General features: G+C 53.4%; 1 pseudogene; it reads left to right on the top strand.

The window, feature by feature from the left end:
• Positions 1-126814: 126814 nt before the first annotated feature.
• Positions 126815-130670, top strand: LOC134510862 (tektin-3-like; annotated as a pseudogene).
• Positions 130671-139039: the final 8369 nt, after the last annotated feature.

Genomic DNA, 139039 nt, shown 5'->3' with positions numbered 1-139039 from the left:
CTGCAAGACGTTTCTGTATATTGGGCACAGCGCTCTGCAGGGTGTTAGCAGAGACTTTCCCGGGACAGCGAAACCCTATTTCAGAGACACTGAGAAGAAGCCCCAATGTTCCCTCCAGGTACTTTCAGTGTGGGTGCCTTCTCCACGTGGTTCCTGGTTTCACTGCAGCTCTGAAGAGAATGTTAGCAAAGAGGTAATCGGGACAGTGCAAACAGTACTCAAAGACAGGGAGAGCAAGCTCTCTCTTGGCTCTTTCAATGTGGGACATACAGCGAGATGTTTGCTGCTTTTACATTTGGCTGTTGGGAGATTTACAGCACAAAGCTATCTAGTTGATTTGAAGCAGTTCCGAGAAATTCTAAGCATAATCCTCACTTTTCCCTCCTGGCACTTTCCATGTGGGAGATATAGCAGGATGTATATTGGTTTTGAGGACAACTCAATGGACAGTGTACGGAGAAATGTTCCTGGCTCCTTGAATGCCGTTTCTGGAGACACTGCGATCAATGTGGGAGATATGTCAAGATGTGTGTTGGTTTTGAGGACGGCTTTCTGGAGAGTCTTAGCAAAGAGGTCACAGGGATAATCAGAGCAATTCTCAGAGACACTGAGACCAAGCTCCACAATTCCTCCTGGCACTTTCCCTGTAGGAGACACTGCAAGACGTTTCTGTATATTGGGCACAGCGCTCTGCAGGGTGTTAGCAGAGACTTTCCCAGGACAGTGAAACCCTATGTCAGAGACACTGAGAAGAAGCCCCAATGTTCCCTCCAGGCACTCTCAGTGTGGGTGCCTTCTCCACGTGGTTCCTGGTTTCACTGCAGCTCTGAAGAGAATGTTAGCAAAGAGGTAATCGGGACAGTGCAAACAGTACTCAAAGACAGGGAGAGCAAGCTCTCTCTTGGCACTCTGAATGTGTGACATACAGCGAGATGTTTGCTGCTTTTACATTTGGCTGTTGGGAGATTTACAGCACAAAGCTATCTAGTTGATTTGAAGCAGTTCCGAGAAATTCTAAGCATAATCCTCACTTTTCCCTCCTGGCACTTTCCATGCGGGAGATATAGCAGGATGTATATTGGTTTTGAGGACAACTCAATGGACAGTGTACGGAGAAATGTTCCTGGCTCCTTGAATGCCGTTTCTGGAGACACTGCGATCAATGTGGGAGATATGTCAAGATGTGTGTTGGTTTTGACGACGGCTTTCTGGAGAGTCTTAGCAAAGAGGTCACAGTGATAATCAGAGCAATTTTCAGAGACACTGAGAACAAGGTCGACAATTCCTCCTGGCACTTTCCCTGTAGGAGACACTGCAAGACGTTTCTGTATATTGGGCACAGCGCTCTGCAGGGTGTTAGCAGAGACTTTCCCAGGACAGTGAAGCCCTATGTCAGAGACACTGAGAAGAAGCCCCAAAGTTCCCTCCAGGCACTTTCAGTGTGGGTGCCTTCTCCACGTGGTTCCTGGTTTCACTGCAGCTCTGAAGAGAATGTTAGCAAAGAGGTAATCGGGACAGTGCAAACAGTACTCAAAGACAGGGAGAGCAAGCTCTCTCTTGGCACTTTGGATGTGGGACATACAGCGAGATGTTTGCTGCTTTTACATTTGGCTGTTGGGAGATTTACAGCACAAAGATATCTAGTTGATTTGAAGCAGTTCCGAGAAAGGCTAAGCATAATCCTCACTTTTCCCTCCTGGCAATTTCCCTATAGGAGATACCGCAACACGTTTCTTTAAATTGGGCACAGCGCTCTGCAGGGTGTTAGCAGAGACTTTCCCGGGACAGTAAAAGCCGACATCAGAGACACTGAGAAGAAGCCCCAATGTTCCCTCCAGGCACTTTCAGTGTGGGTGCCTTCTCCACGTGGTTCCTGGTTTCACTGCAGCTCTGAAGAGAATGTTAGCAAAGAGGTAATCGGGACAGTGCAAACAGTACTCAAAGACAGGGAGAGCAAGCTCTCTCTTGGCACTCTGAATGTGGGACATACAGCGAGATGTTTGCTGCTTTTACATTTGGCTGTTGGGAGATTTACAGCACAAAGCTATCTAGTTGATTTGAAGCAGTTCCGAGAAAGTCTAAGCATAATCCTCACTTTTCCCTCCTGGCACTTTCCATGTGGGAGATATAGCAGGATGTATATTGGTTTTGAGGACAACTCAATGGACAGTGTACGGAGAAATGTTCCTGGCTCCTTGAATGCCGTTTCTGGAGACACTGCGATCAATGTGGGAGATATGTCAAGATGTGTGTTGGTTTTGAGGACGGCTTTCTGGAGAGCCTTAGCAAAGAGGTCACAGGGATAATCAGAGCAATTGTCAGAGACACTGAGAACAAGGTCGACAATTCCTCCTGGCACTTTCCCTGTAGGAGACACTGCAAGACGTTTCTGTATATTGGGCACAGCGCTCTGCAGGGTGTTAGCAGAGAGTTTCCCAGGACAGTGAAACCCTATGTCAGAGACACTGAGAAGAAGCCCCAATGTTCCCTCCAGGCACTCTCAGTGTGGGTGCCTTCTCCACGTTGTTCCTGGTTTCACTGCAGCTCTGAAGAGAATGTTAGCAAAGAGGTAATCGGGACAGTGCAAACAGTACTCAAAGACAGGGAGAGCAAGCTCTCTCTTGGCACTTTGGATGTGGGACATACAGCGAGATGTTTGCTGCTTTTACATTTGGCTGTTGGGAGATTTACAGCACAAAGATATCTAGTTGATTTGAAGCAGTTCCGAGAAAGGCTAAGCATAATCCTCACTTTTCCCTCCTGGCAATTTCCCTGTAGGAGATACCGCAACACGTTTCCTTTTATTGGGCACAGCGCTCTGCAGGGTGTTAGCAGAGACTTTCCCGGGACAGTAAAACCCGACATCAGAGACACTGAGAAGAAGCCCCAAAGTTCCCTCCAGGCACTTTCAGTGTGGGTGCCTTCTCCACATGGTTCCTGGTTTCACTGCAGCTCTGAAGAGAATGTTAGCAAAGAGGTAATCGGGACAGTGCAAACAGTACTCAAAGACAGGGAGAGCAAGCTCTCTCTTGGCACTCTGAATGTGGGACATACAGCGAGATGTTTGCTGCTTTTACATTTGGCTGTTGGGAGATTTACAGCACAAAGTTGATGTGAAGCAGTTCCGAGAAAGTCTAAGCATAATCCTCACTTTTCCCTCCTGGCACTTTCCATGTGGGAGATATAGCAGGATGTATATTGGTTTTGAGGACAACTCAATGGACAGTGTAGGGAGAAATGTTCCTGGCTCCTTGAATGCCGTTTCTGGAGACACTGCGAACAATGTTGGAGATATGTCAAGATGTGTGTTGGTTTTGAGGACGGCTTTCTGGAGAGTCTTAGCAAAGAGGTCACAGGGATAATCAGAGCAATTCTCAGAGACACTGAGACCAAGCTCCACAATTCCTCCTGGCACTTTCCCTGTAGGAGACACTGCAAGACGTTTCTGTATATTGGGCACAGCGCTCTGCAGGGTGTTAGCAGAGACTTTCCCGGGACAGTGAAACCCTATATCAGAGACACTGAGAAGAAGCCCCAATGTTCCCTCCAGGCACTTTCAGTGTGGGTGCCTTCTCCACGTGGTTCCTGGTTTCACTGCAGCTCTGAAGAGAATGTTAGCAAAGAGGTAATCAGGATAGTGCAAACAGTACTCAAAGACAGGGAGAGCAAGCTCTCTCTTGGCACTCTGAATGTGGGACATACAGCGAGATGTTTGCTGCTTTTACATTTGGCTGTTGGGAGATTTACAGCACAAAGATATCTAGTTGATTTGAAGCAGTTCCGAGAAAGGCTAAGCATAATCCTCACTTTTCCCTCCTGGCAATTTCCCTGTAGGAGATACCGCAACACGTTTCCTTTTATTGGGCACAGCGCTCTGCAGGGTGTTAGCAGAGACTTTCCCGGGACAGTAAAACCCGACATCAGAGACACTGAGAAGAAGCCCCAAAGTTCCCTCCAGGCACTTTCAGTGTGGGTGCCTTCTCCACATGGTTCCTGGTTTCACTGCAGCTCTGAAGAGAATGTTAGCAAAGAGGTAATCGGGACAGTGCAAACAGTACTCAAAGACAGGGAGAGCAAGCTCTCTCTTGGCACTCTGAATGTGGGACATACAGCGAGATGTTTGCTGCTTTTACATTTGGCTGTTGGGAGATTTACAGCACAAAGTTGATGTGAAGCAGTTCCGAGAAAGTCTAAGCATAATCCTCACTTTTCCCTCCTGGCACTTTCCATGTGGGAGATATAGCAGGATGTATATTGGTTTTGAGGACAACTCAATGGACAGTGTAGGGAGAAATGTTCCTGGCTCCTTGAATGCCGTTTCTGGAGACACTGCGAACAATGTTGGAGATATGTCAAGATGTGTGTTGGTTTTGAGGACGGCTTTCTGGAGAGTCTTAGCAAAGAGGTCACAGGGATAATCAGAGCAATTCTCAGAGACACTGAGACCAAGCTCCACAATTCCTCCTGGCACTTTCCCTGTAGGAGACACTGCAAGACGTTTCTGTATATTGGGCACAGCGCTCTGCAGGGTGTTAGCAGAGACTTTCCCGGGACAGTGAAACCCTATATCAGAGACACTGAGAAGAAGCCCCAATGTTCTCTCCAGGCACTCTCAGTGTGGGTGCCTTCTCCACGTGGTTCCTGGTTTCACTGCAGCTCTGAAGAGAATGTTAGCAAAGAGGTAATCGGGACAGTGCAAACAGTACTCAAAGACAGGGAGAGCAAGCTCTCTCTTGGCACTCTGAATGTGGGATATACAGCGAGATGTTTGCTGCTTTTACATTTGGGTGTTGGGAGATTTACAGCACAAAGATATCTAGTTGATTTGAAGCAGTTCCGAGAAATTCTAAGCATAATCCTCACTTTTCCCTCCTGGCACTTTCCATGTGGGAGATATAGCAGGATGTATATTGGTTTTGAGGACAACTCAATGGACAGTGTAGGGAGAAATGTTCCTGGCTCCTTGAATGCCGTTTCTGGAGACACTGCGATCAATGTGGGAGATATGTCAAGATGTGTGTTGGTTTTGAGGACGGCTTTCTGGAGAGTCTTAGCAAAGAGGTCACAGGGATAATCAGAGCAATTGTCAGAGACACTGAGAACAAGGTCGACAATTCCTCCTGGCACTTTCCCTGTAGGAGACACTGCAAGACGTTTCTGTATATTGGGCACAGCGCTCTGCAGGGTGTTAGCAGAGACTTTCCCGGGGCAGTAAAAGCCAACATCAGAGACACTGAGAAGAAGCCCCAATGTTCCCTCCAGGCACTCTCAGTGTGGGTGCCTTCTCCACGTTGTTCCTGGTTTCACTGCAGCTCTGAAGAGAATGTTAGCAAAGAGGTAATCGGGACAGTGCAAACAGTACTCAAAGACAGGGAGAGCAAGCTCTCTCTTGGCACTTTGGATGTGGGACATACAGCGAGATGTTTGCTGCTTTTACATTTGGCTGTTGGGAGATTTACAGCACAAAGATATCTAGTTGATTTGAAGCAGTTCCGAGAAAGTCTAAGCATAATCCTCACTTTTCCCTCCTGGCAATTTCCCTGTAGGAGACACTGCAAGACGTTTCTGTATATTGGGCACAGCGCTCTGCAGGGTGTTAGCAGAGACTTTCCCGGGGCAGTAAAAGCCAACATCAGAGACACTGAGAAGAAGCCCCAATGTTCCCTCCAGGCACTTTCAGTGTGGGTGCCTTCTCCACGTGGTTCCTGGTTTCACTGCAGCTCTGAAGAGAATGTTAGCAAAGAGGTAATCGGGACAGTGCAAACAGTACTCAAAGACAGGGAGAGCAAGCTCTCTCTTGGCACTTTGGATGTGGGACATACAGCGAGATGTTTGCTGCTTTTACATTTGGCTGTTGGGAGATTTACAGCACAAAGATATCTAGTTGATTTGAAGCAGTTCCGAGAAAGTCTAAGCATAATCCTCACTTTTCCCTCCTGGCACTTTCCATGTGGGAGATATAGCAGGATGTATATTGGTTTTGAGGACAACTCAATGGACAGTGTAGGGAGAAATGTTCCTGGCTCCTTGAATGCCGTTTCTGGAGACACTGCGATCAATGTGGGAGATATGTCAAGATGTGTGTTGGTTTTGAGGACGGCTTTCTGGAGAGTCTTAGCAAAGAGGTCACAGGGATAATCAGAGCAATTGTCAGAGACACTGAGAACAAGGTCGACAATTCCTCCTGGCACTTTCCCTGTAGGAGACACTGCAAGACGTTTCTGTATATTGGGCACAGCGCTCTGCAGGGTGGTAGCAGAGACTTTCCCGGGGCAGTAAAAGCCAACATCAGAGACACTGAGAAGAAGCCCCAATGTTCCCTCCAGGCACTTTCAGTGTGGGTGCCTTCTCCACGTGGTTCCTGGTTTCACCGCAGCTCTGAAGAGAATGTTAGCAAAGAGGTAATCGGGACAGTGCAAACAGTACTCAAAGACAGGGAGAGCAAGCTCTCTCTTGGCACTCTGAATGTGGGACATACAGCGAGATGTTTGCTGCTTTTACATTTGGCTGTTGGGAGATTTACAGCACAAAGATATCTAGTTGATTTGAAGCAGTTCCGAGAAAGTCTAAGCATAATCATCACTTTTCCCTCCTGGCAATTTCCCTGTAGGAGACACTGCAAGACGTTTCTGTATATTGGGCACAGCGCTCTGCAGGGTGGTAGCAGAGACTTTCCCGGGGCAGTAAAAGCCAACATCAGAGACACTGAGAAGAAGCCCCAATGTTCCCTCCAGGCACTTTCAGTGTGGGTGCCTTCTCCACGTGGTTCCTGGTTTCACTGCAGCTCTGAAGAGAATGTTAGCAAAGAGGTAATCGGGACAGTGCAAACAGTACTCAAAGACAGGGAGAGCAAGCTCTCTCTTGGCACTCTGAATGTGGGACATACAGCGAGATGTTTGCTGCTTTTACATTTGGCTGTTGGGAGATTTACAGCACAAAGATATCTAGTTGATTTGAAGCAGTTCCGAGAAAGTCTAAGCATAATCCTCACTTTTCCCTCCTGGCACTTTCCCTGTAGGAGATACCGCAAGACGTTTCTGTATATTGGGCACAGCGCTCTGCAGGGTGTTAGCAGATACTTTCCCGGGACAGTAAAAGCCGACATCAGAGACACTGAGAAGAAGCCCCAAAGTTGCCTCCAGGCACTTTCAGTGTGGGTGCTTCTCCACATGGTTCCTGGTTTCACTGCAGCTCTGAAGAGAATGTTAGCAAAGAGGTAATCGGGACAGTGCAAACAGTACTCAAAGACAGGGAGAGCAAGCTCTCTCTTGGCACTTTGGATGTGGGACATACAGCGAGATGTTTGCTGCTTTTACATTTGGCTGTTGGGAGATTTACAGCACAAAGCTATCTAGTTGATTTGAAGCAGTTCCGAGAAATTCTAAGCATAATCCTCACTTTTCCCTCCTGGCACTTTCCATGTGGGAGATATAGCAGGATGTATATTGGTTTTGAGGACAACTCAATGGACAGTGTAGGGAGAAATGTTCCTGGCTCCTTGAATGCCGTTTCTGGAGACACTGCGATCAATGTGGGAGATATGTCAAGATGTGTGTTGGTTTTGAGGACGGCTTTCTGGAGAGTCTTAGCGAAAAGGTCACAGGGATAATCAGAGCAATTGTCAGAGACACTGAGAACAAGGTCAACAATTCCTCCTGGCACTTTCCCTGTAGGAGACACTGCAAGACGTTTCTGTATATTGGGCACAGCGCTCTGCAGGGTGTTAGCAGAGACTTTCCCGGGACAGTAAAACCTGACATCAGAGACACTGAGAAGAAGCCCCAATGTTCCCTCCAGGCACTTTCAGTGTGGGTGCCTTCTCCACGTGGTTCCTGGTTTCACTGCAGCTCTGAAGAGAATGTTAGCAAAGAGGTAATCGGGACAGTGCAAACAGTACTCAAAGACAGGGAGAGCAAGCTCTCTCTTGGCACTCTGAATGTGGGACATACAGCGAGATGTTTGCTGCTTTTACATTTGGCTGTTGGGAGATTTACAGCACAAAGATATCTAGTTGATTTGAAGCAGTTCCGAGAAATTCTAAGCATAATCCTCACTTTTCCCTCCTGGCACTTTCCATGTGGGAGATATAGCAGGATGTATATTGGTTTTGAGGACAACTCAATGGACAGTGTAGGGAGAAATGTTCCTGGCTCCTTGAATGCCATTTCTGGAGACACTGCGATCAATGTGGGAGATATGTCAAGATGTGTGTTGGTTTTGAGGACGGCTTTCTGGAGAGTCTTAGCAAAGAGGTCACAGGGATAATCAGAGCAATTGTCAGAAACACTGAGAACAAGGTCGACAATTCCTCCTGGCACTTTCCCTGTAGGAGACACTGCAAGACGTTTCTGTATATTGGGCACAGCGCTCTGCAGGGTGGTAGCAGAGACTTTCCCGGGGCAGTAAAAGCCAACATCAGAGACACTGAGAAGAAGCCCCAATGTTCCCTCCAGGCACTTTCAGTGTGGGTGCCTTCTACACGTGGTTCCTGGTTTCACTGCAGCTCTGAAAAGAATGTTAGCAAAGAGGTAATCAGGATAGTGCAAACAGCACTCAAAGACAGGGAGAGCAAGCTCTCTCTTGGCACTCTGAATGTGGGACATACAGCGAGATCTTTGCTGCTTTTACATTTGGCTGTTGGGAGATTTACAGCACAAAGATATCTAGTTGATTTGAAGCAGTTCCGAGAAAGTCTAAGCATAATCCTCACTTTTCCCTCCTGGCACTTTCCATGTGGGAGATATAGCAGGATGTATATTGGTTTTGAGGACAACTCAATGGACAGTGTAGGGAGAAATGTTCCTCGCTCCTTGAATGCCGTTTCTGGAGACACTGCGATCAATGTGGGAGATATGTCAAGATGTGTGTTGGTTTTGAGGACGGCTTTCTGGAGAGCCTTAGCAAAAAGGTCACAGGGATAATCAGAGCAATTGTCAGAAACACTGAGAACAAGGTCGACAATTCCTCCTGGCACTTTCCCTGTAGGAGACACTGCAAGACGTTTCTGTATATTGGGCACAGCGCTCTGCAGGGTGGTAGCAGAGACTTTCCCGGGGCAGTGAAACCCTATGTCAGAGACACTGAGAAGAAGCCCCAGTGTTCCCTCCAGGCACTTTCAGTGTGGGTGCCTTCTCCACGTGGTTCCTGGTTTCACTGCAGCTCTGAAGAGAATGTTAGCAAAGAGGTAATCGGGACAGTGCAAACAGTACTCAAAGACAGGGAGAGCAAGCTCTCTCTTGGCACTTTGGATGTGGGACATACAGCGAGATGTTTGCTGCTTTTACATTTGGCTGTTGGGAGATTTACAGCACAAAGATATCTAGTTGATTTGAAGCAGTTCCGAGAAAGTCTAAGCATAATCCTCACTTTTCCCTCCTGGCACTTTCCCTGTAGGAGATACCGCAAGACGTTTCTGTATATTGGGCACAGCGCTCTGCAGGGTGTTAGCAGAGACTTTCCCGGGACAGTAAAAGCCGACATCAGAGACACTGAGAAGAAGCCCCAAAGTTCCCTCCAGGCACTTTCAGTGTGGGTGCCTTCTCCACATGGTTCCTGGTTTCACTGCAGCTCTGAAGAGAATGTTAGCAAAGAGGTAATCGGGACAGTGCAAACAGTACTCAAAGACAGGGAGAGCAAGCTCTCTCTTGGCACTTTGGATGTGGGACATACAGCGAGATGTTTGCTGCTTTTACATTTGGCTGTTGGGAGATTTACAGCACAAAGATATCTAGTTGATTTGAAGCAGTTCCGAGAAAGTCTAAGCATAATCCTCACTTTTCCCTCCTGGCACTTTCCCTGTAGGAGATACCGCAAGACGTTTCTGTATATTGGGCACAGCGCTCTGCAGGGTGTTAGCAGAGACTTTCCCGGGACAGTAAAAGCCGACATCAGAGACACTGAGAAGAAGCCCCAAAGTTCCCTCCAGGCACTTTCAGTGTGGGTGCCTTCTCCACGTGGTTCCTGGTTTCACTGCAGCTCTGAAGAGAATGTTAGCAAAGAGGTAATCGGGACAGTGCAAACAGTACTCAAAGACAGGGAGAGCAAGCTCTCTCTTGGCACTTTGGATGTGGGACATACAGCGAGATGTTTGCTGCTTTTACATTTGGCTGTTGGGAGATTTACAGCACAAAGATATCTAGTTGATTTGAAGCAGTTCCGAGAAAGTCTAAGCATAATCCTCACTTTTCCCTCCTGGCAATTTCCCTGTAGAAGATACCGCAAGACGTTTCTGTATATTGGGCACAGCGCTCTGCAGGGTGTTAGCAGAGACTTTCCCGGGACAGTAAAAGCCGACATCAGAGACACTGAGAAGAAGCCCCAATGTTCCCTCCAGGCACTTTCAGTGTGGGTGCCTTCTCCACGTGGTTCCTGGTTTCACTGCAGCTCTGAAGAGAATGTTAGCAAAGAGGTAATCGGGACAGTGCAAACAGTACTCAAAGACAGGGAGAGCAAGCTCTCTCTTGGCTCTTTGAAAGTGGGACATACAGCAAGATGTTTGCTGCTTTTACATTGGGCTGTTGGGAGATTTACAGCACAAAGCTATCTAGTTGATTTGAAGCAGTTCCGAGAAAGTCTAAGCATAATCCTCACTTTTCCCTCCTGGCACTTTCCCTGTAGGAGAAACCGCAAGACGTTTCTGTATATTGGGCACAGCGCTCTGCAGGGTGTTAGCAGAGACTTTCCCGGGACAGTAAAAGCCGACATCAGAGACACTGAGAAGAAGCCCCAAAGTTCCCTCCAGGCACTTTCAGTGTGGGTGCCTTCTCCACATGGTTCCTGGTTTCACTGCAGCTCTGAAGAGAATGTTAGCAAAGAGGTAATCGGGACAGTGCAAACAGTACTCAAAGACAGGGAGAGCAAGCTCTCTCTTGGCACTTTGGATGTGGGACATACAGCGAGATGTTTGCTGCTTTTACATTGGGCTGTTGGGAGATTTACAGCACAAAGTTGATGTGAAGCAGTTCCGAGAAATTCTAAGCATAATCCTCACTTTTCCCTCCTGGCACTTTCCATGTGGGAGATATAGCAGGATGTATATTGGTTTTGAGGACAACTCAATGGACAGTGTAGGGAGAAATGTTCCTTGCTCCTTGAATGCCGTTTCTGGAGACACTGCGATCAATGTGGGAGATATGTCAAGATGTGTGTTGGTTTTGAGGACGGCGTTCTGGAGAGTCTTAGCAAAGAGGTCACAGGGATAATCAGAGCAATTGTCAGAGACACTGAGAACAAGGTCGACAATTCCTCCTGGCACTTTCCCTGTAGGAGACACTGCAAGACGTTTCTGTATATTGGGCACAGCGCTCTGCAGGGTGTTAGCAGAGACTTTCCCGGGACAGTGAAACCCTATGTCAGAGACACTGAGAAGAAGCCCCAGTGTTCCCTCCAGGCACTTTCAGTGTGGGTGCCTTCTCCACGTGGTTCCTGGTTTCACTGCAGCTCTGAAGAGAATGTTAGCAAAGAGGTAATCGGGACAGTGCAAACAGTACTCAAAGACAGGGAGAGCAAGCTCTCTCTTGGCACTTTGGATGTGGGACATACAGCGAGATGTTTGCTGCTTTTACATTTGGCTGTTGGGAGATTTACAGCACAAAGATATCTAGTTGATTTGAAGCAGTTCCGAGAAAGTCTAAGCATAATCCTCACTTTTCCCTCCTGGCACTTTCCCTGTAGGAGATACCGCAAGACGTTTCTGTATATTGGGCACAGCGCTCTGCAGGGTGTTAGCAGAGACTTTCCCGGGACAGTGAAACCCTATGTCAGAGACACTGAGAAGAAGCCCCAATGTTCCCTCCAGGCACTCTCAGTGTGGGTGCCTTCTCCACGTGGTTCCTGGTTTCACTGCAGCTCTGAAGAGAATGTTAGCAAAGAGGTAATCGGGACAGTGCAAACAGTACTCAAAGACAGGGAGAGCAAGCTCTCTCTTGGCACTTTGGATGTGGGACATACAGCGAGATGTTTGCTGCTTTTACATTTGGCTGTTGGGAGATTTACAGCACAAAGATATCTAGTTGATTTGAAGCAGTTCCGAGAAAGGCTAAGCATAATCCTCACTTTTCCCTCCTGGCACTTTCCCTGTAGGAGATACCGCAACACGTTTCTTTATATTGGGCACAGCGCTCTGCAGGGTGTTAGCAGAGACTTTCCCGGGACAGTAAAAGCCGACATCAGAGACACTGAGAAGAAGCCCCAATGTTCCCTCCAGGCACTTTCAGTGTGGGTGCCTTCTCCACGTGGTTCCTGGTTTCACTGCAGCTCTGAAGAGAATGTTAGCAAAGAGGTAATCGGGACAGTGCAAACAGTACTCAAAGACAGGGAGAGCAAGCTCTCTCTTGGCTCTTTGAAAGTGGGACATACAGCAAGATGTTTGCTGCTTTTACATTTGGCTGTTGGGAGATTTACAGCACAAAGATATCTAGTTGATTTGAAGCAGTTCCGAGAAAGTCTAAGCATAATCCTCACTTTTCCCTCCTGGCACTTTCCCTGTAGGAGATACCGCAAGACGTTTCTGTATATTGGGCACAGCGCTCTGCAGGGTGTTAGCAGAGACTTTCCCGGGACAGTAAAAGCCGACATCAGAGACACTGAGAAGAAGCCCCAAAGTTCCCTCCAGGCACTTTCAGTGTGGGTGCCTTCTCCACGTGGTTCCTGGTTTCACTGCAGCTCTGAAGAGAATGTTAGCAAAGAGGTAATCGGGACAGTGCAAACAGTACTCAAAGACAGGGAGAGCAAGCTCTCTCTTGGCACTTTGGATGTGGGACATACAGCGAGATGTTTGCTGCTTTTACATTGGGCTGTTGGGAGATTTACAGCACAAAGTTGATGTGAAGCAGTTCCGAGAAATTCTAAGCATAATCCTCACTTTTCCCTCCTGGCACTTTCCATGTGGGAGATATAGCAGGATGTATATTGGTTTTGAGGACAACTCAATGGACAGTGTAGGGAGAAATGTTCCTCGCTCCTTGAATGCCGTTTCTGGAGACACTGCGATCAATGTGGGAGATATGTCAAGATGTGTGTTGGTTTTGAGGACGGCTTTCTGGAGAGTCTTAGCAAAGAGGTCACAGGGATAATCAGAGCAATTGTCAGAGACACTGAGAACAAGGTCGACAATTCCTCCTGGCACTTTCCCTGTAGGAGACACTGCAAGACGTTTCTGTATATTGGGCACAGCGCTCTGCAGGGTGTTAGCAGAGACTTTCCCGGGACAGTGAAACCCTATGTCAGAGACACTGAGAAGAAGCCCCAGTGTTCCCTCCAGGCACTTTCAGTGTGGGTGCCTTCTCCACGTGGTTCCTGGTTTCACTGCAGCTCTGAAGAGAATGTTAGCAAAGAGGTAATCGGGACAGTGCAAACAGTACTCAAAGACAGGGAGAGCAAGCTCTCTCTTGGCACTTTGGATGTGGGACATACAGCGAGATGTTTGCTGCTTTTACATTTGGCTGTTGGGAGATTTACAGCACAAAGATATCTAGTTGATTTGAAGCAGTTCCGAGAAAGTCTAAGCATAATCCTCACTTTTCCCTCCTGGCACTTTCCCTGTAGGAGATACCGCAAGACGTTTCTGTATATTGGGCACAGCGCTCTGCAGGGTGTTAGCAGAGACTTTCCCGGGACAGTGAAACCCTATGTCAGAGACACTGAGAAGAAGCCCCAGTGTTCCCTCCAGGCAATTTCAATGTGGGTGCCTTCTCCACGTGGTTTCTGGTTTCACTGCAGCTCTGAAGAGAATGTTAGCAAAGAGGTAATCGGGACAGTGCAAACAGTACTCAAAGACAGGGAGAGCAAGCTCTCTCTTGGCACTTTGGATGTGGGACATACAGCGAGATGTTTGCTGCTTTTACATTTGGCTGTTGGGAGATTTACAGCACAAAGATATCTAGTTGATTTGAAGCAGTTCCGAGAAAGGCTAAGCATAATCCTCACTTTTCCCTCCTGGCACTTTCCCTGTAGGAGATACCGCAAGACGTTTCTGTATATTGGGCACAGCGCTCTGCAGGGTGTTAGCAGAGACTTTCCCGGGACAGTAAAAGCCGACATCAGAGACACTGAGAAGAAGCCCCAGTGTTCCCTCCAGGCACTTTCAGTGTGGGTGCCTTCTCCACATGGTTCCTGGCTTCACTGCAGCTCTGAAGAGAACGTTAGCAAAGAGGTAATCGGGACAGTGCAAACAGTACTCAAAGACAGGGAGAGCAAGCTCTCTCTTGGCACTTTGGATGTGGGACATACAGCGAGATGTTTGCTGCTTTTACATTGGGCTGTTGGGAGATTTACAGCACAAAGTTGATGTGAAGCAGTTCCGAGAAATTCTAAGCATAATCCTCACTTTTCCCTCCTGGCACTTTCCATGTGGGAGATATAGCAGGATGTATATTGGTTTTGAGGACAACTCAATGGACAGTGTAGGGAGAAATGTTCCTGGCTCCTTGAATGCCGTTTCTGGAGACACTGCGATCAATGTGGGAGATATGTCAAGATGTGTGTTGGTTTTGAGGACGGCTTTCTGGAGAGTCTTAGCAAAGAGGTCACAGGGATAATCAGAGCAATTGTCAGAGACACTGAGAACAAGGTCGACAATTCCTCCTGGCACTTTCCCTGTAGGAGACACTGCAAGACGTTTCTGTATATTGGGCACAGCGCTCTGCAGGGTGTTAGCAGAGACTTTCCCGGGACAGTGAAACCCTATGTCAGAGACACTGAGAAGAAGCCCCAATGTTCCCTCCAGGCACTTTCAGTGTGGGTGCCTTCTCCACGTGGTTCCTGGTTTCACTGCAGCTCTGAAGAGAATGTTAGCAAAGAGGTAATCGGGACAGTGCAAACAGTACTCAAAGACAGGGAGAGCAAGCTCTCTCTTGGCACTTTGGATGTGGGACATACAGCGAGATGTTTGCTGCTTTTACATTTGGCTGTTGGGAGATTTACAGCACAAAGCTATCTAGTTGATTTGAAGCAGTTCCGAGAAATTCTAAGCATAATCCTCACTTTTCCCTCCTGGCACTTTCCCTGTAGGAGATACCGCAAGACGTTTCTGTATATTGGGCACAGCGCTCTGCAGGGTGTTAGCAGAGAGTTTCCCGGGACAGTGAAACCCTATGTCAGAGACACTGAGAAGAAGCCCCAGTGTTCCCTCCAGGCACTTTCAGTGTGGGTGCCTTCTCCACGTGGTTTCTGGTTTCACTGCAGCTCTGAAGAGAATGTTAGCAAAGAGGTAATCGGGATAGTGCAAACAGTACTCAAAGACAGGGAGAGCAAGCTCTCTCTTGGCACTTTGGATGTGGGACATACAGCGAGATGTTTGCTGCTTTTACATTTGGCTGTTGGGAGATTTACAGCACAAAGATATCTAGTTCATTTGAAGCAGTTCCGAGAAAGTCTAAGCATAATCCTCACTTTTCCCTCCTGGCACTTTCCCTGTAGGAGATACCGCAAGACGTTTCTGTATATTGGGCACAGCGCTCTGCAGGGTGGTAGCAGAGACTTTCCCGGGACAGTAAAAGCCGACATCAGAGACACTGAGAAGAAGCCCCAAATTTCCCTCCAGGCACTTTCAGTGTGGGTGCCTTCTCCACGTGGTTCCTGGTTTCACTGCAGCTCTGAAGAGGATGTTAGCAAAGAGGTAATTGGGACAGTGCAAACAGTACTCAAAGACAGGGAGAGCAAGCTCTCTCTTGGCACTTTGGATGTGGGACATACAGCGAGATGTTTGCTACTTTTGCGTTTGGCTGTTGGGAGATTTACAGCACAAAGTTGATGTGAAGCAGTTCCGAGAAAGTCTAAGCATAATCCTCACTTTTCCCTCCTGGCACTTTCCATGTGGGAGATATAGCAGGATGTATATTGGTTTTGAGGACAACTCAATGGACAGTGTAGGGAGAAATGTTCCTGGCTCCTTGAATGCCGTTTCTGGAGACACTGCGATCAATGTGGGAGATATGTGAAGATGTGTGTTGGTTTTGAGGACGGCTTTCTGGAGAGTCTTAGCAAAGAGGTCACAGGGATAATCAGAGAAATTGTCAGAAACACTGAGAACAAGGTCGACAATTCCTCCTGGCACTTTCCCTGTAGGAGACACTGCAAGACGTTTCTGTATATTGGGCACAGCGCTCTGCAGGGTGTTAGCAGAGACTTTCCCGGGACAGCGAAACCCTATTTCAGAGACACTGAGAAGAAGCCCCAATGTTCCCTCCAGGTACTTTCAGTGTGGGTGCCTTCTCCACGTGGTTCCTGGTTTCACTGCAGCTCTGAAGAGAATGTTAGCAAAGAGGTAATCGGGACAGTGCAAACAGTACTCAAAGACAGGGAGAGCAAGCTCTCTCTTGGCTCTTTCAATGTGGGACATACAGCGAGATGTTTGCTGCTTTTACATTTGGCTGTTGGGAGATTTACAGCACAAAGCTATCTAGTTGATTTGAAGCAGTTCCGAGAAAGTCTAAGCATAATCCTCACTTTTCCCTCCTGGCACTTTCCCTGTAGGAGATACCGCAAGACGTTTCTGTATATTGGGCACAGCGCTCTGCAGGGTGTTAGCAGAGACTTTCCCGGGACAGTGAAACCCTATGTCAGAGACACTGAGAAGAAGCCCCAGTGTTCCCTCCAGGCACTTTCAGTGTGGGTGCCTTCTCCACGTGGTTCCTGGTTTCACTGCAGCTCTGAAGAGAATGTTAGCAAAGAGGTAATCGGGACAGTGCAAACAGTACTCAAAGACAGGGAGAGCAAGCTCTCTCTTGGCTCTTTCAATGTGGGACATACAGCGAGATGTTTGCTGCTTTTACATTTGGCTGTTGGGAGATTTACAGCACAAAGATATCTAGTTGATTTGAAGCAGTTCCGAGAAAGTCTAAGCATAATCCTCACTTTTCCCTCCTGGCACTTTCCCTGTAGGAGATACCGCAAGACGTTTCTGTATATTGGGCACAGCGCTCTGCAGGGTGTTAGCAGAGACTTTCCCGGGACAGTGAAACCCTATGTCAGAGACACTGAGAAGAAGCCCCAATGTTCCCTCCAGGCACTCTCAGTGTGGGTGCCTTCTCCACGTGGTTCCTGGTTTCACTGCAGCTCTGAAGAGAATGTTAGCAAAGAGGTAATCGGGACAGTGCAAACAGTACTCAAAGACAGGGAGAGCAAGCTCTCTCTTGGCACTTTGGATGTGGGACATACAGCGAGATGTTTGCTGCTTTTACATTGGGCTGTTGGGAGATTTACAGCACAAAGTTGATGTGAAGCAGTTCCGAGAAAGTCTAAGCATAATCCTCACTTTTCCCTCCTGGAACTTTCCATGTGGGAGATATAGCAGGATGTATATTGGTTTTGAGGACAACTCAATGGACAGTGTACGGAGAAATGTTCCTGGCTCCTTGAATGCCGATTCTGGAGACATTGCGATCAATGTGGGAGATATGTCAAGATGTGTGTTGGTTTTGAGGACGGCTTTCTGGAGAGTCTTAGCAAAGAGGTCACAGTGATAATCAGAGAAATTCTCAGAGACACTGAGAACAAGGTCGACAATTCCTCCTGGCACTTTCCCTGTAGGAGATACCGCAAGACGTTTCTGTATATTGGGCACAGCGCTCTGCAGGGTGTTAGCAGAGACTTTCCCGGGACAGTGAAACCCTATGTCAGAGACACTGAGAAGAAGCCCCAGTGTTCCCTCCAGGCACTTTCAGTGTGGGTGCCTTCTCCACGTGGTTCCTGGTTTCACTGCAGCTCTGAAGAGAATGTTAGCAAAGAGGTAATCGGGACAGTGCAAACAGTACTCAAAGACAGGGAGAGCAAGCTCTCTCTTGGCACTTTGGATGTGGGACATACAGCGAGATGTTTGCTGCTTTTACATTTGGCTGTTGGGAGATTTACAGCACAAAGCTATCTAGTTGATTTGAAGCAGTTCCGAGAAAGTCTAAGCATAATCCTCACTTTTCCCTCCTGGCACTTTCCCTGTAGGAGATACCGCAAGACGTTTCTGTATATTGGGCACAGCGCTCTGCAGGGTGGTAGCAGAGACTTTCCCGGGACAGTAAAAGCCGACATCAGAGACACTGAGAAGAAGCCCCAAAGTTCCCTCCAGGCACTTTCAGTGTGGGTGCCTTCTCCACATGGTTCCTGGTTTCACTGCAGCTCTGAAGAGAATGTTAGCAAAGAGGTAATCGGGACAGTGCAAACACTACTCAAAGACAGGGAGAGCAAGCTCTCTCTTGGCACTTTGGATGTGGGACATACAGCGAGATGTTTGCTGCTTTTACATTGGGCTGTTGGGAGATTTACAGCACAAAGTTGATGTGAAGCAGTTCCGAGAAAGTCTAAGCATAATCCTCACTTTTCCCTCCTGGCACTTTCCATGTGGGAGATATAGCAGGATGTATATTGGTTTTGAGGACAACTCAATGGACAGTGTAGGGAGAAATGTTCCTGGCTCCTTGAATGCCGTTTCTGGAGACACTGCGATCAATGTGGGAGATATGTCAAGATGCGTGTTGGTTTTGAGGACGGCTTTCTGGAGAGTCTTAGCAAAGAGGTCACAGGGATAATCAGAGCAATTGTCAGAGACACTGAGAACAAGGTCGACAATTCCTCCTGGCACTTTCCCTGTAGGAGACACTGCAAGACGTTTCTGTATATTGGGCACAGCGCTCTGCAGGGTGTTAGCAGAGACTTTCCCGGGAGAGTGAAACCCTATGTCAGAGACACTGAGAAGAAGCCCCAGTGTTCCCTCCAGGCACTTTCAGTGTGGGTGCCTTCTCCACGTGGTTCCTGGTTTCACTGCAGCTCTGAAGAGAATGTTAGCAAAGAGGTAATCGGGACAGTGCAAACAGTACTCAAAGACAGGGAGAGCAAGCTCTCTCTTGGCACTTTGGATGTGGGACATACAGCGAGATGTTTGCTGCTTTTACATTTGGCTGTTGGGAGATTTACAGCACAAAGCTATCTAGTTGATTTGAAGCAGTTCCGAGAAAGTCTAAGCATAATCCTCACTTTTCCCTCCTGGCACTTTCCATGTGGGAGATATAGCAGGATGTATATTGGTTTTGAGGAAAACTCAATGGACAGTGTAGGGAGAAATGTTCCTGGCTCCTTGAATGCCGTTTCTGGAGACACTGCGATCAATGTGGGAGATATGTCAAGATGTGTGTTGGTTTTGAGGACGGCTTTCTGGAGAGTCTTAGCAAAGAGGTCACAGGGATAATCAGAGCAATTGTCAGAGACACTGAGAACAAGGTCGACAATTCCTCCTGGCACTTTCCCTGTAGGAGACACTGCAAGACGTTTCTGTATATTGGGCACAGCGCTCTGCAGGGTGTTAGCAGAGACTTTCCCGGGACAGTGAAACCCTATGTCAGAGACACTGAGAAGAAGCCCCAGTGTTCCTTCCAGGCACTCTCAGTGTGGGTGCCTTCTCCACGTGGTTCCTGGTTTCACTGCAGCTCTGAAGAGAATGTTAGCAAAGAGGTAATCGGGACAGTGCAAACAGTACTCAAAGACAGGGAGAGCAAGCTCTCTCTTGGCACTCTGAATGTGGGACATACAGCGAGATGTTTGCTGCTTTTACATTTGGCTGTTGGGAGATTTACAGCACAAAGATATCTAGTTGATTTGAAGCAGTTCCGAGAAAGTCTAAGCATAATCCTCACTTTTCCCTCTTGGCACTTTCCCTGTAGGAGATACCGCAAGACGTTTCTGTATATTGGGCACAGCGCTCTGCAGGGTGTTAGCAGAGACTTTCCCGGGACAGTGAAACCCTATGTCAGAGACACTGAGAAGAAGCCCCAGTGTTCCCTCAAGGCACTTTCAGTGTGGGTGCCTTCTCCACGTGGTTCCTGGTTTCACTGCAGCTCTGAAGAGAATGTTAGCAAAGAGGTAATCGGGACAGTGCAAACACTACTCAAAGACAGGGAGAGCAAGCTCTCTCTTGGCACTTTGGATGTGGGACATACAGCGAGATGTTTGCTGCTTTTACATTTGGCTGTTGGGAGATTTACAGCACAAAGCTATCTAGTTGATTTGAAGCAGTTCCGAGAAATTCTAAGCATAATCCTCACTTTTCCCTCCTGGCCCTTTCCATGTGGGAGATATAGCAGGATGTATATTGGTTTTGAGGACAACTCAATGGACAGTGTAGGGAGAAATGTTCCTGGCTCCTTGAATGCCGTTACTGGAGACACCGCGATCAATGTGGGAGATATGTCAAGATGTGTGTTGGTTTTGAGGACGGCTTTCTGGAGAGCCTTAGCAAAAAGGTCACAGGGATAATCAGAGCAATTCTCAGAGACACTGAGACCAAGCTCCACAATTCCTCCTGGCACTTTCCCTGTAGGAGACACTGCAAGACGTTTCTGTATATTGGGCACAGCGCTCTGCAGGGTGTTAGCAGAGACTTTCCCGGGACAGTGAAACCCTATGTCAGAGACACTGAGAAGAAGCCCCAGTGTTCCCTCCAGGCACTTTCAGTGTGGGTGCCTTCTCCACGTGGTTCCTGGTTTCACTGCAGCTCTGAAGAGAATGTTAGCAAAGAGGTAATCGGGATAGTGCAAACAGTACTCAAAGACAGGGAGAGCAAGCTCTCTCTTGGCACTTTGGATGTGGGACATACAGCGAGATGTTTGCTGCTTTTACATTTGGCTGTTGGGAGATTTACAGCACAAAGCTATCTAGTTGATTTGAAGCAGTTCCGAGAAAGTCTAAGCATAATCCTCACTTTTCCCTCCTGGCACTTTCCCTGTAGGAGATACCGCAAGACGTTTCTGTATATTGGGCACAGCGCTCTGCAGGGTGTTAGCAGAGACTTTCCCGGGACAGTGAAACCCTATGTCAGAGACACTGAGAAGAAGCCCCAGTGTTCCCTCCAGGCACTTTCAGTGTGGGAGCCTTCTCCACGTGGTTCCTGGTTTCACTGCAGCTCTGAAGAGAATGTTAGCAAAGAGGTAATCAGGACAGTGCAAACAGTACTCAAAGACAGGGAGAGCAAGCTCTCTCTTGGCACTTTGGATGTGGGACATACAGCGAGATGTTTGCTGCTTTTACATTTGGCTGTTGGGAGATTTACAGCACAAAGATATCTAGTTGATTTGAAGCAGTTCCGAGAAAGTCTAAGCATAATCCTCACTTTTCCCTCCTGGCACTTTCCCTGTAGGAGATACCGCAAGACGTTTCTGTATATTGGGCACAGCGCTCTGCAGGGTGTTAGCAGAGACTTTCCCGGGACAGTGAAACCCTATGTCAGAGACACTGAGAAGAAGCCCCAGTGTTCCCTCCAGGCACTCTCAGTGTGGGTGCCTTCTCCACGTGGTTCCTGGTTTCACTGCAGCTCTGAAGAGAATGTTAGCAAAGAGGTAATCGGGACAGTGCAAACAGTACTCAAAGACAGGGAGAGCAAGCTCTCTCTTGGCTCTTTCAATGTGGGACATACAGCGAGATGTTTGCTGCTTTTACATTGGGCTGTTGGGAGATTTACAGCACAAAGCTATCTAGTTGATTTGAAGCAGTTCCGAGAAAGTCTAAGCATAATCCTCACTTTTCCCTCCTGGCACTTTCCCTGTAGGAGATACCGCAAGACGTTTCTGTATATTGGGCACAGCGCTCTGCAGGGTGTTAGCAGAGACTTTCCCGGGACAGTGAAACCCTATGTCAGAGACACTGAGAAGAAGCCCCAAAGTTCCCTCCAGGCACTTTCAGTGTGGGTGCCTTCTCCACATGGTTCCTGGTTTCACTGCAGCTCTGAAGAGAATGTTAGCAAAGAGGTAATCGGGACAGTGCAAACAGTACTCAAAGACAGGGAGAGCAAGCTCTCTCTTGGCACTTTGGATGTGGGACATACAGCGAGATGTTTGCTGCTTTTACATTTGGCTGTTGGGAGATTTACAGCACAAAGTTGATGTGAAGCAGTTCCGAGAAAGTCTAAGCATAATGCTCACTTTTCCCTTCTGGAACTTTCCATGTGGGAGATATAGCAGGATGTATATTGGTTTTGAGGACAACTCAATGGACAGTGTAAGGAGAAATGTTCCTGGCTCCTTGAATGCCGTTTCTGGAGACACTGCGATCAATGTGGGAGATATGTCAAGATGTGTGTTGGTTTTGAGGACGGCTTTCTGGAGAGTCTTAGCAAAGAGGTCACAGTGATAATCAGAGAAATTCTCAGAGACACTGAGAACAAGGTCGACAATTCCTCCTGGCACTTTCCCTGTAGGAGATACCGCAAGACGTTTCTGTATATTGGGCACAGCGCTCTGCAGGGTGTTAGCAGAGACTTTCCCGGGACAGTGAAACCCTATGTCAGAGACACTGAGAAGAAGCCCCAGTGTTCCCTCCAGGCACTTTCAGTGTGGGTGCCTTCTCCACGTGGTTCCTGGTTTCACTGCAGCTCTGAAGAGAATGTTAGCAAAGAGGTAATCGGGACAGTGCAAACACTACTCAAAGACAGGGAGAGCAAGCTCTCTCTTGGCACTTTGGATGTGGGACATACAGCGAGATGTTTGCTGCTTTTACATTTGGCTGTTGGGAGATTTACAGCACAAAGCTATCTAGTTGATTTGAAGCAGTTCCGAGAAAGTCTAAGCATAATCCTCACTTTTCCCTCCTGGCACTTTCCCTGTAGGAGATACCGCAAGACGTTTCTGTATATTGGGCACAGCGCTCTGCAGGGTGGTAGCAGAGACTTTCCCGGGACAGTAAAAGCCGACATCAGAGACACTGAGAAGAAGCCCCAAAGTTCCCTCCAGGCACTTTCAGTGTGGGTGCCTTCTCCACATGGTTCCTGGTTTCACTGCAGCTCTGAAGAGAATGTTAGCAAAGAGGTAATCGGGACAGTGCAAACAGTACTCAAAGACAGGGAGAGCAAGCTCTCTCTTGGCACTTTGGATGTGGGACATACAGCGAGATGTTTGCTGCTTTTACATTTGGCTGTTGGGAGATTTACAGCACACAGCTATCTAGTTGATTTGAAGCAGTTCCGAGAAAGTCTAAGCATAATCCTCACTTTTCCCTCCTGGCACTTTCCATGTGGGAGATATAGCAGGATGTATATTGGTTTTGAGGACAACTCAATGGACAGTGTAGGGAGAAATGTTCCTGGCTCCTTGAATGCCGTTTCTGGAGACACTGCGATCAATGTGGGAGATATGTCAAGATGCGTGTTGGTTTTGAGTACGGCTTTCTGGAGAGTCTTAGCAAAGAGGTCACAGGGATAATCAGAGCAATTGTCAGAGACACTGAGAACAAGGTCGACAATTCCTCCTGGCACTTTCCCTGTAGGAGACACTGCAAGACGTTTCTGTATATTGGGCACAGCGCTCTGCAGGGTGTTAGCAGAGACTTTCCCGGGACAGTGAAACCCTATGTCAGAGACACTGAGAAGAAGCCCCAGTGTTCCCTCCAGGCACTTTCAGTGTGGGTGCCTTCTCCACGTGGTTCCTGGTTTCACTGCAGCTCTGAAGAGAATGTTAGCAAAGAGGTAATCGGGACAGTGCAAACAGTACTCAAAGACAGGGAGAGCAAGCTCTCTCTTGGCACTTTGGATGTGGGACATACAGCGAGATGTTTGCTGCTTTTACATTTGGCTGTTGGGAGATTTACAGCACAAAGCTATCTAGTTGATTTGAAGCAGTTCCGAGAAAGTCTAAGCATAATCCTCACTTTTCCCTCCTGGCACTTTCCATGTGGGAGATATAGCAGGATGTATATTGGTTTTGAGGACAACTCAATGGACAGTGTAGGGAGAAATGTTCCTGGCTCCTTGAATGCCGTTTCTGGAGACACTGCGATCAATGTGGGAGATATGTCAAGATGTGTGTTGGTTTTGAGGACGGCTTTCTGGAGAGTCTTAGCAAAGAGGTCACAGGGATAATCAGAGCAATTGTCAGAGACACTGAGAACAAGGTCGACAATTCCTCCTGGCACTTTCCCTGTAGGAGACACTGCAAGACGTTTCTGTATATTGGGCACAGCGCTCTGCAGGGTGTTAGCAGAGACTTTCCCGGGACAGTGAAACCCTATGTCAGAGACACTGAGAAGAAGCCCCAGTGTTCCTTCCAGGCACTCTCAGTGTGGGTGCCTTCTCCACGTGGTTCCTGGTTTCACTGCAGCTCTGAAGAGAATGTTAGCAAAGAGGTAATCGGGACAGTGCAAACAGTACTCAAAGACAGGGAGAGCAAGCTCTCTCTTGGCACTTTGGATGTGGGACATACAGCGAGATGTTTGCTGCTTTTACATTTGGCTGTTGGGAGATTTACAGCACAAAGCTATCTAGTTGATTTGAAGCAGTTCCGAGAAATTCTAAGCATAATCCTCACTTTTCCCTACTGGCCCTTTCCATGTGGGAGATATAGCAGGATGTATATTGGTTTTGAGGACAACTCAATGGACAGTGTAGGGAGAAATGTTCCTGGCTCCTTGAATGCCGTTACTGGAGACACCGCGATCAATGTGGGAGATATGTCAAGATGTGTGTTGGTTTTGAGGACGGCTTTCTGGAGAGCCTTAGCAAAAAGGTCACAGGGATAATCAGAGCAATTCTCAGAGACACTGAGACCAAGCTCCACAATTCCTCCTGGCACTTTCCCTGTAGGAGACACTGCAAGACGTTTCTGTATATTGGGCACAGCGCTCTGCAGGGTGTTAGCAGAGACTTTCCCGGGACAGTGAAACCCTATGTCAGAGACACTGAGAAGAAGCCCCAGTGTTCCCTCCAGGCACTTTCAGTGTGGGTGCCTTCTCCACGTGGTTCCTGGTTTCACTGCAGCTCTGAAGAGAATGTTAGCAAAGAGGTAATCGGGATAGTGCAAACAGTACTCAAAGACAGGGAGAGCAAGCTCTCTCTTGGCACTTTGGATGTGGGACATACAGCGAGATGTTTGCTGCTTTTACATTTGGCTGTTGGGAGATTTACAGCACAAAGCTATCTAGTTGATTTGAAGCAGTTCCGAGAAAGTCTAAGCATAATCCTCACTTTTCCCTCCTGGCACTTTCCCTGTAGGAGATACCGCAAGACGTTTCTGTATATTGGGCACAGCGCTCTGCAGGGTGTTAGCAGAGACTTTCCCGGGACAGTGAAACCCTATGTCAGAGACACTGAGAAGAAGCCCCAGTGTTCCCTCCAGGCACTTTCAGTGTGGGTGCCTTCTCCACGTGGTTCCTGGTTTCACTGCAGCTCTGAAGAGAATGTTAGCAAAGAGGTAATCGGGACAGTGCAAACAGTACTCAAAGACAGGGAGAGCAAGCTCTCTCTTGGCTCTTTCAATGTGGGACATACAGCGAGATGTTTGCTGCTTTTACATTTGGCTGTTGGGAGATTTACAGCACAAAGCTATCTAGTTGATTTGAAGCAGTTCCGAGAAAGTCTAAGCATAACCCTCACTTTTCCCTCCTGGCACTTTCCCTGTAGGAGATACCGCAAGACGTTTCTGTATATTGGGCACAGCGCTCTGCAGGGTGTTAGCAGAGACTTTCCCAGGACAGTAAAAGCCGACATCAGAGACACTGAGAAGAAGCCCCAAAGTTCCCTCCAGGCACTTTCAGTGTGGGTGCCTTCTCCACATGGTTCCTGGTTTCACTGCAGCTCTGAAGAGAATGTTAGCAAAGAGGTAATCGGGACAGTGCAAACAGTACTCAAAGACAGGGAGAGCAAGCTCTCTCTTGGCACTCTGAATGTGGGACATACAGCGAGATGTTTGCTGCTTTTACATTTGGCTGTTGGGAGATTTACAGCACAAAGATATCTAGTTGATTTGAAGCAGTTCCGAGAAAGTCTAAGCATAATCCTCACTTTTCCCTCCTGGCACTTTCCCTGTAGGAGATACCGCAAGACGTTTCTGTATATTGGGCACAGCGCTCTGCAGGGTGTTAGCAGAGACTTTCCCGGGACAGTGAAACCCTATGTCAGAGACACTGAGAAGAAGCCCCAGTGTTCCCTCAAGGCACTTTCAGTGTGGGTGCCTTCTCCACGTGGTTCCTGGTTTCACTGCAGCTCTGAAGAGAATGTTAGCAAAGAGGTAATCGGGACAGTGCAAACACTACTCAAAGACAGGGAGAGCAAGCTCTCTCTTGGCACTTTGGATGTGGGACATACAGCGAGATTTTTGCTGCTTTTACATTTGGCTGTTGGGAGATTTACAGCACAAAGCTATCTAGTTGATTTGAAGCAGTTCCGAGAAAGTCTAAGCATAATCCTCACTTTTCCCTCCTGGCACTTTCCCTGTAGGAGATACCGCAAGACGTTTCTGTATATTGGGCACAGCGCTCTGCAGGGTGTTAGCAGAGACTTTCCCGGGACAGTAAAAGCCGACATCAGAGACACTGAGAAGAAGCCCCAAAGTTCCCTCCAGGCACTTTCAGTGTGGGTGCCTTCTCCACATGGTTCCTGGTTTCACTGCAGCTCTGAAGAGAATGTTAGCAAAGAGGTAATCGGGACAGTGCAAACAGTACTCAAAGACAGGGAGAGCAAGCTCTCTCTTGGCACTCTGAATGTGGGACATACAGCGAGATGTTTGCTGCTTTTATATTTGGCTGTTGGGAGATTTACAGCACACAGCTATCTAGTTGATTTGAAGCAGTTCCGAGAAAGTCTAAGCATAATCCTCACTTTTCCCTCCTGGCACTTTCCATGTGGGAGATATAGCAGGATGTATATTGGTTTTGAGGACAACTCAATGGACAGTGTAGGGAGAAATGTTCCTCGCTCCTTGAATGCCGTTACTGGAGACACTGCGATCAATGTGGGAGATATGTCAAGATGTGTGTTGGTTTTGAGGACGGCTTTCTGGAGAGTCTTAGCAAAAAGGTCACAGGGATAATCAGAGCAATTGTCAGAGACACTGAGAACAAGCTCCACAATTCCTCCTGGCACTTTCCCTGTAGGAGACACTGCAAGACGTTTCTGTATATTGGGCACAGCGCTCTGCAGGGTGTTAGCAGAGACTTTCCCGGGACAGTGAAACCCTATGTCAGAGACACTGAGAAGAAGCCCCAGTGTTCTCTCCAGGCACTTTCAGTGTGGGTGCCTTCTCCACGTGGTTCCTGGTTTCACTGCAGCTCTGAAGAGAATGTTAGCAAAGAGGTAATCGGGACAGTGCAAACACTACTCAAAGACAGGGAGAGCAAGCTCTCTCTTGGCACTTTGGATGTGGGACATACAGCGAGATGTTTGCTGCTTTTACATTTGGCTGTTGGGAGATTTACAGCACAAAGCTATCTAGTTGATTTGAAGCAGTTCCAAGAAAGTCTAAGCATAATCCTCACTTTTCCCTCCTGGCACTTTCCATGTGGGAGATATAGCAGGATGTATATTGGTTTTGAGGACAACTCAATGGACAGTGTAGGGAGAAATGTTCCTGGCTCCTTGAATGCCGTTTCTGGAGACACTGCGATCAATGTGGGAGATATGTCAAGATGTGTGTTGGTTTTGAGGACGGCTTTCTGGAGAGCCTTAGCAAAAAGGTCACAGGGATAATCAGAGCAATTCTCAGAGACACTGAGACCAAGCTCCACAATTCCTCCTGGCACTTTCCCTGTAGGAGACACTGCAAGACGTTTCTGTATATTGGGCACAGCGCTCTGCAGGGTGTTAGCAGAGACTTTCCCGGGACAGTGAAACCCTATGTCAGAGACACTGAGAAGAAGCCCCAGTGTTCCCTCCAGGCACTTTCAGTGTGGGTGCCTTCTCCACGTGGTTCCTGGTTTCACTGCAGCTCTGAAGAGAATGTTAGCAAAGAGGTAATCGGGACAGTGCAAACAGTACTCAAAGACAGGGAGAGCAAGCTCTCTCTTGGCACTTTGGATGTGGGACATACAGCGAGATGTTTGCTGCTTTTACATTTGGCTGTTGGGAGATTTACAGCACAAAGCTATCTAGTTGATTTGAAGCAGTTCCGAGAAAGTCTAAGCATAATCCTCGCTTTTCCCTCCTGGCACTTTCCATGTGGGAGATATAGCAGGATGTATATTGGTTTTAAGGAACTGTCCCCGGACAGTGTGGGCAGAAAAGTTCCTTGCTCCTTGAATGCCGTTTCTGGAGACACTGCGATCAATGTGGGAGATATGTCAAGATGCGTGTTGGTTTTGAGGACGGCTTTCTGGAGAGTCTTAGCAAAGAGGTCACAGGGATAATCAGAGCAATTGTCAGAGACACTGAGAACAAGGTCGACAGTTCCTCCTGGCACTTTCCCTGTAGGAGACACTGCAAGACGTTTCTGTATATTGGGCACAGCGCTCTGCAGGGTGTTAGCAGAGACTTTCCCGGGACAGTGAAACCCTATATCAGAGACACTGAGAAGAAGCCCCAACGTTCCCTCCAGGCACTTTCAGTGTGGGTGCCTTCTCCACGTGGTTCCTGGTTTCACTGCAGCTCTGAAGAGAATGTTAGCAAAGAGGTAATCGGGACAGTGCAAACAGTACTCAAAGACAGGGAGAGCAAGCTCTACATTACTCTCTTGGCACTTTGGATGTGGGACATACAGCAAGATGATTGCTGCTTTTGCGTTTGGCTGTTGGGAGATTTACAGCACAAAGCTATCTAGTTGATTTGAAGCAGTTCCGAGAAAGTCTAAGCATAATCCTCACTTTTCCCTCCTGGCACTTTCCCTGTAGGAGATATCGCAAGACGTTTCTGTATATTGGGCACAGCGCTCTGCAGGGTGTTAGCAGAGACTTTCCCGGGACAGTAAAAGCCGACATCAGAGACACTGAGAAGAAGCCCCAATGTTCCCTCCAGGCACTTTCAGTGTGGGTGCCTTCTCCACATGGTTCCTGGTTTCACTGCAGCTCTGAAGAGAATGTTAGCAAAGAGGTAATCGGGACAGTGCAAACAGTACTCAAAGACAGGGAGAGCAAGCTCTCTCTTGGCACTCTGAATATGGGACATACAGCGAGATGTTTGCTGCTTTTACATTTGGCTGTTGGGAGATTTACAGCACAAAGATATCTAGTTGATTTGAAGCAGTTCCGAGAAAGTCTAAGCATAATCCTCACTTTTCCCTCCTGGCACTTTCCATGTGGGAGATACCGCAAGACGTTTCTGCATATTGGGCACAGCGCTCTGCAGGGTGTTAGCAGAAACTTTCCCGGGACAGTGAAACCCTATGTCAGAGACACTGAGAAGAAGCCCCAACGTTCCCTCCAGGCACTTTCAGTGTGGGTGCCTTCTCCACGTGGTTCCTGGTTTCACTGCAGCTCTGAAGAGAATGTTAGCAAAGAGGTAATCGGGACAGTGCAAACAGTACTCAAAGACAGGGAGAGCAAGCTCTCTCTTGGCACTTTGGATGTGGGACATACAGCGAGATGTTTGCTGCTTTTGCGTTTGGCTGTTGGGAGATTTACAGCACAAAGATATCTAGTTGATTTGAAGCAGTTCCGAGAAAGTCTAAGCATAATCCTCACTTTTCCCTCCTGGCCCTTTCCATGTGGGAGATATAGCAGGATGTATATTGGTTTTGAGGACAACTCAATGGACAGTGTAGGGAGAAATGTTCCTGGCTCCTTGAATGCCGTTTCTGGAGACACTGCGATCAATCGTCTTGCGGTGATCAGCAGCAGGAAAGCCTGCAGCCCCCAGGTCTGAGTGTGCGACGCAAGCAGTTCCCAAAGAGCATTAGAACAAGGCATAGTTTTCCCTGCTGGCTCTTTGGGCGTGGGACCAATCTCCAGACATATGGCCATTTTTTTGCCTGGCGTGACGCAATGTGGGAAAGGGTGGTTTTGAGGCTGAAGGCAGCAGGAAAGCCTGCAGCCCCCACGTTTGTGGGGCCACGCAAGCGGTTCCCAAAGAGCTTTAGAACAAGGCATAGTTTTCCCTGCTGGCTCTTTGGGCGTGGGACCAATCTCCAGACATATGGCCATTTTTGTGCCTGGCGTGGCGCCAAGTGGGAAAGGGTGGTTTTGAGGCTGAAGGCGCCATGAAAGCCTGCAGCCCCTAGGTCTGTTGTGCTACGCAAGCGGTTCACAAAGAGCTTTAGAACAAGCCACACTTTTCCCTCCTGGCTCTTTAGGTGTGGGACCAATCTCCAGACATATGTAGATTTTGGAGGCTGGCACTGCGCCAAGTGGGAAAGGGTGGTTTTGAGGCTGCAGACAGCAGGAAAGCCTGCAGCCCCAAGGTGTGTGGGGCCACGGCAGCGTTTCCCAAAGAGCTTTAGAACAAGCCACAATTTTCCTTCCTGGCTCTTTGGGTGTAGGACCAGTCTCCAGACATATGTAGATTTTGGAGGTTGGCACTTCGCCAAGTGGGAAAGGGTGGTTTTGAGGCTGAAGGCAGCAGGAAAGCCTGCAGGCCCCAGGTGTTTGGGGCTACGCAAGTGGTATCCAAAAAGCTTTAGAACAAGGCATAGTTTTCCCTGCTGGCTCTTTGGGTGTGGGACCAGTCTCCAGACATATGGCCATTTTTGTGCTTGGCGCAACGCCAAGTGGGAAAGGGTGGTTTTGAGGCTGAAGGCAGCAGGAAAGCCTGCAGGCCCCAGGTCTATGGGGCTACGCAAGCGGTTCCCAAAGAGCTTTAGTACAAGGCATAGTTTTCCCTGCTGGCTGTTTGGGTGTGGGACCAGTCTCCAGACATATGGCCATTTTTGTGCCTGGCGCAGCGCCAAGTGGGAAAGGGTGGTTTTGAGGCTGAAGGCAGCAGGAAAGCCTGCAGTCCCCAGGACTGTGGGGCTACGCAAGCGGTTCCCAAAGAGCTTTAGTAAAAGGCATAGTTTTCCCTGCTGGCTCTTTGGGTGTGGGACCAGTCTCCAGACATATGGCCATTTTTGGGCCTGGCGCGGCGCCAAGTTTGAAAGGGTGGTTTTGAGGCTGAAGGCAGCAGGAAAGCCTGCAGCCCCCAGGTCTGTGGGTCTACGCAAGCGGTTCCCAAAGAGCTTTAGAACAAGGCATAGATTTCCCTGCAGGCTCTTTGGGCATGGGACCCATCTCCAGACATATGGCCATTTTTGGGCCTGGCGTGGCGCCAAGAGGGAAAGGGTGGTTTTGAGGCTGAAGGCAGCAGGTAAGCCTGCAGCCCCCAGGTGTGTGGGGCTACACAAGCATTTCCCAAAGAGCTTTAGAACAAGACATAGCATTCCCTGCTGGCTCTTGGGCGTGGGACCCATCTCCAGACATATAACCATTTTTGTGCCTATCGTGGGGCCAAGCGGGAAAGGGTGGTTTGGAGGCTGAATGCAGCAGGAAAGCCTGCAGCCTGCAGGTCTGAGTGTGCGACGCAAGCAGTTCCGAAAGGGCTTTAGAACAAGGCATAGTTTTCCCTGCTGGCTGTTTGGGTGTGGGACCAATTTCCAGACATATGGCCATTTTTGTGCCTGGCGCGGTGCCAAGTGGTAAAGGGTGTTTTTGAGGCTGAAGGCAGCAGGAAAGCCTGCAGCCCCCAGGTCTGTGGGTCTACGCAAGCGGTTCCCAAAGAGCTTTAGAACAAGGCATAGTTTTCCCTGCTGGCTCTTTGGGCGTGGGACCAGTCTCCAGACATATGTAGATTTTGGAGGCTGGCATGGCACCAAGTGGGAAAGGGTGGTTTTGAGGCTGAAGGCAGCAGGAAAGCCTGCAGCCCCCAGGTCTGTGGGTCTACGCAAGCGGTTCCCAAAGAGCTTTAGAACAAGGCATAGTTTTCCCTGCTGGCTCTTTGGGTGTGGGACCAGTCTCCAGACATATGGCCGATTTTGGAATCTCCATGGCGCCAAGTGGGAAAGGGTGCTTTGGAGGCTGAAGGCAGCAGGAAAGCCTGCAGTCCCCAGGTGTGTGGGGCCACGCAAGCGGTTCCCAAAGAGCTTTAGAACAAGGCATAGTTTTCCCTGCTGGCTCTTTGGGCGTGGGACGAGTCTCCAGACATATGGCCACTTTTGTGCCTGGTGCAGCGCCAAGTGGGAAAGGGTGGTTTTGAGGCTGAAGGCATCAGGAAAGCCTGCAGCCCCCACATGTCTGGGGCTACACAAGCAGTTCCCAAAAAGCTTTAGAACAAAGCATAGCATTCCCTGCTGGCTCTTGGGCGTGGGACCCATCTCCAGACATATAACCATTTTTGTGCCTAGCGTGGGGCCAAGTGGGAAAGGGTGGTTTTGAGGCTGAAGGCAGCAGGAAAGCCTGCAGCCTGCAGGTCTGAGTGTGCGACGCAAGCAGTTCCCAAAGAGCTTTAGAACAAGGCATAGTTTTCCCTGCTGGCTGTTTGGGTGTGGGACCAGTCTCCAGACATATGTAGATTTTGGAGGCTGGCAGTGCACCAAGTGGGAAAGGGTGGTGTTGAGGCTGAAGGCAGCAGGAAAGCCTGCAGCCCCCAGGTGTGTGCGGCTATGCAAGCGGTTCCGAAAGAGCTTTAGAAGAAGGCATAATTTTCCCTGCTGGCTCTTTGGGCGTGGGACCAGTCTCCAGACATATGTAGATTTTGGAGGCTGGCATGGCGCCAAGTGGGAAAGGGTGGTTTTGAAGCTGAAGGCAGCAGGAAAGCCTGCAGACCCCAGGTGTGTGGGGCTACGCAAGCGGCTCCCAAAGAGCTTTAGAACAAGCCACAATATTCCTTCCTGGCTCTTTGGGTGTGGGACCAGTCTCCAGACATATGTAGATTTTGGAGGCTGGCACTGCGCCAAGTGGGAAAGGGTGGTTTTGAGGCTGAAGGCAGCAGGAAAGCCTGCAGCCCCCAGGTGTGTGCGGCTATGCAAGCGGTTCCAAAAGGGCTTTAGAAGAAGGCATAATTTTCCCTGCTGGCTCTTTGGGCGTGGGACCAGTCTCCAGACATATGTAGATTTTGGAGGCTCGCATGGCGCCAAGTGGGAAAGGGTGGTTTTGAGCCTGAAGGCGCCAGGAAAGCCTGCAGCCCCCAGGTCTGTGAGGCTACGCAAGCGGTTCCCAAAGAGCTTTAGAACAAGGCAGAGTTTTCCCTGCTGGCTCTTTGGGTGTGGGAATAATCTCCAGACATATTGCCATTTTTGTGCCTGGCGCGGCGCCAAGTGGGAAAGGGTGGTTTTGAGGCTGAAGGCAGCAGGAAAGCCTGCAGCCCCAATGTGTGTGGGACCACGCCAGCGGTTCCCAAAGAGCTTTAGAACAAGGCTTAGTTTTTCCGGCTGGCTCTTTGGGCGTGGGACCAGTCTCCAGACATATGGCCATTTTTGGGCCTGGCGCAGCGCCAAGTGGGAAAGCGTGGTTTTGAGGCTGAAAGCAGCAGGAAAGCCTGCAGCCCCCAGGTGTGTGGGGCCACGCAAGCAGTTCCCAAAAAGCTTTAGAAGAAGGCATAGTTTTCCCTGCTGGCTCTTTAGGCGTAGGAGCCATCTCCAGACATATGGCCATTTTTGTGCCTGGCGTGGTGCCAAATGGGAAAGGGTTGTTTTTGAGGCTGAAGGCAGTAGGAAAGCCTGCAGCCCCCAGGTGTGTGGGGCCACGCAAGGGGTTCCCAAAGAGCTTTAGAACAAGGCATAGATTTCCCTGCTAGCTCTTTCGGCGTGGGACCCATCTCCAGACATATGGCCATTTTTGTGCCTGGCGCGACGCCAAGTGGGAAAGGGTGGTTTTGAGGCTGAAGGCATCAGGAAAGCCTGCAGCCCCCAAGTCTGTGGCGCTATACAAGCAGTTCCCAAAGAGCTTTAGAACAAGGCATAGCATTCACTGCTGGCTCTTGGGCGTGGGACCCATCTCCAGACATATAACCATTTTTGTGCCTGGTGCGACGCCAAGTGGGAAAGGGTGGTTTGGAGGCTGAAGGCAGCAGGAAAGCCTGCAGCCCCCAGGTCTGAGTGTGCGACGCAAGCAGTTCCCAAAGAGCTTTAGAACAAGGCATATTTTCCCCTGCTGGCTGTTTGGGTGTGGGACCAGTCTCCAGACATATGGCCATTTTTGTGCCTGGCGCGGCGCCAAGTGGGAAAGGGTGGTTTTGAGGCTGAAGGCAGCAGGAAAGCCTGCAGCCCCCAGGTGTGTGGGGCTACGCAAGCGGATCCCAAAGAGCTTTAGAACAAGGCTTAGTTTTCCCTGCTGGCTGTTTGGGTGTGGGACCAGTCTCCAGACATATGGCCATTTTTGTGCCTGGCGCAGCGCCAAGTGTGAAAGGGTGGTTTTGAGGCTGAAGGCAGCAGGAAAGCCTGCAGCCTGCAGGTCTGAGTGTGCGACGCAAGCAGTTCCCAAAGAGCTTTAGAACAAGGCAAAGTTTTCCTTCCTGGATCTTTGGGTGTGGGACCAGTCTCCAGACATATGTAGATTTTGGAGGCTGGCACTGCGCCAAGTGGGAAAGGGTGGTTTTGAGGCTGAAGGCAGCAGGAAAGCCTGCAGCCCCCAGGTGTGTGGGGCCACGCAAGCGGTTCCGAAAGGGCTTTAGAAGAAGGCACAATTTTCCCTGCTGGCTCTTTGGGTGTGGGACCAATCTGCAGACATATGGCCATTTTTGTGCCTGGCGCGACGCCAATTTGGAAAGGGTGGTTTTGAGGCTGAAGGCAGCAGGAAAGCCTGCAGGCCCCAGGTCTGTGGGGCTACGCAAGCGGTTCCCAAAGAGCTTTAGAACAAGGCAGAGTTTTCCCTGCTGGCTCTTTGGGTGTGGGAATAATCTCCAGACATATTGCCATTTTTGTGCCTGGCGCGGCGCCAAGTGGGAAAGGGTGGTTTTGAGGCTGAAGGCAGCAGGAAAGCCTGCAGCCCCAATGTGTGTGGGACCACGCCAGCGGTTCCCAAAGAGCTTTAGAACAAGGCTTAGTTTTTCCTGCTGGCTCTTTGGGCGTGGGACCAGTCTCCAGACATATGGCCATTTTTGTGCCTGGCGCAGCGCCAAGTGGGAAAGGGTGGTTTTGAGGCTGAAAGCAGCAGGAAAGCCTGCAGCCCCCAGGTGTGTGGGGCCACGCAAGCAGTTCCCAAAAAGCTTTAGAAGAAGGCATAGTTTTCCCTCCTGGCTCTTTAGGCGTAGGAGCCATCTCCAGACATATGGCCATTTTTGTGCCTGGCGTGGTGCCAAATGGGAAAGGGTTGTTTTTGAGGCTGAAGGCAGTAGGAAAGCCTGCAGCCCCCAGGTGTGTGGGGCCACGCAAGCAGTTCCCAAAGAGCTTTAGAACAAGGCATAGATTTCCCTGCTAGCTCTTTCAGCGTGGGACCCATCTCCAGACATATGGCCATTTTTGTGCCTGGCGCGACGCCAAGTGGGAAAGGGTGGTTTTGAGGCTGAAGGCAGCAGGAAAGCCTGCAGCCCCCAAGTCTGTGGCGCTATACAAGCAGTTCCCAAAGAGCTTTAGAACAAGGCATAGCATTCCCTGCTGGCTCTTGGGCGTGGGACCCATCTCCACACATATAACCATTTTTGTGCCTGGTGCGACGCCAAGTGGGAAAGGGTGGTTTGGAGGCTGAAGGCAGCAGGAAAGCCTGCAGCCCCCAGGTCTGAGTGTGCGACGCAAGCAGTTCCCAAAGAGCTTTAGAACAAGGCATATTTTCCCCTGCTGGCTGTTTGGGTGTGGGACCAGTCTCCAGACATATGGCCATTTTTGTGCCTGGCGCGGCGCCAAGTGGGAAAGGGTGGTTTTGAGGCTGAAGGCAGCAGGAAAGCCTGCAGCTCCCAGGTGTGTGGGGCTACGCAAGCGGATCCCAAAGAGCTTTAGAACAAGGCTTAGTTTTCCCTGCTGGCTGTTTGGGTGTGGGACCACTCTCCAGACATATGGCCATTTTTGTGCCTGGCGCGGCGCCAAGGGGTAAAGGGTGTTTTTGAGGCTGAAGGCAGCAGGAAAGCCTGCAGCCCCAAGGTGTGTGGGGCCACGCAAGCGGTTCCCAAAGAGCTTTAGAACAAGGCATAGATTTCCCTGCTGGCTCTTTAGGCGTGGGACCCATCTCCAGTCATATGGCCATTTTTGTGCCTAGCGTGGGGCCAAGTGGGAAAGGGTGGTTTTGAGCCTGAAGGCGCCAGGAAAGCCTGCAGCCCCCAGGTCTGTGGGGCTACGCAAGCGGTTCCCAAAGAGCTTTAGAATAAGGCATAGTTTTCCCTGCTGGCTCTTTGTGTGTGGGAATAATCTCCAGACATATTGCCATTTTTGTGCCTGGCGCGGCGCCAAGTGGGAAAGGGTGGCTTTGAGTCTGAAGGCAGCAGGAAAGCCTGCAGCCCCAATGTGTGTGGGGCCACGCCAGCGGTTCCCAAAGAGCTTTAGAACAAACCACAGTTTTCCCTCCTGGCTCTTTAGGTGTGGGACCAGTCTCCAGACATATGTAGATTTTGGAGGCTGGCATGGCGCCAAGTGGGAAAGGGTGGTTTTGAGGCTGAAGGCAGCAGGAAAGCCTGCAGCCCCCAGGTCTGTGGGGCCACGCAAGGGGTTCCCAAAGAGCTTTAGAACAAGGCATAGATTTCCCTGCTAGCTCTTTCGGCGTGGGACCCATCTCCAGACATATGGCCATTTTTGTGCCTGGCGCGACGCCAAGTGGGAAAGGGTGGTTTTGAGGCTGAAGGCAGCAGGAAAGCCTGCAGCCCCCAAGTCTGTGGCGCTATACAAGCAGTTCCCAAAGAGCTTTAGAACAAGGCATAGCATTCCCTGCTGGCTCTTGGGCGTGGGACCCATCTCCAGACATATAACCATTTTTGTGCCTGGTGCGACGCGAAGTGGGAAAGGGTGGTTTGGAGGCTGAAGGCAGCAGGAAAGCCTGCAGCCCCCAGGTCTGAGTGTGCGACGCAAGCAGTTCCCAAAGAGCTTTAGAACAAGGCATATTTTCCCCTGCTGGCTGTTTGGGTGTGGGACCAGTCTCCAGACATATGGCCATTTTTGTGCCTGGCGCGGCGCCAAGTGGGAAAGGGTGGTTTTGAGGCTGAAGGCAGCAGGAAAGCCTGCAGCTCCCAGGTGTGTGGGGCTACGCAAGCGGATCCCAAAGAGCTTTAGAACAAGGCTTAGTTTTCCCTGCTGGCTGTTTGGGTGTGGGACCAGTCTCCAGACATATGGCCATTTTTGTGCCTGGCGCAGCGCCAAGTGGGAAAGGGTGGTTTTGAGGCTGAAGGCAGCAGGAAAGCCTGCAGCCTGCAGGTCTGAGTGTGCGACGCAAGCAGTTCCCAAAGAGCTTTAGAACAAGGCATAGTTTTCCTTCCTGGATCTTTGGGTGTGGGACCAGTCTCCAGACATATGTAGATTTTGGAGGCTGGCACTGCGCCAAGTGGGAAAGGGTGGTTTTGAGGCTGAAGGCAGCAGGAAAGCCTGCAGCCCCCAGGTGTGGGGGCCACGCAAGCGGTTCCGAAAGGGCTTTAGAAGAAGGCACAATTTTCCCTGCTGGCTCTTTGGGTGTGGGACCAATCTGCAGACATATGGCCATTTTTGTGCCTGGCGCGACGCCAATTTGGAAAGGGTGGTTTTGAGGCTGAAGGCAGCAGGAAAGCCTGCAGGCCCCAGGTCTGTGGGGCTACGCAAGCGGTTCCCAAAGAGCTTTAGAACAAGGCAGAGTTTTCCCTGCTGGCTCTTTGGGCGTGGGAATAATCTCCAGACATATTGCCATTTTTGTGCCTGGCGCGGCGCCAAGTGGGAAAGGGTGGTTTTGAGGCTGAAGGCAGCAGGAAAGCCTGCAGGCCCCAGGTCTGTGGGGCTACGCAAGCGGTTCCCAAAGAGCTTTAGTACAAGGCATAGTTTTCCCTGCTGGCTCTTTGGGCGTGGGACCAGTCTCCAGACATATGGCCATTTTTCGGCCTGGCGCAGTGCAAAGTGGGAAAGGGTTGTTTTTGAGGCTGAAGGCAGCAGGAAAGCCTGCAGCCCCCAGGTGTGTGGGGCCACGCAAGCAGTTCCCAAAGAGCTTTACAACAAGGCATAGATTTCGCTGCTGGCTCTTTGGGCGTGGGACCCATCTCCACACATATAACCATTTTTGTGCCTAGCGTGGGGCCAAGTGGGAAAGGGTGCTTTTGAGGCTGAAGGCGCCAGGAAAGCTTGCAACTCCTAGGTCTGTGGGGATACGCAAGCGGTTCCCAAAGAGCTTTAGAACAAGGCATAGTTTTCCCTGCTGGCTCTTTGGGTGTGGGAATAATCTCCAGACATATTGCCATTTTTTTGCCTGGCGCGGCGCCAAGTGGGAAAGGGTGGTTTTGAGGCTGAAGGCAGCAGGAAAGCCTGCAGCCCCCAGGTCTGTGGGGCTACACAAGCGTTTCCCAAAGAGCTTTAGAACAAGGAATAGCATTCCCTGCTGGCTCTTTGGGCGTGGGACCCATCTCCAGACATATAACCATTTTTGTGCCTAGCGTGGGGCCAAGTGGGAAAGGGTGGTTTGGAGGCTGAAGGCAGCAGGAAAGCCTGCAGCCCCCAGGTCTGAGTGTGCGACGCAAGAAGTTCCCACAGAGCTTTAGTACAAGGCATAGTTTTCCCTTCTGGCTCTTTGGGTGTGGGACCAGTCTCCAGACATATGGCCATTTTTGGGACTGGCGCGGTGCCAAGTGGTATAGGGTGTTTTTGAGTCTGAAGGCAGCAGGAAAGCCTGCAGCCCCAAGGTCTGTGGGGCTACGCAAGCGGTTCCCAAAGAGCTTTAGAACAAGGCTTAGTTTTCCCTGCTGGCTCTTTGGGCGTGGGACCAGTCTCCAGACATATGGCCATTTTTCTGCCTGGCGCAGCGCCAAGTGGGAAAGGGTGGTTTTGAGACTGAAGGCAGCAGGAAAGCTTGCAGCCCCCACGTGTGTGGGGCCACGCAAGCAGTTCCCAAAAAGCTTTAGAAGAAGGCACAGTTTTCCCTGCTGGCTCTTTAGGCGTAGGACCCATCTCCAGACATATGGCCATTTTTGTGCCTGGCGTGGAGCCAAGTGGGAAAGGGCTGTTTTTGAGGCTGAAGGCAGCAAGAAAGCCTGCAGCCCCCAGGTCTGTGGGGCTATACAAGCAGTTCCCAAAGAGCTTTAGAACAAGGCATAGCATTCCCTGCTGGCTCTTGGGCGTGGGACCCATCTCCAGACATATAAACATTTTTGTGCCTAGCGTGGGGCCAAGTGGGAAAGGGTGCTTTGGAGGCTGAAGGCAGCAGGAAAGCCTTCAGCCTGCAGGTCTGAGTGTGCGACGCAAGCAGTTCCCAAAGAGCTTTAGAACAAGGCATAGTTTTCCCTGCTGGCTGTTTGGGTGTGGGACCAGTCTCCAGACATATGGCCGATTTTGGAATCTGGCATGGCGCCAAGTGGGAAAGGGTGTTTTTGAGGCTGAAGGCAGCAGGAAAGCCTGCAGCCCCCAGGTCTGTGGGGCCACGCAAGCAGTTCTCAAAGAGCTTTAGAACAAGGCATAGTTTTCCCTCCTGCCTCTTTGGGCGTGGGACCAGTCTCCACACATATGGCCATTTTTGGGCCTGGCTCAGCGCCAAGTGGGAAAGGGAGGTTTTGAGGCTGAAGGCAGCAGGAAAGCCTGCAGCCCCCAGGTCTGTGGGGCTAAACAAGCGGTTCCCAAAGAGCTTTACAACAAGGCATAGCATTCCCTGCTGGCTCTTGGCCGTGGGACCAGTCTCCAGACATATGGCCATTTTTGTGCCTGGCGTGGCGCCAAGTGGGAAAGGGTTGTTTTTGAGGCTGAAGGCAGCAGGAAAGCCTGCAGCCCCCAGGTGTGTGGGGCTACGCAAGCGGTTCCCAAAGAGCTTTAGAACAAGGCATAGATTTCCCTGCTGGCTCTTTCGGCGTGGGACCCATCTCCAGACATATGGCCATTTTTGTGCCTGGCATGACGCCAAGTGGGAGAGGGTGGATTTGAGGCTGAAGGCAGCAGGAAAGCCTGCAGCCCCCAGGTCTGTGGAGCTATACAAGCAGTTCCCATACAGCTTTAGAACAAGGCATAGCATTCCCTGCTGGCTCTTGGGCGTGGGACCCATCTCCAGACATATTACCATTTTCGTGCCTAGCGTGGGGCCAAGTGGGAAAGGGTGGTTTGGAGGCTGAAGGCAGCAGGAAAGCCTGCAGCCTGCAGGTCTGAGTGTGCGACGCAAGCAGTTCCCAAAGAGCTTTAGAACAAGGCATAGTTTTCCCTGCTGGCTGTTTGGGTGTGGGACCAGTCTCCAGACATATGGCCATTTTTGTGCCTGGCACGGCGCCAAGTGGGAAAGGGTGGTTTTGAGGCTGAAGGGAGCAGGAAAGCCTGCAGCCCCTAGGTTTGTGGGGCCACGCAAGAGGTTCCCAAAGAGCTTTAGAACAAGGCATAGTTTTCCCTGCTGGCTCTTTGGGCGTGGGACCAGTCTCCAGACATATGTAGATTTTGGAGGCTGGCACCGCTCCAAATGGGAAATAGTGGTTTTGAGGCTGAAGGCAGCAGGAAAGCCTGCAGCCCCCAGGTGTGTGGGGCTACGCAAGCGGTTCCCAAAGAGCTTTAGAATAAGGCATAGTTTTCCCTGCTGGCTCTTTGGGCGTGGGACCAGTCTCCAGACATATGGCCATTTTTGTGTCTGACGCGGCGCCAAGCGGGAAAGGGTGGTTTTGAGGCTGAAGGCAGCAGGAAAGCCTGCAGCCCCCAGGTCTGTGGGGCCACGCAAGCGTTTCCCAAAGAGCTTTAGAAGAAGGCATAGTTTTCCCTGCTGGCTCTTTGGGCGTGGGACCAATCTCCAGACATATGGCCATTTTTGGGCCTGGCGTGGTGCTAAGTGGGACAGGGTGGTTTTGAGGCTGAAGGCAGCAGGAAAGCCTGCAGCCCCCAGGTGTGTGGGGCTATGGAAGAGTTTTCCAAAGAGCTTTAGAACAAGGCATAGTTTTCCCTGCTGGCTCTTTGGGCGTGGGACCAATCTCCAGACATATGGCCATTTTTATGCCTGGCGCCGCACCAAGTGGGAAAGGGTGGTTTTGAGGCTGAAGGCAGCAGGAAAGCCTGCAGCCCCCATGTGTGTGGGGCTACGCAAGCGGTTCCCAAAGAGCTTTAGAACAAGGGCTACACAAGCGGTTCCCAAAGATCTTTACAACAAGGCATAGTTTTCCCTGCTGGCTCTTTGGGTGTGGGACCAGTCTCCAGACATATGGCCATTTTTGTGCCTGGCGCGGCGCCAAGTGGGAAAGGGTGGTTTTGAGGCTGAAGGCAGCAGGAAAGCCTGCAGCCCCCAGGTGTGTGGAGCTACGCAAGCGGTTCCCAAAGAGCTTTAGAACAAGGCATAGTTTTCCCTACTGGCTCTTTGGGCGTGGGACCAGTCTCCAGACATATGGCCATTTTTGTGCCTGGCGCGGCGCCAAGTGGGAAAGGGTGGATTTGAGGCTGAAGGCAGCAGGAAAGCCTGCATCCCGCAGGTGTGTGGGGCTACGCAAGCGGTTCCCAAAGAGCTTTAGAACAAGGCATAGTTTTCCCTCCTGGCTCTTTAGGTGTGGGACCAGTCTCCAGACATATATAGATTTTGGAGGCTGGTATGGCGCCAAGTGGGAAAGGCTGGTTTTGAGGCTGAAGGCAGCAGGAAAGCCTGCAGCCCCCAGGTCTGAGTGTGCGACGCAAGCAGTTCCCAAAGAGCTTTAGAACAAGGCATAGTTTTCCCTGCTGGCTGTTTGGGTGTGGGACCAGTCTCCAGACATATGGCCATTTTTGTGCCTGGCGCGGTGCCAATTTGGAAAGGGTGGTTTTGAGGCTGAAGGCAGCAGGAAAGCCTGCAGCCCCCAAGTCTGTGGCGCTATACAAGCAGTTCCCAAAGAGCTTTAGAACAAGGCATAGCATTCCCTGCTGGCTCTTGGGCGTGGGACCCATCTCCACACATATAACCATTTTTGTGCCTGGTGCGACGCCAAGTGGGAAAGGGTGGTTTGGAGGCTGAAGGCAGCAGGAAAGCCTGCAGCCCCCAGGTCTGAGTGTGCGACGCAAGCAGTTCCCAAAGAGCTTTAGAACAAGGCATATTTTCCCCTGCTGGCTGTTTGGGTGTGGGACCAGTCTCCAGACATATGGCCATTTTTGTGCCTGGCGCGGCGCCAAGTGGGAAAGGGTGGTTTTGAGGCTGAAGGCAGCAGGAAAGCCTGCAGCTCCCAGGTGTGTGGGGCTACGCAAGCGGATCCCAAAGAGCTTTAGAACAAGGCTTAGTTTTCCCTGCTGGCTGTTTGGGTGTGGGACCACTCTCCAGACATATGGCCATTTTTGTGCCTGGCGCGGCGCCAAGGGGTAAAGGGTGTTTTTGAGGCTGAAGGCAGCAGGAAAGCCTGCAGCCCCAAGGTGTGTGGGGCCACGCAAGCGGTTCCCAAAGAGCTTTAGAACAAGGCATAGATTTCCCTGCTGGCTCTTTAGGCGTGGGACCCATCTCCAGTCATATGGCCATTTTTGTGCCTAGCGTGGGGCCAAGTGGGAAAGGGTGGTTTTGAGCCTGAAGGCGCCAGGAAAGCCTGCAGCCCCCAGGTCTGTGGGGCTACGCAAGCGGTTCCCAAAGAGCTTTAGAATAAGGCATAGTTTTCCCTGCTGGCTCTTTGTGTGTGGGAATAATCTCCAGACATATTGCCATTTTTGTGCCTGGCGCGGCGCCAAGTGGGAAAGGGTGGCTTTGAGTCTGAAGGCAGCAGGAAAGCCTGCAGCCCCAATGTGTGTGGGGCCACGCCAGCGGTTCCCAAAGAGCTTTAGAACAAACCACAGTTTTCCCTCCTGGCTCTTTAGGTGTGGGACCAGTCTCCAGACATATGTAGATTTTGGAGGCTGGCATGGCGCCAAGTGGGAAAGGGTGGTTTTGAGGCTGAAGGCAGCAGGAAAGCCTGCAGCCCCCAGGTGTGTGGGGCCACGCAAGGGGTTCCCAAAGAGCTTTAGAACAAGGCATAGATTTCCCTGCTAGCTCTTTCGGCGTGGGACCCATCTCCAGACATATGGCCATTTTTGTGCCTGGCGCGACGCCAAGTGGGAAAGGGTGGTTTTGAGGCTGAAGGCAGCAGGAAAGCCTGCAGCCCCCAAGTCTGTGGCGCTATACAAGCAGTTCCCAAAGAGCTTTAGAACAAGGCATAGCATTCCCTGCTGGCTCTTGGGCGTGGGACCCATCTCCAGACATATAACCATTTTTGTGCCTGGTGCGACGCGAAGTGGGAAAGGGTGGTTTGGAGGCTGAAGGCAGCAGGAAAGCCTGCAGCCCCCAGGTCTGAGTGTGCGACGCAAGCAGTTCCCAAAGAGCTTTAGAACAAGGCATATTTTCCCCTGCTGGCTGTTTGGGTGTGGGACCAGTCTCCAGACATATGGCCATTTTTGTGCCTGGCGCGGCGCCAAGTGGGAAAGGGTGGTTTTGAGGCTGAAGGCAGCAGGAAAGCCTGCAGCTCCCAGGTGTGTGGGGCTACGCAAGCGGATCCCAAAGAGCTTTAGAACAAGGCATAGTTTTCCCTGCTGGCTGTTTGGGTGTGGGACCAGTCTCCAGACATATGGCCATTTTTGTGCCTGGCGCAGCGCCAAGTGGGAAAGGGTGGATTTGAGGCTGAAGGCAGCAGGAAAGCCTGCAGCCTGCAGGTCTGAGTGTGCGACGCAAGCAGTTCCCAAAGAGCTTTAGAACAAGGCATAGTTTTCCTTCCTGGATCTTTGGGTGTGGGACCAGTCTCCAGACATATGTAGATTTTGGAGGCTGGCACTGCGCCAAGTGGGAAAGGGTGGTTTTGAGGCTGAAGGCAGCAGGAAAGCCTGCAGCCCCCAGGTGTGTGGGGCCACGCAAGCGGTTCCGAAAGGGCTTTAGAAGAAGGCACAATTTTCCCTGCTGGCTCTTTGGGTGTGGGACCAATCTGCAGACATATGGCCATTTTTGTGCCTGGCGCGACGCCAATTTGGAAAGGGTGGTTTTGAGGCTGAAGGCAGCAGGAAAGCCTGCAGGCCCCAGGTCTGTGGGGCTACGCAAGCGGTTCCCAAAGAGCTTTAGAACAAGGCAGAGTTTTCCCTGCTGGCTCTTTGGGTGTGGGAATAATCTCCAGACATATTGCCATTTTTGTGCCTGGCGCGGCGCCAAGTGGGAAAGGGTGGTTTTGAGGCTGAAGGCAGCAGGAAAGCCTGCAGGCCCCAGGTCTGTGGGGCTACGCAAGCGGTTCCCAAAGAGCTTTAGTACAAGGCATAGTTTTCCCTGCTGGCTCTTTGGGTGTGGGACCAGTCTCCAGACATATGGCCATTTTTCGGCCTGGCGCAGTGCAAAGTGGGAAAGGGTTGTTTTTGAGGCTGAAGGCAGCAGGAAAGCCTGCAGCCCCCAGGTGTGTGGGGCCACGCAAGCAGTTCCCAAAGAGCTTTACAACAAGGCATAGATTTCGCTGCTGGCTCTTTGGGCGTGGGACCCATCTCCACACATATAACCATTTTTGTGCCTAGCGTGGGGCCAAGTGGGAAAGGGTGCTTTTGAGGCTGAAGGCGCCAGGAAAGCTTGCAACTCCTAGGTCTGTGGGGATACGCAAGCGGTTCCCAAAGAGCTTTAGAACAAGGCATAGTTTTCCCTGCTGGCTCTTTGGGTGTGGGAATAATCTCCAGACATATTGCCATTTTTTTGCCTGGCGTGACGCAATGTGGGAAAGGGTGGTTTTGAGGCTGAAGGCAGCAGGAAAGCCTGCAGCCCCCAGGTCTGTGGGGCTACACAAGCGTTTCCCAAAGAGCTTTAGAACAAGGAATAGCATTCCCTGCTGGCTCTTTGGGCGTGGGACCCATCTCCAGACATATAACCATTTTTGTGCCTAGCGTGGGGCCAAGTGGGAAAGGGTGGTTTGGAGGCTGAAGGCAGCAGGAAAGCCTGCAGCCCCCAGGTCTGAGTGTGCGACGCAAGAAGTTCCCACAGAGCTTTAGTACAAGGCATAGTTTTCCCTTCTGGCTCTTTGGGTGTGGGACCAGTCTCCAGACATATGGCCATTTTTGGGACTGGCGCGGTGCCAAGTGGTATAGGGCGTTTTTGAGTCTGAAGGCAGCAGGAAAGCCTGCAGCCCCAAGGTCTGTGGGGCTACGCAAGCGGTTCCCAAAGAGCTTTAGAACAAGGCTTAGTTTTCCCTGCTGGCTCTTTGGGCGTGGGACCAGTCTCCAGACATATGGCCATTTTTCTGCCTGGCGCAGCGCCAAGTGGGAAAGGGTGGTTTTGAGACTGAAGGCAGCAGGAAAGCTTGCAGCCCCCACGTGTGTGGGGCCACGCAAGCAGTTCCCAAAAAGCTTTAGAAGAAGGCACAGTTTTCCCTGCTGGCTCTTTAGGCGTAGGACCCATCTCCAGAGATATGGCCATTTTTGTGCCTGGCGTGGCGCCAAGTGGGAAAGGGCTGTTTTTGAGGCTGAAGGCAGCAAGAAAGCCTGCATCCCCCAGGTCTGTGGGGCTATACAAGCAGTTCCCAAAGAGCTTTAGAACAAGGCATAGCATTCCCTGCTGGCTCTTGGGCGTGGGACCCATCTCCAGACATATAAACATTTTTGTGCCTAGCGTGGGGCCAAGTGGGAAAGGGTGCTTTGGAGGCTGAAGGCAGCAGGAAAGCCTTCAGCCTGCAGGTCTGAGTGTGCGACGCAAGCCGTTCCCAAAGAGCTTTAGAACAAGGCATAGTTTTCCCTGCTGGCTGTTTGGGTGTGGGACCAGTCTCCAGACATACGGCCGATTTTGGAATCTGGCATGGCGCCAAGTGGGAAAGGGTGTTTTTGAGGCTGAAGGCAGCAGGAAAGCCTGCAGCCCCCAGGTCTGTGGGGCCACGCAAGCAGTTCTCAAAGAGCTTTAGAACAAGGCATAGTTTTCCCTCCTGCCTCTTTGGGCGTGGGACCAGTCTCCACACATATGGCTATTTTTGGGCCTGGCTCAGCGCCAAGTGGGAAAGGGTGGTTTTGAGGCTGAAGGCAGCAGGAAAGCCTGCAGCCCCCAGGTCTGTGGGGCTAAACAAGCGGTTCCCAAAGAGCTTTACAACAAGGCATAGCATTCCCTGCTGGCTCTTGGCCGTGGGACCAGTCTCCAGACATATGGCCATTTTTGTGCCTGGCGTGGCGCCAAGTGGGAAAGGGTTGTTTTTGAGGCTGAAGGCAGCAGGAAAGCCTGCAGCCCCCAGGTGTGTGGGGCTACGCAAGCGGTTCCCAAAGAGCTTTAGAACAAGGCATAGATTTCCCTGCTGGCTCTTGGGCGTGGGACCCATCTCCAGACATATGGCCATTTTTGTGCCTGGCATGACGCCAAGTGGGAAAGGGTGGTTTGGAGGCTGAAGGCAGCAGGAAAGCCTGCAGCCCCCAGGTCTGAGTGTGCGACGCAAGCAGTTCCCAAAGAGCTTTAGAACAAGGCATATTTTCCCCTGCTGGCTGTTTGGGTGTGGGACCAGTCTCCAGACATATGGCCATTTTTGTGCCTGGCGCGGCGCCAAGTGGGAAAGGGTGGTTTTGAGGCTGAAGGCAGCAGGAAAGCCTGCAGCTCCCAGGTGTGTGGGGCTACGCAAGCGGATCCCAAAGAGCTTTAGAACAAGGCATAGTTTTCCCTGCTGGCTGTTTGGGTGTGGGACCAGTCTCCAGACATATGGCCATTTTTGTGCCTGGCGCAGCGCCAAGTGGGAAAGGGTGGATTTGAGGCTGAAGGCAGCAGGAAAGCCTGCAGCCTGCAGGTCTGAGTGTGCGACGCAAGCAGTTCCCAAAGAGCTTTAGAACAAGGCATAGTTTTCCTTCCTGGATCTTTGGGTGTGGGACCAGTCTCCAGACATATGTAGATTTTGGAGGCTGGCACTGCGCCAAGTGGGAAAGGGTGGTTTTGAGGCTGAAGGCAGCAGGAAAGCCTGCAGCCCCCAGGTGTGTGGGGCCACGCAAGCGGTTCCGAAAGGGCTTTAGAAGAAGGCACAATTTTCCCTGCTGGCTCTTTGGGTGTGGGACCAATCTGCAGACATATGGCCATTTTTGTGCCTGGCGCGACGCCAATTTGGAAAGGGTGGTTTTGAGGCTGAAGGCAGCAGGAAAGCCTGCAGGCCCCAGGTCTGTGGGGCTACGCAAGCGGTTCCCAAAGAGCTTTAGAACAAGGCAGAGTTTTCCCTGCTGGCTCTTTGGGTGTGGGAATAATCTCCAGACATATTGCCATTTTTGTGCCTGGCGCGGCGCCAAGTGGGAAAGGGTGGTTTTGAGGCTGAAGGCAGCAGGAAAGCCTGCAGGCCCCAGGTCTGTGGGGCTACGCAAGCGGTTCCCAAAGAGCTTTAGTACAAGGCATAGTTTTCCCTGCTGGCTCTTTGGGTGTGGGACCAGTCTCCAGACATATGGCCATTTTTCGGCCTGGCGCAGTGCAAAGTGGGAAAGGGTTGTTTTTGAGGCTGAAGGCAGCAGGAAAGCCTGCAGCCCCCAGGTGTGTGGGGCCACGCAAGCAGTTCCCAAAGAGCTTTACAACAAGGCATAGATTTCGCTGCTGGCTCTTTGGGCGTGGGACCCATCTCCACACATATAACCATTTTTGTGCCTAGCGTGGGGCCAAGTGGGAAAGGGTGCTTTTGAGGCTGAAGGCGCCAGGAAAGCTTGCAACTCCTAGGTCTGTGGGGATACGCAAGCGGTTCCCAAAGAGCTTTAGAACAAGGCATAGTTTTCCCTGCTGGCTCTTTGGGTGTGGGAATAATCTCCAGACATATTGCCATTTTTTTGCCTGGCGTGACGCAATGTGGGAAAGGGTGGTTTTGAGGCTGAAGGCAGCAGGAAAGCCTGCAGCCCCCAGGTCTGTGGGGCTACACAAGCGTTTCCCAAAGAGCTTTAGAACAAGGAATAGCATTCCCTGCTGGCTCTTTGGGCGTGGGACCCATCTCCAGACATATAACCATTTTTGTGCCTAGCGTGGGGCCAAGTGGGAAAGGGTGGTTTGGAGGCTGAAGGCAGCAGGAAAGCCTGCAGCCCCCAGGTCTGAGTGTGCGACGCAAGAAGTTCCCACAGAGCTTTAGTACAAGGCATAGTTTTCCCTTCTGGCTCTTTGGGTGTGGGACCAGTCTCCAGACATATGGCCATTTTTGGGACTGGCGCGGTGCCAAGTGGTATAGGGCGTTTTTGAGTCTGAAGGCAGCAGGAAAGCCTGCAGCCCCAAGGTCTGTGGGGCTACGCAAGCGGTTCCCAAAGAGCTTTAGAACAAGGCTTAGTTTTCCCTGCTGGCTCTTTGGGCGTGGGACCAGTCTCCAGACATATGGCCATTTTTCTGCCTGGCGCAGCGCCAAGTGGGAAAGGGTGGTTTTGAGACTGAAGGCAGCAGGAAAGCTTGCAGCCCCCACGTGTGTGGGGCCACGCAAGCAGTTCCCAAAAAGCTTTAGAAGAAGGCACAGTTTTCCCTGCTGGCTCTTTAGGCGTAGGACCCATCTCCAGAGATATGGCCATTTTTGTGCCTGGCGTGGCGCCAAGTGGGAAAGGGCTGTTTTTGAGGCTGAAGGCAGCAAGAAAGCCTGCATCCCCCAGGTCTGTGGGGCTATACAAGCAGTTCCCAAAGAGCTTTAGAACAAGGCATAGCATTCCCTGCTGGCTCTTGGGCGTGGGACCCATCTCCAGACATATAAACATTTTTGTGCCTAGCGTGGGGCCAAGTGGGAAAGGGTGCTTTGGAGGCTGAAGGCAGCAGGAAAGCCTTCAGCCTGCAGGTCTGAGTGTGCGACGCAAGCCGTTCCCAAAGAGCTTTAGAACAAGGCATAGTTTTCCCTGCTGGCTGTTTGGGTGTGGGACCAGTCTCCAGACATACGGCCGATTTTGGAATCTGGCATGGCGCCAAGTGGGAAAGGGTGTTTTTGAGGCTGAAGGCAGCAGGAAAGCCTGCAGCCCCCAGGTCTGTGGGGCCACGCAAGCAGTTCTCAAAGAGCTTTAGAACAAGGCATAGTTTTCCCTCCTGCCTCTTTGGGCGTGGGACCAGTCTCCACACATATGGCTATTTTTGGGCCTGGCTCAGCGCCAAGTGGGAAAGGGTGGTTTTGAGGCTGAAGGCAGCAGGAAAGCCTGCAGCCCCCAGGTCTGTGGGGCTAAACAAGCGGTTCCCAAAGAGCTTTACAACAAGGCATAGCATTCCCTGCTGGCTCTTGGCCGTGGGACCAGTCTCCAGACATATGGCCATTTTTGTGCCTGGCGTGGCGCCAAGTGGGAAAGGGTTGTTTTTGAGGCTGAAGGCAGCAGGAAAGCCTGCAGCCCCCAGGTGTGTGGGGCTACGCAAGCGGTTCCCAAAGAGCTTTAGAACAAGGCATAGATTTCCCTGCTGGCTCTTGGGCGTGGGACCCATCTCCAGACATATGGCCATTTTTGTGCCTGGCATGACGCCAAGTGGGAGAGGGTGGTTTGGAGGCTGAAGGCAGCAGGAAAGCCTGCAGCCTGCAGGTCTGAGTGTGCGACGCAAGCAGTTCCCAAAGAGCTTTAGAACAAGGCATAGTTTTCCCTGCTGGCTGTTTGGGTGTGGGACCAGTCTCCAGACATATGGCCATTTTTGTGCCTGGCACGGCGCCAAGTGGGAAAGGGTGGTTTTGAGGCTGAAGGCAGCAGGAAAGCCTGCAGCCCCCAGGTTTGTGGGGCCACGCAAGAGGTTCCCAAAGAGCTTTAGAACAAGGCATAGTTTTCCCTGCCGGCTCTTTGGGCGTGGGACCAGTCTCCAGACATATGTAGATTTTGGAGGCTGGCACCGCTCCAAATGGGAAATAGTGGTTTTGAGGCTGAAGGCAGCAGGAAAGCCTGCAGCCCCCAGGTGTGTGGGGCTACGCAAGCGGTTCCCAAAGAGCTTTAGAATAAGGCATAGTTTTCCCTGCTGGCTCTTTGGGCGTGGGACCAGTCTCCAGACATATGGCCATTTTTGTGTCTGACGCGGCGCCAAGCGGGAAAGGGTGGTTTTGAGGCTGAAGGCAGCAGGAAAGCCTGCAGCCCCCAGGTCTGTGGGGCCACGCAAGCGGTTCCCAAAGAGCTTTAGAACAAGGCAGAGTTTTCCCTGCTGGCTCTTTGGGCGTGGGACCAATCTCCAGACATATGGCCATTTTTGGGCCTGGCGTGGTGCTAAGTGGGACAGGGTGGTTTTGAGGCTGAAGGCAGCAGGAAAGCCTTGAGCCCGCAGGTGTGTGGGGCTATGGAAGAGTTTTCCAAAGAGCTTTAGAACAAGGCATAGTTTTCCCTGCTGGCTCTTTGGGCGTGGGACCAATCTCCAGACATATGGCCATTTTTATGCCTGGCGCCGCACCAAGTGGGAAAGGGTGGTTTTGAGGCTGAAGGCAGCAGGAAAGCCTGCAGCCCCCATGTGTGTGGGGCTACGCAAGCGGTTCCCAAAGAGCTTTAGAACAAGGGCTACACAAGCGGTTCCCAAAGATCTTTACAACAAGGCATAGTTTTCCCTGCTGGCTCTTTGGGTGTGGGACCAGTCTCCAGACATATGGCCATTTTTGTGCCTGGCGCGGCGCCAAGTGGGAAAGGGTGGTTTTGAGGCTGAAGGCAGCAGGAAAGCCTGCAGCCCCCAGGTGTGTGGAGCTACGCAAGCGGTTCCCAAAGAGCTTTAGAACAAGGCATAGTTTTCCCTACTGGCTCTTTGGGCGTGGGACCAGTCTCCAGACATATGGCCATTTTTGTGCCTGACGCGGCGCCAAGTGGGAAAGGGTGGATTTGAGGCTGAAGGCAGCAGGAAAGCCTGCATCCCGCAGGTGTGTGGGGCTACGCAAGCGGTTCCCAAAGAGCTTTAGAACAAGGCATAGTTTTCCCTCCTGGCTCTTTAGGTGTGGGACCAGTCTCCAGACATATATAGATTTTGGAGGCTGGTATGGCGCCAAGTGGGAAAGGCTGGTTTTGAGGCTGAAGGCAGCAGGAAAGCCTGCAGCCCCCAGGTCTGAGTGTGCGACGCAAGCGGTTCCCAAAGAGCTTTAGAACAAGGCATAGTTTTCCCTGCTGGCTGTTTGGGTGTGGGACCAGTCTCCAGACATATGGCCATTTTTGTGCCTGGCGCGGTGCCAAGTGGGAAAGGGTGGTTTTGAGGCTGAAGGCAGCAGGAAAGCCTGCAGCCCCCAGGTCTGAGTGTGCGACGCAAGCAGTTCCCAGAGAGCTTTAGTACAAGGCATAGTTTTCCCTGCTGGCTGTTTGGGTGTGGGACCAGTCTCCAGACATATGGCCATTTTTGGGCCTGGCGCGGTGCCAAGTGGTAAAGGGTGTTTTTGAGGCTGAAGGCAGCAGGAAAGCCTGCAGCCCCCAGGTGTGTGGGGCCACGCAAGCAGTTCCCTAAGAGCTTTACAACAAGGCTTAGTTTTCCCTCCTGCTGGCTCTTTGGGCATGGGACCAGTCTCCAGACATATGGCCATTTTTGTGCCTGGCGCAGCGCCAAGTGGGAAAGGGTGGTTTTGAGGCTGAAGGCAGCAGGAAAGCCTGCAGCCCTCAGGTCTGTGGGGCTACACAAGCGGTTCCCAAAGAGCTTTACAACAAGGCATAGCATTCCCTGCTTGCTCTTTGCCGTGGGACCAGTCTCCAGACATATGGCCATTTTTGTGCCTGGCGTGGCGCCAAGTGGGAAAGGGTTGTTTTTGTGGCTGAAGGCAGCAGGAAAGCCTGCAGGCCCCAGGTGTGTGGGGCCACGCAAGTGGTTCCCAAAGAGCTTTAGAACAAGGCATAGCATTCCCTGCTGGCTCTTGGGCGTGGGACCCATCTCCAGACATATAACCATTTTTGTGCCTAGCGTGGGGCCAAGTGGGAAAGGGTGGTTTGGAGGCTGAAGGCAGCAGGAAAGCCTGCAGCCTGCAGGTCTGAGTATGCGACGCAAGCAGTTCCCAAAGAGCTTTAGAAAAAGGCATAGTGTTCCCTGCTGGCTCTTTGGGTGTGGGACCAGTCTCCAGACATATGGCCATTTTTGTGCCTGGCGCGGTGCCAAGTGGTAAAGGGTGGTTTTGAGGCTGAAGGCAGCAGGAAAGCCTGCAGCCCCCAGGTGTGTGGGGCCACGCAAGCGGTTCCCAAAGAGCTTTAGAACAAGGCATAGTTTTCCCTGCTGGCTCTTTTGCTGTGGGACCAATCTCCAGACAGTCAGCCATTTTTGTGCCTGGCGGGGCGCCAAGTGGGAAAGGGTGGAGTAGAGGCTGAAGGCAGCAGTAAAGTCTGCAGCCTGCACGTCTGAGTGTGCGACGCAAGCAGTTCCCAAAGAGCTTTAGAACAAGGCATAGTTTTCCCTGCTGGCTCTCTGGGCGTAGGACCAGTCTCCAGACACATGTAGATTTTGGAGGCTGGCACCGCGCCAAATGGGAAAGAGTGGTTTTGAGACTGAAGGCAGCAGGAAAGCCTGCAGCCCCCAGGTCTGTGGGGCTACGCAAGCGGTTCCCAAAGAGATTTAGAACAAGGCATAGTATTCGCTGCTGGCTCTTTGGGCTTGGGACCAGTCTCCATACATATCCTGAAGCCCCCAGGTCTGTGGGGCCACGCAAGCTGTTCCGAAAGAGCTTTAGAACAAGGCATAGTTTTCCCTTCTGCCTCTTTGGGTGTGGGAATAATCTCCAGACATATGGCCATTTTTGGGCCTGGCGTGGTGCTAAGTGGGACAGGGTGGTTTTGAGGCTGAAGGCAGCAGGAAAGCCTGCAGCCCCCAGGTGTGTGGGGATACGCAAGCGGTTCCCAAAGAGCTTTAGAACAAGGTCTACACAAGCGGTTCCCAAAGAGCTTTACAACAAGGCATAGTTTTCCCTGCTGGCTCTTTGAGCGTGGGACCAATTTCCAAATATATGGCCATTTTTGTTCCTGGACCGGCGCCAAGTGGGAAAGGGTGGTTTTGAGGGTGAAGGCAGCAGGAAAGCCTGCAGCCCCCAGGTGTGTTGGGCTACGCAAGCGGTTCCCAAAGAGCTTTAGAACAAGGCAGAGTTTTCCCTGCTGGCTCTTTGGGCGTGGGACCAGTCTCCAAACATATGGCCATTTTTGTGCCTGGCGCGGCGCCAAGTGGGAAAGGGTGGATTTAAGGCTGAAGGCAGCAGGAAAGCCTGCATCCCCCATGTGTTTGGGGCTACGCAAGCGGTTCCCAAAGAGCTTTAGAACAAGGGCTACACAAGCGGTTCCCAAAGAGCTTTACAACAAGGCATAGTTTTCCCTGCTGGCTCTTTGGGCGTGGGACCAGTCTCCAGACATATGGCCATTTTTGTGCCTGGCGCGGCGCCAAGTGGGAAAGGGTGGATTTGAGGCTGAAGGCAGCAGGAAAGCCTGCAGCCCCAAGGTGTGTGGGGCCACGCCAGCGGTTCCCAAAGAGCTTAAGAACAAGGCATAGTTTTCCGTGCTGGCTCTTTGGGCGTGGGACAAGTCTCCTGACATATGTAGATTTTGGAGGCTGACGCGGTGCCAAGTGGGAAAGGGTGGCTTTAAGGCTGAAGGCAGCAGGAAAGCCTGCAGCCCCGAGGTCTGTGAGGCTACGCAAGCGGTTCCCAAAGAGCTTTAGAACAAGGCATAATTTTCCCTGCTGGCTCTTTGTGCGTGGGACCAGTCTCCAGACATATGGCCATTTTTGTGCCTAGCGCGGCGCCAAGTGGAAAAGGGTGGTTTTGACGCTGAAGGCAGCAGGAAAGCCTGCATCCCGCAGATGTGTGGGGCTACGCAAGCGGTTCCCAAAGAGCTTTAGAACAAGCATAGTTTTCCCTGCTGGCTCTTTGGGCGTGGGACCAGTCTCCAGACATATGTAGATTTTGTAGCCTGGCTTGGCGCCAAGTAGGAAAGGGTGGCTTTGAGGCTGAAGGCAGCAGGAAAGCCTGCAGCTCTCAGGTCTGTGAGGCTACGCAAGCGGTTCCCAAAGAGCTTTAGAACAAGGCATAGTTTTCCGTGCTGGCTCTTTGGGCGTGGGACCAGACATCAGATATATGGCTATTTTTGTGCCTGGCGCATCGCCAAGTGGGAAAGGGTGGTTTTGAGGCTGAAGGCAGCAGGAAAGCCTGCAGCCCCCAGGTGTGTGGGGCCACGCAAGCAGTTCCCAAAGAGCTTTACAACAAGGCTTAGTTTTCCCTCCTGCTGGCTGTTTGGGCGTGGGACCAGTCTCCAGACATATGGCCATTTTTGTGCCTGGCGCAGTGCCAAGTGGGAAAGGGTTGTTTTTGAGGCTGAAGGCAGCAGGAAAGCCTGCAGCCCCCAGGTGTGTGGGGCCACGCAAGCGGTTCCCAAAGAGCTTTAGAACAAGGCATAGCATTCCCTGCTGGCTCTTGGGCGTGGGACCCATCTCCAGACATATAACCATTTTTGTGCCTAGCGTGGGGCCAAGTGGGAAAGGGTGGTTTGGAGGCTGAAGGCAGCAGGAAAGCCTGCAGCCCCCAGGTCTGTGGGGCTACGCAAGCGGTTCCCAAAGAGATTTAGAACAAGGCACAGTATTCGCTGCTGGCTGTTTGGGTGTGGGACCAGTCTCCATACATATCCTGAAGCCCCCAGGTCTGAGGGGCTACGCAATCCGTTCCCAAAGAGCTTTAGAACAAGGCATAGTTTTCCCTTCTGACTCTTTGGGTGTGGGAATAATTTCCAGACATATGGCCATTTTTGGGCCTGGTGCGGCGCCAAGTGGGAAAGGGTGGTTTTGAGGCTGAAGGCAGCAGGAAAGCCTGCAGCCCCAATGTGTGTGGGGCCAAGCCAGCGGTTCACAAAGAGCTTTAGAACAAGGCATAGTTTTCCCTCCTGGCTCTTTAGGTGTGGGACCAGTCTCGCGACATATATAGATTTTGGAGGCTGGTATGGCGCCAAGTGGGAAAGGGTGGTTTTGAGGCTGAAGGCAGCAAGAAAGCCTGCAGCCCCCAGGTGTGTGGGGCTACGCAAGCGGTTCCCAAAGAGCTTTAGAACAAGGCATAGTTTTCCCTGCCGGCTCTTTGGGCGTGGGACCAGTCTCCAAACATATGGCCATTTTTGTGCCTGGCGCGGCGCCAAGTGGGAAAGGGTGGTTTTGAGGCTGAAGGCAGCAGGAAAGCCTGCAGCCCCCAGGTGTGTGGGGCTACGCAAGCGGTTCCCAAAGAGCTTTAGAACAAGGGCTACACAAGCGGTTCCCAAAGAGCTTTACAACAAGGCATAGTTTTCCCTGCTGGCTCTTTGGGCGTGGGACCAGTCTCCAGACATATGGCCATTTTTGTGCCTGGCGCGGCGCCAAGTGGGAAAGGGTGGTTTTGAGGCTGAAGGCAGCAGGAAAGCCTGCAGCCCCCAGGTGTGTGGGGCTACGCAAGCGGTTCCCAAAGAGCTTTAGAACAAGGCATAGTTTTCCCTGCTGGCTCTTTGGGTGTGGGAATAATCTCCAGGCATATTGCCATTTTTTTGCCTGGCGCGGCGCCAAGTGGGAAAGGGTGGTTTTGAGGCTGAAGGCAGCAGGAAAGCCTGCAGCCCCCAGGTCTGTGGGGCTACACAAGCGTTTCCCAAAGAGCTTTAGAACAAGGAATAGCATTCCCTGCTGGCTCTTTGGGCGTGGGACCCATCTCCAGACATATAACCATTTTTGTGCCTAGCGTGGGGCCAAGTGGGAAAGGGTGGTTTGGAGGCTGAAGGCAGCAGGAAAGCCTGCAGCCCCCAGGTCTGAGTGTGCGACGCAAGAAGTTCCCACAGAGCTTTAGTACAAGGCATAGTTTTCCCTTCTGGCTCTTTGGGCGTGGGACCAGTCTCCAGACATATGGACATTTTTGGGCCTGGCGCGGTGCCAAGTGGTATAGGGTGTTTTTGAGGCTGAAGGCAGCAGGAAAGCCTGCAGCCCCCAGGTCTGTGGGGCTACGCAAGCGGTTCCCAAAGAGCTTTAGAACAAGGCATAGTTTTCCCTGCTGGCTCTTTGGGCGTGGGACCAGTCTCCAAACATATGGCCATTTTTGTCCCTGGCGCGGCGCCAAGTGGGAAAGGGTGGATTTGAGGCTGAAGGCAGCAGGAAAGCCTGCAGCCCCCAGGTGTGTGGGGCTACGCAAGCGGTTCCCAAAGAGCTTTAGAACAAGGGCTACACAAGCGGTTCCCAAAGAGCTTTAGAACAAGGCATAGTTTTCCCTGCTGGCTCTTTGGGCGTGGGACCAGTCTCCAGACATATGGCCATTTTTGTGCCTGGCGCGGCGCCAAGTGGGAAAGGGTGGATTTGAGGCTGAAGGCAGCAGGAAAGCCTGCAGCCCCCAGGTGTGTGGGGCTACACAAGCGTTTCCCAAAGAGCTTTAGAACAAGGAATAGCATTCCCTGCTGGCTCTTTGGGCGTGGGACCCATCTCCAGACATATAACCATTTTTGTGCCTAGCGTGGGGCCAAGTGGGAAAGGGTGGTTTGGAGGCTGAAGGCAGCAGGAAAGCCTGCAGCCCCCAGGTCTGAGTGTGCGACGCAAGCAGTTCCCACAGAGCTTTAGTACAAGGCATAGTTTTCCCTGCTGGCTGTTTGGGCGTGGGACCAGTCTCCAAACATATGGCCATTTTTCTGCCTGGCGCAGCGCCAAGTGGGAAAGGGTGGTTTTGAGACTGAAGGCAGCAGGAAAGCTTGCAGCCCCCACGTGTGTGGGGCCGCGCAAGCAGTTCCCAAAAAGCTTTAGAAGAAGGCACAGTTTTCCCTGCTGGCTCTTTAGGCGTAGGACCCATCTCCAGACATATGGCCATTTTTGTGCCTGGCGTGGCGCCAAGTGGGAAAGGGCTGTTTTTGAGGCTGAAGGCAGCAAGAAAGCCTGCATCCCCCAGGTCTGTGGGGCTATACAAGCAGTTCCCAAAGAGCTTTAGAACAAGGCATAGCATTCCCTGCTGGCTCTTGGGCGTGGGACCCATCTCCAGACATATAAACATTTTTGTGCCTAGCGTGGGGCCAAGTGGGAAAGGGTGGTTTGGAGGCTGAAGGCAGCAGGAAAGCCTGCAGCCTGCAGGTCTGAGTGCGCGACGCAAGCAGTTCCCAAAGAGCTTTAGAACAAGGCATAGTTTTCCCTGCTGGCTGTTTGGGTGTGGGACCAGTCTCCAGACATATGGCCGATTTTGGAATCTGGCATGGCGCCAAGTGGGAAAGGGTGTTTTTGAGGCTGAAGGCAGCAGGAAAGCCTGCAGCCCCCAGGTGTGTGGGGCCACGCAAGCAGTTCTCAAAGAGCTTTAGAACAAGGCATAGTTTTCCCTCCTGCCTCTTTGGGCGTGGGACCAGTCTCCACACATATGGCTATTTTTGGGCCTGGCTCAGCGCCAAGTGGGAAAGGGTGGTTTTGAGGCTGAAGGCAGCAGGAAAGCCTGCAGCCCGCAGGTGTGTGGGGCTACACAAGCGGTTCCCAAAGAGCTTTAGAACAAGGCATAGTTTTCCCTGCTGGCTCTTTCGGCGTGGGACCCATCTCCAGACATATGGCCATTTTTGTGCCTGGCGCGACGCCAAGTGGGAAAGGGTGGATTTGAGGCTGAAGGCAGAAGGAAAGCCTGCAGCCCCCAGGTCCGTGGGGCTATACAAGCAGTTCCCATAGAGCTTTAGAACAAGGCATAGCATTCCCTGCTGGCTCTTGGGCGTGGGACCCATCTCCAGACATATAACCATTTTCGTGCCTAGCGTAGGGCCAAGTGGGAAAGGGTGGTTTGGAGGCTGAAGGCAGCAGGAAAGCCTGCAGCCTGCAGGTCTGAGTATGCGACGCAAGCAGTTCCCAAAGAGCTTTAGAACAAGGCATAGTTTTCCCTGCTGGCTGTTTGGGTGTGGGACCAGTCTCCAGACATATGGCCATTTTTGTGCCTGGCACGGTGCCAAGTGGTAAAGGGTGTTTTTGAGGCTGAAGGCAGCAGGAAAGCCTGCAGCCCCCAGGTGTGTGGGGCCACGCAAGCGGTTCCCAAAGAGCTTTAGAACAAGGCATAGTTTTCCCTGCTGGCTCTTTTGCTGTGGGACCAATCTCCAGACAGTCAGCCATTTTTGTGCCTGACGGGGCGCCAAGTGGGAAAGGGGGGAGTAGAGGCTGAAGGCAGCAGGAAAGCCTGCAGCCCCCAGGTGTGTGGGGCTACGCAAGCGGTTCCCAAAGAGCTTTAGAAGAAGGCATAGTTTTCTCTGCTGGCTCTCTGGGCGTGGGACCAGACTCCAGACATATGTAGATTTTGGAGGCTGGCACCGCGCCAAATGGGAAAGAGTGGTTTTGAGACTGAAGGCAGCAGGAAAGCCTGCAGCCCCCAGGTGTGTGGGGCTACGCAAGCGGTTCCCAAAGAGATTTAGAACAAGGCATAGTATTCGCTGCTGGCTCTTTGGGCGTGGGACCAGTCTCCACACATATCCTGAAGCCCCCAGGTCTTTGGGGCTACGCAATCAGTTCCCAAAGAGCTTTAGAAAAAGGCATAGTTTTCCCTGCTGGCTCTTTGGGCGTGGGACCAGTCTCCACACATATCCTGAAGCCCCCAGGTCTTTGGGGCTACGCAATCCGTTCCCAAAGAGCTTTAGAACAAGACATAGTTTTCCCTGCTGGCTCTTTGGGCGTGGGACCAGTCTCCAGACATATGGCCATTCTTGTGCCTGGCACGGCGCCAAGTGGGAAAGGGTGGTTTTGAGGCTGAAGGCAGCAGGAAAGCCTGCAGCCCCTAGGTCTGTGGGGCTACGCAAGCTTTTCCCAAAGAGCTTTAGAACAAGGCAGAGTTTTCCCTGCTGGCTCTTTGGGAGTGGGACCAATCTCCAAACATATGGCCAATTTCGTGCCTGGCACGGCGCCACGTGGGAAAGGGTGGTTTTGAGGCTGAAGGGAGCAGGAAAGCCTGCAGCCCCCAGGTTTGTGGAGCCACGCAAGCGGTTCCCAAAGAGCTTTAGAACAAGGCAGATTTTTCCCTGCTGGCTCTTGGGGTGTGGGACCAATCTCCAGACATATGGCTTTTTTTGTGCCTGGCGTGGCGCCAAGTGGGAAAGGGTGGTTTAGAGGCTGAAGGCAGTAGGAAAACCTGTAGCCCCAAGGTGTGTGGGGCTACGCAAGCGGTTCCCAAAGAGCTTTAGAAGAAGGCATATTTTTCCCTGCTGCCTCTTTGGGTGTGGGACCAGTCTCCAGACATATATAGATTTTGGAGGCTGGCACTACGCCAAATGGGAAAGAGTGGTTTTGAGACTGAAGGCAGCAGGAAAGCCTGCATCCCCCAGGTCTGTGGGGCCACGCAAGCTGTTCCGAAAGAGATTTAAAACAAGGCATAGTTTTCCCTTCTGCCTCTTTGGGTGTGGGAATAATCTCCAGACATATGGCCATTTTTGGGCCTGGCGTGGTGCTAAGTGGGACAGGGTGGTTTTGAGGCTGAAGGCAGCAGGAAAGCCTTGAGCCCCCAAGTCTGTGGGGCTACGCAAGCGGTTCCCAAAGAGCTTTAGAACAAGGCATACTTTTCCCTGCTGGCTCTTTGGACGTGGGACCAATCTCCAGACATATGGCCATTTTTATGCCTGGCGCCGCACCAAGTGGGAAAGGGTGGATTTGAGGCTGAATGCAGCAGGAAAGCCTGCAGCCCCAAGGTGTGTGGGGCCACGCCCGTGGTTCCCAAAGAGCTTAAGAACAAGGCATAGTTTTCCCTGCTGGCTCTTTGGGCGTGGGACCAACCTCCAGACATATGACGATTTTGGAGGCTGGCGTCGCGCCAAGTGGGAAAGGGTGGTTTTGAGACTGAAGGCATCAGGAAAGACTGCAGCCCCAAGGTGTGTGGGACTATGCAAGCGGTTCCCAAGGAGCTTTAGAACAAGGCATAGTTTTCCCTGCTGGCTCTTTGGGCGTGGGACCAATATCCAGACATATGGCCATTTTTGTGCCTGGCGAGGCGCCAAGTGGGAAAGGGTGGTTTTGAGGCTGAAGGCAGCAGGAAAGCCTGCAGCCCCCAGGTGAGTGCGGCTATGCAAGTGCTTCCCAAAGAGCTTTAGAACGAGGCATAGTTTTCCCTGCTGGCTCTTTCGGCGTGGGACCAGTCTCCAGACATATGGCCATTTTTGTTCTTGGCGAGGCACCAAGTGGGAAAGGGTGGTTTTGAGGCTGAAGGCAGCAGGAAAGCCTGCAGCCCCCAGGTGTGTGGGGCTACGCAAGCGGTTGCCAAAGAGCTTTAGAACAAGGCATAGTTTTCCCTTCTGGCTCTTTGGGCGTGGGACCAGTCTCCAGACATATGGCCATTTTTGTACCTGGCGCGGCGCCTAGTGGGAAAGGGTGGATTTGAGGCTGAAGGCAGCAGGAAAGCCTGCAGCCCCCAGGTCTGTGGGGCTACGCAAGCGGTTCCCAAAGAGCTTTAGAACAAGGCATAGTTTTCCGTGCTGGCTCTTTGGGCATGGGACCAATCTCCAGACATATGGCCATTTTTGTGCCTGGCACGGTGCCAAGTGAGAAAGTGTGATATTTAGGCTGAAGGCAGCAGGAAAGCCTGCAGCCCCCAGGTCTGTGGGGCTACGCAAGCGGTTCCCAAAGAGCTTTAGAACAAGGCAGAGTTTTCCCTGCTGGCTCTTTGGGCGTGGGACCCATCTCCAGACATATGGCCATTTTTGTGCCTGGCGCGGCGCCAAGTGGGAAAGGGTGGTTTTGAGGCTGAAGGCAGCAGGAAAGCCTGCAGCCCGCAGGTGTGTGGGGCTACGCAAGCGGTTCCCAAAGAGCTTTAGAACAAGGCATAATTTTACCTGCTGGCTCTTTGGGCGTGGGACCAGTCTCCAGACATATGGCCATTTTTGTGCCTGGCGCGGCGCTAAGTTAGAAAGGGTGGATTTGAGGCTGAAGGCAGCAGGAAAGCATGCAGCCCCAAGGTATGTGGGGCCACGCCCGTGGTTCTCAAAGAGCTTAAGTACAAGGCATAGCTTTCCCTGCTGGCTCTTTGGGCGTGGGACCAACCTCCAGACATATGTAGATTTTGGAGGCTGGCGCGGCGCCAAGTGGGAAAGGGTGGCTTTGAGGCTGAAGGCAGCAGGAAAGCCTGCAGCCCCCAGGTCTGTGAGGCTATGCAAGCGGTTCCCAAAGAGCTTTAGAACAAGGCATACTTTTCCCTGCTGGCTCTTTGGGCGTGGGACCAATCTCCAGACATATGGCCATTTTTGTGCCTGGCGCCGCGCCAAGTGGGAAAGGGTGGATTTGAGGCTGAAGGCAGCAGGAAAGCATGCAGCCCCAAGGTGTGTGGGGCCATGCCCGTGGTTCTCAAAGAGCTTAAGAACAAGGCATAGTTTTCCCTGCTGGCTCTTTGGGCGTGGGACGAGTCTCCAGACATATGTAGATTTTGGAGGCTGGCGCCGCGCCAAGTGGGAAAGGGTGGTTTTGAGGCTGAAGGCAGCAGGAAAGCCTGCAGCCCCCAGGTGAGTGGGGCTATGCAAGTGCTTCCCAAAGAGCTTTAGAACAAGGCATAGTTTTCCCTGCTGGCTCTTTGGGCGTGGGACCAATCTCCAGATATATGGCCATATTTGTTCCTGGCGTGGCACCAAGTGGGAAAGGGTGGTTTTGAGGCTGAAGGCAGCAGGAAAGCCTGCAGCCCCCAGGTGTGTTGGGCTACGCAAGCGGTTCCCAAAGAGCTTTAGAACAAGGCATAGTTTTCCCTGCTGGCTCTTTGGGCGTGGGACCAACCTCCAGCATAATATGGCCATTTTTGTGCCTGGCGCCGCGCCAAGTGGGAAAGAGTGGTTTTGAGGCTGAAGGCAGCAGGAAAGCCTGCAGCCTGCAGGTGAGTGGGGCTATGCAAGTGGTTCCCAAAGAGCTTTAGAACAAGGCATAGTTTTCCCTGCTGGCTCTTTGGGCGTGGGACCAATCTCCAGACATATGGCCATTTTTGGGCCTGGCGCGGCGCCAAGTGGGAAAGGGTGGTTTTGAGGCTGAAGGCAGCAGGAAAGCCTGCAGCCCCCAGGTGTGTGGGGCTACGCAAGCGGTTCCCAAAGAGCTTTAGAACAAGGCATAGTTTTCCGTGCTGGCTCTTTGGGCATGGGACCAATCTCCAGACATATGGCCATTTTTGTGCCTGGCACGGCGCCAAGTGAGAAAGTGTGATTTTTAGGCTGAAGGCAGCAGGAAAGCCTGCAGCCCCCAGGTGTGTGGGGCTACGCAAGCGGTTCCCAAAGAGCTTTAGAACAAGGCAGAGTTTTCCCTGCTGGCTCTTTTGGCGTGGGACCCATCTCCAGACTTATGGCCATTTTTGTGCCTGGCACGGCGCCAAGTGGGAAAGGGTGGATTTGAGGCTGAAGGCAGCAGGAAAGCCTGCAGCCCCCAGGTGTGTGGGGCTACGCAAGCGGTTCCCAAAGAGCTTTAGAACAAGGCATAATTTTACCTGCTGGCTCTTTGGGCGTGGGAACAGTCTCCAGACATATGGCCATTTTTGTGCCTGGCGCGGCGCTAAGTTAGAAAGGGTGGATTTGAGGCTGAAGGCAGCAGGAAAGCATGCAGCCCCAAGGTATGTGGGGCCACGCCCGTGGTTCTCAAAGAGCTTAAGAACAAGGCATAGTTTTCCCTGCTGGCTCTTTGGGCGTGGGACCAACCTCCAGACATATGTAGATTTTGGAGGCTGGCGCGGCGCCAAGTGGGAAAGGGTGGCTTTGAGGCAGAAGGCAGCAGGAAAGCCTGCAGCCCCCAGGTCTGTGAGGCTATGCAAGCGGTTCCCAAAGAGCTTTAGAACAAGGCATAGTTTTCCCTGCTGGCTCTTTGGGCGTGGGACCAGTCTCCAGACATATGGCCATTTTTGTGCCTGGCGCGGCGCCAAGTGGGAAAGCGTGGATTTGAGGCTGAAGGCAGCAGGAAAGCATGCAGCCCCAAGGTGTGTGGGGCCACACCCGTGGTTATCAAAGAGCTTAAGAACAAGGCATAGTTTTCCCTGCTGGCTCTTTGGGCGTCGGACGACTCTCCAGACATATGTAGATTTTGGAGGCTGGCGCCGCGCCAAGTGGGAAAGGGTGGTTTTGAGGCTGAAGGCAGCAGGAAAGCCTGCAGCCCCCAGGTGAGTGGGGCTATGCAAGTGGTTCCCAAAGAGCTTTAGAACAAGGCATAGTTTTCCCTGCTGGCTCTTTGGGCGTGGGACCAATCTCCAGATATATGGCCATATTTGTTCCTGGCGCGGCACCAAGTGGGAAAGGGTGGTTTTGAGGCTGAAGGCAGCAGGAAAGCCTGCAGCCCCCAGGTGTGTTGGGCTACGCAAGCGGTTCCCAAAGAGCTTTAGAACAAGGCATAGTTTTCCCTGCTGGCTCTTTGGGCGTGGGACCAATCTCCAGACATATGGCCATTTTTGTGCCTGGCGAGGCACCAAGTGGGAAAGGGTGGTTTTTAGGCTGAAGGCAGCAGGCAAGCCTGCAGGCTGCAGGTCTGTGGGGCTATGCAAGTGGTTCCCAAAGAGCTTTAGAAGAAGGCATAGTTTTCCCTGCTGGCTCTTTGGGCGTGGGACCAGTCTCCAGACATATGGATATTTTGGAGACTGGCGCGGCGCAAGTGGGAAAGGGTGGTTTTGAGGCTGAAGGCAGCAGGAAAGCCTGCAGCCCCCAGGTGTGTGGGGCTACGCAAGCGGTTCCCAAAGAGCTTTAGAACAAGGCATAATTTTCCCTGCTGGCTCTTTGGGCGTGGGACCAATCTCCAGATATATGGCCATTTCTGTTCCTGGACCGGCGCCAAGTGGGAAAGGGTGGATTTGAGGCTGAAGGCAGCAGGAAAGCCTGCAGCCCGCAGGTGTGTGGGGCTACGCAAGCGGTTCCCAAAGAGCTTTAGAACAAGGCAGAGTTTTCCCTGCTGGCTCTTCAGGCGTGGGACCAAACTCCAGACATATTGCTTTTTTTTCTGCCTGGCACGGCGCCAAGTGGGAAAGGGTGGTTTTGAGGCTGAAGGCAGCAGGAAAGGCTGCAGCCCCCAGGTGTGTGGGGCTACGCAAGCGGTTCTCAAAGAGCTTTAGAACAAGGCATAGTTTTCCCTGCTGGCTCTTTGGGCGTGGGACCAGTCTCCAGACATATGGCCATTTTTGTGCTTGGCGAGGCACCAAGTGGGAAAGGGTGGTTTTGAGGCTGAAGGCAGCAGGAAAGCCTGCAGCCCGCAGGTGTGTGGGGCTAGGCAAGCGGTTCCAAAAGAGCTTTAGAACAAGGCAGAGTTTTCCCTGCTGGCTCTTTGGGCGTGGGACCCATCTCCAGACATATGGCCATTTTTTTGCCTTGCGCTACGCCAACTGATAAAGGGTGGTTTTGAGGCTGAAGGCAGCAGGAAACCCTGTAGCCCCCAAGTCTGTGGGGCTACGCAAGCGGTTCCCAAAGAGCTTTAGAACAAGGCATAATTTTACCTGCTGGCTCTTTGGGCGTGGGACCAATCACCAGACATATGGCCATTTTTGTGCCTGGCGCGGCGCCAAGTTAGAAAGGGTGGTTTTTAGGCTGAAGGCAGCAGGAAAGCATGCAGCCCCAAGGTGTGTGGGGCCACGCCCGTGGTTCTCAAAGAGCTTTAGAACAAGGCATAGTTTTCCCTGCTGGCTCTTTGGGCGTGGGACCAACCTCCAGACATATGTAGATTTTGGAGGCTGGCGCGGCTCCAAGTGGGAAAGGGTGGTTTTGAGGCTGAAGGCAGCAGGAAAGCCTGCAGCCCCCAGGTGAGTGGGGCTATGCAAGTGGTTCCCAAAGAGCTTTAGAACAAGGCATAGTTTTCCCTGCTGGCTCTTTGGGCGTGGGACCAGTCTCCAGACATATGGATATTTTGGAGGCTGGCGCTGCGCCAAGTGGGAAAGGGTGGTTTTGAGGCTGAAGGCAGCAGGAAAGCCTGTAGCCCCCAAGTCTGTGGGGCTACGCAAGCGGTTCCCAAAGAGCTTTACAACAAGGCATAGTTTTCCCTGCTGGCTCTTTGGGCGTGGGACCAATCTCCAGAGATATGGCCATTTTTGTTCCTGGACCGGCGCCAAGTGGGAAAGGGTGGTTTTGAGGCTGAAGGCAGCAGGAAAGCCTGCAGCCCCCAGGTCTGTGGGGCTACGCAAGCGGTTCCCAAAGAGCTTTAGAACAAGGCAGAGTTTTCCCTGCTGGCTCTTCGGGCGTGGGACCAATCTCCAGACATATTGCTTATTTTGTGCCTGGCACGGCTCCAAGTGGGAAAGGGTGGTTTTGAGGCTGAAGGCAGCAGGAAAGCATGCAGCCCCAAGGTATGTGGGGCCACGCCCGTGGTTCTCAAAGAGCTTAACAACAAGGCATAGTTTTCCCTGCTGGCTCTTTGGGCGTGGGACCAACCTCCAGACATATGTAGACTTTGGAGGCTGGCGCGGCGCCAAGTGGGAAAGTGTGGCTTTGAGGCTGAAGGCAGCAGGAAAGCCTGCAGCCCCCAGGTGTGTGGGGCTACGCAAGCGGTTCCCAAAGAGCTTGAGAACAAGGCATAGTTTTCCCTGCTGGCTCTTTGGGCATGGGACCAATCTCCAGACGTATGGCCATTTTTGTGCCTGGCGCCGCGCCAAGTGGGAAAGGGTGGATTTGAGGCTGAAGGCAGCAGGAAAGCATGCAGCCCCAAGGTGTGTGGGGCCACGCCCGTGGTTCTCAAAGAGCTTAAGAACAAGGCATAGTTTTCCCTGCTGGCTCTTTGGGCGTGGGACGAGTCTCCAGACATATGTAGATTTTGGAGGCTGGCGCCGCGCCAAGTGGGAAAGGGTGGTTTTGAGGCTGAAGGCAGCAGGAAAGCCTGCAGCCCCCAGGTGAGTGGGGCTATGCAAGTGCTTCCCAAAGAGCTTTAGAACAAGGCATAGTTTTCCCTGCTGGCTCTTTGGGCGTGGGACCAATCTCCAGATATATGGCCATATTTGTTCCTGGCGTGGCACCAAGTGGGAAAGGGTGGTTTTGAGGCTGAAGGCAGCAGGAAAGCCTGCAGCCCCCAGGTGTGTTGGGCTACGCAAGCGGTTCCCAAAGAGCTTTAGAACAAGGCATAGTTTTCCCTGCTGGCTCTTTGGGCGTGGGACCAACCTCCAGCATAATATGGCCATTTTTGTGCCTGGCGCCGCGCCAAGTGGGAAAGAGTGGTTTTGAGGCTGAAGGCAGCAGGAAAGCCTGCAGCCTGCAGGTGAGTGGGGCTATGCAAGTGGTTCCCAAAGAGCTTTAGAACAAGGCATAGTTTTCCCTGCTGGCTCTTTGGGCGTGGGACCAATCTCCAGACATATGGCCATTTTTGTGCCTGGCGCGGCGCCAAGTGGGAAAGGGTGGTTTTGAGGCTGAAGGCAGCAGGAAAGCCTGCAGCCCCCAGGTCTGTGGGGCTACGCAAGCGGTTCCCAAAGAGCTTTAGAACAAGGCATAGTTTTCCGTGCTGGCTCTTTGGGCATGGGACCAATCTCCAGACATATGGCCATTTTTGTGCCTGGCACGGCGCCAAGTGAGAAAGTGTGATTTTTAGGCTGAAGGCAGCAGGAAAGCCTGCAGCCCCCAGATCTGTGGGGCTACGCAAGCGGTTCCCAAAGAGCTTTAGAACAAGGCAGAGTTTTCCCTGCTGGCTCTTTTGGCGTGGGACCCATCTCCAGACATATGGCCATTTTTGTGCCTGGCACGGCGCCAAGTGGGAAAGGGTGGATTTGAGGCTGAAGGCAGCAGGAAAGCCTGCAGCCCGCAGGTGTGTGGGGCTACGCAAGAGGTTCCCAAAGAGCTTTAGAACAAGGCATAATTTTACCTGCTGGCTCTTTGGGCGTGGGAACAGTCTCCAGACATATGGCCATTTTTGTGCCTGGCGCGGCGCTAAGTTAGAAAGGGTGGATTTGAGGCTGAAGGCAGCAGGAAAGCATGCAGCCCCAAGGTATGTGGGGCCACGCCCGTGGTTCTCAAAGAGCTTAAGAACAAGGCATAGTTTTCCCTGCTGTCTCTTTGGGCGTGGGACCAACCTCCAGACATATGTAGATTTTGGAGGCTGGCGCGGCGCCAAGTGGGAAAGGGTGGCTTTGAGGCTGAAGGCAGCAGGAAAGCCTGCAGCCCCCAGGTCTGTGAGGCTACGCAAGCGGTTCCCAAAGAGCTTTAGAACAAGGCATAGTTTTCCCTGCTGGCTCTTTGGGCGTGGGACCAGTCTCCAGACATATGGCCATTTTTGTGCCTGGCGCCGCGCCAAGTGGGAAAGGGTGGATTTGAGGCTGAAGGCAGCAGGAAAGCATGCAGCCCCAAGGTGTGTGGGGCCACACCCGTGGTTATCAAAGAGCTTAAGAACAAGGCATAGTTTTCCCTGCTGGCTCTTTGGGCGTCGGACGAGTCTCCAGACATATGTAGATTTTGGAGGCTGGCGCCGCGCCAAGTGGGAAAGGGTGGTTTTGAGGCTGAAGGCAGCAGGAAAGCCTGCAGCCCCCAGGTGAGTGGGGCTATGCAAGTGGTTCCCAAAGAGCTTTAGAACAAGGCATAGTTTTCCCTGCTGGCTCTTTGGGCGTGGGACCAATCTCCAGATATATGGCCATATTTGTTCCTGGCGCGGCACCAAGTGGGAAAGGGTGGTTTTGAGGCTGAAGGCAGCAGGAAAGCCTGCAGCCCCCAGGTGTGTTGGGCTACGCAAGCGGTTCCCAAAGAGCTTTAGAACAAGGCATAGTTTTCCCTGCTGGCTCTTTGGGCGTGGGACCAATCTCCAGACATATGGCCATTTTTGTGCCTGGCGAGGCACCAAGTGGGAAAGGGTGGTTTTTAGGCTGAAGGCAGCAGGCAAGCCTGCAGGCCGCAGGTCTGTGGGGCTATGCAAGTGGTTCCCAAAGAGCTTTAGAAGAAGGCATAGTTTTCCCTGCTGGCTCTTTGGGCGTGGGACCAGTCTCCAGACATATAGATATTTTGGAGACTGGCGCGGCGCAAGTGGGAAAGGGTGGTTTTGAGGCTGAAGGCAGCAGGAAAGCCTGCAGCCCCCAGGTGTGTGGGGCTACGCAAGCGGTTCCCAAAGAGCTTTAGAACAAGGCATAATTTTCCCTGCTGGCTCTTTGGGCGTGGGACCAATCTCCAGATATATGGCCATTTCTGTTCCTGGACCGGCGCCAAGTGGGAAAGGGTGGATTTGAGGCTGAAGGCAGCAGGAAAGCCTGCAGCCCGCAGGTGTGTGGGGCTACGCAAGCGGTTCCCAAAGAGCTTTAGAAGAAGGCAGAGTTTTCCCTGCTGGCTCTTTGGGCGTGGGACCCATCTCCAGACATATGGTTATTTTTGTGCCTGGCGCCGCGCCAAGTGGGAAAGGGTGGTTTTGAGGCTGAAGGCAGCAGGAAAGCCTGCAGCCCCCAGGTGTGTGGGGCTACGCAAGCGGTTCCCAAAGAGCTTTAGAACAAGGGCTGCGCAAGCGGTTCCCAAAGAGCTTTACAACAAGGCATAGTTTTCCCTGCTGTCTCTTTGGGCGTGGGACCAGTCTCCAGGCATATGGCCATTTTTGTGCATGGCGAGGCACCAAGTGGGAAAGGGTGGATTTGAGGCTGAAGGCAGCAGGAAAGCATGCAGCCCCAAGGTGTGTGGGGCCACGCTCGTGGTTCTCATAGAGCTTTAGAACAAGGCATAGTTTTCCCTGTTGGCTCTTTGGGCGTGGGACCAACCTCCAGACATATGTAGATTTTGGATGCTGGCGCGGCGCCAAGTGGGATAGTGTGGCTTTGAGGCTGAAGGCAGCAGGAAAGCCTGCAGACCCAGGTGTGTGGGGCTACACAAGCGGTTCCCAAAGAGCTTTAGAACAAGGGCTACGCAAGCGGTTCCCAAAGAGCTTTACAACAAGGCATAGTTTTCCCTGCTGGCTCTTTGGGCGTGGGACCAATCTCCAGACATATGGCCATTTTTGTGCCTTGCGCTACGCCAACTGATAAAGGGTGGTTTTGAGGCTGAAGGCAGCAGGAAACCCTGTAGCCCCCCAGTCTGTGGGGCTACGCAAGCGGTTCCCAAAGAGCTTTAGAACAAGGCATAGTTTTCCCTGCTGGCTCTTTTGGCGTGGGACCAACCTCCAGACATATGTAGATTTTGGAGGCTGGCGCGGCGCCAAGTGGGAAAGGCTGGCTTTAAGGCTGAAGGCAGCAGGAAAGCCTGCAGACCCCAGGTCTGTGGGGCTACGCAAGCGGTTCCCAAAGAGCTTTAGAACAAGGCATAGTTTTCCCTGCTGGCTCTTTGGGCATGGAACCAATCTCCAGACGTATGGCCATTTTTGTGCCTGGCGCGGTGCCAAGTTGGAAAGTGTGATTTTTAGGCTGAAGGCAGCAGGAAAGCCTGCAGCCCCCAGGTCTGTGGGGCTACGCAAGCGGTTCCCAAAGAGCTTTAGAAGAAGGCAGAGTTTTCCCTGCTGGCTCTTTGGGCGTGGGACCCATCTCCAGACATATGGTTATTTTTGTGCCTGGCGCCGCGCCAAGTGGGAAAGGGTGGTTTTGAGGCTGAAGGCAGCAGGAAAGCCTGCAGCCCCCAGGTGTGTGGGGCTACGCAAGCGGTTCCCAAAGAGCTTTAGAACAAGGACTACGCAAGCGGTTCCCAAAGAGCTTTACAACAAGGCATAGTTTTCCCTGCTGTCTCTTTGGGCGTGGGACCAGTCTCCAGACATATGGCCATTTTTGTGCTTGGCGAGGCACCAACTGGGAAAGGGTGGATTTGAGGCTGAAGGCAGCAGTAAAGCATGCAGCCCCAAGGTGTGTGGGGGGCCACGCTCGTGGTTCTCAAAGAGCTTTAGAACAAGGCATAGTTTTCCCTGTTGGCTCTTTGGGCGTGGGACCAACCTCCAGACATATGTAGATTTTGGATGCTGGCGCGGAGCCAAGTGGGATAGTGTGGCTTTGAGGCTGAAGGCAGCAGGAAAGCCTGCAGACCCAGGTGAGTGGGGCTACACAAGCGGTTCCCAAAGAGCTTTAGAACAAGGGCTACGCAAGCAGTTCCCAAAGAGCTTTAGAACAAGGCATAGTTTTCCCTGCTGGCTCTTTGGGCGTGGGACCAGTCTCCAGACTTATGGCCATTTTTGTGCCTGGCGCCGCGCCAAGTGGGAAAGGGTGGTTTTGAGGCTGAAGGCAGCAGGAAAGCCTGCAGCCCGCTGGTGTGTGGGGCTACGCAAGCGGTTCCCAAAGAGCTTTAGAACAAGGCATAGTTTTCCCTGCTGGCTCTTTGGGCGTGGGACCAGTCTCCAGACATATGGCCATTTCTGTGCCTGGCACGGCGCCAAGTGGGAAAGGGTGGTTTTGAGGCTGAAGGCAGCAGGAAAGCCTGCAGCCCCCAGGTCTGTGGGGATACGCAAGCGGTTCCCAAAGAGCTTTAGAACAAGGGCTACGCAAGCGGTTCCCAAAGAGCTTTAGAACAAGGCATAGTCTTTCCTGCTGGCTCTTTGGGCGTGGGACCAGTCTCCAGATATATTGCCATTTTTGTGGCTGGCGCGGCGCCAAGTGGGAAAGGGTGGTTTTGAGGCTGAAGGCAGCAGGAAAGACTTCAGGCCCCAGGTCTGTGGGGCTACGCAAGCGGTTCCCAAAGAGCTTTAGAACAAGGCATAGTTTTCCCTGCTGGCTCTTTGGGCGTGGGACGAGTCTCCAGACATATTGCTTATTTTGTGCCTGGCACGGCGCCAAGTGGGAAAGGGTGGTTTTGAGGCTGAAGGCAGCAGGAAAGACTTCAGGCCCCAGGTCTGTGGGGCTACGCAAGCGGTTCCCAAAGAGCTTTAGAACAAGGCATAGTTTTCCCTGCTGGCTCTTTGGGCGTGGGACGAGTCTCCAGACATATTGCTTATTTTGTGCCTGGTACGGCGCCAAGTGGGAAAGGGTGGTTTTGAGGCTGGAGGCAGCAGGAAAGCCTGCAGCCCCAAGGTGTGTAGGGCCACGCCCGTGGTTCTCAAAGAGCTTACGAACAAGGCATAGTTTTCCCTGTTGGCTCTTTGGGCGTGGGACCAACCTCCAGACATATGTAGATTTTGGATGCTGGCGCGGAGCCAAGTGGGATAGTGTGGCTTTGAGGCTGAAGGCAGCAGGAAAGCCTGCAGACCCAGGTCGGTGGGGCTACACAAGCGGTTCCCAAAGAGCTTTAGAACAAGGTCTACGCAAGCGGTTCCCAAAGAGCTTTAGAACAAGGCATAGTTTTCCCTGCTGGCTCTTTGGGCGTGGGACCAGTCTCCAGACATATGGCCATTTTTGTGCCTGGCGCCGCGCCAAGTGGGAAAGGGTGGTTTTGAGGCTGAAGGCAGCAGGAAAGCCTGCAGCCCCCAGGTGTGTGGGGCTACGCAAGCGGTTCCCAAAGAGCTTTAGAACAAGGCATAGTTTTCCCTGCTGGCTCTTTGGGCGTGGGACCAGTCTCCAGACATATGGCCATTTCTGTGCCTGGCACGGCGCCAAGTGGGAAAGGGTGGTTTTGAGGCTGAAGGCAGCAGGAAAGACTTCAGGCCCCAGGTCTGTGGGGCTACGCAAGCGGTTCCCAAAGAGCTTTAGAACAAGGCATAGTTTTCCCTGCTGGCTCTTTGGGCGTGGGACGAGTCTCCAGACATATTGCTTATTTTGTGCCTGGCACGGCGCCAAGTGGGAAAGGGTGGTTTTGAGGCTGAAGGCAGCAGGAAAGCCTGCAGCCCCAAGGTGTGTGGGGCCACGCCCGTGGTTCTCAAAGAGCTTAAGAACAAGGCATAGTTTTCCCTGCTGGCTCTTTGGGCATGGGACCAACCTCCAGACATATGGCCATTTCTCTGCCTGGCACGGCGCCAAGTGGGAAAGGGTGGTTTTGAGGCTGAAGGCACTAGGAAAGCCTGCAGCCCCCAGGTGTGTGGGGCTACGCAAGCGGTTCCCAAAGAGCTTTAGAACAAGGGCTACGCAAGCGGTTCCCAAAGAGCTTTAGAACAAGGCAGAGATTTCCCTGCTGGATCTCTGGGCGTGGGACCAGTCTCCAGACACATGTAGATTTTGGAGGCTGGCGCGGCACCAAGTGGGAAAGGGTGGTTTTGAGGCTGAAGGCAGCAGGAAAGCCTGCAGCCTGCAGGTGTGTGGGGCTACGCAAGCGGTTCCCAAAGAGCTTTAGAACAAGGCATAGTTTTCCCTGCTGGCTCTTTGGGCGTGGGACCAGTCATCAGACATATGGCCATTTTTGTGCCTGGCGCGACGCCAAGTGGGAAAGGGTGGTTTTGAGGCTGAAGGCAGCAGGAAAGCCTGCAGCCCCCAGGTGTGTGGGGCTACGCAAGCGGTTCCCAAAGAGCTTTAGAACAAGGCATAGTTTTCCCTGCTGGCTCTTTGGGCGTGGTACCAGTCTCCAGACATATGGATATTTTGGAGGCTGGCGCTGCGCCAAGTGGGAAAGGGTGGTTTTGAGGCTGAAGGCAGCAGGAAAGCCTGCAGCCCCCAGGTCTGTGGGGCTACGCAAGCGGTTCCCAAAGAGCTTTAGAACAAGGCAGAGTTTTCCCTGCTGGCTCTTTGGGTGTGGGACCCATCTCCAGACATATGGCCATTTTTGTGCCTTCCGCGGCGCCAAGTGGGAAAGGGTGGTTTTGAGGCTGAAGGCAGCAGGAAAGCCTGTAGCCCCCAAGACTGTGGGGCTACGCAAGCGGTTCCCAAAGAGCTTTAGAACAAGGCATAATTTTCCCTGCTGGCTCTTTGTGCGTGGGACCAGTCTCCTGACATATGGCCATTTTTGTACCTGGCGCGACGCCAAGTGTGAAAGGATGGATTTGAGGCTGAAGGCAGCAGGAAAGCATGCAGCCCCAAGGTGTGTGGGGCCACGCCCATGGTTCTCAAAGAGCTTAAGAACAAGGCATAGTTTTCCCTGTTGGCTCTTTGGGCGTGGGACCAACCTCCAGACATATGTAGATTTTGGAGGCTGGCGCGGCGCCAAGTGGGAAAGTGTGGCTTTGAGGCTGAAGGCAGCAGGAAAGCCTGCAGCCCCCAGGTCTGTGGGGCTAGACAAGCGGTTCCCAAAGAGCTTTAGAACAAGAGCTACGCCAGCGGTTCCCACAGAGCTTTACAACAAGGCATAGTTTTCCCTGCTGGCTCTTTGGGCGTGGGACCAGTCTCCAGACATATGGCCATTTTTGTGCCTGGCGCAGCGCCAAGTGGGAAAGGGTGGTTTTGAGGCTGAAGGGAGCAGGAAAGCATGCAGCCCCCAGGTGTGTTGGGCTACGCAAGCGGTTCCCAAAGACCTTTAGAACAAGGCATAGTTTTCCCTGCTGGCTCTTTGGGCGTGGGACGAGTCTCCAGACATGTGGCCATTTTTGTGCCTGGCGCGGCGCCAAGTGGGAAAGGGTGGTTTTGAGGCTGAAGGCAGCAGGAAAGCCTGCAGCCCCCAGGTCTGTGGGGATACGCAAGGGGTTCCCAAAGAGCTTTAGAAGAAGGGCTACGCAAGCGGTTCCCAAAGAGCTTTACAACAAGGCCTAGTTTTCCCTGCTGGCTATTTGGGCGTGGGACCAGTCTCCAGACATATGGCCATTTTTGTGCCTGGCGCGGCGCCAAGTGGGAAAGGGTGGATTTGAGGGTGAAGGGAGCAGGAAAGCATGCAGCCCCAAGGTGTGTGGGGCCACACCCGTGGTTCTCAAAGAGCTTAAGAACAAGGCATAGTTTTCCCTGCTGGCTCTTTGGGCGTGGGACCAGTCTCCAGACATATGACCATTTTTGTGGCTGGCGCCGCGCCAAGTGGGAAAGGGTCGCTTTGAGGCTGAAGGCAGCAGGAAAGCCTGCAGCCCCCAGGTGAGTGGGGCTATGCAAGTGGTTCCCAAAGAGCTTTAGAACAAGGCATAGTTTTCCCTGCTGGCTCTTTCGGCGTGGGACCAGTCTCCAGACATATGGCCATTTTTGTTCTTGGCGAGGCACCAAGTGGGAAAGGGTGGTTTTGAGGCTGAAGGCAGCAGGAAAGCCTGCAGCCCCCAGGTGTGTGGGGCTACGCAAGCGGTTCCCAAAGAGCTTTAGAACAAGGCATAGTTTTCCCTGCTGGCTCTTTGGGCGTGGGACCAGTCTCCAGACATATGGCCATTTTTGTGCCTGGCGCGGCGCCAAGTGGGAAAGGGTGGATTTGAGGCTGAAGGCAGCAGGAAAGCCTGCAGCCCCCAGGTGTGTGGGGCTACGCAAGCGGTTCCCAAAGAGCTTTAGAACAAGGCATAGTTTTCCCTGCTGGCTCTTTGGGCGTGGGACCAGTCTCCAGACATATGGCCATTTTTGTGCCTGGCGCGGTGCCAAGTGGGAAAGGGTGGTTTTGAGGCTGAAGGCAGCAGGAAAGCCTGCAGCCCCCAGGTGTGTGGGGCTACGCAAGCGGTTCCCAAAGAGCTTTAGAACAAGGCATAGTTTTCCCTGCTGGCTCTTTGGGCGTGGTACCAGTCTCCAGACATATGGATATTTTGGAGGCTGGCGCTGCGCCAAGTGGGAAAGGGTGGTTTTGAGGCTGAAGGCAGCAGGAAAGCCTGCAGCCCCCAGGTGTGTGGGGCTACGCAAGCGGTTCCCAAAGAGCTTTAGAACAAGGCAGAGTTTTCCCTGCTGGCTCTTTGGGTGTGGGACCCATCTCCAGACATATGGCCATTTTTGTGCCTTGCGCGGCGCCAAGTGGGAAAGGGTGGTTTTGAGGCTGAAGGCAGCAGGAAAGCCTGTAGCCCCCAAGACTGTGGGGCTACGCAAGCGGTTCCCAAAGAGCTTTAGAACAAGGCATAATTTTCCCTGCTGGCTCTTTGTGCGTGGGACCAGTCTCCTGACATATGGCCATTTTTGTACCTGGCGCGACGCCAAGTGTGAAAGGATGGATTTGAGGCTGAAGGCAGCAGGAAAGCATGCAGCCCCAAGGTGTGTGGGGCCACGCCCATGGTTCTCAAAGAGCTTAAGAACAAGGCATAGTTTTCCCTGTTGGCTCTTTGGGCGTGGGACCAACCTCCAGACATATGTAGATTTTGGAGGCTGGCGCGGCGCCAAGTGGGAAAGTGTGGCTTTGAGGCTGAAGGCAGCAGGAAAGCCTGCAGCCCCCAGGTCTGTGGGGATAGACAAGCGGTTCCCAAAGAGCTTTAGAACAAGAGCTACGCCAGCGGTTCCCACAGAGCTTTACAACAAGGCATAGTTTTCCCTGCTGGCTCTTTGGGCGTGGGACCAGTCTCCAGACATATGGCCATTTTTGTGCCTGGCGCAGCGCCAAGTGGGAAAGGGTGGTTTTGAGGCTGAAGGGAGCAGGAAAGCATGCAGCCCCCAGGTGTGTTGGGCTACGCAAGCGGTTCCCAAAGACCTTTAGAACAAGGCATAGTTTTCCCTGCTGGCTCTTTGGGCGTGGGACCAGTCTCCAGACATATGGCCATTTTTTTGCCTGGCGCGGCGCCAAGTGGGAAAGGGTGGTTTTGAGGCTGAAGGCAGCAGGAAAGCCTGCAGCCCCCAGGTCTGTGGGGATACGCAAGGGGTTCCCAAAGAGCTTTAGAAGAAGGGCTACGCAAGCGGTTCCCAAAGAGCTTTACAACAAGGCCTAGTTTTCCCTGCTGGCTCTTTGGGCGTGGGACCAGTCTCCAGACATATGGCCATTTTTGTGCCTGGCGCGGCGCCAAGTGGGAAAGGGTGGATTTGAGGCTGAAGGGAGCAGGAAAGCATGCAGCCCCAAGGTGTGTGGGGCCACACCCATGGTTCTCAAAGAGCTTAAGAACAAGGCATAGTTTTCCCTGCTGGCTCTTTGGGCGTGGGACCAGTCTCCAGACATATGGCCATTTTTGTGGCTGGCGCCGCGCCAAGTGGGAAAGGGTCGCTTTGAGGCTGAAGGCAGCAGGAAAGCCTGCAGCCCCCAGGTGAGTGGGGCTATGCAAGTGGTTCCCAAAGAGCTTTAGAACAAGGCATAGTTTTCCCTGCTGGCTCTTTCGGCGTGGGACCAGTCTCCAGACATATGGCCACTTTTGTTCTTGGCGAGGCACCAAGTGTGAAAGGGTGGTTTTGAGGCTGAAGGCAGCAGGAAAGCCTGCAGCCCCCAGGTGTGTGGGGCTACGCAAGCGGTTCCCAAAGAGCTTTAGAACAAGGCATAGTTTTCCCTGCTGGCTCTTTGGGCGTGGGACCCATCTCCAGACATATGGCCATTTTTGTGCCTGGCGCGGCGCCAAGTGGGAAAGGGTGGATTTGAGGCTGAAGGCAGCAGGAAAGCCTGCAGCCCCCAGGTCTGTGGGGCTACGCAAGCGGTTCCCAAAGAGCTTTAGAACAAGGCATAGTTTTCCGTGCTGGCTCTTTGGGCATGGGACCAATCTCCAGACATATGGCCATTTTTGTGCCTGGCACGGCGCCAAGTGAGAAAGTGTGATTTTTAGGCTGAAGGCAGCAGGAAAGCCTGCAGACCCCAGGTCTGTGGGGCTACGCAAGCGGTTCCCAAAGAGCTTTAGAACAAGGCAGAGTTTTCCCTGCTGGCTCTTTGGGCGTGGGACCCATCTCCAGACATATGGCCATTTTTGTGCCTGGCGCGGCGCCAAGTGGGAAAGGGTGGTTTTGAGGCTGAAGGCAGCAGGAAAGCCTGCAGCCCCCAGGTGTGTGGGGCTACGCAAGCGGTTCCCAAAGAGCTTTAGAACAAGGCATAATTTTACCTGCTGGCTCTTTGGGCGTGGGACCAGTCTCCAGACATATGGCCATTTTTGTGCCTGGCGCGGCGCTAAGTTAGAAAGGGTGGATTTGAGGCTGAAGGCAGCAGGAAAGCATGCAGCCCCAAGGTATGTAGGGCCACGCCCGTGGTTCTCAAAGAGCTTAAGAACAAGGCATAGTTTTCCCTGCTGGCTCTTTGGGCGTGGGACCAACCTCCAGACATATGTAGATTTTGGAGGCTGGCGTGGCGCCAAGTGGGAAAGGGTGGTTTTTAGGCTGAAGGCAGCAGGAAAGCCTGCAGCCCCCAGGTCTGTGAGGCTATGCAAGCGGTTCCCAAAGAGCTTTAGAACAAGGCATAGTTTTCCCTGCTGGCTCTTTGGGCGTGGGACCAGTCTCCAGACATATGACCATTTTTGTGCCTGGCGCCGCGCCAAGTGGGAAAGAGTGGTTTTGAGGCTGAAGGCAGCAGGAAAGCCTGCAGCCCGCAGGTGAGTGGGTCTATGCAAGTGGTTCCCAAAGAGCTTTAGAACAAGGCATAGTTTTCCCTGCTGGCTCTTTTGGCGTGGGACCAATCTCCAGAGATATGGCCATTTTTGTGCCTGGCGCGGCGCCAAGTGGGAAAGGGTGGTTTTGAGGCTGAAGGCAGCAGGAAAGCCTGCAGGCCGCAGGTCTGTGGGGCTATGCAAGTGGTTCCCAAAGAGCTTTAGAACAAGGCATAGTTCTCCCTGCTGGCTCTTTGGGCGTGGGACCAGTCTCCAGACATATAGATATTTTGGAGGCTGGCGCGGCGCCAAGTGGGAAAGGATGGTTTTGAGGCTGAAGGCTGCATGAAAAGCCTGCAGCCCCAAGGTCTGTGGGGCTACGCAAGCGGTTCTCAAAGAGCTTTAGAACAAGGCAGAGTTTTCCCTGCTGGCTTTTTGGGCGTGGGACCAGTCTCCAGACATATGGCCATTTTTGTTCTTGGCGAGGCACCAAGTGGGAAAGGGTGGTTTTGAGGCTGAAGGCAGCAGGAAAGCCTGCAGCCCCCAGGTGTGTGGGGCTACGCAAGCGGTTCCCAAAGAGCTTTAGAACAAGGCATAGTTTTCCCTGCTGGCTCTTTGGGCATGGGACCAATCTCCAGACATATGGCCATTTTTGTGCCTGGCACGGCGCCAAGTGAGAAAGTGTGATTTTTAGGCTGAAGGCAGCAGGAAAGCCTGCAGACCCCAGGTCTGTGGGGCTACGCAAGCGGTTCCCAAAGAGCTTTAGAACAAGGCATAGTTTTCCCTGCTGGCTCTTTGGGCGTGGGACGAGTCTCCAGACATATGCAGATTTTGGAGGCTGGCGCCGCGGCAAGTGGGAAAGAGTGGTTTTGAGGCTGAAGGCAGCAGGAAAGCCTGCAACCCCCAGGTGTGTGGGGCTACACAAGCGGTTCCCAAAGAGCTTTAGAACAAGGCAGAGTTTTCCCTGCTGGCTCTTTGGGTGTGGGATCAGTCTCCAGACATATGGCCATTTTTGTGCCTTGCGCGGCGCCAAGTTGGAAAGGGTGGTTTTGAGGCTGAAGGCAGCAGGAAAGCCTGTAGCCCCCAAGTCTGTGGGGCTACGCAAGCGGTTCCCAAAGAGCTTTAGAACAAGGGCTACGCAAGCGGTTCCCAAAGAGCTTTACAACAAGGCATAGTTTTCCCTGCTGTCTCTTTGGGCGTGGGACCAGTCTCCAGACATATGGCCATTTTTGTGCTTGGCGAGGCACCAACTGGGAAAGGGTGGATTTGAGGCTGAAGGCAGCAGGAAAGCATGCAGCCCCAAGGTGTGTGGGGCCACGCCCGTGGTTCTCAAAGAGCTTTAGAACAAGGCATAGTTTTCCCTGTTGGCTCTTTGGGCGTGGGACCAACCTCCAGACATATGTAGATTTTGGATGCTGGCGCGGCGCCAAGTGGGATAGTGTGGCTTTTAGGCTGAAGGCAGCAGGAAAGCCTGCAGACCCAGGTCGGTGGGGCTACACAAGCGGTTTCCAAAGAGCTTTAGAACAAGGGCTACGCAAGCGGTTCCCAAAGAGCTTTACGACAAGGCATAGTTTTCCCTGCTGGCTCTTTGGGCGTGGGACCAATCTCCAGACATATGGCCATTTTTGTGCCTGGCGCCGGGCCAAGTGGGAAAGGGTGGTTTTTAGGATGAAGGCAGCAGGAAAGCCTGCAGCCCGCAGGTGTGTGGGGCTATGCAAGCGGTTCCCAAAGAGCTTTAGAACAAGGCAGAGTTTCCCTGCTGGCTCTTTGGGCGTGGGACCCATCTCCAGACATATGGCCATTTTTGTGCCTTGCGCTACGCCAACTGATAAAGGGTGGTTTTGAGGCTGAAGGCAGCAGGAAACCCTGTAGCCCCCAAGTCTGTGGGGCTACGCAAGCGGTTCTCAAAGAGCTTTAGAACAAGGCATAGTTTTCCCTGCTGGCTCTTTGGGCGTGGGACCAGTCTCCAGACATATGGCCATTTTTGTTCTTGGCGAGGCGCCAAGTGGGAAAGGGTGGTTTTGAGGCTGAAGGCAGCAGGAAAGACTGCAGCCCCAAGGTGTGTGGGGCTACGCAAGCGGTTCCCAAAGAGCTTCAGAACAAGGCATAGTTTTCCGTGCTGGCTCTTTGGGCATGGGACCAATCTCCAGACATATGGTCATTTTTCTGCCTGGCACGGCGCCAAGTGAGAAAGTGTGATTTTTAGGCTGAAGGCAGCAGGGAAGCCTTCAGACTCCAGGTGAGTGGGGCTACGCAAGCGGTTCCCAAAGAGCTTTAGAACAAGGCATAGTTTTCCCTGCTGGCTCTTTGGGCGTGGGACCAGTCTCCAGACATATGGATATTTTGGAGGCTGGCGCTGCGCCAAGTGGGAAAGGGTTGTTTTGAGGCTGAAGGCAGCAGGAAAGCCTGCAGCCCCCAGGTGTGTGGGGCTACGCAAGCGGTTCCCAAAGAGCTTTAGAACAAGGCAGAGTTTTCCCTGCTGGCTCTTTGGGTGTGGGACCAGTCTCCAGACATATGGCCATTTTTGTGCCTTGCGCGGCGCCAAGTGGGAAAGGGTGGTTTTGAGGCTGAAGGCAGGAGGAAAGCCTGTAGCCCCCAAGTCTGTGGGGCTACGCAAGCGGTTCCCAAAGAGCTTTACAACAAGGCATAGTTTTCCCTGCTGGCTCTTTGGGCGTGGGACCAATCTCCAGACATATTGCCATTTTTGTACCTGGCGCGGCGCCAAGTGGGAAAGGGTGGTTTTGAGGCTGAAGGCAGCAGGAAAGCCTGCAGCCCCAAGGTGTGTGGGGCCACGCCCGTGGTTCTCAAAGAGCTTAAGAACAAGGCATAGTTTTCCCTGCTGGCTCTTTGGGCGTCGGACGAGTCTCCAGGCATATGTAGATTTTGGAGGCTGGCGCGGCGCCAAGTGGGAAAGGGTGGTTTTGAGGCTGAAGGCAGCAGGAAAGCCTGCAGCCCCCAGGTGAGTGGGGCTATGCAAGTGGTTCCCAAAGAGCTTTAGAACAAGGCATAGTTTTCCCTGCTGGCTCTTTGGGCGTGGGACCAATCTCCAGAGATATGGCCATTTTTGTTCCTGGACCGGCGCCAAGTGGGAAAGGGTGGTTTTGAGGCTGAAGGCAGCAGGAAAGCCTGCAGCCCCCAGGTCTGTGGGGCTACGCAAGCGGTTCCCAAAGAGCTTTAGAACAAGGCATAATTTTCCCTGCTGGCTCTTTGGGCGTGGGACCAATCTCCAGACATATTGCTTATTTTGTGCCTGGCACGGCTCCAAGTGGGAAAGGGTGGTTTTGAGGCTGAAGGCAGCAGGAAAGCATGCAGCCCCAAGGTATGTGGGGCCACGCCCGTGGTTCTCAAAGAGCTTAACAACAAGGCATAGTTTTCCCTGCTGGCTCTTTGGGCTTGGGACCAACCTCCAGACATATGTAGATTTTGGAGGCTGGCGCGGCGCCAATTGGGAAAGTGTGGCTTTGAGGCTGAAGGCAGCAGGAAAGCCTGCAGCCCCCAGGTCTGTGGGGCTACGCAAGCGGTTCCCAAAGAGCTTTAGAACAAGGCATAGTTTTCCCTGCTGGCTCTTTGGGCATGGGACCAATCTCCAGACGTATGGCCATTTTTGTGCCTGGCACGGTGCCAAGTTGGAAAGTGTGATTTTTAGGCTGAAGGCAGCAGGAAAGCCTGCAGCCCCCAGGTCTGTGGGGCTACGCAAGCGGTTCCCAAAGAGCTTTAGAAGAAGGCAGAGTTTTCCCTGCTGGCTCTTTGGGCGTGGGACCCATCTCCAGACATATGGTTATTTTTGTGCCTGGCGCCGCGCCAAGTGGGAAAGGGTGGTTTTGAGGCTGAAGGCAGCAGGAAAGCCTGCAGCCCCCAGGTGTGTGGGGCTACGCAAGCGGTTCCCAAAGAGCTTTAGAACAAGGGCTACGCAAGCGGTTCCCAAAGAGCTTTACAACAAGGCATAGTTTTCCCTGCTGTCTCTTTGGGCGTGGGACCAGTCTCCAGACATATGGCCATTTTTGTGCTTGGCGAGGCACCAAGTGGGAAAGGGTGGATTTGAGGCTGAAGGCAGCAGGAAAGCATGCAGCCCCAAGGTGTGTGGGGCCACGCTCGTGGTTCTCAAAGAGCTTTAGAACAAGGCATAGTTTTCCCTGTTGGCTCTTTGGGCGTGGGACCAACCTCCAGACATATGTAGATTTTGGATGCTGGCGCGGCGCCAAGTGGGATAGTGTGGCTTTGAGTCTGAAGGCAGCAGGAAAGCATGCAGCCACAAGGTATGTGGGGCTATGCAAGTGTTTCCCAAAGGACTTTAGAACAAGGCATAGTTTTCCCTGCTGGCTCTTTGGGCGTGGGACCAGTCTCCAGACATATAGATATTTTGGAGGCTGGCGCGGCGCAATTGGGAAAGGGTGGTTTTGAGGCTGAAGGCAGCAGGAAAGCCTGCAGCCCCCAGGTGTGTGGGGCTACGCAAGCGGTTCCCAAAGAGCTTTAGAACAAGGCATAATTTTCCCTGCTGGCTCTTTGGGCGTGGGACCAATCTCCAGATATATGGCCATTTCTGTTCCTGGACCGGCGCCAAGTGGGAAAGGGTGGATTTGAGGCTGAAGGCAGCAGGAAAGCCTGCAGCCCGCAGGTGTGTGGGGCTACGCAAGCGGTTCCAAAAGAGCTTTAGAACAAGGCAGAGTTTTCCCTGCTGGCTCTTCGGGCGTGGGACCAATCTCCAGACATATTGCTTTTTTTTCTGCCTGGCACGGCGCCAAGTGGGAAAGGGTGGTTTTGAGGCTGAAGGCAGCAGGAAAGGCTGCAGCCCCCAGGTGTGTGGGGCTACACAAGCGGTTCTCAAAGAGCTTTAGAACAAGGCATAGTTTTCCCTGCTGGCTCTTTGGGCGTGGGACCAGTCTCCAGACATATGGCCATTTTTGTGCTTGGCAAGGCACCAAGTGGGAAAGGGTGGTTTTTAGGCTGAAGGCAGCAGGAAATCCTGCAGCCCGCAGGTGTGTGGGGCTACGCAAGCGGTTCCAAAAGAGCTTTAGAACAAGGCAGAGTTTTCCCTGCTGGCTCTTTGGGTGTGGGACCCATCTCCAGACATATGGCCATTTTTGTGCCTTGCGCTACGCCAACTGATAAAGGGTGGTTTTGAGGCTGAAGGCAGCAGGAAACCCTGTAGCCCCCAAGTCTGTGGGGCTACGCAAGCGGTTCCCAAAGAGCTTTAGAACAAGGCATAATTTCACCTGCTGGCTCTTTGGGCGTGGGACCAATCTCCAGACATATGGCCATTTTTGTGCCTGGCGCGGCGCCAAGTTAGAAAGGGTGGATTTGAGGCTGAAGGCAGCAGGAAAGCATGCAGCCCCCAGGTGTGTGGGACTACGCAAGCGGTTCCCAAAGAGCTTTAGAACAAGGCATAGTTTTCCCTGCTGGCTCTTTGGGCGTGGGACCAACCTCCAGACATATGTAGATTTTGGAGGCTGGCGCGGCGCAAAGTGGGAAAGGGTGGTTTTGAGGCTGAAGGCAGCAGGAAAGCATGCAGCCCCCAGGTGTGTGGGACTACGCAAGCGGTTCCCAAACAGCTTTAGAACAAGGCAGAGTTTTCCCTGCTGGCTCTTTGGGTGTGGGACCAGTCTCCAGACATATGGCCATTTTTGTGGCTGGCGCGGCGCCAAGTGGGAAAGGGTGGTTTTGAGGCTGAAGGCAGCAGGAAAGCCTGTAGCCCCCAAGTCTGTGGGGCTAGGCAAGCGGTTCCCAAAGAGCTTTACAACAAGGCATAGTTTTCCCTGCTGGCTCTTTGTGCGTGGGACCAATCTCCAGACATATTGCCATTTTTGTACCTGGCACGGCGCCAAGTGGGAAAGGATGGATTTGAGGCTGAAGGCAGCAGGAAAGCATGCAGCCCCAAGGTGTGTGGGGCCACGCCCGTGGTTCTCAAAGAGCTTAAGAACAAGGCATAGTTTTCCCTGCTGGCTCTTTGGGCGTCGGACGAGTCTCCAGACATATGTAGATTTTGGAGGCTGGCGCGGCGCCAAGTGGGAAAGGGTGGTTTTGAGGCTGAAGGCAGCAGGAAAGCCTGCAGCCCCCAGGTGAGTGGGGCTATGCAAGTGGTTCCCAAAGAGCTTTAGAACAAGGCATAGTTTTCCCTGCTGGCTCTTTGGGCGTGGGACCAATCTCCAGAGATATGGCCATTTTTGTTCCTGGACCGGCGCCAAGTGGGAAAGGGTGGTTTTGAGGCTGAAGGCAGCAGGAAAGCCTGCAGCCCCCAGGTCTGTGGGGCTACGCAAGCGGTTCCCAAAGAGCTTTAGAACAAGGCAGAGTTTTCCCTGCTGGCTCTTTGGGCGTGGGACCCATCTCCAGACATATGGTTATTTTTGTGCCTGGCGCCGCGCCAAGTGGGAAAGGGTGGTTTTGAGGCTGAAGGCAGCAGGAAAGCCTGCAGCCCCCAGGTGTGTGGGGCTACGCAAGCGGTTCCCAAAGAGCTTTAGAACAAGGGCTACGCAAGCGGTTCCCAAAGAGCTTTACAACAAGGCATAGTTTTCCCTGCTGTCTCTTTGGGCGTGGGACCAGTCTCCAGACATATGGCCATTTTTGTGCTTGGCGAGGCACCAAGTGGGAAAGGGTGGATTTGAGGCTGAAGGCAGCAGGAAAGCATGCAGCCCCAAGGTGTGTGGGGCCACGCTCGTGGTTCTCAAAGAGCTTTAGAACAAGGCATAGTTTTCCCTGTTGGCTCTTTGGGCGTGGGACCAACCTCCAGACATATGTAGATTTTGGATGCTGGCGCGGCGCCAAGTGGGATAGTGTGGCTTTGAGTCTGAAGGCAGCAGGAAAGCATGCAGCCACAAGGTATGTGGGGCTATGCAAGTGTTTCCCAAAGAACTTTAGAACAAGGCATAGTTTTCCCTGCTGGCTCTTTGGGCGTGGGACCAGTCTCCAGACATATAGATATTTTGGAGGCTGGCGCGGCGCAAGTGGGAAAGGGTGGTTTTGAGGCTGAAGGCAGCAGGAAAGCCTGCAGCCCCCAGGTGTGTGGGGCTACGCAAGCGGTTCCCAAAGAGCTTTAGAACAAGGCATAATTTTCCCTGCTGGCTCTTTGGGCGTGGGACCAATCTCCAGATATATGGCCATTTCTGTTCCTGGACCGGCGCCAAGTGGGAAAGGGTGGATTTGAGGCTGAAGGCAGCAGGAAAGCCTGCAGCCCGCAGGTGTGTGGGGCTACGCAAGCGGTTCCAAAAGAGCTTTAGAACAAGGCAGAGTTTTCCCTGCTGGCTCTTCGGGCGTGGGACCAATCTCCAGACATATTGCTTTTTTTTCTGCCTGGCACGGCGCCAAGTGGGAAAGGGTGGTTTTGAGGCTGAAGGCAGCAGGAAAGGCTGCAGCCCCCAGGTGTGTGGGGCTACACAAGCGGTTCCCAAAGAGCTTTAGAACAAGGCATAGTTTTCCCTGCTGGCTCTTTGGGCGTGGGACCAGTCTCCAGACATATGGCCATTTTTGTGCTTGGCAAGGCACCAAGTGGGAAAGGGTGGTTTTTAGGCTGAAGGCAGCAGGAAATCCTGCAGCCCGCAGGTGTGTGGGGCTACGCAAGCGGTTCCAAAAGAGCTTTAGAACAAGGCAGAGTTTTCCCTGCTGGCTCTTTGGGTGTGGGACCCATCTCCAGACATATGGCCATTTTTGTGCCTTGCGCTACGCCAACTGATAAAGGGTGGTTTTGAGGCTGAAGGCAGCAGGAAACCCTGTAGCCCCCAAGTCTGTGGGGCTACGCAAGCGGTTCCCAAAGAGCTTTAGAACAAGGCATAATTTCACCTGCTGGCTCTTTGGGCGTGGGACCAATCTCCAGACATATGGCCATTTTTGTGCCTGGCGCGGCGCCAAGTTAGAAAGGGTGGATTTGAGGCTGAAGGCAGCAGGAAAGCATGCAGCCCCCAGGTGTGTGGGACTACGCAAGCGGTTCCCAAACAGCTTTAGAACAAGGCAGAGTTTTCCCTGCTGGCTCTTTGGGTGTGGGACCAGTCTCCAGACATATGGCCATTTTTGTGGCTGGCGCGGCGCCAAGTGGGAAAGGGTGGTTTTGAGGCTGAAGGCAGCAGGAAAGCCTGTAGCCCCCAAGTCTGTGGGGCTAGGCAAGCGGTTCCCAAAGAGCTTTACAACAAGGCATAGTTTTCCCTGCTGGCTCTTTGTGCGTGGGACCAATCTCCAGACATATTGCCATTTTTGTACCTGGCACGGCGCCAAGTGGGAAAGGATGGATTTGAGGCTGAAGGCAGCAGGAAAGCATGCAGCCACAAGGTGTGTGGGGCCACGCCCGTGATTCTCAAAGAGCTTAAGAACAAGGCATAGTTTTCCCTGCTGGCTCTTTGGGCGTCGGACGAGTCTCCAGACATATGTAGATTTTGGAGGCTGGCGCGGCGCCAAGTGGGAAAGGGTGGTTTTGAGGCTGAAGGCAGCAGGAAAGCCTGCAGCCCCCAGGTGAGTGGGGCTATGCAAGTGGTTCCCAAAGAGCTTTAGAACAAGGCATAGTTTTCCCTGCTGGCTCTTTGGGCGTGGGACCAATCTCCAGAGATATGGCCATTTTTGTTCCTGGACCGGCGCCAAGTGGGAAAGGGTGGTTTTGAGGCTGAAGGCAGCAGGAAAGCCTGCAGCCCCCAGGTCTGTGGGGCTACGCAAGCGGTTCCCAAAGAGCTTTAGAACAAGGCAGAGTTTTCCCTGCTGGCTCTTCGGGCGTGGGACCAATCTCCAGACATATTGCCTATTTTGTGCCTGGCACGGCTCCAAGTGGGAAAGGGTGGTTTTGAGGCTGAAGGCAGCAGGAAAGCATGCAGCCCCAAGGTATGTGGGGCCACGCCCGTGGTTCTCAAAGAGCTTAAGAACAAGGCATAGTTTTCCCTGCTGGCTCTTTGGGCGTGGGACCAACCTCCAGACATATGTAGATTTTGGAGGCTGGCGCGGCGCCAAGTGGGAAAGTGTGGCTTTGAGGCTGAAGGCAGCAGGAAAGCCTGCAGCCCCCAGGTCTGTGGGACTACGCAAGCGGTTCCCAAAGAGCTTTAGAACAAGGCATAGTTTTCCCTGCTGGCTCTTTGGGCATGGGTCCAATCTCCAGACATATGGCCATTTTTGTGCCTGGCGCGGTGCCAAGTTGGAAAGTGTGATTTTTAGGCTGAAGGCAGCAGGAAAGCCTGCAGCCCCCAGGTCTGTGGGGCTACGCAAGCGGTTCCCAAAGAGCTTTAGAAGAAGGCAGAGTTTTCCCTGCTGGCTCTTTGGGCGTGGGACCAGTCTCCAGACATATGGCCATTTTTGTGGCTGGCGCGGCGCCAAGTGGGAAAGGGTGGTTTTGAGGCTGAAGGCAGCAGGAAAGACTTCAGGCCCCAGGTCTGTGGGGCTACGCAAGCGGTTCCCAAAGAGCTTTAGAACAAGGCATAGTTTTCCCTGATGGCTCTTTGGGCGTGGGACCAGTCTCCAGACATATTGCTCATTTTGTGCCTGGCACGGCGCCAAGTGGGAAAGGGTGGTTTTGAGGCTGAAGGCTGCAGGAAAGCTTGCAGCCCCAAGGTGTGTGGGGCCACGCAAGCGGTTCTCAAAGAGCTTAAGAACAAGGCATAGTTTTCCCTGCTGGCTCTTTGGGCGTGGGACCAACCTCCAGACATATGTAGATTTTGGAGGCTGGCGCGGCGCCAAGTGGGAAAGGGTGGTTTTGAGGCTGAAGGCAGCAGGAAAGCCTGCAGCCCCCAGGTGTGTGGGGCTACGCAAGCGGTTCCCAAAGAGCTTTAGAACAAGGCATAATTTTCCCTGCTGGCTCTTTGGGCGTGGGACCAACCTCCAGACATATGGCCATTTTTGTTCCTGGACCGGCGCCAAGTGGGAAATGGTGGTTTTTAGGCTGAAGGCAGCAGGAAAGCCTGCAGCCCCCAGGTGTGTGGGGGTACGCAAGCGGTTCCCAAAGATCTTTAGAACAAGGGCTACGCAAGCGGTTCCCAAAGAGATTTACACCAAGGCATAGTTTTCCCTCCTGGCTCTTTGGGCGTGGGACCAGTCTCCAGACATATGGCCATTTTTGTGCCTGGTGCGGCGCCAACTGGGAAAAAGTGGATTTGAGGCTGAAGGCAGCAGGAAAGCATGCAGCCCCAAGGTGTGTGGGGCCACGCCCGTGGTTCTCAAAGAGCTTAAGAGCAAGGCATAGTTTTCCCTGCTGGCTCTTTGGGCGTGGGACCAACCTCCAGACATATGTAGATTTTGGAGGCTGCCGCGGCGCCAAGTGGGAAAGTGTGGCTTTGAGGTGAAGGCAGCAGGAAAGCCTGCAGCCCCCAGGTGTGTGGGGCTACACAAGCGGTTCCCAAAGAGCTTTATAACAAGGGCTACGCAAGCGGTTCCCAAAGAGCTTTACAACAAGGCATAGTTTTCCCTGCTGGCTCTTTGGGCGTGGGACCAGTCTCCAGACATATGGCCATTTTTGTGCTTGTCGAGGCACCAAGTGGGAAAGGGTGGGTTTGAGGCTGAAGGCAGCAGGAAAGCCTGCAGCCCGCAGGTCTGTGGGGCTACGCAAGCGGTTCCCAAAGAGCTTTAGAACAAGGCATAGTTTTCCGTGCTGGCTCTTTGGGCGTGGGACCAACCTCCAGACACATGTAGATTTTGGAGGCTGGCGCGGCGCCAAGTGGGAAAGGGTGGTTTTGAGGCTGAAGGCAGCAGCAAAGCCTGTAGCCCCCAAGTCTGTGGGGCTACGCAAGCGGTTCCCAAAGAGATTTAGAGCAAGGCATAATTTTCCCTGCTGGCTCTTTGGGCGTGGGACCAGTCTCCAGACATATGGCCATTTTTGTGCCTGGCGCGGCGCCAAGTGGGAAAGTGTGATTTTTAGGCTGAAGGCAGCAGGAAAGCCTGCAGCCCCCAAGTCTGTGGGGCTACGCAAGCGGTTCCCAAAGAGCTTTAGAACAAGGCATAGTTTTCCCTGCTGGCTCTTTGGGCGTTGGACCAGTCTCCAGACATATGGCCATTTTTGTGCCTGGCGCCGCGCCAAGTGGGAAAGGGTGGTTTTGAGGCTGAAGGCTGCAGGAAAGCCTGCAGGCCCCAGATCTGTGGGGGTACGCAAGCGGTTCCCAAAGAGCTTTAGAACAAGGGCTACGCAAGCGGTTCCCAAAGAGCTTTACAACAAGGCATAGTTTTCCCTGCTGGCTCTTTGGGCGTGGGACCAGTCTCCAGACGTATTGCCATTTTTGTGGCTGGCGCGGCGCCAAGCGGGAAAGGTTTGTTTTGAGGCTGAAGGCAGCAGGAAAGCCTGCAGATCCCAGGTCTGTGGGGCTACGCAAGCGGTTCCCAAAGAGCTTTAGAACAAGGCAAAGCATTCCCAACTGGCTCTTTGGGCGTGGGACCAACCTCCAGACATATGTAGATTTTGGAGGCTGGCGCGGCGCCAAGTGGGAAAGGGTGGTTTTGAGGCTGAAGGCAGCAGGAAAGCCTGCAGCCCCCAAGTCTGTGGGGCTACGCAAGCGGTTCCCAAAGAGATTGAGAGCAAGGCATAATTTTCCCTGCTGGCTCTTTGGGCGTGGGTCCAGTCTCCAGACATATGGCCATTTTTGTGCCTGGCGCGGCGCCAAGTGGGAAAGGGTGGTTTTGAGGCTGAAGGCAGCAGGAAAGCATGCAGCCCCAAGGTGTGTGGGGCCACGCCCGTGGTTCTTAAAGTGCTTAAGAACAAGGCATAGTTTTCCCTGCTGGCTCTTTGGGCGTGGGACCAGTCTCCAGACATATGGCCATTTTTGTGGCTGGCGCGGCGCCAAGTGGGAAAGGGTGGTTTTGAGGCTGAAGGCAGCAGGAAAGCCTACAGCCCGCAGGAGTGTGGGGCTACGCAAGAGGTTCCCAAAGAGCTTTAGAACAAGGCATAGTTTTCCCTGCTGGCTCTTTGGGCGTGGGACCAGTCTCCAGACATATGGCCATTTTTGTGCCTGGCGCGATGCCAAGTGGGAAAGGGTGGTTTTGAGGCTGAAGGCAGCAGGAAAGCCTGCAGCCCGCAGGTGTGTGGGGCTATGCAAGTGGTTCCCAAAGAGCTTTAGAACAAGGCATAGTTTTCCCTGCTGGCTCTTTGGGCGTGGGACCAATCTCCAGATATATGGCCATTTTTGTTCCTGGACCGGCGCCAAGTGGGAAAGGGTGGTTTTTAGGCTGAAGGCAGCAGGAAAGCCTGCAGCCCCCAGTTGTGTGGGGGTACACAAGCGGTTCCCAAAGATCTTTAGAACAAGGGCTACGCAAGCGGTTCCGAAAGAGCTTTACAACAAGGCATAGTTTTCCCTGCTGGCTCTTTGGGCGTGGGACCAGTCTCCAGACATATGGCCATTTTTGTGCCTGGTGCGGCGCCAACTGGGAAAAAGTGGATTTGAGGCTGAAGGCAGCAGGAAAGCATGCAGCCCCAAGGTGTGTGGGTCCACGCCCGTGGTTCTCAAAGAGCTTAAGAACAAGGCATAGTTTTCCCTGCTGGCTCTTTGGGCGTGGGACCAACCTCCAGACATATGTAGATTTTGGAGGCTGCCGCGGCGCCAAGTGGGAAAGTGTGGCTTTGAGGTGAAGGCAGCAGGAAAGCCTGCAGCCCCCAGGTGTGTGGGGCTACACAAGCGCTTCCCAAAGAGCTTTAGAACAAGGCCTACGCAAGCGGTTCCCAAAGAGCTTTACAACAAGGCATAGTTTTCCCTGCTGGCTCTTTGGGCGTGGGACCAGTCTCCAGACATATGGCCATTTTTGTGCTTGGCGAGGCACCAAGTGGGAAAGGGTGGGTTTGAGGCTGAAGGCAGCAGGAAAGCCTGCAGCCCCCAGGTCTGTGGGGCTACGCAAGCGGTTCCCAAAGAGCTTTAGAACAAGGCAAAGCATTCCCTGCTGGCTCTTTGGGCGTGGGACCAACCTCCAGACATATGTAGATTTTGGAGGCTGGCGCAGCGCCAAGTGGGAAAGGGTGGTTTTGAGGCTGAAGGCAGCAGCAAAGCCTGTAGCCCCCAAGTCTGTGGGGCTACGCAAGCGGTTCCCAAAGAGCTTTACAACAAGGCATAGTTTTCCCTGCTGGCTCTTTGGGCGTGGGAACAATCTCCAGACATATGGCCATTTTTGGTCCTGGCCCGGCGCCAAGTGGGAAAGGGTGGTTTTGAGGCTGAAGGCAGCAGGAAAGCCTGCAGCCCCCAGGTGTGTGGGGCTACGCAAGAGGTTTCCAAAGAGCTTTAGAACAAGGCATAGTTTTCCCTGCTGGCTCTTTGTGCGTGGGACCAATTTCCAGACTTATGGCCATTTTTGTGCCTGGCGCGGCGCCAAGAGGGAAAGAGTGGTTTTGAGGCTGAAGGCAGGAGGAAAGCCTGTAGCCCCCAGGTGTGTGGGGCTACGCAAGCGGTTCCCAAAGAGCTTTAGAACAAGGCATAGTTCTCCCTGCTGGCTCTTTGGGCGTGGGACCAATCTCCAGACATATGGCCATTTTTGTGCCTGGCGCGACGCCAAATGGGAAAGTGTGATTTTTAGGCTGAAGGCAGCAGGAAAGCCTGCAGCCCCCAGGTGTGTGGGGCTACGCAAGCGGTTCCCAAAGAGTTTTAGAACAAGGCATAATTTTCCCTGCTGGCTCTTTGGGCGTGGGACCAACCTCCAGACATATGGCCATTTTTGTTCCTGGACCGGCGCCAAGTGGGAAAGGGTGGTTTTTAGGCTGAAGGCAGCAGGAAAGCCTGCAGCCCCCAGTTGTGTGGGGGTACGCAAGCGGTTCCCAAAGATCTTTAGAACAAGGGCTACGCAAGCGGTTCCCAAAGAGCTTTACAACAAGGCATAGTTTTCCCTGCTGGCTCTTTGGGCGTGGGACCAGTCTCCAGACATATGGCCATTTTTGTGCCTGGTGCGGCGCCAACTGGGAAAAAGTGGATTTGAGGCTGAAGGCAGCAGGAAAGCATGCAGCCCCAAGGTGTGTGGGTCCACGCCCGTGGTTCTCAAAGAGCTTAAGAACAAGGCATAGTTTTCCCTGCTGGCTCTTTGGGCGTGGGACCAACCTCCAGACATATGTAGATTTTGGAGGCTGCCGCGGCGCCAAGTGGGAAAGTGTGGCTTTGAGGTGAAGGCAGCAGGAAAGCCTGCAGCCCCCAGGTGTGTGGGGCTACACAAGCGGTTCCCAAAGAGCTTTAGAACAAGGGCTACGCAAGCGGTTCCCAAAGAGCTTTACAACAAGGCATAGTTTTCCCTGCTGGCTCTTTGGGCGTGGGACCAGTCTCCAGACATATGGCCATTTTTGTGCTTGTCGAGGCACCAAGTGGGAAAGGGTGGGTTTGAGGCTGAAGGCAGCAGGAAAGCCTGCAGCCCCCAGGTCTGTGGGGCTACGCAAGCGGTTCCCAAAGAGCTTTAGAACAAGGCAAAGCATTCCCTGCTGGCTCTTTGGACGTGGGACCAACCTCCAGACATATGTAGATTTTGGAGGCTGGCGCAGCGCCAAGTGGGAAAGGGTGGTTTTGAGGCTGAAGGCAGCAGCAAAGCCTGTAGCCCCCAAGTCTCTGGGGCTACGCAAGCGGTTCCCAAAGAGCTTTACAACAAGGCATAGTTTTCCCTGCTGGCTCTTTGGGCGTGGGACCAATCTCCAGACATATGGCCATTTTTGGTCCTGGCCCGGCGCCAAGTGGGAAAGGGTGGTTTTGAGGCTGAAGGCAGCAGGAAAGCCTGCAGCCCCCAGGTGTGTGGGGCTACGCAAGAGGTTTCCAAAGAGCTTTAGAACAAGGCATAGTTTTCCCTGCTGGCTCTTTGTGCGTGGGACCAATTTCCAGACTTATGGCCATTTTTGTGCCTGGCGCGGCGCCAAGAGGGAAAGAGTGGTTTTGAGGCTGAAGGCAGGAGGAAAGCCTGTAGCCCCCAGGTGTGTGGGGCTACGCAAGCGGTTCCCAAAGAGCTTTAGAACAAGGCATAGTTCTCCCTGCTGGCTCTTTGGGCGTGGGACCAATCTCCAGATATATGGCCATTTTTGTGCCTGGCGCGACGCCAAATGGGAAAGTGTGATTTTTAGGCTGAAGGCAGCAGGAAAGCCTGCAGCCCCCAGGTGTGTGGGGCTACGCAAGCGGTTCCCAAAGAGTTTTAGAACAAGGCATAATTTTCCCTGCTGGCTCTTTGGGCGTGGGACCAACCTCCAGACATATGGCCATTTTTGTGCCTGGCGCGGCGCCAAGTGGGAAAGGGTGGTTTTGAGGCTGAAGGCAGCAGGAAAGCCTGCAGCCCGCAGGTGTGTGGGGCTACGCAAGCGGTTCCCAAAGAGCTTTAGAACAAGGCATAGTTTTCCCTGCTGGCTCTTTGGGCGTGGGACCAGTCTCCAGACATATGTAGATTTTGGAGGGTGGCACCGCGCCAAGTGGGAAAGGGTGGTTTTAAGGCTGAAGGCAGCAGGGAAGCCTGCAGCCCCCAGGTGTGTTGGGCTACGCAAGCGGTTCCCAAAGAGCTTTAGAACAAGGCGTAGTTTTCCCTGCTGGCTCCTTGGGCGTGGGACCAATCTCCAGAGATATGGCCATTTTTGTGCCTGGCTCGGCGCCAAGTGGGAAAGGGTGGTTTTGAGGCTGAAGGCAGCAGGAAAGCCTGCAGCCCCCGGGTCTGTGGGGCTACGCAAGCGGTTCCCAAAGAGTTTGAGAGCAAGGCATAATTTTCCCTGCTGGCTCTTTGGGCGTGGGTCCAGTCTCCAGACATATGGATATTTTAGAGGCTGGCGCGGCGCCAAGTGGGAAAGGGTGGTTTTGAGGCTGAAGGCAGCAGGAAAGCCTGCAGCCCCCAGGTGCGTGGGGCTACGCAAGCGGTTCCCAAAGAGCTTTAGAACAAGGCATAGTTTTCCCTGCTGGCTCTTTGGGCGTGGGACCAGTCTCCAGACATATGGCCATTTTTGTACCTGGCACGGCGCCAAGTGGGAAAGGATGGATTTGAGGCTGAAGGCAGCAGGAAAGCATGCAGCCACAAGGTGTGTGGGGCCACGCCCGTGGTTCTCAAAGAGCTTTAGAACAAGGCATAGTTTTCCCTGCTGGCTCTTTGGGCGTGGGACGAGTCTCCAGACATATGTAGATTTTGGAGGCTGGCGCGGCGCCAAGTGGGAAAGGGTGGTTTTGAGGCTGAAGGCAGCAGGAAAGCCTGCAGCCCCCAGGTGAGTGGGGCTATGCAAGTGGTTCCCAAAGAGCTTTAGAACAAGGCATAGTTTTCCCTGCTGGCTCTTTGGGCGTGGGACCAATCTCCAGATATATGGCCATTTTTGTTCCTGGACCGGCGCCAAGTGGGAAATGGTGGTTTTTAGGCTGAAGGCAGCAGGAAAGCCTGCAGCCCCCAGGTGTGTGGGGGTACGCAAGCGGTTCCCAAAGATCTTTAGAACAAGGGCTACGCAAGCGGTTCCCAAAGAGATTTACACCAAGGCATAGTTTTCCCTGCTGGCTCTTTGGGCGTGGGACCAGTCTCCAGACATATGGCCATTTTTGTGCCTGGTGCGGCGCCAACTGGGAAAAAGTGGATTTGAGGCTGAAGGCAGCAGGAAAGCATGCAGCCCCAAGGTGTGTGGGGCCACGCCCGTGGTTCTCAAAGAGCTTAAGAGCAAGGCATAGTTTTCCCTGCTGGCTCTTTGGGCGTGGGACCAACCTCCAGACATATGTAGATTTTGGAGGCTGCCGCGGCGCCAAGTGGGAAAGTGTGGCTTTGAGGTGAAGGCAGCAGGAAAGCCTGCAGCCCCCAGGTGTGTGGGGCTACACAAGCGGTTCCCAAAGAGCTTTATAACAAGGGCTACGCAAGCGGTTCCCAAAGAGCTTTACAACAAGGCATAGTTTTCCCTGCTGGCTCTTTGGGCGTGGGACCAGTCTCCAGACATATGGCCATTTTTGTGCTTGGCGAGGCACCAAGTGGGAAAGGGTGGGTTTGAGGCTGAAGGCAGCAGGAAAGCCTGCAGCCCGCATGTCTGTGGGGCTACGCAAGCGGTTCCCAAAGAGCTTTAGAACAAGGCATAGTTTTCCGTGCTGGCTCTTTGGGCGTGGGACCAACCTCCAGACATATGTAGATTTTGGAGGCTGGCGCGGCGCCAAGTGGGAAAGGGTGGTTTTGAGGCTGAAGGCAGCAGCAAAGCCTGTAGCCCCCAAGTCTGTGGGGCTACGCAAGCGGTTCCCAAAGAGATTTAGAGCAAGGCATAATTTTCCCTGCTGGCTCTTTGGGCGTGGGACCAGTCTCCAGACATATGGCCATTTTTGTGCCTGGCGCGGCGCCAAGTGGGAAAGTGTGATTTTTAGGCTGAAGGCAGCAGGAAAGCCTGCAGCCCCCAAGTCTGTGGGGCTACGCAAGCGGTTCCCAAAGAGCTTTAGAACAAGGCATAGTTTTCCCTGCTGGCTCTTTGGGCGTTGGACCAGTCTCCAGACATATGGCCATTTTTGTGCCTGGCGCCGCGCCAAGTGGGAAAGGGTGGTTTTGGGACTGAAGGCTGCAGGAAAGCCTGCAGGCCCCAGATCTGTGGGGGTACGCAAGCGGTTCCCAAAGAGCTTTAGAACAAGGGCTACGCAAGCGGTTCCCAAAGAGCTTTACAACAAGGCATAGTTTTCCCTGCTGGCTCTTTGGGCGTGGGACCAGTCTCCAGACGTATTGCTATTTTTGTGGCTGGCGCGGCGCCAAGCGGGAAAGGTTTGTTTTGAGGCTGAAGGCAGCAGGAAAGCCTGCAGATCCCAGGTCTGTGGGGCTACGCAAGCGGTTCCCAAAGAGCTTTAGAACAAGGCAAAGCATTCCCAACTGGCTCTTTGGGCGTGGGACCAACCTCCAGACATATGTAGATTTTGGAGGATGGCGCGGCGCCAAGTGGGAAAGGGTGGTTTTGAGGCTGAAGGCAGCAGGAAAGCCTGCAGCCCCCAAGTCTGTGGGGCTACGCAAGCGGTTCCCAAAGAGATTGAGAGCAAGGCATAATTTTCCCTGCTGGCTCTTTGGGCGTGGGTCCAGTCTCCAGACATATGGCCATTTTTGTGCCTGGCGCGGCGCCAAGTGGGAAAGGGTGGTTTTGAGGCTGAAGGCAGCAGGAAAGCATGCAGCCCCAAGGTGTGTGGGGCCACGCCCGTGGTTCTTAAAGTGCTTAAGAACAAGGCATAGTTTTCCCTGCTGGCTCTTTGGGCGTGGGACCAGTCCCCAGACATATGGCCATTTTTGTGGCTGGCGCGGCGCCAAGTGGGAAAGGGTGGTTTTGAGGCTGAAGGCAGCAGGAAAGCCTACAGCCCGCAGGTGTGTGGGGCTACGCAAGAGGTTCCCAAAGAGCTTTAGAACAAGGCATAGTTTTCCCTGCTGGCTCTTTGGGCGTGGGACCAGTCTCCAGACATATGGCCATTTTTGTGCCTGGCGCGATGCCAAGTGGGAAAGTGTGATTTTTAGGCTGAAGGCAGCAGGAAAGCCTGCAGCCCCCAGGTCTGTAGGGCTACGCAAGCGGTTCCCAAAGAGCTTTAGAACAAGGCAGAGTTTTCCCTGCTGGCTCTTTGGGCGTGGGACCAGTCTCCAGACATATGGCCATTTTTGTACCTGGCGCGGCGCCAAGTGGGAAAGGATGGATTTGAGGCTGAAGGCAGCAGGAAAGCATGCAGCCACAATGTGTGTGGGGCCACGCCCGTGGTTCTCAAAGAGCTTTAGAACAAGGCATAGTTATCCCTGCTGGCTCTTTGGGCGTGGGACGACTCTCCAGACATATGTAGATTTTGGAGGCTGGCACGGCGCCAAGTGGGAAAGGGTGGTTTTGAGGCTGAAGGCAGCAGGAAAGCCTGCAGCCCCCAGGTGAGTGGGGCTATGCAAGTGGTTCCCAAAGAGCTTTAGAACAAGGCATAGTTTTCCCTGCTGGCTCTTTGGGCGTGGGACCAATCTCCAGATATATGGCCATTTTTGTTCCTGGACCGGCGCCAAGTGGGAAAGGGTGGTTTTTAGGCTGAAGGCAGCAGGAAAGCCTGCAGCCCCCAGTTGTGTGGGGGTACGCAAGCGGTTCCCAAAGATCTTTAGAACAAGGGCTACGCAAGCGGTTCCCAAAGAGCTTTACAACAAGGCATAGTTTTCCCTGCTGGCTCTTTGGGCGTGGGACCAGTCTCCAGACATATGGCCATTTTTGTGCCTGGTGCGGCGCCAACTGGGAAAAAGTGGATTTGAGGCTGAAGGCAGCAGGAAAGCATGCAGCCCCAAGGTGTGTGGGGCCACGCCCGTGGTTCTCAAAGAGCTTAAGAACAAGGCATAGTTTTCCCTGCTGGCTCTTTGGGCGTGGGACCAACCTCCAGACATATGTAGATTTTGGAGGCTGCCGCGGCGCCAAGTGGGAAAGTGTGGCTTTGAGGTGAAGGCAGCAGGAAAGCCTGCAGCCCCCAGGTGTGTGGGGCTACACAAGCGGTTCCCAAAGAGCTTTAGAACAAGGCCTACCCAAGCGGTTCCCAAAGAGCTTTACAACAAGGCATAGTTTTCCCTGCTGGCTCTTTGGGCGTGGGACCAGTCTCCAGACATATGGCCATTTTTGTGCTTGTCGAGGCACCAAGTGGGAAAGGGTGGGTTTGAGGCTGAAGGCAGCAGGAAAGCCTGCAGCCCCCAGGTGTGTGGGGCTACGCAAGCGGTTCCCAAAGAGCTTTAGAACAAGGCAAAGCATTCCCTGCTGGCTCTTTGGACGTGGGACCAACCTCCAGACATATGTAGATTTTGGAGGCTGGCGCAGCGCCAAGTGGGAAAGGGTGGTTTTGAGGCTGAAGGCAGCAGCAAAGCCTGTAGCCCCCAAGTCTCTGGGGCTACGCAAGCGGTTCCCAAAGAGCTTTAGAACAAGGCATAGTTTTCCCTGCTGGCTCTTTGGGCGTGGGAACAATCTCCAGACATATGGCCATTTTTGGTCCTGGCCCGGCGCCAAGTGGGAAAGGGTGGTTTTGAGGCTGAAGGCAGCAGGAAAGCCTGCAGCCCCCAGGTGTGTGGGGCTACGCAAGAGGTTTCCAAAGAGCTTTAGAACAAGGCATAGTTTTCCCTGCTGGCTCTTTGTGCGTGGGACCAATTTCCAGACTTATGGCCATTTTTGTGCCTGGCGCGGCGCCAAGAGGGAAAGAGTGGTTTTGAGGCTGAAGGCAGGAGGAAAGCCTGTAGCCCCCAGGTGTGTGGGGCTACGCAAGCGGTTCCCAAAGAGCTTTAGAACAAGGCATAGTTCTCCCTGCTGGCTCTTTGGGCGTGGGACCAATCTCCAGACATATGGCCATTTTTGTGCCTGGCGCGACGCCAAATGGGAAAGTGTGATTTTTAGGCTGAAGGCAGCAGGAAAGCCTGCAGCCCCCAGGTGTGTGGGGCTACGCAAGCGGTTCCCAAAGAGTTTTAGAACAAGGCATAATTTTCCCTGCTGGCTCTTTGGGCGTGGGACCAACCTCCAGACATATGGCCATTTTTGTGCCTGGCGCGGCGCCAAGTGGGAAAGGGTGGTTTTGAGGCTGAAGGCAGCAGGAAAGCCTGCAGCCCGCAGGTGTGTGGGGCTACGCAAGCGGTTCCCAAAGAGCTTTAGAACAAGGCATAGTTTTCCCTGCTGGCTCTTTGGGCGTGGGACCAGTCTCCAGACATATGTAGATTTTGGAGGGTGGCACCGCGCCAAGTGGGAAAGGGTGGTTTTAAGGCTGAAGGCAGCAGGGAAGCCTGCAGCCCCCAGGTGTGTTGGGCTACGCAAGCGGTTCCCAAAGAGCTTTAGAACAAGGCGTAGTTTTCCCTGCTGGCTCCTTGGGCGTGGGACCAATCTCCAGAGATATGGCCATTTTTGTGCCTGGCTCGGCGCCAAGTGGGAAAGGGTGGTTTTGAGGCTGAAGGCAGCAGGAAAGCCTGCAGCCCCCGGGTCTGTGGGGGTACGCAAGCGGTTCCCAAAGATCTTTAGAACAAGGGCTACGCAAGCGGTTCCCAAAGAGCTTTAGAACAAGGCATAGCATTCCCTGTAGGCTCTTTGGGCGTGGGACCAGTCTCCAGACATATGTAGATTTTGGAGGCTGGCGTGGCGCCAAGTGGGAAAGGGTGGTTTTGAGGCTCAATGCAGCAGGAAAGCCTGCAGCCCCCAAGTCTGTGGGGCTACGCAAGCGGTTCCCAAAGAGTTTGAGAGCAAGGCATAATTTTCCCTGCTGGCTCTTTGGGCGTGGGTCCAGTCTCCAGACATATGGATATTTTAGAGGCTGGAGCGGCGCCAAGTGGGAAAGGGTGGTTTTGAGGCTGAAGGCAGCAGGAAAGCCTGCAGCCCCCAGGTGCGTGGGGCTACGCAAGCGGTTCCCAAAGAGCTTTAGAACAAGGCAGAGTTTTCCCTGCTGGCTCTTTGGGCGTGGGACCAGTCTCCAGACATATGGCCATTTTTGTACCTGGCACGGCGCCAAGTGGGAAAGGATGGATTTGAGGCTGAAGGCAGCAGGAAAGCCTGCAGCCCCCAAGTCTGTGGGGCTACGCAAGCGGTTCCCAAAGAGCTTTAGAACAAGGCATAGTTTTCCCTGCTGGCTCTTTGGGCGTGGGACCAGTCTCCAGACATATGTAGATTTTGGAGGCTGGCGCGGCGCCAAGTGGGAAAGGGTGGTTTTGAGGCTGAAGGCAGCAGGAAAGCCTGCAGCCCCCAGGTGAGTGGGGCTATGCAAGTGGTTCCCAAAGAGCTTTAGAACAAGGCATAGTTTTCTCTGCTGGCTCTTTGGGCGTGGGACCAATCTCCAGATATATGGCCATTTTTGTTCCTGGACCGGCGCCAAGTGGGAAATGGTGGTTTTTAGGCTGAAGGCAGCAGGAAAGCCTGCAGCCCCCAGGTGTGTGGGGGTACGCAAGCGGTTCCCAAAGATCTTTAGAACAAGGGCTACGCAAGCGGTTCCCAAAGAGATTTACACCAAGGCATAGTTTTCCCTGCTGGCTCTTTGGGCGTGGGACCAGTCTCCAGACATATGGCCATTTTTGTGCCTGGTGCGGCGCCAACTGGGAAAAAGTGGATTTGAGGCTGAAGGCAGCAGGAAAGCATGCAGCCCCAAGGTGTGTGGGGCCACGCCCGTGGTTCTCAAAGAGCTTAAGAGCAAGGCATAGTTTTCCCTGCTGGCTCTTTGGGCGTGGGACCAACCTCCAGACATATGTAGATTTTGGAGGCTGCCGCGGCGCCAAGTGGGAAAGTGTGGCTTTGAGGTGAAGGCAGCAGGAAAGCCTGCAGCCCCCAGGTGTGTGGGGCTACACAAGCGGTTCCCAAAGAGCTTTATAACAAGGGCTACGCAAGCGGTTCCCAAAGAGCTTTACAACAAGGCATAGTTTTCCCTGCTGGCTCTTTGGGCGTGGGACCAGTCTCCAGACATATGGCCATTTTTGTGCTTGGCGAGGCACCAAGTGGGAAAGGGTGGGTTTGAGGCTGAAGGCAGCAGGAAAGCCTGCAGCCCGCAGGTCTGTGGGGCTACGCAAGCGGTTCCCAAAGAGCTTTAGAACAAGGCATAGTTTTCCGTGCTGGCTCTTTGGGCGTGGGACCAACCTCCAGACATATGTAGATTTTGGAGGCTGGCGCGGCGCCAAGTGGGAAAGGGTGGTTTTGAGGCTGAAGGCAGCAGCAAAGCCTGTAGCCCCCAAGTCTGTGGGGCTACGCAAGCGGTTCCCAAAGAGATTTAGAGCAAGGCATAATTTTCCCTGCTGGCTCTTTGGGCGTGGGACCAGTCTCCAGACATATGGCCATTTTTGTGCCTGGCGCGGCGCCAAGTGGGAAAGTGTGATTTTTAGGCTGAAGGCAGCAGGAAAGCCTGCAGCCCCCAAGTCTGTGGGGCTACGCAAGCGGTTCCCAAAGAGCTTTAGAACAAGGCATAGTTTTCCCTGCTGGCTCTTTGGGCGTTGGACCAGTCTCCAGACATATGGCCATTTTTGTGCCTGGCGCCGCGCCAAGTGGGAAAGGGTGGTTTTGGGACTGAAGGCTGCAGGAAAGCCTGCAGGCCCCAGATCTGTGGGGGTACGCAAGCGGTTCCCAAAGAGCTTTAGAACAAGGGCTACGCAAGCGGTTCCCAAAGAGCTTTACAACAAGGCATAGTTTTCCCTGCTGGCTCTTTGGGCGTGGGACCAGTCTCCAGACGTATTGCTATTTTTGTGGCTGGCGCGGCGCCAAGCGGGAAAGGTTTGTTTTGAGGCTGAAGGCAGCAGGAAAGCCTGCAGATCCCAGGTCTGTGGGGCTACGCAAGCGGTTCCCAAAGAGCTTTAGAACAAGGCAAAGCATTCCCTGCTGGCTCTTTGGGCGTGGGACCAACCTCCAGACATATGTAGATTTTGGAGGATGGCGCGGCGCCAAGTGGGAAAGGGTGGTTTTGAGTCTGAAGGCAGCAGGAAAGCCTGCAGCCCCCAAGTCTGTGGGGCTACGCAAGCGGTTCCCAAAGAGATTGAGAGCAAGGCATAATTTTCCCTGCTGGCTCTTTGGGCGTGGGTCCAGTCTCCAGACATATGGCCATTTTTGTGCCTGGCGCGGCGCCAAGTGGGAAAGGGTGGTTTTGAGGCTGAAGGCAGCAGGAAAGCATGCAGCCCCAAGGTGTGTGGGGCCACGCCCGTGGTTCTTAAAGTGCTTAAGAACAAGGCATAGTTTTCCCTGCTGGCTCTTTGGGCGTGGGACCAGTCTCCAGACATATGGCCATTTTTGTGGCTGGCGCGGCGCCAAGTGGGAAAGGGTGGTTTTGAGGCTGAAGGCAGCAGGAAAGCCTACAGCCCGCAGGTGTGTGGGGCTACGCAAGAGGTTCCCAAAGAGCTTTAGAACAAGGCATAGTTTTCCCTGCTGGCTCTTTGGGCGTGGGACCAGTCTCCAGACATATGGCCATTTTTGTGCCTGGCGCGATGCCAAGTGGGAAAGTGTGATTTTTAGGCTGAAGGCAGCAGGAAAGCCTGCAGCCCCCAGGTCTGTAGGGCTACGCAAGCGGTTCCCAAAGAGCTTTAGAACAAGGCAGAGTTTTCCCTGCTGGCTCTTTGGGCGTGGGACCAGTCTCCAGACATATGGCCATTTTTGTACCTGGCGCGGCGCCAAGTGGGAAAGGATGGATTTGAGGCTGAAGGCAGCAGGAAAGCATGCAGCCACAAGGTGTGTGGGGCCACGCCCGTGGTTCTCAAAGAGCTTTAGAACAAGGCATAGTTATCCCTGCTGGCTCTTTGGGCGTGGGACGACTCTCCAGACATATGTAGATTTTGGAGGCTGGCACGGCGCCAAGTGGGAAAGGGTGGTTTTGAGGCTGAAGGCAGCAGGAAAGCCTGCAGCCCCCAGGTGAGTGGGGCTATGCAAGTGGTTCCCAAAGAGCTTTAGAACAAGGCATAGTTTTCCCTGCTGGCTCTTTGGGCGTGGGACCAATCTCCAGATATATGGCCATTTTTGTTCCTGGACCGGCGCCAAGTGGGAAAGGGTGGTTTTTAGGCTGAAGGCAGCAGGAAAGCCTGCAGCCCCCAGTTGTGTGGGGGTACGCAAGCGGTTCCCAAAGATCTTTAGAACAAGGGCTACGCAAGCGGTTCCCAAAGAGCTTTACAACAAGGCATAGTTTTCCCTGCTGGCTCTTTGGGCGTGGGACCAGTCTCCAGACATATGGCCATTTTTGTGCCTGGTGCGGCGCCAACTGGGAAAAAGTGGATTTGAGGCTGAAGGCAGCAGGAAAGCATGCAGCCCCAAGGTGTGTGGGGCCACGCCCGTGGTTCTCAAAGAGCTTAAGAACAAGGCACAGTTTTCCCTGCTGGCTCTTTGGGCGTGGGACCAACCTCCAGACATATGTAGATTTTGGAGGCTGGCGCGGCGCCAAGTGGGAAAGTGTGGCTTTGAGGTGAAGGCAGCAGGAAAGCCTGCAGCCCCCAGGTGTGTGGGGCTACACAAGCGGTTCCCAAAGAGCTTTAGAACAAGGCCTACGCAAGCGGTTCCCAAAGAGCTTTACAACAAGGCATAGTTTTCCCTGCTGGCTCTTTGGGCGTGGGACCAGTCTCCAGACATATGGCCATTTTTGTGCTTGTCGAGGCACCAAGTGGGAAAGGGTGGGTTTGAGGCTGAAGGCAGCAGGAAAGCCTGCAGCCCCCAGGTGTGTGGGGCTACGCAAGCGGTTCCCAGAGAGCTTTAGAACAAGGCAAAGCATTCCCTGCTGGCTCTTTGGACGTGGGACCAACCTCCAGACATATGTAGATTTTGGAGGCTGGCGCAGCGCCAAGTGGGAAAGGGTGGTTTTGAGGCTGAAGGCAGCAGCAAAGCCTGTAGCCCCCAAGTCTCTGGGGCTACGCAAGCGGTTCCCAAAGAGCTTTACAACAAGGCATAGTTTTCCCTGCTGGCTCTTTGGGCGTGGGAACAATCTCCAGACATATGGCCATTTTTGGTCCTGGCCCGGCGCCAAGTGGGAAAGGGTGGTTTTGAGGCTGAAGGCAGCAGGAAAGCCTGCAGCCCCCAGGTGTGTGGGGCTACGCAAGAGGTTTCCAAAGAGCTTTAGAACAAGGCATAGTTTTCCCTGCTGGCTCTTTGTGCGTGGGACCAATTTCCAGACTTATGGCCATTTTTGTGCCTGGCGCGGCGCCAAGAGGGAAAGAGTGGTTTTGAGGCTGAAGGCAGGAGGAAAGCCTGTAGCCCCCAGGTGTGTGGGGCTACGCAAGCGGTTCCCAAAGAGCTTTAGAACAAGGCATAGTTCTCCCTGCTGGCTCTTTGGGCGTGGGACCAATCTCCAGACATATGGCCATTTTTGTGCCTGGCGCGACGCCAAATGGGAAAGTGTGATTTTTAGGCTGAAGGCAGCAGGAAAGCCTGCAGCCCCCAGGTGTGTGGGGCTACGCAAGCGGTTCCCAAAGAGTTTTAGAACAAGGCATAATTTTCCCTGCTGGCTCTTTGGGCGTGGGACCAACCTCCAGACATATGGCCATTTTTGTGCCTGGCGCGGCGCCAAGTGGGAAAGGGTGGTTTTGAGGCTGAAGGCAGCAGGAAAGCCTGCAGCCCGCAGGTGTGTGGGGCTACGCAAGCGGTTCCCAAAGAGCTTTAGAACAAGGCATAGTTTTCCCTGCTGGCTCTTTGGGCGTGGGACCAGTCTCCAGACATATGTAGATTTTGGAGGGTGGCACCGCGCCAAGTGGGAAAGGGTGGTTTTAAGGCTGAAGGCAGCAGGGAAGCCTGCAGCCCCCAGGTGTGTGGGGCTACGCAAGCGGTTCCCAAAGAGCTTTAGAACAAGGCCTAATTTTCCCTGCTGGCTCTTTGGGCATGGGACCAATCTCCAGACATATGGCCATTTTGGAGCCTGGCGCGGCGCCAAGTGGGAAAGGGTGGTTTTCAGGCTGAAGGCAGCAGGAAAGCCTGTAGCCCGCAGCTGTGTGGGGCTACGCAAGCGGTTCCCAAAGAGCTTTAGAACAAGGCAAAGCATTCCCTGCTGGCTCTTTGTGCGTGGGACCAACCTCCAGACATATCTAGATTTTGGAGTCTGGCGCCGCGCCAAGTGGGAAAGGGTGGTTTTGAGGCTGAAGGCAGCAGGAAAGCCTGTAGCCCCCAAGTCTGTGGGGCTACGCAAGCGGTTCCCAAAGAGCTTTAGAACAAGGCATAATTTTCCCTGCTGACTCTTTGGGCGTGGGACCAACCTCCAGACATATGGCCATTTTTGTGCCTGGCGCGGCGCCAAGTGGGAAAGGGTGGTTTTGAGGCTGAAGGCAACAGGAAAGCCTGCAGCCCCAAGTTCTGTGGGGCTACGCAAGCGGTTCCCAAAGAGCTTTACAACAAGGCATAGTTTTCCCTGCTGGCTCTTTGGGCGTGGGACCAGTCTCCAGACATATGTGGATTTTGGAGGGTGGCTCCGCGCCAAGTGGGAAAGGGTGGTTTTGAGGCTGAAGGCAGCAGGGAAGCCTGCAGCCCCCAGGTGAGTGGGGCTACGCAAGCGGTTCCCAAAGAGCTTTAGAACAAGGCAGAGTTTTCCCTGCTGGCTCTTTGGGCGTGGGAACAATCTCCAGAGATATGGCCATTTTTGTGCCTGGCGCGGCGCCAAGTGGGAAAGGGTGGTTTTGAGGCTGAAGGCAGCAGGAAAGCCTGTAGCCCGCAGGTGTGTGGGGCTACGCAAGCGGTTCCCAAAGAGCTTTAGAACAAGGCAAAGCATTCCCTGCTGGCTCTTTGGGCGTGGGACCAACCTCCAGACATGTGTAGATTTTTGAGGCTGGCGCGGCGCCAAGTGGGAAAGGGTGGTTTTGAGGCTGAAGGCAGCAGGAAAGCCTGCAGCCCCCAGGTGTGTGGGGCTACGCAAGCGGTTCCCAAAGAGATTTAGAACAAGGCATAATTTTACCTGCTGGCTCTTTGGGCGTGGGACCAGTCTCCAGACATATGGCCATTTTTGTGCCTGGCGCGGCGCCAAGTGGGAAAGGGTGGTTTTGAGGCTGAAGGCAGCAGGAAAGCTTGCAGCCCCAAGATGTGTGGGGCCACGCCCGTGGTTCTTAAAGAGCTTAAGAACAAGGCATAGTTTTCCCTGCTGGCTCTTTGGGCGTGGGACCACTCTCCAGACATATGGATATTTTGGAGGCTGGCAGGGCGCCAAGTGGGAAAGGGTGGTTTTGAGGCTGAAGGCAGCAGGAAAGCCTGCAGCCCCCAGGTGTGTGGGGCTACGCAAGCGGTTCCCAAAGAGCTTTAGAACAAGGCAGAGTTTTCCCTGCTGGCTCTTTGGGCGTGGGACCAGTCTCCAGACATATGGCCATTTTTGTGCCTGGCGCGGCGCCAAGTGAGAAAGGGTGGTTTTGAGGCTGAAGGCAGCAGGAAAGCCTGCAGCCCCCAGGTGTGTGGGGCTACGCAAGCGGTTCCCAAAGAGCTTTAGAACAAGGCATAGTTTTCCCTGCTGGCTCTTTGGGCGTGGGACCAGTCTCCAGACATATGGCCATTTTTGGGCCTGGCGAGGCGCCAAGTGGGAAAGGGTGGTTTTGAGGCTGAAGGCAGCAGGAAAGCCTGCAGCCCCCAGGTGTGTGGGGCTACGCAAGCGGTTCCCAAAGAGCTTTAGAACAAGGCATAGTTTTCCCTGCTGGCTCTTTGGGCGTGGGACCAATCTCCAGACATATGGCCATTTTTGTGCCTGGCGCGGCGCCAAGTGGGAAAGGGTGGTTTTGAGGCTGAAGGCAGCAGGAAAGCCTGCAGCCCCCAGCTCTGAGAGGCTACGCAAGCGGTTCCCAAAGAGCTTTACAACAAGGCATAGTTTTCCCTGCTGGCTCTTTGGGCGTGGGACCAGTCTCCAGACATATGGCCATTTTTGTGCCTGGCGCGGCGCCAAGTGAGAAATTGTGATTTTTAGGCTGAAGGCAGCAGGAAAGCCTGCAGGCCCCAGTTCTGTGGGGCTACGCAAGTGGTTCCCAAAGAGCTTAAGAACAAGGCATAGCATTCCCTGCTGGCTCTTTGGGCGTGGGACCAACCTCCAGACATATGTAGATTTTGGAGGCTGGCGCGGCGCCAAGTGGGAAACGGTGTTTTTGAGGCTGAAGGCAGCAGGAAAGCCTGCAGCCCCCAGGTCTGTGGGGCTATGCAAGCGGTTCCCAAAGAGCTTTAGAACAAGGAAGAGTTTTCCCTGCTGGCTCTTTGGGCGTGGGGCCCATCTCCAGACATATTGCTTTTTTTGTGCCTGGCGCGGCGCCAAGTGGGAAAGGGTGGTTTTGAGGCTGAAGGCAGCAGGAAAGCCTGCAGCCCCCAGGTCTGTGGGGCTACGCAAGCGGTTCCCAAAGAGCTTTAGAACAAGGCATAGTTTTCCCTGCTGGCTCTTTGGGCGTGGGACCAGTCTCCAGGCATATGTGGATTTTGGAGGGTGGCTCCGCGCCAAGTGGGAAAGGGTGGTTTTGAGGCTGAAGGCAGCAGGAAAGCTTGCAGCCCCAAGGTGTGTGGGTCCACGCCCGTGGTTCTTAAAGAGCTTAAGAACAAGGCATAGTTTTCCCTGCTGGCTCTTTGGGCGTGGGACCACTCTCCAGACATATGGATATTTTGGAGGCTGGCAGGGCGCCAAGTGGGAAAGGGTGGTTTTGAGGCTGAAGGCAGCAGGAAAGCCTGCAGCCCCCAGGTGTGTGGGGCTACGCAAGCGGTTCCCAAAGAGCTTTAGAACAAGGCAGAGTTTTCCCTGCTGGCTCTTTGGGCGTGGGACCAGTCTCCAGACATATGGCCATTTTTGTGCCTGGCGCGGCGCCAAGTGGGAAAGGGTGGTTTTGAGGCTGAAGGCAGCAGGGAAGCCTGCAGCCCCCAGGTGTGTGGGGCTACGCAAGCGGTTCCCAAAGAGCTTTAGAACAAGGCATAGTTTTCCCTGCTGGCTCTTTGGGCGTGGGACCAGTCTCCAGACATATGGCCATTTTTGGGCCTGGCGAGGCGCCAAGTGGGAAAGGGTGGTTTTGAGGCTGAAGGCAGCAGGAAAGCCTGCAGCCCCCAGGTGTGTGGGGCTACGCAAGCGGTTCCCAAAGAGCTTTAGAACAAGGCATAGTTTTCCCTGCTGGCTCTTTGGGCGTGGGACCAATCTCCAGACATATGGCCATTTTTGTGCCTGGCGCGGCGCCAAGTGGGAAAGGGTGGTTTTGAGGCTGAAGGCAGCAGGAAAGCCTGCAGCACCCAGCTCTGAGGGGCTACGCAAGCGGTTCCCAAAGAGCTTTACAACAAGGCATAGTTTTCCCTGCTGGCTCTTTGGGCGTGGGACCAGTCTCCAGACATATGGCCATTTTTGTGCCTGGCGCGGCGCTAAGTGAGAAATTGTGATTTTTAGGCTGAAGGCAGCAGGAAAGCCTGCAGCCCCCAGGTGTGTGGGGCTACGCAAGCGGTTCCCAAGGAGTTTTAGAACAAGGCATAGCATTCCCTGCTGGCTCTTTGGGCGTGGGACCAACCTCCAGACATATGTAGATTTTGGAGGCTGGCGCGGCGCCAAGTGGGAAAGGGTGTTTTTGAGGCTGAAGGCAGCAGGAAAGCCTGCAGCCCCCAGGTCTGTGGGGCTATGCAAGCGGTTCCCAAAGAGCTTTAGAACAAGGCAGAGTTTTCACCGCTGGCTCTTTGGACGTGGGGCCCATCTCCAGACATATTGCTTTTTTTGTGCCTGGCGCGGCGCCAAGTGGGAAAGGGTGGTTTTGAGGCTGAAGGCAGCAGGAAAGCCTGCAGCCCCCAGGTCTGTGGGGCTACATAAGCGGTTCCCAAAGAGCTTTAGAACAAGGCAGAGTTTTCCCTGCTGGCTCTTCGGGCGTGGGACCAATCTCCAGACATATTGCTTTTTTTGTGCCTGGCGCGGCGCGAAGTGGGAAAGGGTGGTTTTTAGGCTGAAGGCAGCAGGAAAGCCTACAGCCCCCAGGTGTGTGGGGCTACGCAAGAGGTTCCCAAAGAGCTTTAGAACAAGGCATAGTTTTCCCTGCTGGCTCTTTGGGCGTGGGAACAAACTCCAGACATATGGATATTTTGGAGGCTGGCACGGCGCCAAGTGGGAAAGGGTGGTTTTGAGGCTGAAGGCAGCAGGAAAGCCTGCAGCCCCAAGGTCTGTGGGGCTACGCAAGCGGTTCCCAAAGAGCTTTAGAACAAGGCAGAGTTTTCCCTGCTGGCTCTTCGGGCGTGGGACCAATCTCCAGACATATTGCTTTTTTTGTGCCTGGCGCGGCGCCAAGTGGGAAAGGGTGGTTTTGAGGCTGAAGGCAGCAGGAAAGCATGCAGCCCGCAGGTCTGTGGGGCTACGCAAGCGGTTCCCAAAGAGCTTTAGAACAAGGCAGAGTTTTCCCTGCTGGCTCCTTGGGCGTGGGAACAATCTCCAGACATATGGCCATTTTTGTGCCTGGCGCGGCGCCAAGTGGGAAAGGGTGGTTTTGAGGCTGAAGGCAGCAGGAAAGCCTACAGCCCCCAGGTGTGTGGGGCTACGCAAGAGGTTCCCAAAGAGCTTTAGAACAAGGCATAGTTTTCCCTGCTGGCTCTTTGGGCGTGGGACCAATCTCCAGACATATGGATATTTTGGAGGCTGGCACGGCGCCAAGTGGGAAAGGGTGGTTTTGAGGCTGAAGGCAGCAGGAAAGCCTGCAGCCCCCAGGTGTGTGGGGCTACGCAAGCGGTTCCCAAAGAGCTTTAGAACAAGGCAGAGTTTTCCCTGCTGGCTCTTCGGGCGTGGGACCAATCTCCAGACATATTGCTTTTTTTGTGCCTGGCGCGGCGCCAAGTGGGAAAGGGTGGTTTTGAGGCTGAAGGCAGCAGGAAAGCCTGCAGCCCGCAGGTCTGTGGGGCTACGCAAGCGGTTCCCAAAGAGCTTTAGAACAAGGCAGAGTTTCCCCTGCTGGCTCTTTGGGCGTGGGAACAATCTCCAGACATATGGCCATTTTTGGGCCTGGCGCGGCGCCAAGTGGGAAAGGGTGGTTTTGAGGCTGAAGGCAGCAGGAAAGCCTACAGCCCCCAGGTGTGTGGGGCTACGCAAGAGGTTTCCAAAGAGCTTTAGTACAAGGCATAGTTTTCCCTGCTGGCTCTTTGGGCGTGGGACCACTCTCCAGACATATGGATATTTTGGAGGCTGGCGCCGCGCCAAGTGGGAAAGGGTGGTTTTTAGGGTGAAGGCATCAGGAAAGCCTGCAGCCCCCAGGTGTGTGGGGTTACGCAAGCGGTTCCCAAAGAGCTTTAGAACAAGGCAGAGTTTTCCCTGCTGGCTCTTCGGGCGTGGGACCAATCTCCAGACATATTGCTTTTTTTGTGCCTGGCGCGGCGCCAAGTGGGAAAGGGTGGTTTTGAGGCAGAAGGCAGCAGGAAAGCCTGCAGCCCGCAGGTGTGTGGGGCTACGCAAGCGGTTCCCAAAGAGCTTTAGAACAAGGCAGAGTTTTCCCTGCTGGCTCTTTGGGCGTGGGACCAGTCTCCAGGCATTTGTGGATTTTGGAGGGTGGCACCGCGCCAAGTGGGAAAGGGTGGTTTTGAGGCTGAAGGCAGCAGGGAAGCCTGCAGCCCCCAGGTGTGTGGGGCTACGCAAGCGGTTCCCAAAGAGGTTTAGAACAAGGCAGAGTTTTCCCTGCTGGCTCTTTGGGCGTGGGACCACTCTCCAGACATATGGATATTTTGGAGGCTGGCACGGCGCCAATTGGGAAAGGGTGGTTTTGAGGCTGAAGGCAGCAGGAAAGCCTGCAGCCCCAAGGTCTGTGGGGCTACGCAAGCGGTTCCAAAAGAGCTTTACAACAAGGCATAGTTTTCCCTGCTGGCTCTTTGGGCGTGGGACCAGTCTCCAGGCATATGTGGATTTTGGAGGGTGGCACCGCGCCAAGTGGGAAAGGGTGGTTTTGAGGCTGAAGGCAGCAGGGAAGCCTGCAGCCCGCAGGTGTGTGGGGCTACGCAAGCGGTTCACAAAGAACTTTAGAACAAGGCCTAGGATTCCCTGCTGGCTCTTTGGGCATGGGACCAATCTCCAGACATATGGCCATTTTGGAGCCTGGCGCGGCGCCAAGTGGGAAAGGGTGGTTTTGAGGCTGAAGGCTGCAGGAAAGCCTGCAGGCCCCAGGTGTGTGGGGCTACGCAAGCGGTTCCCAAAGAGCTTTAGAACAAGGCATAGTTTTCCCTGCTGGCTCTTTGGGCGTGGGACCACTCTCCAGATATATGTAGATTTTGGAGGCTGGCGCCGCGCCAAGTGGGAAAGGGTGGTTTTTAGGGTGAAGGCATCAGGAAAGCCTGCATTCCCCAGGTCTGTGGGGCTACGCAAGCGGTTCCCAAAGAGCTTTAGAACAAGGCAGAGTTTTCCCTGCTGGCTCTTCGGGCGTGGGACCAATCTCCAGACATATTGCTTTTTTTGTGCCTGGCGCGGCGCCAAGTGGGAAAGGGTGGTTTTGAGGCTGAAGGCAGCAGGAAAGCATGCAGCCCGCAGGTGTGTGGGGCTACGCAAGCGGTTCCCAAAGAGCTTTAGAACAAGGCAGAGTTTTCCCTGCTGGCTCTTTGGGCGTGGGAACAATCTCCAGACATATGGCCATTTTTGGGCCTGGCCCGGCGCCAAGTGGGAAAGGGTGGTTTAGAGGCTGAAGGCAGCAGGAAAGCCTACAGCCCCCAGGTGTGTGGGGCTACGCAAGAGGTTCCCAAAGAGCTTTAGAACAAGGAATAGTTTTCCCTGCTGGCTCTTTGGGCGTGGGACCACTCTCCAGACATATGGATATTTTGGAGGCTGCACGGCGCCAAGTGGGAAAGGGTGGTTTTGAGGCTGAAGGCAGCAGGAAAGCCTGCAGCCCCAAGGTCTGTGGGGCTACGCAAGCGGTTCCCAAAGAGCTTTAGAACAAGGCAGAGTTTTCCCTCCTGGATCTTTGGGCGTGGGACCAGTCTCCAGACATATGTGGATTTTGGAGGGTGGCACCGCGCCAAGTGGGAAAGGGTGGTTTTGAGGCTGAAGGCAGCAGGAAAGCCTGTAGCCCCCAAGTCTGTGGGGCTACGCAAGCGGTTCCCAAAGAGATTTAGAACAAGGCATAATTTTACCTGCTGGCTCTTTGGGCGTGGGACCAGTCTCCAGACATATGGCCATTTTTGTGCCTGGCGCGGCGCCAACTGGGAAAAAGTGGATTTGAGGCTGAAGGCAGCAGGAAAGCATGCAGCCCCAAGGTGTGTGGGGCCACGCCCGTGGTTCTTAAAGAGCTTAAGAACAAGGCATAGTTTTCCCTGCTGGCTCTTTGGGCGTGGGACCACTCTCCAGACATATGGATATTTTGGAGGCTGGCACGGCACCAAGTGGGAAAGGGTGGTTTTGAGGCTGAAGGCAGCAGGAAAGCCTGCAGCCCCAAGGTCTGTGGGGCTACGCAAGCGGTTCCCAAAGAGCTTTAGAACAAGGCAGAGTTTTCCCTGCTGGCTCTTTGGGCGTGGGAACAATCTCCAGACATATGGCCATTTTTGGTCCTGGCCCGGCGCGAAGTGGGAAAGGGTGGTTTTGAGGCTGAAGGCAGCAGGAAAGCCTACAGCCCCCAGGTGTGTGGGGCTACGCAAGAGGTTCCCAAAGAGCTTTAGAACAAGGCATAGTTTTCCCTGCTGGCTCTTTGGGCGTGGGACCAACCTCCAGACATATGGATATTTTGGAGGCTGGCACGGCGCCAAGTGGGAAAGGGTGGATTTGAGGCTGAAGGCAGCAGAAAAGCCTGCAGCCCCCAGGTGTGTGGAGCTACGCAAGAGGTTCCCAAAGAGCTTTAGAACAAGGCAGAGTTTTCGCTGCTGGCTCTTTGGGCGTGGGACCAGTCTCCAGACATATGGAAAATTTTTGTGCCTGGCGCGGCACCAAGTGGGAAAGGGTGGTTTTGAGGCTGAAGGCAGCAGGAAAGCCTGCAGCCTCCAGGTGTGTGGGGCTACGCAAGCGGTTCCCAAAGAGCTTTAGAACAAGGCATAGCATTCCCTGCTGGCTCTTTGGGCGTGGGACCACTCTCCAGACATATGGATATTTTGGAGGCTGGCACGGCGCCAAGTGGGAAAGGGTGGTTTTGAGGCTGAAGGCAGCAGGAAAGCCTGCAGCCCCCAGGTGTGTGGGGCTACGCAAGCGGTTCCCAAAGAGCTTTAGAACAAGGCAGAGTTTTCCCTGCTGGCTCTTCGGGCGTGGGACCAATCTCCAGACATATTGCTTTTTTTGTGCCTGGCGCGGCGCCAAGTGGGAAAGGGTGGTTTTGAGGCTGAAGGCAGCAGGAAAGCCTGCAGCCCGCAGGTCTGTGGGGCTACGCAAGCGGTTCCCAAAGAGCTTTAGAACAAGGCAGAGTTTTCCCTGCTGGCTCTTTGGGCGTGGGAACAATCTCCAGACATATGGCCATTTTTGGGCCTGGCGCGGCGCCAAGTGGGAAAGGGTGGTTTTGAGGCTGAAGGCAGCAGGAAAGCCTACAGCCCCCAGGTGTGTGGGGCTACGCAAGAGGTTCCCAAAGAGCTTTAGAACAAGGCATAGTTTTCCCTGCTGGCTCTTTGGGCGTGGGACCAGTCTCCAGACATATGGCCATTTTGGAGCCTGGCGCGGCGCCAAGTGGGAAAGGGTGGTTTTGAGGCTGAAGGCAGCAGGAAAGCCTGTAGCCCCCAAGTCTGTGGGGCTACGCAAGCGGTTCCCAAAGAGATTTAGAACAAGGCATAATTTTACCTGCTGGCTCTTTGGGCGTGGGACCAGTCTCCAGACATATGTAGATTTTGGAGGCTGGCGCGGCGCCAAGTGGGAAAGGGTGGTTTTGAGGCTGAAGGCAGCAGGAAAGCCTGTAGCCCCCAAGTTTGTGGGGCTACGCAAGCGGTTCCCAAAGAGATTTAGAACAAGGCATAATTTTACCTGCTGGCTCTTTGGGCGTGGGACCAGTCTCCAGACATATGGCCATTTTTGTGCCTGACGTGGCGCCAAGTGGGAAAGTGTGGATTTGAGGCTGAAGGCAGCAGGAAAGCATGCAGCCCCAAGGTGTGTGGGGCCACGCCCGTGCTTCTTAAAGAGCTTAAGAACAAGGCATAGTTTTCCCTGCTGGCTCTTTGGGCGTGGGACCACTCTCCAGACATATTGATATTTTGGAGGCTGGCGCCGCTCCAAGTGGGAAAGGGTGGTTTTGAGGGTGAAGGCATCAGGAAAGCCTGCAGCCCCCAGGTCTGTGGGGCTACGCAAGCGGTTCCCAAAGAGCTTTAGAACAAGGCAGAGTTTTCCCTGCTGGCTCTTCGGGCGTGGGACCAATCTCCAGACATATTGCTTTTTTTGTGCCTGGCGAGGCGCCAAGTGGGAAAGGGTGGTTTTGAGGCTGAAGGCAGCAGGAAAGCATGCAGCCCGCAGGTCTGTGGGGCTACGCAAGCGGTTCCCAAAGAGCTTTAGAACAAGGCAGAGTTTTCCCTGCTGGCTCCTTGGGCGTGGGAACAATCTCCAGACATATGGCCATTTTTGGGCCTGGCCCGGCGCCAAGTGGGAAAGGGTGGTTTTGAGGCTGAAGGCAGCAGGAAAGCCTACAGCCCCCAGGTCTGTGGGGCTACGCAAGAGGTTCCCAAAGAGCTTTAGAACAAGGCAGAGTTTTCCCTGCTGGCTCTTTGGGCGTGGGACCACTCTCCAGACATATGGATATTTTGGAGGCTGGCACGGCGCCAAGTGGGAACCGGTGGTTTTGAGGCTGAAGGCAGCAGGAAAGCCTGCAGCCCCCAGGTGTGTGGGGCTACGCAAGCGGTTCCCAAAGAGCTTTACAACAAGGCATAGTTTTCCCTGCTGGCTCTTTGGGCGTGGGACCAGTCTCCAGACATATGTGGATTTTGGAGGGTGGCACCGCGCCAAGTGGGAAAGGGTGGTTTTGAGGCTGAAGGCAGCAGGGAAGCCTGCAGCCCCCAGGTGTGTGGGGCTACGCAAGCGGTTCACAAAGAACTTTAGAACAAGGCCTAGTATTCCCTGCTGGCTCTTTGGGCATGGGACCAATCTCCAGACATATGGCCATTTTGGAGCCTGGCGCGGCGCCAAGTGGGAAAGGGTGGTTTTGAGGCTGAAGGCAGCAGGAAAGCCTGCAGCCCCCAAGTCTGTGGGGCTACGCAAGCGGTTCCCAAAGAGATGTAGAACAAGGCATAATTTTACCTGCTGGCTCTTTGGGCGTGGGACCAGCCTCCAGACATATGTAGATTTTGGAGGCTGGCGCGGCGCCAAGTGGGAAAGGGTGGTTTTGAGGCTGAAGGCAGCAGGAAAGACTGTAGCCCCCAAGTCTGTGGGGCTACGCAAGCGGTTCCCAAAGAGATTTAGAACAAGGCATAATTTTACCTGCTGGCTCTTTGGGCGTGGGACCAGTCTCCAGACATATGGCCATTTTTGTGGCTTGCGCGGCGCCAAGTGGGAAAGGGTGGTTTTGAGGCTGAAGGCAGCAGGAAAGCCTGAAGGCCCCAGGTCTGTGGGGCTACGCAAGCCGTTCCCAAAGAGCTTTAGAACAAGGCATAGTTTTCCCTGCTGGCTCTTTGGCCGTGGGACCAATCTCCAGACATATTGCTTTTTTTGTGCCTGGCGCGGCACCAAGTGGGAAAGTCTGATTTTTAGGCTGAAGGCAGCAGGAAAGCCTGCAGCCCGCAGGATTGTGGGGCTACGCAAGCGGTTCCCAAAGAGCTTTAGAACAAGGCAGAGTTTTCCCTGCTGCCTCTTTGGGCGTGGAACCCATCTCCAGACATATGGCCATTTTTGTGCCTGGCGCGACGCCAAATGGGAAAGGGTGGTTTTGAGGCTGAAGGCAGCAGGAAAGCCTGCAGCCCCCAGGTGTGTGGGGCTACGCAAGCGGTTCCCAAAGAGCTTTAGAACAAGGCATAGTTTTACCTGCTGGCTCTTTGGGCGTGGGACCAGTCTCCAGACATATGTAGATTTTGGAGGGTGGCACCGCGCCAAGTGGGAAAGGGTGATTTTGAGGCTGAAGGCAGCAGGGAAGACTGCAGGCCCCAGGTGTGTGGGGCTACGCAAGCGGTTCCCAAAGAACTTTAGAACAAGGCAGAGTTTCCCCTTCTGGCTCTTTGGGCGTGGGACCAATCTCCAGACATATGGGCATTTTGGAGCCTGGCGCGGCGCCAAGTGGGAAAGGGTGGTTTGAGGCTGAAGGCAGCAGGAAAGTCTGTGGCCCGATGGTGTGTGGGGCTACGCAAGAGGTTCCCAAAGAGCTTTAGAACAAGGCATAGTTTTCCCTGATGGCTCTTTGGGCGTGGGACCAGTCTCCAGATATATGTAGATTTTGGAGGCTGGCGCGGCGCCAAGTGGGAAATGGTGGATTTTGGGCTGAAGGCAGCAGGAAAGCCTGCAGCCCGCAGGTGTGTGGGGCTACGCAAGCGTTTCCCTAAGAGCTTTAGAACAAGGCATAGTTTTCCCTGCTGGCTCTTTGGGCGTGGGAACAATCTCCAGACATAAGGGAATGTTGGAGCCTCGTGCGGCGCCAAGTGGGAAAGGGTGTTTTTGAGGGTGAAGGCAGCAGGAAAGCCTGCAGCCCCCAGGTCTGTGGGGCTTCACAAGAGGTTCCCAAAGAGCTTTAGAACAAGGCATAGTTTTCCGTGCTGACTCTTTGGGTGTGGGACCAATCTCCAGAGATATGCCCATTTTTGTGCCTGGCACGGCGCCAAGTGGGAAAGGGTGGTTTTGAGGCTGAAGGCAGCAGGAAAGATGCAGCCCCCAGGTCTGTGGGGCTACACAAGCGGTTCCGAAAAAACTTTAGAACAAGGCATAGTTTTCCGTGCTGGCTCTTTGGGCATGGGACCAATCTCCAGAGATATGGCCATTTTTGTGCCTGGCACGGCGCCAAGTGGGAAAGGGTGGTTTTGAGGCTGAAGGCAGCAGGACATCCTGGGGGTCCAAGGTCTCTGGGGCCATGCAAGCGGTTCCCAAAGAGCTTTAGAACAAGGCATAGTTTTCCCTGCTGGCTCTTTGGGTGTGGGACCAATCTCCAGACATATGGCCATTTTTGTGCCTGGCGTGATGCCAAGTGGGAAAGGGTGGTTTTGAGGCTGAAGGCAGCAGGAAAGATGCAGCCCCCAGGTGTGTGGGGCTTCACAAGAGGTTCCCAAAGAGCTTTAGAACAAGGCATAGTTTTCCCTGCTGGCTCTTTGGGTGTGGGACCAATCTCCAGAGATATGGCCATTTTTGTGCCTGGCACGGCGCCAAGTGGGAAAGGGTGGTTTTGAGGCTGAAGGCAGCAGGACAGCCTGGGGGTCCAAGGTCTCTGGGGCCATGCAAGCGGTTCCCAAAGAGCTTTAGAACAAGGCATAGTTTTCCCTGCTGGCTCTTTGGGCATGGGACCAATCTCCAGAGATATGGCCATTTTTGTGCCTGGCACGGCGCCAAGTAGGAAAGGGTGGTTTTGAGGCTGAAGGCAGCAGGACAGCCTGGGGGTCCAAGGTCTCTGGGGCCATGCAAGCGGTTCCCAAAGAGCTTTAGAACAAGGCATAGTTTTCCCTGCTGGCTCTTTGGGTGTGGGACCAATCTCCAGACATATGGCCATTTTTGTGCCTGGCACGGCGCCAAGTGGGAATCATAGAGTCATAGAATCATAGAATTGTTGAGGTTGGAAGGGACCTTTAAGATCATCGAGTCCAACCTTTAGCCTACCCTGACAAGAGCCACTTCTAAACCATGTCCCTCAGTGCCCCATCTACCCTTTTTTTAAACACCTCCAGAGATGGTGAATCCACCACCTCCCTGGGCAGCCTATTCCAATGTTTAATAACCCTTTCAGTGAAAAAATGTCTCCTAATATCTAATCTAAACCTCCCCTGACGTAACTTGAACCCGTTTCCCCTTGTCCTATCACTTGTCACCAGGGAGAAGAGGTCAGCCCCCATCTCTCTACAACCTCCTTTCAGGTAGTTGTAGAGGGTGATAAGGTCTCCCCTCAGCCTCCTCTTTTCCAGGCTAAACAACCCCAGCTCCCTCAGTCGTTCTTCATAAGGTTTGTCCTCCAGGCCCCTCACCAGCTTTGGAGCCCTTCTCTGGACACGCTCCAACAACTCAATGTCCCTCTTGTAGCGAGGAGCCCAAAACTGAACGCAGTACTCGAGGTGGGGCCTCACCAGTGCCGAGTACAGGGGGATGATCACTTCCCTAGTCCGGCTCACCACACTATTCCTGATACAGGCTAGGATGCTGTTGGTCTTCTTGGCCACCTGGGCACACTGCTGGCTCATATTCAGCCGGCTGTCAACCAACACTCCCAAGTCCTTTTCTGTCGAGCTGCTTTCAAGCCATTCTGCCCCAATCCTGTAGCGCTGCATGGGGTTGTTGTGACCCAAGTGCAGGGAAAGGGTGGTTTTGAGGCTGAAGGCAGCAGGAAGGCCTGCAGCCCCCAGGTCTGTGGGGCTACGCAAGCGGTTCCCAAAGACCTTTACAACAAGGCATAGTTTTCCCTGCTGGCTCTTTGGGCGTGGGACCAATCTCCAGACATATGGGAATTCTTCTGCCTGGCACGGCGCCAAGTGGGAAAGGGTGGTTTTGAGGCTGAAGGCAGCAGGAAAGCCTGCAGCCCCCAGGTGTGTGGGGCTACGCAAGCGGTTCCCAAAGAGCTTTAGAACAAGGCATAGTTTTCCCTGCTGGCTCTTTGGGTGTGGGACCAGTCTACAGACATATGTAAATTTGCAGGCTTGCGCGCTGCCAAGTGGGAAAGGGTGGTTTTGAGGCTGAAGGCAGCAGGAAAGCCTGCAGCCCCCAGGACTGTGGGGCTTCACAAGAGGTTCCCAAAGAGCTTTAGAACAAGGCATAGTTTTCCCCGCCGGCTCTTTGGGCTTCTGAGCAATCACCAGACATAAGGGAATTTTTGTGCCTGGCACGGAGCGAAGTGGCAAAGGGTGGTTTTGAGGCTGAAGGCAGCAGGAAAGCCTGCAGCCCCCAGGTCTGTGGGGCTACACAAGCGGTTCCCAAAGAACCTTAGAACAAGGCATAGTTTTCCGTGCTGGCTCTTTGGGCGTGGGACCAATCTCCAGACATATGTGAATTTTGGAGCCTGGCACAGCGCGAAGTCGGAAAGGGTGGTTTTGAGGCTGAAGGCAGCAGGAAAGCCTGCAGCCCCCAGGTCTGTGGGGCTATGCAAGCGGTTCCCAAAGAGCTTTAGAACAAGGCATAGTTTTCCCTGCTGGCTCTTTGGGTGTGGGACCAGTCTACAGACATATGTAAATTTGCAGGCTTGCGCGCTGCCAAGTGGGAAAGGGTGGTTTTGAGGCTGAAGGCAGCAGGAAAGCCTGCAGCCCCCAGGACTGTGGGGCTTCACAAGAGGTTCCCAAAGAGCTTTAGAACAAGGCATAGTTTTCCGTGCTGGCTCTTTGGGCGTGGGACCAATCTCCAGAGATATGGCCATTTTTGTGCCTGGCACGGCGCCAAGTGGGAAAGGGTGGTTTTGAGGCTGAAGGCAGCAGGAAAGCCTGCAGCCCCCAGGTGTGTGGGGCTACGCAAACGGTTCCCAAAGAGCTTTAGAACAAGGCATAGTTTTCCCTGCTGGCTCTTTGGGCGTGGGAACAATCTCCAGACATAAGGGAATTTTGGAGCCTGGCACAGCACCAAGTGGGAAAGGGTGGTTTTGAGGCTGAAGGCAGCAGGAAAGCCTGCAGCCCCCAGGTCTGTGGGGCTACGCAAGCGGTTCCCAAAGAGCTTTAGAACAAGGCATAGTTTTCCCTGCTGGCTCTTTGGGTGTGGGACCAGTCTACAGACATATGTAAATTTGCAGGCTTGCGCGCTGCCAATTGGGAAAGGGTGGTTTTGAGGCTGAAGGCAGCAGGACAGCCTGGGGGTCCAAGGTCTCTGGGGCCATGCAAGCGGTTCCCAAAGAGCTTTAGAACAAGGCATAGTTTTCCCTGCTGGCTCTTTGGGCGTGGGACCAATCTCCAGACATATGGCCATTTTTGTGCCTGGCACGGCGCCAAGTGGGAATCATAGAATCATAGAATCATAGAATTGTTGAGGTTGGAAGGGACCTTTAAGATCATCGAGTCCAACCTTTAGCCTACCCTGACAAGAGCCACTTCTAAACCATGTCCCTCAGTGCCCCATCTATCCTTTTTTTAAACACCTCCAGAGATGGTGAATCCACCACCTCCCTGGGCAGCCTATTCCAATGTTTAATAACCCTTTCAGTGAAAAAATGTCTCCTAATATCTAATCTAAACCTCCCCTGACGTAACTTGAACCCGTTTCCCCTTGTCCTATCACTTGTCACCAGGGAGAAGAGGTCAGCCCCCATCTCTCTACAACCTCCTTTCAGGTAGTTGTAGAGGGTGATAAGGTCTCCCCTCAGCCTCCTCTTTTCCAGGCTAAACAACCCCAGCTCCCTCAGTCGTTCTTCATAAGGTTTGTCCTCCAGGCCCCTCACCAGCTTTGGAGCCCTTCTCTGGACACGCTCCAACACCTCAATGTCCCTCTTGTAGCGAGGAGCCCAAAACTGAACGCAGTACTCGAGGTGGGGCCTCACCAGTGCCGAGTACAGGGGGATGATCACTTCCCTAGTCCGGCTCACCACACTATTCCTGATACAGGCTAGGATGCTGTTGGTCTTCTTGGCCACCTGGGCACACTGCTGGCTCATATTCAGCCGGCTGTCAACCAACACTCCCAAGTCCTTTTCTGTCGAGCTGCTTTCAAGCCATTCTGCCCCAATCCTGTAGCGCTGCATGGCGTTCTTGTGACCCAAGTGCAGGGAAAGGGTGGTTTTGAGGCTGAAGGCAGCAGGAAAGCCTGCAGCCCCCAGGTCTGTGGGGCCACGCAAGCGGTTCCCAAAGAGCTTTAGAACAAGGCATAGTTTTCCCTGCTGGCTCTTTGGGCGTGGGACCAATCTCCAGAGATATGGCCATTTTTGTGCCTGGCGCGGCGCCAAGTGGGAAAGGGTGGTTTTGAGGCTGAAGGCAGCAGGAAAGCCTGCAGCCCCCAAGTCTGTGGGGCTTCACAAAAGGTTCCCAAAGAGCGTTAGAACAAGGCATAGTTTTCCCTGCTGGTTCTTTGGGCGTGGGACCAAACTGCAGACATAAGGCCATTTTTGTGCCTGGCGTGATGCCGAGTTAGAAAGGGTGGTTTTGAGGCTGAAGGCAGCAGGAAAGATGCAGCCCCCAGGTCTGTGGGGCTACACAAGCGGTTCCCAAAGAACCTTAGAACAAGGCATAGTTTTCCCTGCTGGCTCTTTGGGCGTGGGAACAATCTCCAGACATAAGGGAATGTTGGAGCCTCGTGCGGCGCCAAGTCGGAAAGGGTGGTTTTGAGGCTGAAGGCAGCAGGACATCCTGGGGGTCCAAGGTCTCTGGGGCCATGCAAGCGGTTCCCAAAGAGCTTTAGAACAAGGCATAGTTTTCCCTGCTGGCTCTTTGGGCATGGGACCAATCTCCAGAGATATGGCCATTTTTGTGCCTGGCACGGCGCCAAGTGGGAAAGGGTGGTTTTGAGGCTGAAGGCAGCAGGAAAGCCTGCAGCCCCCAGGTCTGTGGGGCTAGGCAAGCGATTCCCAAAGAGCTATAGAACAAGGCATAGTTTTCCCTGCTGGCTCTTTGGGCGTGGGACCAATCTCCAGACATAAGGGAATTTTGGAGCCTGGCACAGCACCAAGTCGGAAAGGGTGGTTTTGAGGCTGAAGGCAGCAGGATGCCTGCAGCCCCCAGGTCTGTGGGGCTACGCAAGCGGTTCCCAAAGAGCTTTAGAACAAGGCATAGTTTTCCCTGCTGGCTCTTTGGGTGTGGGACCAGTCTACAGACATATGTAAATTTGCAGGCTTGCGCGCTGCCAAGTGGGAAAGGGTGGTTTTGAGGCTGAAGGCAGCAGGACAGCCTGGGGGTCCAAGGTCTCTGGGGCCATGCAAGCGGTTCCCAAAGAGCTTTAGAACAAGGCATAGTTTTCCCTGCTGGCTCTTTGGGCGTGGGACCAATCTCCAGACATATGGCCATTTTTGTGCCTGGCACGGCGCCAAGTGGGAATCATAGAGTCATAGAATCATAGAATTGTTGAGGTTGGAAGGGACCTTTAAGATCATCGAGTCCAACCTTTAGCCTACCCTGACAAGAGCCACTTCTAAACCATGTCCCTCAGTGCCCCATCTATCCTTTTTTTAAACACCTCCAGAGATGGTGAATCCACCACCTCCCTGGGCAGCCTATTCCAATGTTTAATAACCCTTTCAGTGAAAAAATGTCTCCTAATATCTAATCTAAACCTCCCCTGACGTAACTTGAACCCGTTTCCCCTTGTCCTATCACTTGTCACCAGGGAGAAGAGGTCAGCCCCCATCTCTCTACAACCTCCTTTCAGGTAGTTGTAGAGGGTGATAAGGTCTCCCCTCAGCCTCCTCTTTTCCAGGCTAAACAACCCCAGCTCCCTCAGTCGTTCTTCATAAGGTTTGTCCTCCAGGCCCCTCACCAGCTTTGGAGCCCTTCTCTGGACACGCTCCAACACCTCAATGTCCCTCTTGTAGCGAGGAGCCCAAAACTGAACGCAGTACTCGAGGTGGGGCCTCACCAGTGCCAAGTACAGGGGGATGATCACTTCCCTAGTCCGGCTCACCACACTATTCCTGATACAGGCTAGGATGCTGTTGGTGTTCTTGGCCACCTGGGCACACTGCTGGCTCATATTCAGCCGGCTGTCAACCAACACTCCCAAGTCCTTTTCTGTCGAGCTGCTTTCAAGCCATTCTGCCCCAATCTTGTAGCGCTGCATGGGGTTGTTGTGACCCAAGTGCAGGGAAAGGGTGGTTTTGAGGCTGAAGGCAGCAGGAAAGCCTGCAGCCCCCAGGTCTGTGGGGCCACGCAAGCGGTTCCCAAAGACCTTTACAACAAGGCATAGTTTTCCCTGCTGGATCTTTGGACGTGGGACCAATCTCCAGAGATATGGCCATTTTTGTGCCTGGCGAGGCGCCAAGTGGGAAAGGGTGGTTTTGAGGCTGAAGGCAGCAGGAGAGCCTGCAGCCCGCAGGTCTGTGGGGCTTCACAAGAGGTTCCCAAAGAGCTTTAGAACAAGGCATAGTTTTCCCTGCTGGCTCTTTGGGCGTGGGACCAATCTCCAGACATATGGCCATTTTTGTGCCTGGCGTGATGCCAAGTTGGAAAGGGTGGTTTTGAGGCTGAAGGCAGCAGGAAAGCCTGCAGCCCCCAGTTTGTGTGGGGCTACGCAAGCGGTTCCCAAAGAGCTTTAGAACAAGGCATAGTTTTCCCTGCTGGCTCTTTGGGCGTGGGAACAATCTCCAGACATAAGGGAATGTTGGAGCCTCGTGCGGCGCCAAGTCGGAAAGGGTGGTTTTGAGGCTGAAGGCAGCAGGAAAGCCTGCAGCCCCCAGGTCTGTGGGGCTTCACAAGCGGTTCCCAAATAGCTTTAGAACAAGGCATAATTTTCCCTGCTGGCTCTTTGGGCTTGTGAGCAATCTCCAGACATACGGGAATATTTGTGCCTGGCACGGCGCCAAGTGGGAAAGGGTGGTTTTGAGGCTGAAGGCAGCAGGAAAGCCTGCAGCCCCCAGGTGTATGGGGCTACGCAAGCGGTTCCCAAAGAGCTTTAGAACAAGGCATAGTTTTCCCTGCTGGCTCTTTGGGCGTGGGACCAATCTCCAGACATATGACCATTTTTGTGCCTGGCGCGGCGCCATGTGGGAAAGGGTGGTTTTGAGGCTGAAGGCAGCAGGAAAGCCTGCAGCCCCCAGGTGTGTGGGGCCATGCAAGCGGTTCCCAAAGACCTTTAGAACAAGGGATAGTTTTCCCTGCTGGCTCGTTGGGTGTGGGACCAGTCTACAGACATATGTAAATTTGCAGGCTTGCGCGCTGCCAAGTGGGAAAGGGTGGTTTTGAGGCTGAAGGCAGCAGGACAGCCTGGGGCTCCAAGGTCACTGGGGCCATGCAAGCGGTTCCCAAAGAGCTTTAGAACAAGGTATAGTTTTCCGTGCTGGCTCTTTGGGCGTGGGACCAATCTCCAGACATATGGCCATTTTTGTGCCTGGCAGGGCGCCAAGTGGGAAAGGGTGGTTTTGAGGCTGAAGGCAGCAGGAAAGCCCACAGTACCAAGGTCTGTGGGGCCAAGCAAGTGGTACCCAAATAGCTTTAGAAGAAGCCCAAGTTTTCCCGCCTTGCTCTGTGGGCGTGGGAGCAGTCCCCCGACATCTAAAAATTTTGGAGCCTGGAACAGCGCCAAGGGGGAAAGGGTGCCTTAAGGGTGAAGGCAACAAGAAAGACCGCAGCCCCAAGGTCTGTGGGGCCATGCAGGCGGTTCCCAAAGAATTTTAAAAGAGGACATAGTTTTCCCTGCTGGCTCTTTGGGCGTGGGAACAATCTCCAGACATATGGCCATTTTTGTGCCTGGCGTGGCGCCAAGTGGGAAAGGGTCGTTTTGAAGCTGAAGGCAGCAGGAAAGCCTGCAGCCCCCAGGTCTGTGGGGCTAGGCAAGCGGTTCCCAAAGAGCTTTAGAACAAGGCATAGTTTTCCCTGCTGGATCTTTGGGTGTGGGAGCAGTCTACAGACATATGTAAATTTGCAGGCTTGCGCGCTGCCAAGTGGGAAAGGGTGGTTTTGAGGCTGAAGGCAGCAGGACAGCCTGGGGCTCCAAGGTCACTGGGGCCATGCAAGCGGTTCCCAAAGAGCTTTAGAACAAGGCATAGTTTTCCGTGCTGGCTCTTTGGGCGTGGGACCAATCTCCAGACATATGGCCATTTTTGTGCCTGGCAGGGCGCCAAGTGGGAAAGGGTGGTTTTGAGGCTGAAGGCAGCAGGAAAGCCCACAGTACCAAGGTCTGTGGGTCCAAGCAAGTGGTACCCAAAGAGCTTTAGAAGAAGCCCAAGTTTTCCCGCCTTGCTCTGTGGGCGTGGGAGCAGTCCCCCGACATCTAAAAATTTTGGAGCCTGGCACAGCGCCAAGGGTGAAAGGGTGCCTTAAGGGTGAAGGCAACAAGAAAGACCGCAGCCCCAAGGTCTGTGGGGCCATGCAGGCGGTTCCCAAAGAATTTTAAAAGAGGACATAGTTTTCCCTGCTGGCTCTTTGGGCGTGGGACCAATCTCCAGACATATGGCCATTTTTGTGCCTGGCGTGGCGCCAAGTGGGAAAGGGTCGTTTTGAGGCTGAAGGCAGCAGGAAAGCCTGCAGCCCCCAGGTCTGTGGGGCTAGGCAAGCGGTTCCCAAAGAGCTTTAGAACAAGGCATAGTTTTCCCTGCTGGCTCTTTGGGCGTGGGACCAATCTCCAGACATATGGCCATTTTTGTGCCTGGCGCGGCGCCAAGTGGGAAAGGGTGGTTTTGAGGCTGAAGGCAGCAGGAAAGCCTGCAGCCCCCAGTTTGTGTGGGGCTACGCAAGCGGTTCCCAAAGAGCTTTAGAACAAGGCATAGTTTTCCCTGCTGGCTCTTTGGGCGTGGGACCAATCTCCAGACATATGGCCATTTTTGTGCCTGGCGTGGCGCCAAGTGGGGAAGGGTGGTTTTGAGGCTGAAGGCAGCAGGAAAGCCCACAGTACCAAGGTCTGTGGGTCCAAGCAAGTGGTACCCAAAGAGCTTTAGAAGAAGCCCAAGTTTTCCCGCCTTGCTCTGTGGGCGTGGGAGCAGTCCCCCGACATCTAAAAATTTTGGAGCCTGGCACAGCGCCAAGGGGGAAAGGGTGCCTTAAGGGTGAAGGCAACAAGAAAGACCGCAGCCCCAAGGTCTGTGGGGCCATGCAGGCGGTTCCCAAAGAATTTTATAAGAGGACATAGTTTTCCCTGCTGGCTCTTTGGGCGTGGGAACAATCTCCAGACATATGGCCATTTTTGTGCCTGGCGCGGCGCCAAGTGGGAAAGGGTGGTTTTGAGGCTGAAGGCAGCAGAAAAGCCTGCAGCCCCCAGGTCTGTGGGGCTACACATGCGGTTCCCAAAGAGCTTCAGAACAAGGCATAGTTTTCCCTGCTGGCTCTTTGGGCGTGGGACCAGTCTCCAAACATATGGGAATTTTTGTGCCTGGCGAGGCACCAAGTTGAAAAGGGTGGTTTTGAGGCTGAAGGCAGCAGGAAAGCCTGCAGCCCCCAGGTCTGTGGGGCTACGCAAGCGGTTCCCAAAGAGCTTTAGAACAAGGCATAGTTTTCCCTGCTGGCTCTTTGGGCGTGGGACCAATCTCCAGACATATGGCCATTTTTGTGCCTGGTGTGGCGCCAAGTGGGAAAGGGTGGTTTTGAGGCTGAAGGCAGCAGGAAAGCCTGCAGCCCACAGGTCTGTGGGGCTACGCAAGCGGTTCCCAAAGAGCTTTAGAACAAGGCATAGTTTTCCCTGCTGGCTCTTTGGCCGTGGGACCAATCTCCAGCCATATGGCCATTTTTGTGCCTGGCGCGGCACCAAGTGGGAAAGGGTGGTTTGTTGGAGTGTGAGACAGACCCGGTGTAACGATGGAATCTCAATATGCGTATGATCGTTCTGTCCCTTTATTCAAGTTCTCACAAAATATATATAGACAGGCAATAAAAGCACGCTCTAGCGGCAGCTATATGGTTGGCTTACAGGCTCTGTTCACACGCTGTCCATGCAGTTCATTCACAGATCAGTTTGGTTACAAGAATTCACATAGTAAATTACTTAGTCATTAGCACAACACGTTTTCTACCTTCTCAGTTCCCGTTTTTCCCATGTACTAATTCCATCTTCTACCACCTGTTTTGCCATTAATCTAATCTCTCACAGTAGGGAGGCTGGCTCACGTGACCATTTTCTCTCAGACACATTCCTACAATACCCCCTTTTTCTTCTTGAGCCAGCCAGACCTTATGCATGGCATTTTCTATCATGTCAGTCACTTTGCGGAGAACACACGAGGCTACCATAATCAATAATAATATAACCAACAATAGCATGAGCCCTTGCTTTAGTAAGTCTGATAACCATCCCGATATACCCCATGAGCTTAACCAATCATCGAAACCATTTTTGACCACTTTTAATTTGGACATGTTATCCTTCAGCTCCCGTAACTGCTTATGAATGGATGATGAGTGGTCAGAAAGGTTCATACAACACATACCTTCAAAATCTTCACATCCATGACCCTGAGCTAACAGCAAAAAGTCAATAGCCGCTCGATTTTGCAACATAGCATGCTGAATGCTATCAGCATCAGTAAGCAAGCTAGATAGGATTTCAGTTGTAAGGTTTATCTGTTTACTTGCCCAACACCCTATCTTATTCAATGCATTTAATGCCGTTCCTGTTCCTAGCGAAGGAAGAATACTTAGCCCTATTCTTTGTCTGAGATTTGAAAATGTTATATGGTCGTCACAGGATGGAGTGAAGGTATGAACAGTTCTCTTGGCTCTGTGGTTACTGTGTGCTCTGCTCACTGTATCTTTGGCCGTATGCAGGCCTCTGCTCATAGATCTGCCACATCTCCCCCTTTTTTAACACCAGACCATTTATTAACAAGGTCGCCATGACTTGTGCTTCTACTTGTTGTGACGCTCTTAACGGGTTATATACTAAACACAATTAAAAACAGAATCAAAAAGAACCCTGCTAAGGCAATAAATACCCAGATTCCTAAATTTAGCCCAGAAAGCCAATTTCTTTGGATTTACCCACGAGAAATCCTTTTGTAATATTTCAAATACATTGTGGTTCATTAAGTCTTGAATCTTTAGTATTTGAGCTTTTAGTTGATCATGTAAAGGACGAATATTTTTTTTCTTTTTGCAACGACATGTCAAATTGTGATAACCAAGGGTCAAGGTCATCCTTTTTGATGGGGACATGTATGTGGCTTGGATCCATTCCAGAAAGCTGCTGACAGCACAAACGACCCTGGAAAAACAATCGCGGTAACATTTCAATCATCATAGTTACTGGTTTTGAAAAGGTATGTGGCAAAAATACCCACTCAAACGCAGTCAGGCTCTTTGCGAGTGCATCATCCCACTGTCCTATCAGGGCATAAAGTTGAAATTCTTGTAGGAAGGTGTTCAATGCGTCTTGCAGCAGTAGTAGACTATATCTTATCTTGCAACATGCTGTAATGCCTTCTGAGCTGTTGGGGTTAATGAACATAAAACTTATGGGGGGGCGGGGGCAGACACAGTGCTTCAGGGCATCCCCAGTACCTTCAAAGTGTGCTCATGTCTCTCTCCCCCTCTCTGACCCGAGACAGCCTCCTTATATCCTGCACTGGATCGAGTAGAAAAGTACAGGCCAGAGTCGCTGCACATGTGGCCAGTGTATGCAGCGAGTCTCACCAAACTCATGATCCGGCTTTGCTAACAGCAGCTGTCTGATACGTGACTCCATTGTTGTAATCCCTTCTTGTTATCTTCTTCTGTGAAGGTCAGGTTCTCATGGATACACACATAGGTTTTTAGAGCAACATATTCTACAACTCGTACAAGGGTACGATGCAAAGCAGCATTTACAACTGATTGTAAATTAGACAATTATTAGACACTGCAAACAGCATACTAAACATAACAAATTCCTTCCACACAGGCGATGAGTAGAATTTGCTTCAACCAACCCCACCCCCAAGTCCATCCAGCAAAAAGATTTTCAAAAGTGGTCTCCAAAAGTTGCTTGTTCGGTCGGTGCAGTTCCTGCAATTGGACATGGATGGATTTGGAGTGGTCACTTAGATTCATACTATACAGTCCTTTAAAATCTTGACAACCATGTCTGTGAGCTGAAAGCAAAAAATCAGTAGCAGCTCTGTTTTGCAACATCGCATATCGAATACTATCTACATCTAGCAATAACTCAGAAATAGCGGTACTAGTAGCATTGTTAAACTTATCCTTGGCAGCAAGAGTGTCCTTGTTATCATGAATCCTTGGCAGCAAAAGAGTCCTTGTTAGCAACAGCGCATGCAGACTCCCTGTTCTTGCTGGTACTGTGCTTTGATCTTCTTCCACAACAGGCCAAGGGTCTCAAGCAGCTGGATAAGGTGTCTGTGAGTCCATTACAGGCTTATGTCATCCAAAAGTTTTTCTTGCAAGCACCCAAGACTGAATAACAATTGGTGTGATATATGTGTTTTCCAGCACCCAGGTGCGAGTCCCTTGAGTGTATTTACAATCCTCCTCGCCGATTTTCCGTTGCTTTCCCATATTCCACCCCCTTGCTCAAGAGACAGGGCCCTGCATTCAGTTGCAGTTGCACCAGGGACACGTGTGCTCCCTCACGTTGCTTTAACGCTGATGCTGCAGCTCGGCTCTTCATTGTCAGCTAAACCAGCTGCCCAGGGCACTTTTTTCTTCCCTTTTCTTCCCATCTTGAGATGGGGACCATCCCTCTAGAGAACCCTGCCCCTGCAGCCAACAGTCATGGCATGTCCCCAACAAGTCACTCAGGAGTGCTTGCTTCAGCGGGAGAAGAGGATGGGCATCGACCTCGTCCATGATGACGTGGAGAAACAGCTCTTCACAGTAAGCTTGGCAACTCAGATCCTGTGTGAAAGCTATTTTTACGTAAACTGCCCTGAGGAGGCTTTGCAGCCTTGTTCCCTACCTGGCTCCTTACTGCTGGTGAGGTGCTCAACCCTTCCAACCCCCAAAACCTGCTGGGCCAGGGGACGGTGTTCCCCCACGCAGCAGCTCTATTAATTGGTCTAATAAAAGAGATGACATCATTACATGTTTTGCCTTTGCCCAGGAAGTGGATGTCATCAGGTCGTGCCAGGAGAGGATGCAGCGGTATCTGGATAAGGCAAAAGCCCAGCTCACCTAAGGAGAAGCTCCTTATCTCATGCCGTAGGGCCGATGGGCCTTTGCAGTTGGGATGTGAACGCCCCGCAGACCCCGACCTCTACCCACACCCCGCAGCTGTAAAACCCACGCAGGCTCCATGGGAAGCGGGCGGTGATGCTCATGGGAGGACAGAGCTGCCCGGGCAGGAGCTGCGGGGAAGTGGAACGGGGAGGAAGCCGTTCCACCCGTACATCCCCACCGATGGCTGTTGTTTGCATGTTGAAGGTCCAACAGGGTGGCCCAGCACGAGCTGGACAGAGACCTGGCCAACAAGCAGGCGGCCCACCGCACCGATGACAAGTGCCACCACCTGAGGAACACCTCCCATGGCATCAGCTACTACCGAGGGGTGGAGCGGGTCGATGCCACGTGAGTGCACGCCGGGTGGCACGCGAGCAGCAAGCTGTCCCGGGGATGCGCGGTGCCTTTCCCTGGCAGGGAGCTGCTGGTCCCCAGTCCACTGTAAAGGCAGGTCCGTCCTGCCTGGAGACACCGGCTTCAGACAGGCCATTTCTCTCTGCTCTATTATTATTATTATTATTATTATCATGATTATTATTCTCATTCTTATTCTATTGTTGCTGTTCTTTTCCTTTCTGTTATTGTTCTTCTATTTAACTGTCTTTTATCTCCACACACAAGTTTTCCCTTCCCTTTCCCCTCCTATTCTCCTTCTTCTCCTTGCCCTTCTCGAAGAAAGGGGGAGAACTGCACAAGTGGCTGCATGGTCCTAGCTGCCGGCTGGGGTTAAAACACGACCTATGGTCAAAATAAAAGCGCAGATTAAAGCTACATTTGACCCACGCTGCTCCCTGGCAGGGTCCTTGCCTGCCCACGTCCAGCTTCAGCAGCACAGGCTTACCAGGGGCCTCTCCTTCCTCCCAGGATCTCGGTGCCGGAGTCCTGGGTCAAGTTCACAGACGGCAACATCCTCCGCTCCCAGAGTGAACGGGCGGCCTCTGCCAAGCTGCGGGACAACACCAGGAACCTGCTGGAGGTGACGGCCAACGAGATGCGGTGCCAGTTCAACAGGGTGAACGTCGCCTTCACCATCCGCATCGCCGAGACAGCCGACGCCAAGAGCAAGATTCAGACCCACCTGGCCAAGGTAGCCTGAACCCCTCCCTTTGGATGTGACACTGTCACTTCCCAGGGACACCTCCGAAGCAGGACCCTCCATGCAGACCTGGCCCAAGGAGAGGAACGGTGGCCGCAGGAAGCTGGTTATAGCATCATTTTCTGTTAGAAACTCCAAGTCCTGGGGACTTTCTTCTTGGAGCAGGAGGAGCTGGCACTGTGATTTCATCTCAAGGGATCCTGTCTTTTGCTAGCGCATCCTAGCTGGCAGCCTGGCAGCACAGGGATTTCCAGCAGAAAAGGCCACCGCTGGTTGCATCTCCTGGGAGTTACTTCAGAAGCGCTGGCTGCCCTGCAGAGAGTCTTTGCTGGGCCTCTGCTGGGCTGCCTGCCGGGGGGTTCGCAGGCTTGCTTCTCCCCCAAGGATGTGCTTTCACTCTCAGTGCTCTGTGGTTGCTGCACGGGTATCCGTGTGCTTGCTCTGCCAAGCAGAGGAAGTAGAGAGCAGTGATGGGCACCTGGCTCGGACCAGTGGGTCTCATGGAAAGCCTCCTGAAAAGTGCTCGACACTGTATTGATTCACTGAGCGGAGACTGGGCTGGCAGTGTTGCGGGCTGGTGCCACGTCCTTCAGTGAAAAATGAAAATTTTTCATGCCTGAAAAACCTTCCCTCTCTGAGTTGCTATTGATGGATGATCAGTTTCTGCAAGCAGTAGCTTTGGGAAGCTGGTAACTCACTGTGTCCATCCCTGCTCCAACACCTCCTCTGATGTGACAGCACCAGCAAAGACAGGCTTGTTTTTTCTGCAGATGGACAGGAGAAAAAGGAAATTATGTTGTCACTTGAGAAGGTATTTTTTCATTCATGCATGTGTTTCTTTTTTACGGCAGACGCTGCGGGAAATCTTCCAAATGGAGATGAACATGGAAGCCATCCAAAAAGCCATGAGGGACCAAGGACCTCCATTCAAAGTGGCTCAGAACCGGCTGGAAGAGCGCACACGGAGACCAAACATGGAGCTGTGCCGGGACACTGCCCAGCTCCGGTAAGGCAGGAGCACGGGGCCAGCAGGGTCCTTGAGGAGTCCCGGGTAGTAGCACTCAGGAGCATCACTGGATGACAAAACTAGTCATGGGATGTTTTTCCTAAATAGTCCTGCCAGAAGGGCTCTGCTCTCATCAAAAGGAATGAGCAGGTATCCCAGCCTTTGGGTGCTGGGAGAGCTCTGCACCCACAAAGGAGGCTGTACACCATGGCTGGGAGCAGCCTGATGCCACCCCATGAGGGGCTGGGTTTTTCCCACTTGGATAAACCTCATCTTCTCTCCTGCCTGCTTCCCAGCAGTTGGATGTGCTCAGTTTTTTAGGATAAGCCTTTACTCTCCAAAAGGCTTGCGCTGAGAGCACTTAGGTCCTTCCTTTTGGGGAACCTCCAGGAAGGGTGCACCCTCTGGAGAAGGAGTAAGGGCTGTCCTCACCTCCCCTGGGGACAAACCCTTTCAAGGACATTGTGTGCTCTGTAGGATTGCACCCCGAGGGGCTGTGGAGGAGCAGGCTGCCCTGAGTGCCCAGCAGCACCTCCTGTGAGGCACCCCAAACTTCACACCTCCTCCGGGGAGCCTGCTGGGCAAGACTCCAGATGGAGCCTTTTAGAAGCAAGTGAAACCCAGCCCCAGAGCCTGTTTAGCATCTCGCACACCGTTGTTTTCTCCATCCTCCGCTTGTTTCCCATTCAATTTTCGCCTCTCCCAGCTGTCCTGTTTCGCTGTGTGTGCATCCGTGGGTGTGGGCAGGACCCCTGCACAGGGAAATCCAGGAGGGGGACCCAACAAACCTGCAAAACCAAAGGGGAACAGGACACCACAGCTGCTCATCCCTCTTCTCGGTGGCACGAGCTGCTCTGGGAGACGTGCCTGCGCGTTGCCAAAGCCTTCGCGCAGACTTAGCCATGCCTCCCCGCTGAGGTCTGGAGGAGCTCTGCCCTCAGCTTTCCCATGCATCTGCCAGAAACGGGGGGTCCGAGTTAGTCTGAGCGTGCTGAAGGGGGAAATCCTGTGCCCAAGGCGCCCTTCAGCAGGACCAGGCTCGAAACCACCCACGTGATGGGACCGTTAACGAGGGTTCCTTGCTGTTTTCCAGCCTTGTCAATGAGGTCCACGAAATCGACGAGACGGTCCAGAGCCTTCAGCAGCAGCTGAGAGACACCGAGGACACCCTGCAAATGTTGGCTCATGCCAAGTCGGTCTTGCAGCATGACCTGGCCGTCAAAGCCAACTCGCTCTTCATCGACCAGGAGAAGTGCATGGGGATGCGCAAGACCTTTCCCAGCACTGCGCGGCTGCTGGGTTCTGTTTAGGCTGGGCTCAGCCAACCTCACTTTCTCTGTTGCGGGAGGGATCCCCAGTGTTGATAAGATGCTTTGAAAATCCATGATCAGATTTTCACTTCCTGATGAAAGCCCCGAGTAGAAATTAAACGCTCATTTGGTGTGTTAAATTTTGTGGTTAAATGGCAGTACTCCAGGTGGGGTCTCACGAGAGCAGAGTAGAGGGGGAGAATCACCTCTCTCGACCTGCTGGCCACACTTCTTTTGATGCAGCCCAGGATGGGATTGGCCTTCTGGGCTGCAAGTGCACATCGTTGGCTCATGTTCAGCTTTTCATCAACCAGCACCCCCAAGTCCTTTTCCACAGGGCTGCTCTAATCACATCAACCCCCAGCCTGTATTGATAAGGAGGATTGTCCCGACCCAAGTGCAGGACCTTGCACTTGGCCTTCTTGAACTTCATGAGGTTCGCTCAGGCCCACCTCTCTGGCTTGTCCAGGTCCCTCTGGATGACAACCCGTCCCTCTGGCATGTCAACCGCACCATTCAGCTTGGTGTCACCTGCAAACTTGCTGAGGGTGCACTTGATCCCACTGTCTAAATCATTGATGAAGATATTAAACAGCACTGGTCCCAGTACGGATCCCTGAGGGACACCGCTTGTCACTCCTCTCCATCTGGACATCGAGCCATTGACCACCACCCTCTGGATGCGACCACTCAGCCAGTTCCTTACCCACTGAACAGTCCGCCCATCAAATGAGTATCTATCCAACTTAGAGAGAAGGGTGTTGTGGGGAACCGTGTCAAAGGCCTTGCAGAAGTCCAGATAGGTGATATCCGTAGCTCTTCCCTTGTCCACTGATGCAGACTCTGCATTTTATTCAGGCCCCGGTGCTCGGTGGATCCCCACACATGAAGCACAGCCCATGCCAGTTTCCTCCATGTATTTAGACACCAAAGTCACAAGGCAGTACACTCCCAGTTACAAGGGCTGCTCAGGAATTTACACACCAGTCTCATATCTTCAATCACTGCTCCTGCCTGGAGGAAGGGTCTTCACCTGGGCAAGGGGCTTCTTGGCCTGCAGCTGTGTTTTTTAGTATTATCATGAAGATGGTTCAGTCAAGGACACCTGGACTTGGGTATTCACTGCCAAAGTGGCATTGTTGGGAGAAACATCTTGATTAGATGTTCAGTTAAGGTCTTAGTGTCCCAGGTAGACCAAATAATTAGGCTACAGATGTTCCTTCAAACAATTCCCTTTGATCCTCTCCTTAGCAACTACCTGCAATCATCCTTAACTATTGTGTCGCGGATGAAAATACTTGACACGGTTATGATTTAGCAAAAGTTATTAATGATGTAAGGTAGACTGAGAGGTTGAATTTTAGCAGCATTTAACCATTAACTGACTTAGGGATTCACAAAGTGAGCAAACAAAATAATTGAATAATATCTAAGCACACACACGTACAGGTCTGCCGTCGGGAATTTCTTTATATCAGGCAATGCCAGTGAGCCAAAAGGTGCCACTTTTAGGTCCTGCACACGCATAGGTGGACAGAAGAGCATCCCCATCCATACAGCTAATGTGTATCTCACTGCATACAGGTGGAGAGGTGGGTGAGAGAGAGAGAGACTAGCCTATAGCTAAAATTTCCCTTTCTCAGATTTAGGGTAAATACTCACGATGCCTCGGCGTTCCTCAACGGGCAACAATTGAAGGGTCTTCTCCCGCCCCAGCCTCGAGGCATCAGCCTGAGAGGTACCTCAACTCAGGGCGGTTACTGGCCACAGCCCGCTGCGATCCAGAAGAGCTCAAAGGGTCTTTACTAGAATCACTACCTACAGGATCCGAGACAATTGACTTTTGTCAGGTACTTTTCCACTCCGGCCCGACTCGGACGATGGTTACGCACCCCCAGAGCTTGGTAGGCCTTCAGGGTCCTGGTACTCCCCGCCCTGTGGCCACGATCCATACGGTGTCAGGAGCAATCTATTGAGGTTATCATCTTCAAACAGTAGGAGCCGTGGGGACTGGGCACACTACTGTGCTCTGCTCTGTGGCTCTCTACCTTCTCGTTCATGTTACACTGCTGTGTCACGTTCTGCGGCCCAGGCTGGGAGGGAGATCACGCCAAGTACCGAGTGGCCTGAAGGATGGCGGGGGTGGGGAGCTGCACCACCACACTAGGGAGCCAGTACATAAAACTTGATTAACTACAGAGCCATGGTTAACTTTAAATTCGATGACAGATAGCAATACTTCCCTGCTCCGCTTTCCCAGCTGCCAGCCTTGATGAGCATCCTCACCCTCAGTGCATCGGCCTCCTCGACTTGTTCACGATGGTGACTTCCCTGATATCCCCCCTCTCTCGGGCTATTTTTATACTATTTTTTATCTTCAAATTGGAGTTTGAGTGACCTGAGTCATGAATACTTTTATTATGATTGGTGTGCTCAAGGAGGAGTGGTTGCACCTTGGAGGCGGGTAGCCTCTGGGATGGAGGTGTGTTTTGGTACGTTATAACGAGCAAAGTTCCCACAAAGGACAGCATTTCATCAACATTTGTCGAAATGTTGGCTCAGGGTAGCGAGTAGGCAAAGTGCCGAGCAAAGCTGGGGGAAAAGGTAAAGGCAGCAGGAAAGGGTAGAAAAGCTCTCCCCTTTTATGGGGTCCCCATCGTTCGGAGAAGTCCTTGTGGCCACCTGTGCTACGGCGGGGGCTGCAGCCCTTCAATCGGACAGGGCTGGGGAGTCGAGGGAAGCTCCTGGCACCGTGGTGCCGAGAGAAAGGAGAGCTGCCCATAGCAGAGCTGCACGCTGCCCAGAGCTGGGTGGAGAGCGTTGCTGTCAGGTCTTCAAACTCCCTTTACCTTTCCACAAGGACAGCCTGGCACCTCTGGGGAGCACAGGCCCATTGGTGCAATCAGAGTGAATTGCCAGAGGAGAAGACATGGCTGTAGGCAGCATTTCCGCTGAGCTCCTCACAAGTGCAGCGTGGGTACAACTCTCTCCCCCCCGTAGTAAACAGCCCCTCGTCTTCCTACAGCAAGAGGGGATAGCCACCAGACAGGAGGATGTAGGCACAGGGCTTCTCCTCCCTTGGAGAGTCTCCGAAGTAGGGAGATGTTTCCTTGGGGTGGGAAGTAAGCCAGGAATTAGGTTACACCTCATGGGTTTGGCAATGCCACCCTGTGTGCGTGAGGAGCTCGGGAGGGCGTTCGTCCCTGCTGCTCTCTCCTGCCCCGTTCATGCTCTGGAACATGGTTCTTACAGCTTCAACGGCCCTCAGGCTTTTACGACCCGGGAGATCCCTACTGTCGCCTGCTGCGCACGGAGTACAACAGCCTGCACGACCCGTATCTGCAGAAGTATCACAACCGCAAAGACAACTTGCAGAGGCTGCAGAGACAGGGCCTGGTCACCAGTGAGGGCAGAGTAGGTTTGGACGTCATCGGGCTGATAGAAGCGGTTCCCTGGGAGCAGGGATCCCCCTCCTGCAGAGGAGCAGCTCCCCTCGGCTGGGCTGGGGCTCTTTCAGGGAAGGCAGTCTGCTGGCTTGACTGTTCTTGGGGGTTTCTCCCCTCCTCTCTCCAGAGGTGGTCTGCACTCTGAAGGTGTTCAACGAGTACAGGCAGTACCTGACCACGCTCAAGCTGCGCGCCCAGCAAGTGTCCAGGCAAGAAGAGGTAGGCAAAGCCGAGCGTTGGTGGGCACCGGTCAGTGGCACGGTGCCGAGGGCTGGGGCTTCACTTGCTGCGTGCTGGGGAGGCGGTCGCTGCAGCAGAGGCGAGGGCTGTGCTGGGGGGGCCGGGCGGTGTGGCGGGGAAAGGACTACCGGGCTCGGAGCTGAGCCGGCGCGAGGTGCTGGGGTGGGCATGGGCAGCCACGCAGAGTCCCGAGGGAAGCCTTTCTCTTCTGCCCTCGTGGCACGGCTGAGGCAGAGCCCTGGCCTGCGCCCGCGTGAAGCCTCGGCACGCAGGGGTGCGAGTGCTTGTCCAGGCAACAGCGAGCCACAACCTGGTGTCTCCTTCTCAGGAAAGGCTTCGGCAACACCTGACCAAGTTGAAGGATGCCCCCAAACCGCCGGGGGCCATCAACACTTCTCACCTGGCCCAGCCGCCGCTGCAGGCTCGAAGCCCAGCTTGCCCACCTCCACCCAAGAGCTCCAGGATCTCCCTGATATCAGGGCGATGCAGCAGAGCGGAATCAGATCTGGAGGAAGGCCACACCTTCCCCCAGCATGAGCGGGGACAGGAAGGTGCCAAGCTGCCCAGGAGGGTCAGTAGCGACGCTGACTCTGACACGTCCTTAGACAGCACTTTGAGTGTAAGGACCAGGTCACGTTGCGTAGTCGACTCTGTATTGCAGCGGATCTGTCAACGTGGGCCTGCACTGTCCCCCGAACCGAGTTCCGGGAGGGGTGTCACAAAAACAGACACACCACGAGATCCGAAGCAGTGCTGTCCCGCTAAGGACGCCCTCTCCTCCATGGGCCCGCAGTGGTCCCTCCAGCCCGTCCCTCCAGCGGGTCCCAAGCCCCCTGCCCAGACAGGAGCCCGGCGCAGATCACTGCGTGTAAAGCCTGTCGGAGGTGAGCCCCAGCCGCCCACGTCAGAAAGGAGGGCGTTCGTGGGAAGGCTTGTGGACGATGTCCTGAGGAGGTGTGCGGCAAGAGAGGTGTAGAGCCCCTGGGCAGCAGAGACAGACCTTACCCGCTTGTGTTGCAATAAACAGTTTACTCCCCCGTCTGCGTCTGTCTGGGCATCTTCCCGTAACTAAGGTCCCGTTCTCACCTGCCGAGAAGCCGGCATCTTGCGCTGCTCAGCCTCGGAGAGAGAAAATCCGCCCGCATCTGGCAGCGCCCGACCTCTGCAATATCTCCTCAGTCTCCTCCGTTCACGTTCCACCTGCACGTTGGATAGCAGAAAGGGTCACAGAAACCTGCCACCAAACAAGGAGCAAAAGGACCTCTGGACATCACGGCAAGGAGATGGCTGCTCAGAGACTGTGAATTGCACCAGAGGACGCTGTGGCCAAAAAGCCAAAAGGCACTCAAAGTAGCTGATGGAAAAGAGCGAGCGGGAGGAAAGAGTTCCTGACCCAAGAGTGTCCAACATGTGTGTATGGGGACACTGGGGCAAGGAGGGTGGTACCGCAGTGAATGTGCATTTGCGAAGGCAACGGGCTGCCAGAAGAGAGAGAAAAGACAAAAGTGTGTGGCCACAGGGGACAGTGGGAGAGGGAAGGAAACCAGCCGAGGGCTCCAAGGTGCTGGCTGTGGAAACGCCTTGTCTTCCAGAGGCCCTGAGGCTGTGCAGAGGCAGAGAAAGCCTGTTTTACCTCCTCGGGAGTCCTCCTGAGCTCCTCAGCAGTCCTCCTGAGCTCCTCAGCACTGTATTGCTTCAGCTCTGTCTTCTCCTGCTCCAGCCTTGCAACTGCTCGCTGCAGACGTTCCAGCCGCTGCCCTTCTGCAATGGCCTGCCGAGGATTCAGAGAGGAGACGATGTGCGCTGGTGCCACATCAAGGAGAGAAGGGCCAGAATGGACACGTCGGGGAGAGTGACCTGTGGGGTGCCGGGCTGGGGAGGGGCCGCTCCCCGGGGTGCAGAGGCGGGGGGCGATGCGGGTCCCCTCTCACTGTGGCTGGGTCAGGGCCGTGCGTGTGCGGCCGGTGGGTGCCGGCTGCCGGTGCCGAGCTGGCCGCGTCCCCCCGGCTGTCCCTGCCCCGGGCCCCGGGCCGGGGGTGCCGGTGCTGGCTGCGGGGTGCACCGGCTGCCCTCGCACGGCCTCCCTGCCCCGGCGGAGCGGCGCTTTCGGGCTCTCTGCAAAGGCCAGCGGGGCTGGGCAGGGGCGAGGGGCGGCGGGAGGTTGGTGCGTGTCTTGCGTGGAAGGGGCAGCTCACCGTGCCCGGGTGGCGGATGGCGGGGAGCTGCAGGGGTTGCACCGAGTCCGTGGGTGAGTGCAGCCCCAGGCCGGGACCCCCTGCCTGTGCCACCCCGCGGCCACGGTCCCTGGAGGAGGGCGGGTTGGGGGTTATCTGTGGGGCACGGCCAGCGTGGCTTTTTGGCATTGCCCCTGTGCCGGGTGCTGCTGGCGGAGCTCTTCTCCTCCGGCACTCCTGGGTGCCACCGGTGTGTGCGGATGCACACGTGCTCCCCGTCTGGCTCCGATGGAGCCCTTCCCTTCCTCCCGAAGCCGCAGCGCTTGCGGTGTCCCACATTTGCTGTCCCCGGTTGGGAGTGCACAGCTTCCTGCCGATAAAATTGCCTGAGCATCCTTCTTCTTTATCTTATATTGATATGGGCATGAACAGTGTTTCTTGAGTGTCATTGGCAATTATTTGGTTCTATCCTATTAAATCTATTAATATTTCAGCCCTTGTGTTTCCTTGCTTTCGCCGATTCCCTTTTCCGGTTGGGGAGGGTCATCAGGTTCAAGAATAATTGTCTGAACAACACTAAATTGTTACGGGTTTTCTCAAACCCGACGTCGAATAAAGCAATGTCTCCTCTCTAAACTACTTTTGGGTTCAAGAGCTTTTATTTCAGGTAACAGTTTTTGGCGACCCAGACGGGACTTTGCATATAGGCTTGGCGTTTGACGGCTTCTCATCGCTGCGGGGAATCACAAGCGGAACTCCAGCGCGCACCGGACCTCTTCTCTCTTCTCCGGGGACTTCCCTGGTGATTGATTCCCTGTCGGGTGGTGAGTAACCAGCTGAGCAACCAGTTGAGATATTGCATGGTAAAAATTGAAAATTGTATGGTTAAGAATTGCATGGTAACCCCCCCGAGTAAATTGTCCCAGAAGGGGTACGTGTCGGTGGGTGAATTGCTATTTGCAGCTGCTGGGTTGGTTCCTTTCCTGCGCTGGTACGGTGGCGACCGGAGCAGGTAAAGGGTTGGAATAATGGGAAATGTTTCATCATTCCGGGAAGGGGGTATTGCAAAGGCTTCTCCTTTAGGATGTATTTTGAAACATTGGGGAAAATTTGGGAAAGATCCCCTAATGCGGAAGAAATTGATTGAATATTGTAATCAATGGGGGCCTTCCAATGTGTTGGAAGATAAGGAACAATGGCCAAAGAATAGCACGTTAAAGTATAATACCATGTTGCAATTAATGTTGTTTCGTAGAAGGGAAGGTAAATGGGATGATGTTCCCTATGTTGGTTTATTGTTGTGGTTTTTTACCTTAAGAAATGACTGTAAGAGCAGAAAAGATTGTGGGTTAATAGTTAAAGATACTAATGTGCTGGCATTAGAACAGGAAACTGTGAAATCAAGATTGTTGAAGCGATGTTGTCCGGCTTGTAGTATTGACAAAAGATGTAATAAGTATAAAGAGGAGGATGAAGTGGAAGAGGAAGATAGTCAGTCACTGGTGGCAGCACCGAGAGAGGAAAGGAGAAGCTGAAGAAGGGATAGAGGATGGGCAGCGTGATGATGAGCTGTGGCTGGTGGTACTGGGCAAGGCGGGGGAGCGGTGCTCCAGGAAAAGGCAGATTTAAAAGCTTGGAAGGAAACGTCGGGAACTTATGGAGAATATGCGCAGAAGGCGGCTCAGGGTCTACAATAGAAAAGAGACAGGGCAGAGAGCAAGTGAGGAATGGTCGGTTGTTAACAGCAGCTATTGCAGAAGGAAATCAAGGAGGCAGGAGATGGGATGGGAACAGAAGGAACCAAAACGTAGGGGGAATAGATGGGAATTTTTGCCCCGCTCTGGAAAAGAATCAGTGTGCGCTTGGTAAACGAAAGGGACATTGGAAGAGAGAATGTCCCCAGAACAGGTTTCAGAAACGATTTCCCTAAAACATGGAACAATTCCAGGGTAACAGTGTTGCTCACTCTGGACCAGGATTCCGAGTGACGGGGACCAGGAAAAGTAAACCAGAAAGCGTCCTCAACGGAACCCCTGGTTACCCTGAAGTTGGGGAATGAAAAGGTAGAATTTTTAGTGGAAACAGGAGCAGCGTGCTCCGTTTTGAACTCTTGTAAAGGAAAACTGAGCAGTGAAAATATGTCTATTATTGGTGCCAGAGGGAACCGAGAAATAAGGCTTTTCTTTCAGCCTATGAAATGTGGATGTGGATCTCGAGCCTGTGTGCATACGTTCCTGTATGTACCCGACTGCCCTATGCTGTTATTGGGAAGGGATTTATGAAGTAAACTTAATGCTCAGATTGCATTTGAAGATAATCATATCCATGTGCAAATGCCAGAAGAAAAAGCATTGGAGGTGCAAGTTTTCTTATTCCAGCAAAACCAAGATGTGCAGACATCTACAGTCCCGGAGGAGTGATGAATGCAGTGAATCCTCTCGTATGGGAAGCGGGAACGCCGGGACGATCTAAAGCAGCAGAACCAGTAAAAACTGACTTAAAGCCGAAT

The sequence above is a fragment of the Chroicocephalus ridibundus genome, chromosome 2 (genome assembly GCF_963924245.1).
Source record: "Chroicocephalus ridibundus chromosome 2, bChrRid1.1, whole genome shotgun sequence".
Taxonomy (NCBI): Eukaryota; Metazoa; Chordata; class Aves; order Charadriiformes; family Laridae; genus Chroicocephalus; species Chroicocephalus ridibundus.
The sequence above is the reverse complement of the archived record's forward strand: the minus strand, read 5'-3'. Positions and strand labels throughout refer to the sequence as shown.